At 38.5% G+C, this 121,896-nt stretch overlaps 1 protein-coding gene across 3 annotated transcripts; it reads right to left on the bottom strand.

Annotated features, from left to right (window-relative positions):
* Positions 1-284: 284 nt before the first annotated feature.
* Positions 285-115,150, bottom strand: MET (MET proto-oncogene, receptor tyrosine kinase). 3 transcript variants are annotated; one of them, XM_027539596.1, is made up of 21 exons: positions 114,910-115,150; positions 83,268-84,484; positions 54,617-54,808; positions 46,162-46,296; positions 44,960-45,133; positions 39,982-40,142; positions 38,235-38,337; positions 37,987-38,123; positions 37,172-37,333; positions 36,114-36,213; positions 32,366-32,584; positions 25,334-25,480; positions 23,947-24,103; positions 23,613-23,753; positions 20,211-20,441; positions 18,221-18,301; positions 16,134-16,315; positions 13,191-13,300; positions 11,823-11,988; positions 2,638-2,774; positions 285-2,532 (listed from the first exon to the last, which is right to left on the bottom strand). In XM_027539596.1, exons 2-21 carry the CDS (start codon positions 84,468-84,470, stop codon positions 2,316-2,318), a joined length of 4,155 nt encoding a protein of 1,384 aa, XP_027395397.1. In that variant the 5' UTR covers positions 84,471-84,484; positions 114,910-115,150; the 3' UTR covers positions 285-2,315. The 3 variants fall into 3 exon arrangements, with proteins under 3 accessions (XP_027395397.1, XP_027395398.1, XP_027395399.1); XM_027539597.1 differs by lacking the exon at positions 114,910-115,150 and adding an exon at positions 114,800-114,880; XM_027539598.1 differs by lacking the exon at positions 23,613-23,753 and having other exon boundaries at positions 114,910-114,985.
* Positions 115,151-121,896: the final 6,746 nt, after the last annotated feature.

Raw genomic sequence — 121,896 nt, 5'->3', positions numbered from 1 at the left:
CTTTCACTTTTCACTTTCCACTTTCATGCATTGGAGAAGGAAATGGCAACCCACTCCAGTGTTCTTGCCTGGAGAATCCCAGGGACGGGAGAGCCTGGTGGGCTGCCGTCTGTGGGGTCGCACAGAGTCAGACATGACTGAAGCGACTTAGCAGCAGCAGCATTAACTTGACTAACAACACTCTTCTAATGGATGACTTGATGTAGCCAGGTAAAATCAATCTTAGGCTTCCCCTGTCCTTATGTAAACGGGCAGGTAATCAAGCATGACTAACAATAACCAACTTTCAGTATACAAGATGATACATCACTTTAATTGTATGATTTATCCGAACAACAACTATTAACATACAAAGTACCATTCAGCTCAACTGCAGGTATAGGCAGTGACAAGTATCTAATTCTTAGAAGAATCACTTAACTCCCACAGTCTGTCTAGACATATTAACCAAAGGACACGTTTATAAATAGCAAACATGAAATTCACATTGTAGCTTTTTCAAGCATATATACAGGTGTGCAGTCTTGTTGATGAGTTGTTTCCATAAGCTCTATTCTTGATGTATTCATTCTCCTGACATTAGTAGAAACGGTTTTTTCCTGCAGAGCAGATTTTTTTCTTCCTCATCCATTATTTACAATATTCTGTAATTAGTATCACTCTATACACTTCTGAAATAATAATATTTGAATTGGAATATCTCTGCAGTACAATTCCTTGGGTCTTCTGGTAAGTTCCACCACTGTCAAAGAACTTTCCGTTGTAATCACTGTCTCACAAAAAGAGCTTAACTCTACTATTGGGTTTTAACTCAACTCTACTATAAACACACCCTCTTTATAGCTTGCTGTGTTAACCCTTGGCTTCAAGTCCTGGTGATGTAATGAGGGTGGGGAGTTCTGGCAGTCAGTACATTTCCTTATCACTTATTCACAGCCATTTAAAATCATGCTGTTATGAATCCAAGTTCGACATACCTTTTCTGAAATGTTCACAGTGCAGTATTTTTGTGGCCTAACAAAAGTTTTCTCACATCATTAAAAATAAACCTTTTTATAAAAATATAATACTTTAAATGTTTACATCAACAAAACCAGTTTGAGTATCCTGTGCCACATGCATTATACAGTAGTAAGCACAAAATCCCACAGAACAAAACATCACAAAAGTCCTGACCAGAGTAACTGTTCATCTAGGCGAAATGGTCAGAACTTTCAATCAACATATTTTTTCTCTAAAATATGTTTTGCTTAATAACACATAATGTTCTAATACAAAACTGGATTCCCCCTGATTTGGTTGTTTCAATTGTCTGTGGGGTGGAAAGCTGCCACCTGACAAAGAGGCTGACGTTTCCAGTCCATTGATTCTTTCCAAGGCTCTACATATAAGCCATGGTTGGAACCAATAATGCTTTTAGTCAGAGGTATTCTGCTTCAAAAACATGCTGAGTTACCTTTAAAAACAACTGTCATCACAAATTACTTGTTTTATTTTCAGAGTTGTCATTAAAAAAAAGATAAAACTTCTAAGTGTCCACAACCAGATTAGCAAAGTATCATTCTTAAACAGTTGATTTTTAAATGACAAATATTTCACTGCGACTAAGCTATTTTATGAAAACGTAAATGTTGTTTATGTACAATATGTAAATATTCCTATAAAGTTATAAACATATTTCATGTCCTGCTGTTTTGAAATGTTGACTGTATTGTCTATGGATAGTTCTCCAATAAAAGGAATGTGTAGACAAAAATTTAAAAGGGAATGTTTACCTAATGAGCAAATGACAACATCGGTGATAAAAAAATGTGTTTTTCATACAACACATAAGTTCTTTGAAACATTTTAATTCTAAATGAGTGGTTTGGTTCCAGGGCTGCCATGCCCTGTTGGGACATTACCATTTCTTTTGAATTTTCTGTCATTAAGAAGTCTTCAAAATGCATTGCTTCACTTTCCCATATGAAATCAAGTGGGATCTTGATTTTAAAAAATTTCAACCCAGCATTTGGGTTTTGGCCTGAATGTGACAGAAGCATTATCACAGCTGCAGAATTGCTGTTGGTCACTGGTCTGCGAGACCAAGCTGCTTGCTCTGATGCTTTGTCAGATGAGAAATTCTGTAGAATCCAGTCATTTTAATAACAATATAAGGTCCTATAATAGTGCAATCTTGGCAAAAGCAAAAAGTACCCGGTGGCCTTTCAGTGGCCAGGCAGTGAAAAGAATGTTAGACAAAGGGTGGACTGTTGTTCAGGCAGTTCAGTGATGTTTCTCAGAAGGGGACTCAGTGGCACAGGTGCCTCCATCCATCATGTGTCATCATCATCCTCGCCACTGACATTATCTTGTGATGACAACAGAGAAGGATATGGAGCGACACATTTGACGTTCACGTAAGTAGCATTCACATGGACATAGTGCTCCCCAATGAAAGTAGAGAATATCACGGATATCCTGGAGACCAGTTCAGAAAAGGATGGGCGCAGTTCAGCTTTAGGGTGCCAGCATTTCAGCATCACTTCATACCTGTTTCAGAAAGGATGCAATGCTGTGAGGACTCTGAAGGCAAGCACTTCTGCAAAAGTAAAGAACATATGAGCTACAGAAGACACTGCTGGAATTCTTACTTACAAGGGATCTGGGCAGTATTCAGGTTGTAGGAGCCTTCTTCCTTGCAACAAGTAAACTGTTATGTCAAAGGTGTTGACGTCAGGATAAGGTGGTGCTCCTCTTGTCATCAGTTCCCAGAGAAGCACGCCAAAGGACCACTGGTCAAACAAGGGAAGGGAGAATCCAGGTAAGGGAAGAATGGCCGCACAAATATGAAAGGTGATCAGTAGGTCTTCATTACAAAACTTGGTTTAGTATTCAACACTATTGCTGTTTTAGGCAAAGTTTTCCTTGAAGACAATTAGTAACATAAGTTTATGACTTGTTTAAGCCAGAATTAAAATTTAGATTACAAGTAAATGTAAAGTTTTCAAAAAGGATGCCTGAAATCCACATGATGATTACAATTTCATCAGTAGTTAGCACAGTGCGTTTTCCAAGTTCTTTCTTATGGAGTCACAGCATTAACATGTTTCTATCCTTCTTTATTCAATGGCTTCATTACAATTTTAGACTATTAGTAAAAAAAAAAAAGAAGACAAGGCTTCCAAAATTTAAATCTGTGGAATTTCCAAATGAATGGAAATACTCCTTAAGAAATGTAACCATATCTAAAAGTTAATGTTAAAAGGTCTAAGTCAGTAAAAATAAAAATCTATATTAAAAATCAGAAGTAATAAGACTGCTCAGCATCAAGGCTCTTGAATGAAAATGAATTTCAATAAAATAACTATATTTTGAAAATGTTATAGGAGGAAATTAATATAAAACAGCTGTAACAGTACTTTATAGGATGATCACAAGGACACAGAGAGGTTGACTGATCTGCTAAAAATTCCTCAATAAATCTGAATTCACACAGGGATAAACATTTCAGAGTTCATGACTCTTGGGTTTTGCTTGGTCTACCAAACTTCACTAAATATGCAGTTTCTTGATTTGGAGCACTCTCCTTGGAATAGATCAGGTCACGCATGTTATCTCACCCTGGACATGTGCCAAGGTGAGAATGACACAATGAGAGTAAATCAATATGTGTGGGTCACCCCCCGGGCAGAGGACCCAGGAAATCAGTTCTCTCACCACACTTCCAAGACACTTGCACACAGCAGCATATAGGGGCAGAAATGAGGCCCTGAGGAAAAAGAAGCTTGGAGGGGAAGGAGAATATAGCCCAGACATGAAGAGCAGAAAACATAAAACTGAGATGCAAGTGTAGCTCATAACTCAGCAAGGAGACTAAAGCATGTGTTTCTGAAAGGAAGCAAGCAGGTAGACATGGTAGTTGCTGATACAAATCTCCATGAATGACTTTTTCCTTTCGTCCAAGTTTAAGAATGCTTTAAGGCCACTGACTTCCTTGATCCAAATAGAGAAAACAAACTCCTTGGGTGGGTGGGTGGGGGGAGACGGGGCAGAGTACTAGATAAATTTGCTGTCTTCTGGAGTCTTTCATGGAAAAGGCAATGGCACCCCACTCCAGTACTCTTGCCTGGAAAATCCCATGGATGGAGGAGCCTGGAAGGCTGTAGTCCATGGGGTTGCTGAGGGTCAGACATGACTGAGCGACTTCACTTTCACTTTTCACTTTCATGCATTGGAGAAGGAAATGGTAATCCACTCCAGTGTTCTTGCCTGGAGAATCCCAGGGACGGGGGAGCCTGGTGGGCTGTCGTCTATGGGGTCACACAGAGTTGGACATGACTGAAGTGACTTAGCAGCAGCAGCAGCAGCAGGAGCCTTTCAAAGTTTTCAAAGCCTCAAAATCTTCTGAGTCACTTCTGATGACACCACTGTGTTAAGTCCCAGAATTTGCATTAGAATTTAAATCAGTTTAACAAGTATCTATTGACCCTTGAGGGCTTCCCATGTGGCGTGGTGCTAGAGGTAAAGAACTGGCCTGCCGATGCAGGAGACAGATGCAGGTTCAATCCCTGAGTTGGGAAGACCCCCTGGAGAAGGAAATGGCAACCCACTCCAGTATTCTTGCCTGGAGAATCCCATGGACAGAGGAGCCTGGCGGGATACAGTCCATATGGTCACAAAGAGGTGGACACGATGAACGTGACTTAGCACACACTGACCTTTGATGATGCACAGGTAGGTTACTGTCCAAGTTACTGGACAGGCCCTGAAGCTGATTTAACAGGGTTGAGAGAATTATGCAATTAGTTATGTAATTAACTGTCACGTAGAACAATAAGATCTAATAACTACAATACAGAGCTATTATAGAAATGAGGTACAGATGTTGTGAAAAGGCTAAGGGATAATGGGGTAACTAAGAGAGGCTTCAGGAAGAAAGTGACAGTATAGTGGGTCCTGAGGAACTGCGAGAGTTTGTTCTGTAGATACATGTATTGTGAGGGCAGAAAGAGTATTCTGGATGAAGGCAGTGGGCCCAGGGATAAAGGGTAAGACACTCAAACGTGTTTTTTTGAACTGTAAGGACAACAGGTCACTCTGCTTGACGTGTGGAGCAGATGAAGGGATGAAGGACAGATAAGGTTGAAAGGGGACCGTGTTTTTGAATAAGGTTGAAAGGGGACTGTGTTTTTGAATGTTAATCATGGGTTAAACTGAAATCAATGGGACGTGACTGGGGTTGAGCTCCAGGAGATTGCATCTGTAAACACTGCTTTAAACAAACAGGGGAAGCTCATCCACAATATGGAGACCAGTTAGGACACTTTTGAATGGGGCAGGTGAGGGCTGCTACTGAATACTGGCAACATGGAACCTTATGAGACTGAACTCTCTCTCTCCTGGGAGAGACTGAACTCTGCCGGGAGAGCGAACTCTCTAATTTGCTTTCCCGAATTAAAGCGGTGGGAGAGAGCACGTGTCATCAAATGAGCTTGGCATGGGTGGGCATCATGCCCTTTAAAAAAAGATTGTCTTATTTAATCCTTATAACAAGTCTGTAATGTATTCAGTTTTGTAGATGTTTCAAGAATGAGGAACTGAAGTTCTGAGAGGCTGATTACTAGTATGTGATCGACCCCATGGACTGCAGCACACCAGGCTCCTCCGTCCATGGGATTCTCCAGGCAAGAGTACTGGAGTGGGGTGCCATTGCCTTCTCTGAGTGTGTGATCAGGTCTCCCTAACTGACAGCCTAGGTTACAGGAGGTCTGGAGGCAAATTTGCAAAAACAAGGGGGAAGAGTTGGATAAATTTAGTCCTGTAAGGAATTATAGTGAAAGTCGTTCAGTCGTATTCAACTCTTTGGGACCCTATGCACTATACAGTCCATGGAATTCTCCAGGCCAGAATACTGGAGTGGGTAGCCTTTCCCTTCTCTAGGGGATCTTCCCAACCCAAGGATTGAACCCAGTTCTCCCCCATTGCAGGTGGATTCTTTACCCAGCTGAGCCACCAGGGAAACCCAAGGAATTGTAGGATTTAGGCAACTGATATCAGCGGAGGATTGGAGAAATCATGGGACAGAAGAGGTGAGAGGGAGGCAGTTTCATGAACAGTCTGCATTCCAAATTCCCCTTAACAGCTTGGACTGACTGGATGGTAGGGGGTGGGGAAGTGAAGGAAGAGAATGATACTGACCAAGAACAGAAAGTGGGAGTGGGGCATGTGAGGGAGGGATAGAGAAGGACAGAGAGAGACAAAGGGGTGGGGGAGGTGTATGATGCCTGTGCATTAAAAATGATTGGAAGCAAGTCAGTTTTAGCTTCAAGACAGGAGAGCACAGTCATTCATGCTTATTGTGTGAATGATCAAGGCTTTCTGAATATCTGAGCACCAGCAGTGAGCTCATCTGAAGAATCTCTGCCTAGTTTTACCAAAGACGAAGCTGAAAGCAGTTATTAGAGGTAAGAGACTATTATAAGCTATAAAAAGTGATAGGCACATTGCTGCAGCAATCAAGGAATAGATATAGCCAAATTTGAGCATTCAAAAAAGCAATTATCCTTCAATAAAAAAATAAATTAGAAAAGTAAACTGATATAATACCTTTATAAAAAAGCATAACTGATTTAAAAATGGATTAATTGATAAAATTTAGCAACTGGTAGGTTGATAATCTTTTCAATAAAACTGAAAACTTCTGCTCTTTGAAAGATACAATTAAAAGGGCAAGCCACAGACTAAAAAGTATTATTTGTAAGAACACATATCTGATAACATGTACCTATAACCAGAACACATAATGAACTCTTAAAAATAAAATAAAAAATAACCCAATTTAAAAAACACTAGAAAATAGAATACATATGATCCAGCAAACCTACTTATGTGAAATAAACCAGTTACAAAAAGAGAAATACTATGATTTCACTTATAATGAAGTATCTAAAATAGTCAAACTCTTAGAAAGTAGAATGGCAGTTGCCAGAGATGCTGGGGGAGGGAGAAATGGGGAGTTGTTCAGTGGATATAGAGTTTCAGCTTTGCAAGTTCTAGAAATCAGTTGCATAGCACTGTGCACACTGTACAATACACTTAAAATGGTTAAGATGGTCAACTTTATGTTTTTTATCATAATAAAAAAAGAATAACTGTGGAAACATTGATACTACTGATCCTCTGAAATGCATTATGCTATGTGAAGGAGACAGACTCAAGGGCTATCTACTGTATGATTCCATTTATAGAACATTCTAGAAAAGGTAAAACTACAGAGAGAAAATGAACCCGTGGTTTCCAGGTTTTAAGGTTAGGGTATGTTACACCATCAAGAGGTGTAAGGAAATTTTCTGGGATGATGGAACTGTTTCACATCCTGGTTGTGGTGATTTGGGTCATACAACTGATGCAATCTTTAAAACCTACGGAACTGCACAATAGAAAGGATGAAGAGTTGGTATATTGCACAATGGTGATACCATTAATAGAAATAAAGAAGTGAGGCATCAACAGTTGGCAGAAAAGAACTTGACTTTGAACACAGTAAATTTGTGTTGCTGATGAAAACATCTCGTAAGAGAGATGCAAAGGTGACTGTTGATGGAAATGGTTGAAACTGTTGAGAGAGACTGACACCTTAAGACCAAAATCCTGGGGGACAGTTGTATGTAGGCTGTGAGAGAAGAAAGAGAAGCTGTCAAGGTAAAGAAAACACAGTCTAAAAGCAGGAGGAAAACAGGATGGTACAGTGGCCCTGAAAACAAAGGAGAAGGAAATTTCAAGAGCAGGACAGCTGATGATATTAAATGCAGCAGAATGATGAAGCAGGATGAGAAAGCTAGTTGGTTGAACAAAGAAGTCAGTACTGACTTCAGTGAAAGCACTTGTACTAAGCACAAACACTATGCAACACTGGATATGAGTAATTACATGTATAGAAGATACTTCAGTTGTTGGAAAGGCTTTCAAGAGTATTTAGATTTTAGCTGAACTGCATCTGGGCATTTGTGAGAAAGTACACCTTCCTACAAACAGGCAAGTTTTTGTCTGTAGGTCTCAACATAATACAGGTTATTACAGGTGCTTGGATATGTTCCATGTCAACATTCAAAAGATTGTGCTGTCCTAGAAATGAAAACTTTATGCAAATTTATAAATCCATCAATAACCATCAATAACCATCCAATCAATAACAATTTGTCAAAGCAGCATGGTATGGACTACTCAGGTTCACCCTTTATATAGTACAGTATAGAGTCTTTCAATGAGAGGGAGAAAGACATAGCACTTTGAATCTATAGAAGCCTGTGTAAATTTCCTAAGTATCTGAGTGACAGTTGCTTTACAAGAAGTGCTAAACTCTTGCTGTGCATGTGTATTTTTGTGGAGACAGTGGTGAGTGGTACAGGACTATCAAAAAGCTCAGAATCCCAACTCTTGCCTTGAGCATCCAAAATTTCATCACACTTGTATTAATAACTTTGCTGAGATATGATTTATATGTCAAAAAATTTGCCAACTGTACGTGTATAGTCAATGATGTTTAGTAAATTTATATAGTAGTGCAGCTATCATCACTATTCAGTTTTAGATCAATTCTAACATCCTAGAAACTTCCCTCATGCCTGTTGGTAGTCAATCTTTGCTCCCACTCTCAGCCCCAGGCAACCACTGATCTGTTTTCTGTCTCAGCTTTTTGCCCTTTTCTAGAAATTTCACATAAATGGAATTACTCAATGTGTAATAATTTTGAGTCTGCCTTCTTTCACCTGACATAATGTTTTTGAGGTTTATCCACATTGCAGCATGCATCAGTGGTTCTTTCTCATTACTGAATACCATTATTCTGTTGTATAGATATACCACACTTTATATACCCATTTCCCAGTTGATGGACATCAAAATTGCTCCTGGTTTTGACTATTCATAATTGACTATTATGAATAACACTGCTGTGAGCATTCATGAGCAAGTCTCTGTGTGGGCATATGTTTTCATGTGCTTATTAGCTAGGTATTCATACATCTCCTTGGTAAAATGTTTATTCAAATCTTCTGCCTATTTTAAAAAAATGGGTTATTTTGCCTTCTTATTGAGTTCTAAGAGTTGGTTCTCCTTCCTCCTCCTCCTCCTACTACTAAGTCGCTTCAGTCGTGTCCGACTTTGTGCGACCCCATGGACTGCAGCCTACCAGGCTTCTCCGTCCATGGGACTCTCCAGGCAAGAACACTGGGGTAGGTTGCCATTTCCTTCTCCAATGCATGAAAGTGGAAAGTGAAAGTTAAGTCGCTCAGTCATGTCTGACTCTTAGCGACCCCATGGACTGCAGCCTACCAGGCTCCTCCATCCATGGGATTTTCCGGGCAACAGTACTGGAGTGGGGTGCCATTGCCTTCTCCGTCTCCTTCCTAGCGGTAGTCAAGTCTAGATGAAATGTGTATGCTTTCAGGATGGGTTAAGTCTCCTTACCTGATGCCTTTACCTGTCACCATCACTAATGTTTTCTCAGCCTACCTCTCTAGCACCTTTTTATTTCCTCTTTTTCACAATCTTTCAGGATCAAAATCCAGGCAATAAGCTCTAGCATGGACTATCACATCCATTTACCAATCTTAACCACCCTGAAGTCCCATTCCTCCACTATGTCCTGTGATACATGTGTTCACTGAAAACAGGCTCTCAGTCACCCTCAGCTTATTCTCTAATGACTCTTCCACTTCCTCAGGAACCGAAACTCTACTTTCACTTAAAGACCACAATGTCTTCAAAACTCTTACCAATAGAGGCCACACCTCTCTCTCTTGCTGACTCTCAGGGAGGAGGGTAGACAACTTCTCACCTCCCAAAGCCACACACAGATCCCCATCCCATGTTACATCTTAATAGCTGCCAATCCTTTCTCTTTTGCAATCTATGTCCTCCATTAATGCTATTTCCTTCCCACCTTGTTTGCTGATGTCACCAGTTAATGCTTTTCTTGTTATCGTCAAGGACTGAGGCATTGCTGTTTTCCTACCTCCACATATCATAGTCCTCTTGATTTATGAAAGGCAAATAGAACATTCCATTCAACACCCAGGCTCCTCCACACACTCTAGACCAAATCATTCAGGTTCCAAGACCCTTCTTGTGCTCTGAGTAGCAGGAGCCTCTGCTGACCATACCCCATTTCTTCTTGACACTTTCTCTTCCTCTGGGTCTCCCATCTCTCTGCTTTTCTCCTTCATGGCATGTATGTAGGTTCCTTTGAATAACTGTATTGGAGTCTCAAAAGCCTATTTCCAGCCATGACCTCTGCTATGGACTGAATTGTGCACCATCCTTTTCAAAATTCGTATGTTGAAACTCTAACTCCCAGTGTGATGGCATTTAGATGGGGAGGCTTTGGGAGAAAATTAGGTTTATATGAGGTCATGAGGATGGGATTAGTGCCCTTACAAGAAGAGACCCACAGAGCTTACTCTTGCTCTCTCCCCAGCATAAGGCATAGTGAGAAGGTGACCATGTGCTTGCCTCGCCAGAATTTGACCACACTGGAATCCCCATTTCCCACTTCCAGCCACCAGAACTGTGAAAAGTAAACATCTGCTGTGTAAGCCACCCAGTGTATGGTGTTGATTAAGACAACCAAAGTGTTTGTACAAGCTGCAGATCCACACTTCCAGTTGCATGAAAGACACCTCTGTCTGTATTTCCTACTCCCAGGTCAAACTCAGCATGTGCAAGGCACGATTGCTATTTTTCCTCTTAAACTGGCTTTTGTGCCTCTATCTCACATAATTGTAATTACACCAGTATATAACTTCGCTCAGCTATGCCTTTCATCAATTTCTTGCTAAATACTGATGTTTCCATCTCTGAGATGCCTTCTCTTCCATCTTTTCTGTTTTGACAGTACCTATGTTATTTCATACTCTACCTCTCACTTTGTCTTCCTGTGTCTACTCCTCTCAAAACATTTTGCAGAATGAAGAAAGGCTATAGTGTAATCTGATTACATTTTAATGTTTCCACATGGCCAGAGAATAAATTCCAGACTCCCTAGTTTGCTTTCCAAGGATCTCTATGATCTACTATGAAAATATTTTTCTCAATTTATTCTCATAACTTCCCTCTGTGCCTTCTATTTTTGCCAAATCACCAATGCTTATTGTTTGCTTAGAACTTTAAAGAAGTGTATACTTTCCTGCCCCTTTATCTCACCTGGACTGGCATTTTTTATTTTACCGTCCATTCCATCATCCTTACTTTAAAGCCCATTTCAAGACTCACCTTCTCCACCAGGTGAAAGGGCAGTACGGTAGATTCAGCTGCCCAGGTGAGTGTCTCCCCCACCCTCAGAGCTCTGCTGCACGCCCTCAGATGCTTGTTCTGTGAGAGGAGGATGACCTTTGCAGATAAAGGAGGGCTAGGCAAAGGAATAATGTCTTCACTGCTAGATGTGCCTCAGAGACAGCTTCCAGGTTTCTCTAGGTAGAATTTTTCTGCCCTTGAGCTACGAGTGACTAGATTAATCCCAGTCTACTTTGTGTGAGTTAGTGATGAAATGGCTTCCCTCTCCTGCTGAACAAAGCTCTTGGAGAGCAGGGCTTACACCTGGTTCCCAAGGACCTAACATGCTGTTCTGTTGGACATTTATTCAAACATTTTTTGAATAAATGAATGAATTTATGAGGCCATAGTATGGGTACCTGTTAGACAATCAAGCCCATTTTTACTTATTAAAAAAGCTGAAATTATGGTGTTGAAGATTTCTTTTTAAAAAAAATTAAGTTCCCATAAAATTAATATAAAAGTTGGCTATGAAAGTAAAGAGGAGGTTGAGGTGATGAATACATTACCACATCTGACTTGGTGGTAAATTTCTGAGTCTGCAGGCTTTCTAAAGCCATCCATTTCACTGGCAGTTTTGCACCTGTTTTGTTGTGTACGCTATAGTATTCCTTATCATACACGTCTCTGGCAAGACCAAAATCAGCAACCTTGACGGTGAATTTTTCATCCAGCCTACAGAAAAAACAAAAATTATTACCAGTGGCTAAAAGAGAATAATTTACAGTGATTCTGAATCTCTATTGATTAGAACAAGCAGCTTCAGTATTTGAAATCCATAATTTCTGCAGGAAGGGCTTCATCTGGCCTGTACTGACTAGCGCTAAATCACAATGGAATCCTTGAATAAAAATGCTTGACATTTACATTTCAAATTCAACAGGCCAAGGGAAGAGATTGTGAATGATGTGGCATAAGAAAATCTTTTTTGCTTTAATGTAGATCTGGAGAAGTAGTAAAATTGGCCACCCTCCCAGCTTTCTTTGGTTGCTAAATCGAGTATGCCAACTGACTATCCAAAGCAATCAGTAATTACCACTTGTCAACTTATTAGCAATACTTAGTTTTATGGGGGAGATATGACAGGGGACTGTTATTTCATTTTTTCCTTCTCAAAGGGCTAGGTAGTACCTACAACTCTTTTTACCAGTGAGGTAATAGAGAAAACGGATGCACAGTAAAGCATCTAGGAAAACAGCAGGGTTCCAGGAAAATCAATTCTTCTATCTGAGGCTATGTATCCTTTGTTTAAGATGGCTTTTATGTTGTCACACTGACCAAAACCAAGGTAGGAAATTAATAGCACAGTTCTTTCTTTCACACATACCATAAGTCATGAATCAGTGCTATGGAAGGGAAAGCACTGAATCAATTACCAACTGTTGACTGTTGTATTATACAGCCCAGGCAGCCAGACACAAATAAACCTCTTTGTATATTCATTCTCAAATACCATTTTTGGTAGGGTTTCTGCAGGCTGACTTCAAATCCACTCTTGGGAAGTTACAATATGTTGGTATTTGTGTTACCAGCCCCTCTCCGTTTCACTGTAAAATGCTGCAGATCGAATTGTCCCTTCCAAACACTAATGCAGTGTGAAACCACAACACTGGGGGCTATGGGCGGGAAGGAAAAAGAAAAGCTAGGGCCACAACAGCTGTTTAAGACCCCCCTCGGGAGAATTCCTTTTAAATTCTGTTTGATAAAGCCTGAAAGCTCCACCTACATACCCAGTGCTTACACATCGATTTAGAACTGTGACGAAAATAGAGGACTTTTACGTGAGAAGAGAAAACATCCTCACTAGCCTTGAAGAGTGGGAAACAGGTTCCACCCTGTCACTTATGGACTGCAGGCACAGAGATTCTTATACTTACATACAGTTTCTTGCAGCCAAGTCTCTGTGGACAAACTTTTTGCTTGCAAGATATTCCATGCCTTTGGCTACTTGAAGACCAAAGCCAATAAGATCTTTTACAGTTGGGTTCTGTAATCAAAGAGAATTGGAAACCCATAAACAATAAGCATTTACTGTTCTAGCTATGGTCTTAGAATTCTGAAATATTGATAAGAATTACCTTATCAATTTCTTATCAACAGCAAAGAATTACCTATTTCAAATAATAACTTGTTTCCTGTTGATAATCATCATTTACTTAGTATCTGTTATTTGTAATATACCATGTTAGAGGTTTTTTATAAATTTTGATTAATCCTTATACACTCACTTCTGTCCATTTTCCAGATGGGGAACTGGAGTTATTTTAAAATGTGGAGTTTATTATTATTCAGGTAGGGTACAGCCAACAGATGGGAACAAAGGCCATCAAAAAGACTGTTACTCACAATTCCCAAGAGGAGGCATGGCAGGTCATGCAAGGCCACACAGGGAAGCACCAGGGTTGGTTAGGAGGCAGAGGAAACAAGGGGAAAACATAAGCAAGAGCCTTTATGGTGATTTCTGTGGGAAGGAACAGGCGAGGCAGAGGAAGCAGCTTAGAATCAGCTGGTTTGAATAATTTCAATGGGTCTGGGGTGTAAGGACTGTCCCTAGAAGTCTAGTACCTGGTCTTGAAGTGATGAGGGCAGGTAGATGGTGGCCAGGGTGTTGGCACCCTTTAAAGGAGGTGGTTGGGGTATGGGCTCTGGAGTGGTTGGTTTAGTGATGAAAGGCATGGTCTCTGAAGGTGAGCTGTTTAATACCTCTGGGAATTTGCCAGTCCTGTGGGAACTGGGGAAAGCAGTCCTTCCAGGGTCGGCAGGTCTCCAGAAATACATGGTTAATACAAGAAGCTTTGAGAGAAATAAATCACTCTAAATCTCTCAGATGGTAAGTTGTGGAGTTAGGATTTTAGCTTATATCTGTTAAGACTCCAAAGCCTATATCTGTTAAGACTCCAAAGCTTAGTGAAATCAATCATATTAGAAGCCCTCCTACTGGTATTGAAGCAACAGTGGCCTGAACCCACACAGAAAACAGGAGATCTCATTCTCCATATGTTCAACCCACAAACTTGGATGGACAGCATAATGGCTTTAGTAACTATAAGAACTGTATCTGAAGTCACCCAGATGTCACTGCAGTGCCTGGTCATCAGGAACAGGATAACTCCTCTTCAGCAGCCACAGTGAAGTTTGTGAGGTAAAGAGGCAGCCAGTGGGGACCCTGTAAGGAGGGCTACAGCCCACCTTAATGCACCCAGCACGTAGAGAGGCCATTTCCTGTGTTTTTGGCCTCTCTTTAAGATATATCTGTTAGTGGTTGTAATAAGTACAGACTCCCTGGACTATAAAGGCAATGGTATTTTGTAAAGTAAATTCACCTTATTTGCAAAAATTCAGAGCTAGAGAGTATTCTCTTTTGACTGAATGCAAAATATTTCTTTACTATCCTAAAGCTCATTTCTCTAAGAATCTGATCCCATGTTTATGAAGTTTTTTTGATCCAGAGTAAAACTACTCCATAATGTCTAAAGAGGTCTGTTCACAGAAGCCAAAAAGCAGCCTGGGGCCATCTGTGACTTCAGTTCTGGAGACTTCTTCTTCCCTCCCTACTCCTGGTCTAGCCATTGTTTGCTCAGCCTTTTTGGAACTAGCATAAATGTCACTAACAAAACTGTCATTTGGAAACATCTAAGAATCTCTTTTGTAACCGTGAACTCATTCATTCAGCAGATATCTCCTGAGAGTTTATGTACTTAACTTTATTTTAGGTGTTGGAGCTATAGCAGTGAACAACATACAAACAAAATTACCTACCCTCATGTGCTTGTACTCTAATAAGATACGTGTGTATGTGTGTGTATATACACACATATATACATATACACAGCTATCATTTATTTATTACCTAGTAGAGTACTGTTCAATAGAAATATGAGACAAGCCACATATGTAGTTAAAATTTTTCTAGTAGTCTCATTAAAGAATTAAAAAGAAACAAGCAAAAATTATTTTCAAAGTATGTTTTTCAACCCACATATCCAAAATAATATCATTTTAACATGTAATCAGTATAAATAATTACTGATATTTTACCTTCTTTTTTTATACTAAATATTGAAAACCTGGGATGTATTCTACACTTACAGCAAATCTCAATTTACACTAGTCACATTTCATGAGTGGCTTATGGCCACAGTTTTGGACAATTCAGGCCTCAGTATATGAGGGAGTGATGGATAAAAACAAAGCAGCGGAGACGAGAAAGAAAGAAGGCATGAGAGTGTAGTGGTCAGCTGCAATTTTAGACAAGTTGGGGAAGCTTTATTTTGAAGATGACATTAGGGCAGAAAGCTGAAATTAATAACCAAGTGAGATATGTGGATATTTTGGAGAAGAGTAGTCTAGGTGGAGAGACTAGGAAATGCAAAGGTCCTGAGGTGGAAGAGTGGGCAGCAACTTTGAAGAATAGTGAGATTCATTCATAATTAATTTTCAATATATTTCCTTCTAAGGTTAAAACTGCCTTTAGGCTGAGGCTCATTCTGGCTCTATGTCTCCTGTGCAGTGCTTTTTGTGGTGTATAGTAGGCATTGCAAGATGTGTACCTGTCTGGGGGATGGCAGAGCAAGGCTGCCTGCAGGGCAGATAAGAATCACCATCCCTGGAAACCCTTCTGTGTATCACTATCTTCCCACTAGGACACAGGATTTTGAGAAACCAGAGAACTGAATGGGCCTCTGTCCATTTGAACGGTGTCAACATTTCACATGGGTTTCTTTGGCTAAGAATTTTAAAAAGGTTCAAAATAGCACCTTTTGGAAGGCTGGCTGGCTTAAGGCTAGTTCATAAGTTAGTAAGCTTGGCAATATACTTACATGAGTCTCATTTCTAATGAAATTTCGAAGATCCCCGTGTTTCATGTATGGTAGGACCACCAGTGGAGACCCCTCACTTCGAAGGCAGATTCCCAAAAGTGAGAGAACATTGGGATGACTAAAATCTTTCATGATGATTCCCTCAGTCAGAAATTGGGAAACTTCTCCTATGTCAGTGATTCCTGAGAAAGCCAGCAGTGGAGACATTAACTTCATTACAGGGACAATGATTACTTCATCAGGTTCAGGGAGAGACAGCACAGAATATAAAGCCATTGGACTACATCTTGCCCTGATGCCTCATCCTCAGAGTGTTATTTTACAATACAATTGAGTGAATGATGTCACCTGTGCTGCACTTTTGAGTCACCACCTGCCCTTGTTTTTGAAAGAGTCTAGCAAGGCATGGGTTGGCAAACTTTTCTGTAAAGGACAAAACAGTAAATATTTTTGGCTTTCTAAGCCACATGGTCTCTGTTGCAAATACACAACTCTTGCCATTGCAGTGCAAAAGCAGCCACTAATGGCTGATAACAGTGGCTGAGTCTTGATAAACTGTTTACAAAAACAGGCAGCAGGCCATAGTTTTCCAGTCCCTGGACTAGGAGGATTTGAAGACCAAATGTTGCCTATGCTATCTAAGTAGACTCTTTTGTTATAATAGTTTCCAAATAGAGATCCCAAGGGCCTGATATTAGTCAGCACTAATGAAGAGTTAACATCCTTTAATTTATTAATCTGATTAGTATCAGTGTCAGTGATGATACTCTTTTACAAATGCAGTGCATCCAAGGCCTGGACATCCATCTGGACCAAATAGAGATCAACATACACCAGGGACAGAGAAAGATTTCTTGGCAATAGGACTTCTTACTACAACTGGCAGTAGTGCTCTTTATTGAGGCAAATTTATTGACAATTATACTTAATCCATCACAGTTTGTAGTTAGATTTCATATAAATTGTTGCTTTAATTATCTTGTGGTTAGACTTCCAACAAAATGAACCATACAGAACACTGTTCAGCATGCAGATTTATGTTCAAAAAGGCTGAAATATTTCTGTTGATAACATATCTTGTAGGAAAACCTTTCACACATGCATTGAAAACATTAATTCCAATATAAATTTGTAATGTATCTTGTTAACATTTTTCTAGGCTGCCTCAAACTATGAGCAGAAACTTAGAAATGAGGGTAGAAAAGGCAAGCACATTGACTTGACATGTGAGGCCTGTCAGCAAAGGTGAAGCCAGGCAAACTCGACTATAAGGAGTACGGTGGGTTGTACAAGATAGTAATTCATGCCATAATTATGGCTCTGGGTCAGTAATAAAGTCTTAGTTTATGTTTGGAAGCATTCCATATTTCTTCTCTCTTTTTTTAAACAGGAAAAAATTTCAAACTAAGTTTAATAACACATATACATGGGAAAGACCCAGGAAAACTGAGTAACTCTAGCATTCCCTGCTTCTTAAAAGGAGTATGCATTCCATTTTAAGCAGATTTTTCTCAATAGTAAATAATACTAAAAATATATATATTCTAGCTTTAAAAGGGGGTAAGTATCACTTGCTAAGGAAGTTCATTTAATTAATGGATTATCTCATTCATCAAAAATGTGGATAAATGAGGTATTACCACATTTATAATTTTTCAATTTTCTGCTGTTTTCTCTTGTTTGACTTATTTCATTTTTTATCTTTTTGATGGAAGTTGTGGTTAAAGAAATAATTATAGTAATGCCTCTGGGTACAATGAGTCATTACTACTGTATGCGCCAAAATGCTTCCAATAGTTTCCATAAATGTCACTTGCAAAACAAATATTATAAGCCAAACATATTTAAATGATACTTAGGCTCATCCAAGAATCTCTTTCATTCTTACTTATGAGAGCTCTGAGGGATAATTTCTGGGGAAATATTTCAATAAGAATTTCGATCACACATTTTAGGATTAGATCCATCGTTCCAGCTAGTCACTGATTTTTCCACAAGGGAGAGTGTAAATCAACATTTTATTATGAACTGTTTATTAGTCTGCAGCCACAGAAGTGTACTCCACTGTTAAATAAAATACAACTTACTATTCAAGGATTTCACAGCACAGTGAATTTTCTTATCATCGTTGTCCAACAAAGTTCCATGATATACACACCCAAAATGTCCTACGTGATAGAGGGAACTTGGTTAGTGCTGCATTAGTTTTATTTGTTTAGTATTATTTATTAAGCTCTTCATGATCTTCATTTCTTGTTTGTTTCCTACATGGCAAAAAAGTACATTGTTTCTTATGCTTTTGATTAACAGTACCACTACTTGTGTTTGTAAAATATGTAGATATATTTTACTCAAAGATAAGAGCAATATTATTATTTAATACATGGTAAAATATTTAGGTGATGTAATTGTTATTAGAGGTTAAGATAATAAACTATTCAATAACAGTGGAACCAGTGAAAACAGGAGTAACATCTGCCTCATATAAGGAACATTATTATTAAGGATCAAAAAATATCTTTTAAATATAAAAATAAAGTTTTATCCACATGAAGAACTACAATAAAATAAGGTCTCTATATTTCAATAAACTGAAATGAGATAAAAATGTCACCATTAGAAATAAGATGAGCATTATAGAATAAGGATTTCCCCCATTAGTCACTGGTTAATATGAAATCCAGGCTGGCAGAAACTGAAAGACAATGGCCTGAATGAAGCAAATTCACTCTGAGTCATTTCATCCAGTTCTCTCTGGTTTTAGCCACATCACTTTCCCAATGGTAGCCTTTCATCCAGTGGCAGTAATTTTCCCCAGAGGTTCCAAATGTCTGATAGCTGTGTAAGTCATTAAGAAATTCATCCAGCTGGCTAAGACTCCCCAAGTGCCTAGCATGTGAGTGTTGGGCATTAGTCTACCCTCTGGTAATGCAAAGATGAATAAATAAAACCTACACTCTTGAGGGCTCACATTCTCTTGGGGAAAGCATATAAATAAACAGTAGTATTCACAGAATCATTCATATTACTACTTTATAAGAGAGATAACTGCCATTTTAGCACCTTTCATGATAAAAATACAAAATACTAATTTTAGAATATGTAGAATTAGAATATAATTAGTTTAGTCACACATTCTAAAACTGGTAGTTACTGAGATTTATAGACTGGTAAAAGAACTATGTATTACTCTGATGTGAAAGATGTCTGTTAACAGTGAGGCTGCTATTTGTGAAGGGGAGCATGCTAAGGACTAAAATCTGGAGTATATGATAGAGGAATGTGTTGATGCTATCACAGGAAAATGGGAAGGCCTAGTGAATGTCCCTTCAGCCTCCTCTGCATCATGCTGGCTGACATCTGTGCTATCTCTTGCAGCACATACTGAATAAAAGGATCAGAAGCCATTCGGTATTAAAGGTAAAACCTTTTTAGAAAAAAAAGGGAACAGTGGATTTCATTTCCTGGCTTCTGGTTGGTTTCTTTTCCTGCTCAATATTTCCTCCAGTACTGTATATGCTAGCTGTTATTGCTGCTCTGGCTGGCTTAATACAAATATTCATTCCTCTTTGTATAAAGAAATTGGAGTGCATTGTAGAGATGATGTATACTGCTTCAGATCAAGGGAAGGCTATAAATTCCCTTTCTCCTGATGCTGTCCAGCAGTGTACAAACTGCTATAAACCAGGACTTCATAGAGTTAGTCAATATTCTCAGGGTAAAGAAAGACTGGAAGGAGATATGAGTGAAAATATTAGAATTTAATAGAATGATTTTTAGACAGAAGTAAAAGGCACTTTCAAGAAATTATAGTTGTCATTATGAAAAAGGTGAGGAAGGAATGTGATTCATTAGTAAGATGTCTGGGTGATTATCAAGTTGTCTCCATGCACAGGGGCAAATCCCCATGGATGTGATTTGCAGGGTTGTATTTCTGCAGAACAGAAATCAAGCGCACTTGTTATCACTACTCTGTCAGTTGCTTTCACCATTGTCTCATTCCTAATCTGTAAAGGCAGAAGATAAAATGCTTACTGGAAAATTGTGTTTAACAAAAAGCTGAGTGGAAATACTTACCTCTTCCTATGACTTCATTGAAATGTACAATCAGACTGCTCGGCCCAATTACTACGTGCTGAACTGCCTGGACCAGCTCTGGATTTAGAGCACTGAGGTCGATGTGGACGGTATTTTGCAGTAATGGACTGGATATATCAGAGTCCCCACTAGTTAAGATGGGGGATAGATCTGTCAGAGGATACTGCACTTGTCTGCATGACCCATTCTGAGATGCATTAGGAAACTGGTCTGCAAGATTAAGCAAAATTATTAGAGACAGTAGCAAAACCTCAATTAGTGGGGACTGCAACAGGAGAAGCAAACTGAATTAATAACAAAATCAAAATTTAAATGTAAATGTAAAGAAATAATTATTGTATCACTACATGAGGCTAGGAAAAACCTTTACAAAGGAATTGATCTAATAAAATAGTAAATTGGGAAAAGATATGGGTATGTGTGTATGTGTTTATAAAAAACATTTATTGATTTTCTTACATTAAGGAGTAACTTTGAAAGTTGGTTTTTTCCTTTTCATTTCCTTAGACATTTTCTTTTATATAGCAAAAGTCAAGCTTGAGGGTTGTTTTTTAACATTCTATACTCATAAGAATGAAAAGTGGCAAAAGTAGTCAAGCAACTGCCTTGTCCCACAAAAATTCAACTGAACTCTAGGAAAAGGAAAAAAGAAGCCTTTTGAGAGACTAATGTTTATTAATGGAATTAATTAGTATTGCTCAAATGTGGATTCCTGGTCAAAGAAAAATATGTATAATGAAATATATACCTTTCTCTCTCTCTCTTTCCTCTCTCTCTCTCTCTCTCTATATACACACACACACACACACACACACATACATACAAACAACTAGACATGTGTAATGGTTAAACTTTTAGAAATGAAAACTTTCCATATTTGTGGTAAGTTTTCCATCCTGTGGTGGCGGCAGCAGATCTAGTATTATCCTTGTTTAGAGGGAAGCTAAGGACTGGGTTGGTGTGCCATCCTCATTGCTTAGAGGGCACTTGGAAAGGGATCACATCAACATTCCTTGTAAGTTGATCTTTATAACGAGTCTCAGGCAAGGTTCCCTTTTACTAGGTAGGAAATTGTGGGGCTGAGAGCACATTTCTTAATGTCAAATAGGGCAGAGAAGGCAACAGTTGCTTTGCCCTTTCCAATGGGAATCCATATATGTCAAGGAGAGGGTGTTATATTGGAAGCAACTGACTTGAAGATAAACTAGGTTGGGTATTGAAATGTATTAGTATATAACACAGAGAAGGGAGGCCTATGTGGGGGGAGGGTCCTCATTAGCATCAAAAGAAAATATTGTTTGCTTGCAAATGATCAGGAGAATGAGAACTTAAGAGAGCGGCATAAAAAGAAAGTTGATGGTACCTCTGATTATTCTTAAACCCACTTAAACATGTTTAGTGTTTGCCACACTGGACAGTTTGGGTACTACATCAATTTGGCCAGAGCAGTAAACTCAGCAGTGGTTCCAGAAGAGCTTTGGGATCACCTGTAGTTATGAAAATTGTAAGTTATAGTAATCATTTGCTAGAAATGAGACAGATGCATTCTATATCCTTCTTTAAAGGATGTAGAACATTAGGGGAGTGCTTGAGATGTTAGATGGATGAGGGATGGAAGAAGCCTAGCTGGGTGTCTGTTGCTTTAATCCCAGAGTCAGGATTTTCAAACCCTTCCTAGGGGGGAAATGCAGATGAGCCAGATGATGGAAACTATAAACTCAGTTTCTCTGCCTTCACTTCTCAAACTTTTGCACCTAAAGATTAGGGTTCTAAATTCTCAGAGGTGTAGAGATGGAGGGAAATCCTTGATGAGGCACAAGAAAAAGTTCTCTGGCACAGAAATTGTACTGACCTTTCCGTTAAGTTCAAACATGTGCACAAACCATCAGTGTGATTCTGGTTTGACACACAGTGTATTCTAAGTCTGCAGAAAAGACTCATAAAGAGGCTGTCCCTACCACACACACAGAGAGAAGCTCTCTAAGTGCCTCTTTCTTAGGTACTGGCTGTGCATTTCCTCATTCTTCTCTGGGTAACCTTCTTTTGCCTATTTTACTTTTCCATGTCTCCAAGGAGTAGGTTCACTGTAGGAAAGAGGATGAAACTCAAGTTCCTTAGCAATGATGACAGAGGTCTGGTGAGCAAAGAGGCTGAAGGAAAATTAAGTATACTTCTTCAAAAGAGTCACTTGTTAATTTTAAAGATCTCAAACTTGAGCCATTAAATGTGAATAAAAAATAATAAATAGGTCTACATTTCAAAACTATAAACTGGATTTGATTTTCCCATGTTGTTAAGAGCCTGGATTCTTAAAGGTGAATGGAGTCATGTGGGAAAAGACATTAATGGCATCTGTAGAACTAACATAAACTTGAAAAAGTAAGAGGCAGTAAGTGTTGAAAAAATTAAAATGTTAAGTGCCTCACTGCTCTTGTACTTGTTTTGATGAGCAACTTCTAAGTTCTGCAGTATCTTCAACAATCTGTGACTCATTTTATTTGTCCAGTGGTAAATATTCAACCAGGAAAATGCTTGTACTTGACTCACGTCCTGTAACTTCTAAAGATAATGGAGCAGATACAATACAGACATTCTGCTTTTACCAGGAGAGTTTAAATAAAACAATGTGAAATACTGTGCTTAATCTGACAATTATTAGGCCTAATGTTAACTCTCCTTTTTAAACAGCATAACTGGGTTCCTGGTGGCTCCGATGGTGAAGCAGGAGTCCTGGGTTTGATCCCTGGGAAGATCCCTGGAGAAGGAAATGGCAACCCACTCCAATATTCTTGCCTGAGAAATCCCATGGACAGAGGGGTCTGGCGGGGCCACAAAGGGTCAGACATGACTGAGCAACTAAGCACACACTGGTTAAGACTCAAAATAAATTCAAGTCCTGGGATGCTGTGGATAAAAGACTGGGTGCTAACAGTTCATTGAGACTCCTTAAAAGGAGTGCTAAAGGTATAATTTAAATGTCTGAGGATCAGCAGGTAAAAAAAAATATAGCAGTACCAACTTCTGTTTCAATAAATATGTCTTGTATCTTAACTCTTCCTGGGTTGTTAAAGAGAGCTTCACAGTTTCTTAGCATTGCACTGAGATGATAAACAGCTTACCTTTGCTCAAATGATTTTTAAAATGAACTTTTTTGTGAGAATAGAGCTTAAAGACTCTAAAAAATCTCATATATGAGTTCATTTAAAAATAAGAGTCATGTAACTTTGTGTCAAATTAAATACTTCTTTGGCCAAAGAAGAGGTGACTACTTCTTTTATATTTTTATAAAAATATAAAGGCAAAACCAAAAATAAACAACACTGCCACAACCCACTGAGGTGTATGTATAGGTATTTTTCAGAAAAATAAACTGAAGTATACCTTCTGGAAAAGTAGCTCGGTAGTCTACAGATTCATTGGAAACCATTTCTGTAGTTGGGCTTACACTTCGGGCACTGACAAGCCTATCCAAATGTGGAGTGTGTACTCTTGCATCATAGCGAACTAATTCACTGCCCAGATCTTAAAAGAGAGAGAAAGACCTCGTTAAAGACTTGGCTATCATGGGTCCCAATAGACTTTGATCCGGTGACCAGAACTCATGGCTTTTATGGATTGCATAAGACCACACACATGAATCTATGACAATTTTAAACTGTAATGATTGTATTGTTAAGGCAACGCCTTTAAAACAGACAATAAAAAAATTATGCACCTTTAATTTGCTTCCTTTTTTTCAGCCACAGGAAAAGCCCGAGTAACAGTAAGAGTATTATTGATATTGAGACAACACCAACAATCAATCCTGTGAAATTCTGATCTGGTTGAACTATCACTTTTCCAAGAACAGTTGAAGAAATTGCTTGCTTCCACTACAAATGACAAATAAAAGTCAGAAATTAACCAAGATATGTACAAAATACACTACACAGTTGAATTATAATCTCTCTAGGCTCAAAATAATACCTGGTTATTACTGTTCTAGAAGTGGAATAATTGCCTCCAGAGTATTAAGACATTCTTCAATTCTTGTTCAGTGTTCAAATAATTAGGGGCTACTAATCACTGAAATACTTACATGATGCCTAGCTGTTTGTGCTTATAACTAGGTACTAGGAATAAAAAGATAAAAATCAGTCTCTGACCACGAGGAACTAAAGTGTGAAAGGGACACAAACACAAAAGTAAATGATTAAAAAAAATAAAATAAATGGTTATAGTTCATGATGATATGTACTGTAGAAGTACGAACATATTGTAAGAAGCAGAGACAACAGAACATTAATTCTGTCCTAGAGGATAGGGTAGAGGGCACAGGAGACTCCCCATAAGAAGTGAATAATTATGTTATTATTATGGGATAATAAAATCTCAGAGTAGTTTTATTTGCTTTGTTTTGATACACAGAAGAAATTCTGATGCTCCTTCCAGCTCTAACACGGTATGATTTTTTGGATTTATGGTCCATTTGAACTCCAAACTCTGATCTCATGATTTAGCTTTTTATTTTTAAATTTTTTATATGTTCCCATTTCATAACTGTTTGAAAACTTCAAGACCCCTTTAAAAACCACATATATTTGGGTAAACAAAATGTGGTATATCTACATAGTGGAATATTACTCAGCCTTTTAAAGGAATGAAGATAGCTGTTTATATGAAAAGGGTTGCTATAAAATAGTTTCTTACTTCACTTCATCCAGTGTATACACATTCTTTTATTTATGGGACTATGCATTTGAGATCACTGTGGCTGGCAGTACTGTGTTGGCTCTGGCCTCCTAGGGTGGTGAGAGGTGGGAAAAGACACCATTGAATGTGTCCTCATCCCTCCTGAGGATTACAGCAAATTTCAGCAAGAGTGTGGCATGATGGAGAAGAGTGTAGCCAGCAAGGACTTTTGAGACCTACCTTTTGAAGCTTGGGAAGGAGACAGTGCAACAAAAACATCACTATTTCTAAAATAACAATTAAGAATCAAGCTGAACTGATGAGCTAAAGCCTACACACAAATGAGCTTTAATGATTTATTTTAAGCCTGCAAGTGACATAATTACACTGGCATCTTTATTTACATCATGAGAGGAAAGCAGGAATCCCACCTCTATATTTAGTTCGCTGTTCAATTTCAGCAGGTCACTGGGGACCGTACATAAAACAGCTTCAGAGTGTGAGTGTATATTTTCACAGCTCTTATTTCCAACTTTTAACACCTCCCCTTTAACTGCTTCAGGGTCAATATCATTTCCCTAGAAGGAAAAAAAAAAAAAAAAAAAAAAAGGAGCTAGTTAACACTTCACAATTTTGAAGGAATGCAAACAATTATGAAGGAATATAAATATACTGCAAACACAGGCCATGTTGTTTATCAAGGCACATGATTATCTGACACTCATTTTCATGGGGATTTGGATGGTTGAAATAGAGAGTGACCATTTCAGGGTACTAATTAGTCAGGAATCATAGGATCTAGCTTTTCCATCAAATTGGATTTTAGAGAAAAGGAGAGATTCTTGACTCATACCCTTAGGTCAAATGATGTCTTTTTCATAATCAACTTATTAATGTTTTCAGGGAGTACTGATGGTTGGCAAAAGGGAAATAATTTAGAGATTTAGTTTGAGCTGCCTAATGCAGAGACACTTAGCTCTGGCTTCATTTTTAGAATCACAATGAGGGCTTTATATAAAATACTGATGCCCAGGTCCCATCTCCAGAGATTTTGATGTATGGATATAAAAGTCAATGTATTTCTTTGGTGTTTGAGTTGGGCAGTTTCTTTTCATTCTTCTTGACCGTTGAATCCTATACAAAATGAATCCACTTTTAAAGACATTCTTGTAAGATGCCATAAGACCCTCATTATGATGAGAGCATGATTATATTATTTTGAACAATTATATAGTTATATGAGGACATTAAAAACATTATTCAATTTGACATATTTAGTTAAATGAAGTCACCATTATGCATTTAAAATATCACTGTTTTGTTTAAGAAACCAATAATTACCCTTGGGAAAGAAATGAAAACAGAGGTCCAATTTCTCATATGAAGACTTAATGAGTATGGTTACAGTATTTATTAAAAAGCCATTAGTCAGAGGACAAAGATATCAAAACATAATTGTATTTTTCTGAGGGACAAAGAGCAGCCAGTAACAACTATAGTACTGCTACCTTGTTTTCCACTTTATTTTACATGGTCTTTAATACCTGACAAACTAGTCTTATATTGCCTCATATAGATCTCGAAAGAGTGCTAGGTAAGATATCCTGGGAAAAAAAGTTAGAAGAAAATTCTTCTTTCTAACATGAATTTGAAGTTTAAAAAAAAATTGATATAGACAAACTCTATCTTTACGATACTTCCAGAGGCAGTATGCGTACTCCATTGAACCAGGTCAGCCACACAGGGCAAGTCCATGCAGAAGCACATAAATCTAACAGGTCACCTTGTGGCTTCAAATGACAACTTGTTGGTTAGGACTGAGGAGGACAGCCCTGGACCACATATTGGAGGGAATTCAGGAAATGACAAAGGAAAGAGATTAAAGAGCTGGAGGGCTTGATTTATGAGGGAATGACTAAAACGTGTCTTGCCAGCTTAGATAATGATGAAGGCTGGGGGAAGGGATGAACATACTGCATCTACATTTCCAGTACTCCTTTAGGCTCAGGGTTGCCTAGGATGTTGCATAAAAGCATCTCCAAAACAAAAACAGATGACAAAGCTGAACAACAAAACTTTCTCATTTGTGCCTCCTAAGAAATGCACAATGATTAGTTTCTTATGTTAGAAATTACTATCAGCTTTGTATGCATAGTGATTATTTTAAAAGTCTACAATCCAAGATATAGAAAATGTGATACTGGAAGTCCACTACTATATAACAGAGAGGATTGAATCAGGAGGAAAAAAAGAAGGTATAGGCTAGTTTTTGTCATTTAAAAAAAACAGCTTTATCAAGCTATGGAAAAAAATGTATATGTTTAGAAATTTTATTTACTTTTTATTATTTAATATTAACTATTATTAAATAGTATAATATAAATAGTAGAACAAAGTTGGATTAGTTGACCTTTCAGTCATTATATATAAGGTTTTTTTGTTTTTATTTATTTATTTGGCTGTGCCAGTCTTAGTTCTGGCATGCGACATCTTTAGTTGTGGCATTCAAACTCTTCAGTGGTAGCACATGGGATCTAGTTCCCTGATCAGGGATTGAACCTAGGCCTTCTGCTGGGAATGTAAAGTCTTAGCCACTGAACACCAGGGAAGTCCAATAGGTTTTTAAATAAAGCAATATAAAAGGAGATTTCTGGTCTTCAATCCCTTACATATATAGAGCAATCTAGACTTGTAATTATCTCATTTTATCCTGTAAAGACACTTTCCTGAGGTAGAGATTATTGTCATTACTGCTTTACACATTGAGAACTAAGGTTCAAGAAGAGACTTGGTCTTGAAGCAAATCAATTCCATTTGATACAAAATTAGGCTTCCCCGGTGGCCCTGTGGTAAAGAATCCGCCTGCACTGCAGGGGCTGCAGGAGATGCGGGTTTGATCCCTGGGTCAGGAAGATCCCCTGGAGAAGGAAATGGCAACCCATTCCAGTATTCTCGCCTGGAGAAACCCATGGACAGAGGAGCCTGGTGGGCTACAGTCCATAGGGTCTCAAAGAGTCAGACAAAATGCTAGTTACTGAGAATATAACGATGAGTAAGAGTTGCTTTTTCTCACTGCAATGTTAAAATGAATACATTTTTAAAGTCAAAAAACTATTACTCCTAATGTGTCATATTAGTAAGTCTCTTGCCCTTTCCTCTGCAACTCTGGCCAGGTATGACATGTTTCTACCTAGGACTCAGGCCTGGGAACCCATGTCTGAGCTGGTTAAAGAACAAAGTAGATAGGAGTAGAAGCAGGACTTGAAAAATAATATCATTACACAAGGGATCTTACAAGTTTTCACGTGTCCAGGTGGTCACAATATTGAATCTGGGCAAGTCAGCTAAGGCCATGTAGGGGGATGGCAGTAGGACTCAGCCATGGTTCAGGGAGGCTGGCAGCAGAAAAATCAGTGAGGTGGTGGTAGAGGGACATTTACACTTTACCGAGAGAATATGAGCCTCCTCAGCTTGGGAATTAGGGCAAAGAACCTTGATGGGAAGCTTCAAAACTAAGTGCACCGGACATTAACAGGCATTTGGGGAGAAAAGTTCCCAGGTCATTTGAGAAAAACTGGGGGAACCAAAATTAAACTGGCTTCTTCACTGGCTACTTGGGTCAGTAGGATACCACAGGTGCTGTCTATAAGCCCTGGAATATGGCTTCCCCTACCTCAGAATGCATATTAAAGTGTATAGCACAAAGAAAAACAGTTGACCCCTGAATAACATGGGGGTTATGGGTGCTGATCCCTGTGTATTTGAAAATCCACACATAATTTCACAGTCAGCCCTCTGTATCTGAGGTTCTGAAACCATGGATTCTTTCAATGCTGGATCACATAGGACTGTAGTATGTATTTATTGAAAAAAATCTGCATGTAAGTTGGACCTGAGCAGTTCAACTTATATTGTTCAAGGATTAAGTGTCAGCTTATGAAAACAATCAATAAGAATAGGTCTTGACACTGGGCCAAATGACTTCTAAGAAAAGAGCCCTTCATTTCTACCCTGTTGTAGACAGAACTGGCCTCACAGTGGTTGTGAATGGGTTTTGGGCCTGTAATTCCAGGTTCATCAGCCAGAAGTGGGAGGAAGACAAAATCTGGTGGCTCTGGGCAGGAAGTGGACTTAGCAAACGACTCTCCCTTCTAAATCCTTCTAATGCCAAGACACTGACACAGACCTCCATCTGAGTGAGCTCTACCTGAGCTTTGTTCTTAGGCTCCTTCCTAGTATCATAGCCCAAGTTCCTGTTCCTTGACTTAGCTGATCTTCCTGCTCCTTTTCATGTTTTAATCAACTTCTCCAAACTGAATTTCTGAAGCATCTCTATTACCATGTATATCAATATGCTCTGGAATATGATATAGCCCCAGGGCAGTGTCAGGCAGTTCTAGTTCCAGCATTAAATACTGTGTTTCTCTAGTTTCCACAAAATATGAATAAAAAGTCATATAATAGGATAATTAGGAAATATCGGGTTTCTTTTCATCAGAATTGACTTTCAGGTATTTGTAAAGAGTTTAGAGCTATTTTACTTAAAGGATTGCATAGACATCTACATACCACATGATAGAAAATTTCCCTATTATAAAAGGTATTTTGGTATACATTAAATGAAAGTTAATATGCAAAGCTTTGTAATGTAGTAGCTGCTGCTGCTAAGTCACTTCAGTCGTGGTCCGACTCTGTGCGACCCCGTAGACGGCAGCCCACCAGGCTCCCCCGTCCCTGGGATTCTCCAGGCAAGAACACTGGAGTGGGTTGCCATTTCCTTCTCTAATGCATAAAAGTGAAACATGAAAGTGAAGTCGCTCAGTCGTGTCCGACTCTTAACGACCCCATGGACTGCAACCTACCAGGCTCCTCCATCCATGGGATTTTCCAGGCAAGAGTACTGGAGTGGGGTGCCATAGAAAGAAGACCAAATATGGAATCAAGAAATTTGATTGTGAGCCCAAGTTATACTGTTTGCTCCCTACGTGACCCAAGACAAACTATCTAATCTTTCTAAATCTCTGTTTACTTATCTATAAAGGGGGACACTACTGAAGTGACTTAGCAGCAGCAGCAGCAAAGGGGGATAATCATCACTGACCTCCCAACCTCATATGTCTACACGAATCTCTAATGAAACAATATTTGTCAAAGTACTGTGTTAACTAAAATTTCACAAAAACGTGAGCTGTTGCTGACATGAACACTGTGCCTTCATGTGTACTCCCAAAAAGATGTTTATTTCTGATGACCACTGTCCACACTGGTGCCTAAGCCTTCGATACAAACTACCACACACCTTATGGAGTTTCTGATTCATGCTGAGGAAGACCGATACTTAGTCTCTATTATGTTCTCTTGATCCAAACTTGACTGACCCTCTTGGCCATGGTGTAATCACTGGGCTAAATACTGACTAAGGCAATTCTCACAACTAGGGCTGGAAACTATCACAATCTCTTTTTAGCCAAATAATTCTTATATGCATGGCTGCTTAAGCAGCACAAAACTCTTCCTGGCAAAAAGAAGCAAATCTCACTCTAAATACAATTCTCTCCATGGTGCTTTCACTGATGGAACACAAATATATTTCACATTCATGTTTTGAATGGTAATTGAACATGAACAACATGAAATAAAATAGCACCCTTTCTTTTGCTAAAAACAGTTTACTGTTTGTCCAGAAGAGACCTTTTCTCTTCTCTTGCTTTATGTTCCTTATTTCAGAGAGGCAGAGGTTTTAATATGGTCAACTTTAGAAACTGATAAAGGGTTAAACTGCTGTGACACAAAGATTCTCGTATAGCTTAGATTTTCTCTTACATATACATAAAATATGGGAGATGACTAAATCATGACACTCCCAAAATAGTCCCCCTAAACTGTTCCTATTTTCCCCAGATTGCCACTCTGTGACATGACAGGTGATAGACCATTGTTAGAGAAAAGAGTCATTCTGCATATAGACAAGAAAAGAAAGTCTCTTGTGTCTATTTCCAGAGACCTCTTGGGCCAGGTTGGGAATAGCATTAAAGGCTGAGGATGATGTCAAATCATATTTTTCTTGGTCCAACAATTTTGTAGGACATTGAATAATGGGTATGTAATTTATAGAAAAAGGAGTTTTCTCCTCCTTGTAAGACTATTAGAAAGGGTAGATAAAGAACCATTATTCTCTAATCCTTCCATGACAGATACAGGAACAGAAAAATAGAATTTATCTGGGTGTAGAAGTATTTGCAAATAAACCTTTGTTTTCATCAAGAAAAACCAAATGGAATCTTTGAAATGGCAAACACAGTAATTGTTGAAAGCAAAAGGTCACACTAGATTAATTTTATTGAAAAAAAAAAGTGATAAAAGCTCTTTTTCCCTTTCTAAAACTAATTAAAGAAGCAGATGAAAGAACTTTGCTATGGTAAACATGCTGTTCACTGAAGCAGGCTTCCATTTAATTTCATGCTGGGCTTGCTTAATTATTGTGCAAAACACAATTGGGAGGTTAGTAAACTTGTATGAGTGTGAATGTGTACATGGGTTTGGCTGTAGACAAAGTCTTGTTGAAAAAGCAGAACAATTTTAGTAAAAACATACTCTTACTTATATGGAGATGATCTATGGGAATTTATATTACATCTAAACAAGGACTACCCTATTACTTTGTGTTTGCTCATATTTGCATTCAGGCTATCTCTTGGGGAAAAATACTGCATGTCTAAAACATCATGTTGAAATATAAATATTTTGCTGTTTCTAGAGACTGAGACTATAGATAATTAAAGTTTTGATCATATTGCCTCTTTTATTACTATTTGAGGTAAAAATGACTGAAGCAACATAAAAGAGTTGTATTCTAGCCTTTGTTCTGCCTCAATCTGATCACTTGTCAAACCATGTAACCTCTCTGGGGTTTTGGTGTTCTTTATTTGCAACAGGCTGGTTTAGAAAAGGTGATTTGTTATTGTCCAATTAAATTATATTTAGAGGCTTATATATTCCTGAGGTAGAGGAAATTCAGCTCCATTTATAAATCAGCTTAGAGGTGACCACACCCAAATGCAAAATTCCAAGTATTAGAAGGAAGTACAGAATTACAGTTGATGTCTTTACTTTTATGACTTTTACCTTTTATGTTGTAATGAGCACATTTAGGTGTCCAGGGAAATATGTAAGTAACATCGGCAGAAGAATAAATCACAGGCAACTTACTTAAAGGATTTGTGTCCTACATTTACTACTCTTTATCATATACATTAAGAAAGAATTTTTAAATGCTTCATTAAAAAGCAGTCCATGATTATGCATACCTTTTAGTCCTATGTCAAAAGATTTGCTTTTCAGAACTTAGATATTAGCTAATGTAATATAAGATAATGACCAAGCACAACAATTTTATTCACATAGCTATGAAGTCAATTAAGTGCAAGTTGATGATTTAAGAGAGCATTTTAAGCATTTCTTACCTTAATTTCCAGTACATTTTCATTGCCTACTGAGATCATCACTGGCTTTTCAAAAGGCTTAAACACAGGATTATGTACATAAATGAGATCAAAGTATTTGGAATGGATCCCATCTAACATGAAAAAGGCTTTGGTTTTCAGGGGGAGTTGTAGGTTCAGCTGTTCTATTGAAGGAGTTGTACAGCAGATTATCTCTGAATTAGAGCGATGTTGACATGCCTATAGTAAGACACCAATTATTCACTGTAAACAGAACACAGCTTGACATCATCAACAGCAACTTTCACATTTCACTGTTTCAATCAATTGAAAATATACATTATATGAAAAAAAATCTCCATTTAAAAACTCACTAATATTGAAGAACACATTTCTGGAAACGACGGATGTAAGATTATCTAAACAATCCAGCCTTAAAGGAGCTACAAAGCTTCACTTGCTGGGAAGATGTAAGCTATTCTATCTGAAGCTGTCTCGTTCCTCTGTCACTTTATCTTCCTTAAGAAGACAGGAGTCACCAGGAGGGTGGCTGCTTATGAAACAGCTATTGCAGAGTGGGAAGCTGAACTTTGTACAATTTAAGTCCTGTTCGCATCTTAGCTTTAAACCAACCTTTACGAATTAGGGCAAAGCCCTCACTTGGAAACTCAGTTGCCTCATTTAGAAATTAACATTAAAATGTTATTCACAGTGTGGAATACTACAAGGTAAAGTGCTTTGTCAACTGCCAAGCACCATATGGTTCACACTGTAATTAATTATGTAGCAAGATCATCTTATTAGTGTGTTTTAAGCTATCAATTACTGAGTGCCAGGTTCTGTGCAAAATATTTTACAAGGCTGGTGTCATTTAATTCTCACAATAATCCTATGAGGTAGGTGCTAGAGCTTTTTGAGCTGATATCATCAGACCAGGTCACAAAGCTCTGAGTAGCAAAGTAAAGAACATAAATCCTAGACCACTGGCTCTAAAATTCACATGACTCCCATGCTGTGTGGTTTCTTGTTCACTCTGTATTCTACATTGGTCAAACTTTTCCTATCCTATTTTACAAAGGTTCTGCTATCATTATTTCATGTCCTTTCATCTTTCATTAAAAATTTTCCCCTTTGTAATTCTGATTTATAGAAGTTTGGAAAATGTAGTTTCCTCTTGATTGTGCTTAGACGAAACCAGCAACACAAAGTGATGCATTTAAGGTTAAATGGTTGCATTTTTCCCTCCAAGGAAAAGACAAACAAGCAACAACATCCCTTAGATTTCCTTTTCTTTGACAAGTAGAGTTGGAGATAAAACAATTACTTATGTCCACAATAGAAAAATACTCAGGATATACAGAAAAAGCACAAACAAAACTGGATATTTGATATTTTCTTTTAAAAATAATTAAAAAATTGTTCTTTATTGAAAAATGTGTGCTATATGCAGATAAAGAAAAATGATATACAGACATAATATGTATAAAATATTACTTAGTTTTGTATCAAATTCATATTACAATGCTAAAAGCTATCCTATGATCTTGAAAAAAGGAAATGAACAACTTTACTGCTATTACAATAATTTTCTATGTAACAAGAAATTTGAAAATTAACAAACTTCTGGCTTCTGGGGCATAATGTATGTTAACAAATTAATATGCATTTTGTTAAGAAGGTGATCAATATTTTTATTTTAAATGATCTGAATTTGTTAGACTGGAAATTTACTCTGGCTGGATCAGTAAATCTAAATCAGACCTGACCAAGAGTTTTCATCTGTTAAATAATGAATGGCTTCAATTCATCATGGTCAGCTTCAGATTCTACAAGAATCAGGGAATATGGAAAGAACACAGGTCTCTTTATGAGATTTTTTTGCAAACAATAGTCAAATAGACCCACTGAATTTTTCATTCCTGTCCAAATTGAATCCATTGTTCTATTTAATATCTTTGTGGCTAAAATAACAAAATTTACATTTCCAGATATGCAAACAGATAAGATTCTAATCTTCTACTGTTGTTTCAATCTTCTTTGTCACACCTAGGAGGTTTTTAAAAACTACATATTACAAATGAATGAACGATGTCACATGTCATCATAATGTTGGTGAGGCAGAGGAAAGAAATCTTAGGCATGATTTTAATAATGTAACCTCAGTGTGAATTAGATAAACTAATAATTTCTCAGACTTCTACTTTAAAAAGTTGCATGCCAACACCAAAGGGGGTTATTGTTATTTTTATTGGTTAATGAAAAATTGCTATGCCTGGTTGTGGAGAACTGATGTCCTTTAAATTAATAGTGGTGGTATTCTAACTTTGTTTGTGGCCATGTGCAGGGATTGGTTTCAAAGCTCTCTACTTCATATGGGGACTCCCTAGAGTATAATCTCTCAGGAATATTATAAAAATCTAATAATACTCTTTAGAGGTGATGCAATGTGGCTGATTGAGAAGGTCAAGAAAAATCTTATTTGAGATGACCTTATTGTTTGGTGATTTGGCTTGACATTTTTAGCCCCAAATTGGTTTTTGTAATTAAAGCACACTGCGGCCTTAGCCTTCAAGAAATATTGGATGGGAATCTAAAAGGAAGTGCTGTAATTCAATCTATTACCTCCCCAATCAAGACTCTGCCTGAGAGGGGGCACTTAGAACTTTCCTAAGTTGCGTGTACAAGTCTGACTAGATTATGGGTATTTTATATCAGAGAAAAACAACAAAATATATAATCTTCAAAATAACTCCAAACTTCCTAAAGTCTGAAGTAAAACTGCCACTTCAATGTGACCCAAAACTGTCAGAGCACAAAATAGGTCAATTTAAGAAGGAATTCAGATAAATTCTGATGGACCTTGCAAATAAAAGAAAAAAGGTGAAGAAGTGTTACACATCATACCCACTCTAGGACATAAGTATTTTAATGTTCTTTTTCATTATTTGATAACATGCTAACAAAAGGACAAGAGGCATGGTTAAGAAGGGATATGAAAGAAAACACCGTACCACTTAGGAAGACATGGATGCTTTGGCAAGATTAAGGGCTTTACCCAGGGGTTTTATTAGACCAAAAAGGTTGATGTTCTATGGGGCATTATAAAAAGGAGGATAGGGAAATGTTTTGGTTTGAATGTTTGCATCCTCCTCAAATTCATATTTGGAACTCTAATCCCTCACATGATGGTATTTGGAGATGGGGCCTTTGGGAGGTAAGTAGGTCATGAGAGTGAAGTTCTCATGATGGAATTAACACCCTCATAAGAGGAGACACAAGAGAGCTTGCTTACTCTTTCTTTCCCCTCCATGTGAGGATACAATGAGAACATAATCAGCTACAAACCAGGAAGTGGGCCCTCCTCAGAAAGCCAGATCTGCTGGCACCCTGGTCTTGGACTTCCCAAACTGTGAGAAAAAATAAATGTTTGCTGTGTAAGCCACTCAGTCTATGGTATTTTTGTTATAGAACCCTGAACAGACTAAGACAGGGATGATGTAGTTTGCATTTGTACTGACTGTTTTTTAAAAAACACTGCCTCAAGTTGATAATCATTATTTGTGTCTAAACATTATGTGTGAGTGTGTTTTATGTTAGCCTGAGACTAGATATTTTTAGTTGTTGAATTAAAAAAATCCTATTGACTACATGCAAGTAAGACAAATAGCAGACATTAAAGGCAAAACTGAAATGTCTCTGGTACCCTGAAAGCTGGCAGTAGAGGCAGAGATGCAGAGTTCTAAGCACAACTATCACGTAGAGGACTTACCACTGTAAAGTTCCTTCCGGCTTCATGCACATTTATTACCATCCTTAGGACACTAACTGAATTCAGGTTTTTTCCAACACCTGTTATTGTACTCCCACCACTGGGAGCAAAATAAAATAGAAAAATAGCTATGAGAGGTTCTTTCTCTATCAAGTATTTTAAGAGAGAAATGAAATTAAATCACATGTAGTAACTACAAGTTACAGCCACAACTGAAGTCAAATGAAAGTTCAGTGGTAAATTTTCTTTGGAAATAACTTATTTAACCTGGAAATATTTAAAAAATTCATTATTTCCTAAGCTGAAGGAATGAATTTCTTTTTATTCACCAAACACACAAAAGAAATATTTTTTCCTGTCTGAAAAAAAAACAGAGAAAAATGAATTTAACTACTGTTGCTAGACTGATTGAAATAACAGAAATAAGGCAGACTGAAATGGGTCCAATGAGATACTGATTTGGAGGGAGTCTGGTATTGGCTCAGACAGTAAAGAATCTGCCTGCAATGTGGGAGACCTGGATTCGATCCCTGGGTCAGGAATATCTCACAGAGAAGGGAATGGCAACCCAATCCAGTATTCTTGCCTGGAAAATTCCATGGACAGAGGAACCCTGGCAAGCTATAGTCCACGGGATCACAAAGAGTCGGACAGGACTGAGTGATTAACACACTGGTATAGGGAAAAGCTGTGTGTAAATTAGGTAAGGAAAAATACACTGTAAAATGGACAGAAAAAGGTGATTCCACTTTTAGGCACTAAGGTTAGTAAAGAATTAAAATGTACATAATATAAGTGCTTAAATACTATGATGTTCAGTTAAATTGTTTTAACGAAATCTATTTAGATTAGGATAAAATGGCATGAACTAGCATTGATAAAGTCAAATTGTACTCAGAACCTGACTGTAGTTTTCACGCCTGAATTGGAAAGGTATCCTTCAAAAGAAATGCAATAGTATCAAATCCAGAAATAAAACTATCTTCCTTTTGACTATTTGGCAGCCAATCACCCTCAAGTTCATTATTTTCTTATACCCATCAGAAACTTTTACTTACCTAATAAAAGATTTGGTGGGATGTATTTCATAGACAATGGGGTCTTCCCGGTAAATGAAGCTGTTCACCTCTCGGTTGGCTAAGTCAATTTTCAACTTAACAGAAAACTCAGTTGGAGCACTTTGGGCTGGGGTATAACATTCGAGAATACTATGTGAAACACTGAACAAAAAATTAAGAAAATGGATCTTCATTAATAAGACACACATATATTAGAATTATATCCATAAGTCAAAAAGGACATGAGTCAATAGCACCTAAATGGGAATTTCTAGGGGGAAAAAAGCTCTTTTTAATGTGGGGTGTTTGCATTTGACTAGATCCCAGACTTAGCTTTGTTGTAGGCAAGCCATCCAACTTAAAACTATTTGGGATTTTAAGCAATTTTTAAAGTTTTGGTACTTGATTTAAGCTTTCCCATCTCTTAAGAAGCAGAAACGTACTTCCTAACCTAGTCTCCCTCATGGCTCTCACCACCCCAAAGTGATCTGATCTAATTGTAAATCTTGATGGAAATGTTTATTGTCAATTAACAGAACCTCACAGCTTATAGCATAGGTGGGATACTAAGTATAACAATAAAGAAGGTGGATGGGAAGACAAACTTACAAGTGGAATTAATAAACCATAAGGGAAGGGTAGGAAAAACAGCAAAAAGGAGTAGAGGGATTCGGGAAGGAAGAAGTTTTTAAAGGTTAGGACAGTAAATAATAAACCTCTTGTCTTTTTGCCACAAAATAACAATATTTTCTTGATTTGTTAGGTACAAATATTAATCCAACTTGACTGATGAAACAAAAGATAAACTACAACACCTTTTTAAAGTACATGTTTTTCCACCAATTGAAATGTGTCTTGAATTTCCACTGTTTAGGTGCTTTCCAGTTAATGTAAGTAAAGTGCCACCAGTTTTTGGACCATAATTTGGAGAAATACTTGTTATTATAGGATCCTGAATAAGAGATAAAAACAAAATAAAATAACCTGTCAATTTTATAACTCTAAGTAGATTAAGTAATAATTTAATATCCTAGTTCATGAGAAAATGAATGCCCAGACTTACCACATAGGAAAACGCACTATACTCTACTGAGCCACGGCTGTTTGAAATAACTATGGACATATTGAAATGTTCATTCATTGCAGGACCAACTGTGCATTTCAACCTGAAAAAGCGAAGTTTTAAATAAGTCCAAAGGCATTTTCTGGCTTGGTGTTTTATATTAAGAGTTATTATCTCCAAATAGTGAGCTGACTACTCTAAATAGCAAGCAGAGTTTCCAAGTAAGCATCAAGACTGAAAATTGTATAGCTCTATTTCTGTACTATTATGCTAAACTTTATATTGACTGTCTTGTATTATTCATACAGACAAAACAGGAAATGTTAAACATCATCGATGTAGAACTCACCAATCGAAAAGTTCATAATAATCTCAGTCTAATCCTCTACAATTGTAGGCATAATGTTTGGCATACTCATAGAAATGGTATTTTGATAGCATACAAAACAATGCGCTGATTACAACTAAGCAGAAATCTCCCCTTCAAAGTATGTCAAAAGATGCCTTTTTGTGGTTATACACATTTATTTAATAACGATAATGATAAAATAAAAATAGGCTTTCCACAAAATTACTTTTAAATTAATATTATTATAATCCTAAAAAGTATAATTTGCTTTATTAAGAAACTTTTAAAAATGAGGATGAATTGTGTCTCACTTTTATAGGCTCTAATTTATAAGCAATGAGCAAGAACTTACAAGGGGGATTTCTTGAATGAATTTTTTTTGCCATTAAGCTAAACAAGTATGACATTAATTGATGTTTTGGCCTCAGTAAAATAAGATGAGTAGATTTAGATCTTTGCATAACCCTGGAAGGAATTCTAGTAGGTATAAAATAACCACTTGAAAGAATAGGTCAAACTATAAAACGTCAAATGTTTGGTTATTGTTACTACATACTAAAAATTTCTGGGTTCTCTGTTCATTATGGGATTCAGATCTTATATAAGTTACAAGTAGGATATAGTAGAACAGGCACAGGTCTTGGATCAAGAGAGCTGAGTTTGAAGGCCTATTCAGCTTTTACTCTCTGAATTACCTCTACTAATCTATCTTTCTGAACTTCAGTTACCACTTTGTAAAATAGGGATAACATTGCTATTTTCTGAGATTTGGGAAAGACTACATGAGATACACTCCTTTCTGGCAAACCATTCCAGTATTCTTGCTTGCAGAATTCCATGGACAGACCATGGGGTCGAAAAGAGTCAGATACGACTGAGTGACTAACGCTTTAACTTTCCATTACAGTGTCAATAAAGATCAGCTAAATATAAACTCATCAAAAACAAGGAGTCTCAAAAGTGTGATACAGCCGCTTCACTATTTCTGAGATTCAGAAAGTGAATTTAGAAAAGAGGGTCCATATTGAGCTCTTCTCTGATTTTTATAGAAAAAACTGTTGGAAAGAGTCTCCCTATTGAAGACTTTAGATGGACCAACTCCAGCCAGTGCTACACTTTCAAATCTACCCAGACAATTTCTTGAGTTGTTACAAAAATGGTTGAAAAATTCCCAGATGCTAGATTTTTCTTTTCTTCATCTGAGTAATGTCACTTTCTCCCTCCTTAATCCTAGTGAGTAAATAGTTTTAAAAACAAAATAAATCCACAAGGGGAGTGGTGGGCCAAGACATTTTTTAACTCAAGAGATGGACTTTTGGGGCAAGTTTTACAAGTATTCATTCAAAACTAAAACCTGTTTTCCAGCCACACCCTGGCCAAGTGTTTTTAGGTCCTTACATGTTTGTTGTGCTCTCAGTTAAGGTTAAGGTGCAGCTCTCATTGCCAAGGAGAACTCTGGTTTTCTTCAAGTCAAATTTATTATTCCTCTTGAATCCAAAGTCCCAGCCACAAACAGTCAGTGTTGTCCCTCCTTCAAGGGGGGCACTAGTTGGAAAAACCTATAAGGACAATATAGAACTTAAAAAGAGCGAGTACATTATTATCTTTCATATGTGTGGAAAACAGACAGACAAAATACGTATCCTCAAAGAATCTGAAATCCTTCCTTCTCCCATTATCTAAAAAAACTGAATTTTCACTGAAGGAAAAAGGGACACAAATCTCAGAGTATCTGGAACAAACATTAAAACTATCTGTCAGGTTGATGAAACAAGTTGTTTTCAGAAAATTTAGAGATGAGAAAGAAGCCAAATTCAGCCTAGGTGGGGATGAAAGGCCTTTTTGGGATGAAGTAGACACACTTTGGGCCCAAACTTTACATTTTATATAACCCATACTTTTATATGCTTATATAATCTGGGCCTCCAGATTGAACTCTGATGAAAACTCCTTCATGGGTCCTAGAAGCCAAGCACCAATATATGCCTTGTTCTGAGTACCAGCTGGGTATATGCTACATGCATATTGTTGCTATGGTATTCCCCACCCAGAGGAGAAAGTCATGCAGTAAAAATACTTCTTTCTGTACCCAGTGTTTTCACAGTTGCATTTAACAGCTTTCAGAATATCAGTCACGTATATGGTATTTAATACATATATGCCATTCATTCATTCACTGCTGCTGCTGCTGCTTAGCCACTTTAGTCGTGTCTGACTCTGTGCGACCCTATGGACTGTGGCCTGCATGGCTCCTCTGTCCATGGGATTCCCTAGGCAAGAGTACTGGAGTGGGTTGCCATGCCGTCCTCCAGGGGATCTTCCCAACCCAGGGATCGAACCTGGCTATCCTGCATTGCAGGCCAGATTCTTTACCACTGAGCCACCAGGGACGCCCCTATTCATTCACTATTTATTTATAAATCATCTGCTATGTGCCAGGCATCAATAAATGAATAAGTGAACTTATTTTACTTAATAATTACTTATTCTTAATTCACATTTATTACTAACTACCATTTTTTTCCTTTAAATATAGTCACTATTTGATATATACCAGCTGGTTAGTTAACAAGCTAAAAATGATGTAACATTTAATATAGTCAACATATTCTGTTAGAAATAGATAAAAACAGAATTGGAGAGGGCCTCAAGTGTGATCTGTATTATAGCAAAGTTTCTAATTATTTCTTTTGGCATCATTGTATATTTCATTTCTAGGATTGACTTATTTACTTCAGGCTCAGTATTACATAATAATAGGTTCCTTTTATTATTGCAGGCTTATCTTTGGTGTATTAAAAGTAAAACAAATTCGTTAATAAAAATTTGGCAACTGTGATATAAGATAGCACTAGGCTCTTATGAAGTCTACAAGACAACTATTTTTAGGCTAAAACTATTAAAACAAAACAAATTTCCATGTTAAAAATAAGCTTCTCCTCAGCAGCTTTGTGACAATTGAGAAAGGAAATACTCTTTTGGGGGGACATATTGTAAATTGTGCTGTAAAGTACAATGGTGGGAAAACATAGCACTGCTATACAGGCAACTCAAAAATCAGTAAGGGCATTTGCTGAAGACTAGTTAGTGAAAGTGTAAAAGTGATTCTTTTACACTTTAGAAGAGCTTTTAGCAAAATTCAAATCTGCAAATGTTACCATCCCTCCCAAGTAAATAACCGCAAACCAATGTCATACCCTTGTTGTCAAACCCCTGTAAAAGTCTTAGCCTAATGCCTTTATATAGCTACTTTACCCATGAAATCCATTATACAGTTGTGCCTTTCATGAAAATTTACCTCGTCCATGTCTAGCCAATGAGAATTGCTAGAAAAAAAATCTGTTTATTATTATGTTAGAAATTCAGTAGGAGAGAAAAAGACATCTAACCCTCCAGGGCTCTCTTCAGCCTGAGGCAGGCACACAGCTGTTATTTCCTCTTTTAATGAGGAGTCTTCCCCACTGAAAACAGCTGCCTAAGGCTGATGTTGGCCCGATCCCACTGCCTAGATCTCCCCTTTCTATGTAAAAACTGAGGTCTGTCACTCCACGTTCATCATCACTTTCTATATAAGACAAAGGGATTGTGTGATGATTTCAGAAAAGACACTGAGAGTTGGTCAATTGGTGTGCTGGCAACAGATGTGGGTGCTAAGAATATAAAACCTCTGTGAGATCATCAGGATTTGAAAGGCCAGCTTTTCTTAGCTTTTCTCTCCTGGCTGAAAATTAGAGGCAGGCAACTGAGCTATTCTGCCTTAGCTTACGGGGTAACGTTCACTCTTCCGGGGGAAAAGGAAAGACACAGTCTTGGACTACACACCCTGGGACAGAACCAACAATGGGCTGGCAAACTGTGTTATCCTGAGGGTAGAGAAACTCTGTGAGAAGGAAATGAGTGTACGGCATAAAGCCACAGAGGCTGGGTCTGGATAGGGTAGAAATAGCCACAAAAATAGCTATTGTCCTTAAACAGGTGAAAATGATTTAAATGATCATGTTTTCAAAACCCATCAGGATAATACATGAGAAAATTAAAATAACAACAACAACCTTGGAAAATTAAAATCTGTCTCTTCAGTAAATGTCACAAATATATTGGTGGCAGTGTACTGCAGAAAAGAGATAAAATATCTCATGTCCCTCATAAGATATCACTGCTGCTTCTTATCTGAGTCTTCTGATCAATTAATAAACTGTTTTACTGTCTCACGGGACTGAACTCTAATCCTACAAGATATGACAATTTTATCCTAATAAATTCAGAATATATTGGAAAGTGCTCTTTCTTTTCTGAAGCATTTTCATTGCTCTTTAAGTACAAGATCAGATAACATGCTTGAAACAAAATAATGGGCTTGCACTCCTGAAATATTTCATACGTGGGACTGCAGAGAATCTCAGCCACTGAACATCATGTACCTTGAAAAGCAGGTTGACTTACATTTATAGGAAAGTGAAACTCTACATATTAGCTGGGTTTTGTGCCTGCAGCATTTAAGACAGATAAGAAAAAGATGAATAATCTGTCTTATTCTTTGCAGTAAGAATGCTAAATGTCATGCTCTAGTGCAGCATGAAATCTTCCTAACAACTATGAACCAAAAGGGATTTATGGACTCAGCTGCACTACTTTCTTTCTAACTGTACAGCCCAAGCCTCAGTGAATTGTGTGTGATACAACCCAACCTTTTAAAAATTTCCAGTTAGAGTGCTGGAGTTAGGGAAGGTGGAGGAGGGGAGATTCAAACATTATGAGAGAGTCTAGTTCCAGAAAATTCTAAAATATTTACTGTTTTTAACCATTTTAATGTAGCTTTCATAAATATTAATAACAAAAGGTGGTAAACTGGTCAAAATTAGATGTTTCATTTGTACAGGTTCTCAACCTGCTTTTTATTTAAAACAGCAGGTTGGTTGTTTTTGAAATGAAATTGTTGTGATTTAATTGCATACGCATACATGCACACACACACACACACACTCCCCATGCCTTTCATGGAATAGCTGCATTCAGATTCCTGGTGTCTCAAACTGCCAAAGCTATGTGTTTTTAAAAGTATAAAACTGCATGTGGTTTTAAAAGTGTATTAAACACACAAACAAAAAGTGCATAAACACTACAGATTTAAATTTGTTGTAATATCTTCTCGTTTATTCTCTAGCTGATCAAGCTGAGGCTTAATAATTGTGTCACACCTAACAGAAAATGATTTGGTTTAAAACCCAGTCACCCAGTACAAATCTTTGCCCAAACCGTAGCTAAATGAAAACAGCCATGTGCTTGGGGGCAGATCCTGTTCTAACTTGCACACTCTGTTTACTTGGGCTTGAACCAGGCGACCGACCAAGATCTTTAACTCGATTCTTTCACATGCATCATTTATTATTACCGAAGTCCAACTGTTCCACATGCAGGCAGAGAAAACACACACTGAGTCCTTACCAGGTTAGTAGCTTCAAGCAAAATGTGTTTGAATCAAGAAAGAAATTTTTACAAATTGCCATGGAGATTTTCAGAGCACCAAATACATGCTTAAGCAAACAAGGCAACAGAGAGAGACTGTGTCTACAATATCATGGCTGAAGTGCACTGCTAGAAGCTCAGTTTTCTAAGAGCAGGAGGTACTTTTGTCTTGTTTGGGAATATGTCCCCCCAGTGTCTAGAAGAGAGACAGCTGTGTGGTAGGCACTCAGTAAATGTTTCTGGAATGAATTAAAGAATGAATTGGCTTGCAGAGTATAGAAGTTAGTGAGGTTATCAGCTGTGTCTTTACTTCTCTTCCATGAACTTTGAGAGAAGGCACACAGCTACCTATGTGTCCACCATCCACTTGCCTCCCAACTTGCCCTGAGAAGTAACCTCTACTCTCATCAATGATGAGACAGCCACCATCTATGCGTTGGAAAGAACAAAACCCCGTTTGCCTGCTCCAGCATGGCTTGGACCTCTAGCTTGCACGGTCCAGGTTAGGGTTCTGTGTTATGATGACTAGATCCCTATGTATGATGGAGGCTTATGTCTGGGCACCTGGTAGATAAAGTAGCTGGTGAGGAATCAGAATGGGCAGGTCAGAAGGGAACAGGTCCCAGTGTGAGGAAATGCGGAGCAGTGTTGCTCTCTAGCCACTACTCTTCTATTCACACATCTGCTAAGGGAGAGCAACTGCCTAAGGAGAGTGTGAAGCACGCACTTCAAGTTCAGGGTCCAGGGGCTTGTGCCCAAAGACACCCTAAAGGGAGAACCTGGAGGGAGGGAGGTGGTGCTTGGGCTGATGCCTCACAGACAAATGAACACTTTGATTTTGAATTTTTTAATCCATGGGATTTATGCTTTCCAAAACAAAACACATACGACAGTTGACAGAGACTCCTACCTTGTAGATTGTTGGCAGACAGGTCTCTTGAGTCCACGTTCCACTGGAGCATTCCTCCAATCGCACACATTTATCATGGCACCAGCCACATTGCACAAAGGAAGGGGCTGAGAGGCACTGACTGCAGGACTGGAAATGTTCACAGCCCAGGCCATTCAGCGGGATCTTGGTGATCTGTGAAGACAAGTGATGGAAAGAGCTTCCAGAGGAGGGTTTTGTTTCCTTGTTAAATAAAAACTAAATACATCAAAGATACATACAAATATAATTTTACAGAGTCTAACAGAGATGCCACTTATGTGTGCACATCATGTAATAATGCTAATATGATTAAACTTAAAAAAACTTTTTTTCCTTCCTTCCACTTTTGGCACATATGTGATAAAAGTAACTATTACTGTCCAGTGAACACAAGCATTATCACGCAATGTTAGAGGTTCTATTTAGTGGGGAAAAGTTTGAGATGATATACTTTTCAAAAAAATTTTTCTTGGAGTATAGTTGATTTACAGTATTGTATTAGTTTCTGCTATACAACAAAGTGAATCAGTTATACATATACATATATCCACTCTTTTTTGATTTTTTTCCCATACAGGTCATTACAGATTATTGAGTAGAGTTCCCTGTGTTATACAATAGGTCCTTATTAGTTATCTATTTTACACATAGTAGTGTATATATGTCAGATCCAATCTCCCAATTTATTCCTCCCCTGCTGAGATGATTTTAAAATAACAAGAGAGTATAATTTAAGCTACTGGAAAACACACTTGAACCTCTGGGAAATTCTAAGTAAGGTTACATATCATTCTGGCACCAAAATGCACCTCCTCTCAGGGAAAAGGGATTATTGGCCAGCATAATCTCTTCCAACATACACTTCAGGAGTTATCTGCCTGCACTAGAGTTCTGCCCTTAGGACTGTAATTCTCATTTTGTGTGTTTGTGTTTCTCATTGAGAAATATAGGACAAAAGGAGAAGTTTACCTCATGAAGATGACCTCCCATAGGTCCAATTTTCCCCAAGTAAAAATTTAACTTGATTTTAGGAGATGTCTGGAATACTCAGGAAAGAGCTTCATAGAAGAGAGATAAATCCAGATGAAGGGAGAAGTTAAAAAGGACCATGTGACAATGGCTGTAAATATCCACTCAGGAGGAACCACATTGATGGAACCTTCTTATGGAACAGGGCTTACCTTCTTCCCAGTGACAACCAGTGTATAGCCATTCTGGTTTAGCGGGTGCTCCACAATCACTTCTGGAGACACAGGGTGGGAATCCAGGTGAAAATTCACATGAGGAGTTAATGATCCTGATCGAGAAACCACAACCTGAGAAACAAACCAGAAAGCACTCTTAGTCCAACAGTCCAACAAGCTCAGTTTAAATATACTATCAGGGGAAAACGTGGATGATAATGGTAATACCAGATTAGATGAGCTCATGGATGTTTGAACGATATGCCCAACAGTTTATTGCACTGTAAATCAATACATCTTCTAATCTCCTGCCTTGAAGACAATTCATTTGAACCCCCAAGACAGAGTTTTGCCTATGATCTTTTAATGATTTCTAGGAAAGGAGATCTTCCAGCCATTCAGCCAGCACATGCAGACACATGCTCACGATTGTACTGGGAACTGGAGGAGCCAAAACTCACCCCAGAAGACCTCACTTATGCTATAAGGATTCTGGATTATTTTTAAATCTATCCTCCTGACCCTCCCACCAGGCAGCTTCCCTTGACGTACAGGAAAGTGTAGTGAACAGGGAGTCTGGAGACCTGGAACTGGTTCCAGCTTTGCTACCCTTTAGCCATATTTATAGATCTTTTGAGGTCGAAATTGGCCCTCAGCTAACTTTGAAATGATGTGCTGTCATTTCTTATAAACCATTGTCCCATCGTACATTATTACTTTGGTTATAAATAAGGTTCTGCTTCTTGGCCTGGTTTTATAATAAGACCTGATGGTTTTAACAATGTCTTGGAAAGGAGATTTGATGAGTGGTGTCATTCTTGTTGTCAGGTATTTCTAATTTGGGATGGTTCTCAGCTATAAAATTCCATCAGTCCAGTCGCTAGAACCCAGTAATAATGAAGTCCAGGTATAAGATCAGAAGAAGGTGAACACTCAGACTACAGGAGAGCTTAGACGCACTCTCATTCTTAAATAGGCCATAACATTCTATCCACAGGAAGGTGCACAATGTTGAGCATAGCTCTGGGCTTGAAACCAACTTTATGAAATTGCTTGACATCCAAATACCCTTTTACATTTCACTGAAACGGCATTTGTTTGCCACGTTTGAATCATGGGACAAATGTGGGCATCTGTGAGATTGAGATTAAATAATAAACCACTTCTACCTCAGCTTTCTTATCCATAAAATGGGAATGAACTGCTTAGTACTCTAACAAACACACAACATAAAAATGTTCTGGGGAACCAGTAGTAAATTTTTTCTTCAGCACAATAAAGGAGCTATTTACCCTGAAACAATTTGGGAAGATTCCCCAAATCCCTAATTTGCTCCCACAGACTGGATTGTTGATAGAGAAATGGACCAAGTTCACACAGGGCTGTAAAAGTTAAACATCATGACTTTTTTTTCAAACATTTGCTCTACACCAAACACTCAACACGTTCAAAACAACTCCATTAAGCAGGGTGGCTATATTTGCACAGAAACTAAGTGATAGACTGAAGGTCATTTGGTTGGAATGGAAAAGAATGGAAACTACTGTTATTCCTAAATTTAGGGCCAAATAGTTATTTGTGACTTTTGTAGGGAATGCAAAAAAAAAAAAAAAAAAAAAATCAGTTACCAGTGCTACCTCCCGCTGGTGCTGGTTTCAAGCAGAATATCAGAACACCAGACGTCTAAAGCTTCTACACCAAATTATTTCAGTTAACCATTTTTTTCTATCTTGACTTATTTCTGGTGCTCATCACCTCTTGTTTTTCCTACCCCTCATGCTCCCCTGCTCCCCATTTAAAAAAAAATATTTCTCTGATTGTTGTCAATCACTTCAAACTGCAAAGGGAAAAAAATTCCTTTTCTCACACACAAGTAAAAACCAAAACAACATAAGAGCCTCTTTTAATAAACTGATTCTGTTCTCTGCCTCATTCTGTGCTTTCTACTTCAATGGAGATTATTCATCCTTCTGAACCTTCCTATAGATATTTGAATTTTGTGTCTGTTTCTCTTATACCTTCCCTTCTATTCAGACCTCCTACATAACGATCAGCTCCTACTTTTTTTTCTCGTATCTTTTTGATCTCTTTAATATCATTCCCCATATCTACAATAAGCAATCTCTTCTTAATTTAATAGGTCATCATCTTTGACTTTGGGCTTCCCTGGTGGCTCAGATGGTAAAGAATCCACCTGTAGTGCAGGAGATCTGGGTTTGATTCCTGTGTTGGGAAGATCTCCTGGAGAAGGGAATGGTTATCCACTCCAGTATTCTTGCCTGGAAAAATCCATGAACAGAGGAGCCTGGCAGGCTACAGTCCATGGAGTCCCAGAGAGTCAGAGACGACTCAGTGACTAACACTTACTCTTGACTTTATCAAATATGGAAGCCCAATCAAATATCCATTTCCCAGAAAGAATTAATATTTCTCTTTTCACAAAGATGTTCTTTGCACCACTGGAACTTGGATAGATTGATTTGGTTCATTACCTGTTAAGACTCTTTATCTGGAGAACACCATATATGATGGTAACTGAGCCAGGCATTGTGTTAAGTGCTTTAAATATGTATTTTGTTTAGTCTTCACTATAAGCCTACAGGGTAGGTACTATTATTTTCCATAAAGAAAATATGATAGAGAATTTTAGCTAGAAAGTACAAGTCAGGTTTCCAAGGAACTTTCTCTCATGCCAGAAACTGTTTGCTTGACCTCTTCTTAAACACTCAAATATACTCTTGGAGCACCAGAGTAAACACCAATAAAAAACTTCAACTCTGAGCTCCCAAGAGCCACTTGTGAGTCAAAGCATTAAAACAAATTTCACAATATGTTTGCCTTGCCAAATACTCCTTGTTTCAGTAATCTTGGCTGTACAAGTTAAGTGTGCTTAAAGAGAAAGACTCCACATCTAGATAGTTTCTGATAGCACAGAGGAAATGTTATTAGTACAGCCGACAAGTTCAAAACTTTTGATCATGAACTAGGATGAGTGTGGCTTGGTATAAAAAATGAGATGAAACAGAGAAGACATGAAAGCTGGGGAAAAGTGAGATGACTGCATGGAGTCTCAAGCAGAGGTTATGTCACAGATGCAAATACCTTTTCAGTTGATCATTAGCCCTTTCTCTGGAAGGATACCTATTGCTATAAAATGCCAAGAATGTGTTTTCTATCATTAACTCCTCACTTTCTCTTCTTGCTAAAATTCTAAGTAATTGGGTAACCACTTTAACTCTCAAAATACTCCTGAAGCAATGTTTGCAAGAAATAAGGAGTTCCTTTTGGTTGTCATGGAGATATTTCTAAGGACAGAACAAAATCCAGCTTTTAAATTTAATTCTTATGATAAATCACCTGGCATTCTTAGAACAATCAGTAAGAAATAGAGACCAGCAATTATATTTTGAGTTTCTACTGTGTTGACAATTAATGCCCTATAAACGGGATTCCACAGAGTTCTCTTGCCCTCTTTCCACCATGTGAGTACCCAGCAAAAAGATGGCAATCTGTGGACCAGGAAGCAGACTCTCACTAGACACCACATCTGCTGGCATCTTGATCTTGGAATTCCCAGCCTACAGAATTCTGAGAAATAAATGTTTGTTTTTTAAAGCCACCTAGTATGTTAATTTGTTACAGCAGCCCAAACTGACTAAAACACCAGCAATAGGTTTATATCTTAAGTATGTGAAAGAAATTGATATTTGTCTAGAAAGAAATCAGATACGAAGAGCTTTGTTTCAACCACGGTAAACATCGAGCTTTCTAGAACTAAAAAAATGAAACATAAGAAGTGGAAATCACTGATTGGTGCTGACAACTTAAAATTAGAAGTAGTAATACAAAGTACCAGGCGGCAAAAGTTGAATTAAATGAAACTTTGCTTTGTTCTGTCACTCTTTTTGGTAAAGGGGCATAAGTGTTTCTATACCAACCTGATACTACAAAGGCCAGGATATGTACAAATAGCAATATTCTTTATGATTGTAGTATCAATGTGTGTGTCTCAATTTTTTGAAATGAGTCAAAGTGAGTCGAAATGAGTCAATACCAAATTGAGACCTCTGTAAAAAAATTCAAGCATCTAAGAAACATATAAGCTAGTAACTTTGTAACAATTTTAAAAATCCAAAACTTTCAAATCAGTATTTCAAATATAATGATTATAGGATTAGTCAATCTATACACAGAGTATATCTGTCTGAATTTCAAAGAGGCTACTGATAAATATATTTGGTTTTAAAATGCCTCTCCATTTCTTTCAAGTAAGCACCTAAATAAGAAATTCCAGTTATTCCCTGCTACCAAAAAACAAAAACCCAAAAGGTTAGCATTTTTCAATGTTTCAAATACTTATGATATTTTAAATTTCTATGCTATAACAATTTACAAGATGTATGTATTTCAAGATCATGCATTAATTCATTTTTGGAGACTATATATGAACTGGGCTTAATTTTTTGGTATGGACATAACTCTGTAATTATTATTTACAACAGATGTTTTTTTCCTCACAGAAGAAATCTCAGAATCCATGAAACATATTTTCTTCTAAAGAAATATACCAAAGTTACTGTTCTTTATAGACATAACCAAATTAATGATGTATGCCTTTAAAACAAAGGCAGATGATATTTTAATTTGATCACTTTATAAAGGAGATAGGTAAGTCAGCAATCTCTGAAGAGAATGTGGAAGTTCAAACTTCGTTTGGCTGTGTCCCTGCAGGCTGCTCACAGCATTGATGAGTTGATGATCTGTGTCTACATAGTCTAAAATAGCAGTAATCCCAAACGTAACATGCTGCAGGCTTCAACACAAAGCACTGAAATACCATGATGGTGGCACAGGAACCGAAGGAATTTGGAGACAGGAGGTCAATAAATAAATTGACTTTTCTTACTGGAAGTGAGTAATTACTCTCAGGTTCACTGATTACTAATATAATCCTTTAGGTAATGGTTGTAAGTAATGACCATGAGCTAAGGATGTCTTTTTAGGTGATCCCTACCTCTTGAACTTTCTTGCTTAAGACCAACCAGTCAAGAGAAAAGGGCTTATGGGTGGTAACAGCATCTCACAGAAAGGGGGATGGGGGAAGAGAAGGATGATACCAAAGAATTGAATGACATCTATGACAGCGCTCAGGCAGCGGCCACTGTATGCAGACAAGCCAGTGAATGTGGAGATGAACTTGCAAAAAGTCTGGAAAGTGTGTGCCCACCCCCACCCCATCCTCATCCACTCACTCTCCCTGGTCTGACAGTCATGCACAAATATTTTAATAGCAACGCTTGCATCTAGAGATTAAAGGCCTTATATAAGTGCTGTAAAAAAAAAATCAAGCAAGCATTGTTTTTGGATGTAGATTAGACGAGGAGCTCAGAAGGGGAGATGTGGGCAATCCCTGTGATTAGTCCTGTGATCTTCATGAGTATCCTGCTTCCCTCTCCCACGTAGCCCTGCACTCTGTGCTCATGTTCTCCAGCCTTGTTCTTTTCTACATCCCCACCCCCTCCACAACTTGTAAGAAGCCCTGTTCTTACTGTTTACTTACACTATCTCCAACAGTGCTTATCATATTATTTTACTTTAAAGCATCCCAAGAGAGCAATCACACAAATAAAAACTGTTTTTCAAATCTAGATCTACATTGACATGGCTCTACAGATAGACTTGAATATATGTACACATTAGTATATTTAGACATAGCTGCACCTGTATGAGATAAGTTACATGCTTAAATGTTAGAAACATGTCAAAAATGTCTTCTCTTCCATACATATAATATTGTTAGCTAAACAATATAAGTCTTGCTAATCAAATAACCACTGTGAAATACCTGATTCACTTTGCACCCAACAGCTGGAGCTGAAGCTTGTATTCCCAGCTAGAGCTGAACATAAGCACAATAGGAAAGGCAGAAACAGCTGCAAACTCTTGGGAGAAAACATTTGCAAAGCAACTTTGCCTTTAGGCTTCAGGGTAGGAAGGAAGTAAAATCATTCTTCTGTTCCTTTTCATGTATGGCAGCTGTCTTTGGGGAAAAAAATTATGTCCCTTCTATTTTGTAACAGAAACTTCATAGTATTATTGAAACATGGGTTGTAGAAACAGGCTTGGCCACAGATTCAGCACTTCAGTGCAGTCAAAACATTTACAGAAGTTAAGTCACTGCTTGGATAGATTAGGCTGGATGGTCCCCAAGTTTTTGCTGTACTCCTGACTCCATCTCCAACATTATTTGCTGTAAACAAACTGGATTTTAGTGATGGTGATTCTTTGATCCTTTAAATGGTTTAGGATTATTTACATAAAATTTTACCAAATGGAATTCTTTCAGGCAAGTGGCAGAGAAACAGATCCTCTCTCGGTGAGTCTCAATAGCCTTGTGTTTTTTATGTCTTTGTTTTCTCTAGGTATCAGATACATGTTTCTATCTCCCCTACTAAAAATTTAGTTCTTCAGAGGAAGGTTCTCTGTCACAGGTTCCTTTGCCTCACTTATTTGCCTAGTAAAGCATAGTTAGTATGTTCCTGATATATAAGGAATGAATTGAGAGTTACCTGGTTTCAAAAAATCAAGGATATCAGTGCTTTTCATAAGAAAAGTAATTATTTAAATATTTATTTTCATCTTTGGTGTTATGGATGCACAGATATATTATAGCTTCTTTGATGAAAATGCTGGGAGATAAGAATAAAACATTTGTTACAGCATTTCTATTCTAATGAAACTGATATATATAACATACCACTTGGTGAAATCTGAAATCTGTCACACAGCAGAATTTACTCAGTTATTAAAGCATTCTATACAAAAGTGGAATTTTATTAGAACTTCAGAATCTGGAAATAGGCCAGGAACCTTGTGATGTGAAAAAGTGTCAGACCTAAAGTGACTGTAGAAGAAAGCTTATTAATATGCAACCGGATTGGTGAGGTAATACACAAAATAAAAAAACGAAAGCAGAAAAAAAGATAACACGAGGAAATGAACATAGGGAAGCCAGTGAGAATTCAACAGATGCTAGGTTCAGTCATTCTTCTTCAGATTTTTCTTGGAACTCTCTAGAATAACATAAATATCAACTAAAAACACATATAAACACCAGATAACAACACACATTTTACAAGGATAGTAGATATGACCATATTTCAAATTTGTTAGAGTGCTTGTCTGTGTTGGATGGGGCTGGGCATCTCTCCTTAACATTTTGAGGACAAAATTAAATGGTTTGAAGTAGGTAAATAGGAACACTGGACTGAGAGAGAGGGAGCAAGGAAGAAAAAGCATAGCTAATTGTGAAGCAGTGGGAGGAGGGGAGACCAAGTGTGGAATCATTTAGATCTGTATGATTCGTTGTGAAGTGGGAAAGTTTTATTTACACGTTTTATGATTTTGCAAAAATTCCACCAGGCCCGCTAGTACAAGAAGAACATCTGATGCATATCCAGACTGCTATAAAGACAGTGGTGGTTTTTAAAAATATGTTTTGTTAAAGAATACAGATAGAGAATGTACAAATGAGCAAGTCATAGGAAAACATCATCATCCTCAATTGCTTTACTGAAAGTCATTTCCTGACCAGGATGTTAATTATGTCAGATGATCACGAAATAAATATCTCCCTTTTAAAGAAATTTCTAGTCTTTGTGGAAAGTCAACATTTCCATAGATACCATCGTCATTGTGCATTAACCAAGAATCTACTAATGAACTCATGTTGAAAGCACTACCAATAACTATTAAAACAGTAAAACAGACCCAACATGAGAGCATCTTAATTTCTGCAAAGTGCTAGGGGTTTTGTATCTAGGAGACACGATAACTGCGACTCTGAAATGTGAACTTTTATTGTATGGGAATACTGTTGCTATCCATTAAAAGCATTTCTTAACAAAATCTGGATCTTTTTTCCCCCAGTGTTTGTACTTCTTTGTGTCTGACCCCATCATTTTGCAGAATCAGAAGAGCTGGAGTTACAATGGGATTCTGATGATAACGTCCCTTCCTAACGCCTGCCAATATTTCTCAATGATGTGAATGTTTCTTCTCATGGAGACGCACAGCTCACACAATAGCTCTCCTTTGATCTGTAGCTTCTCCTGAAATAGGAAAACATCGCCTGGAAGTGCTTTAATTGTTTCATTTTATTTTCCAATCATGTGATTTAAATCATGAATGGAAAAAAAAAACCTCAAACTGTTCCAGGCAAGAAAATTAAAGCAACCACATTTAAACTGAAAGCTTTAAGAATTTAACAAAAAAAGGCCATACACTTCAAGAAAGGGACTAGGCTTCATTGTTTTGCTTTCAGTCTGTGTCTCTAGCTTCCACTGTGATTTTCACTTTACAGTATTTGCCAACACCTTACTGTAAAAAGAGAAGCAAATTAATTGTATGACACTGGATAAAACAGACACAGCCACTCTCAGAAAGTATGTACCTGCATGAATCGACCTTCTGATGTCCCGAGATTAGCGATGGTGAGATCTCCTTTGATAAAGGTGGATATAGATGTTAAGAGGACTTGGTTGAACTGGCCCGTGAATAAGTCAACGCGTGGCAAAGCTGTGGTAAACTCCGTTCGATATTCATCATTGCGCACTTCACATCCTGATGAATTTCTCAAAAGTGTCTGGAATAAAATATGGTCATAGAATTAATGTGAGTCCAGATGTGAGCAAGCTGTTAAGAAACTTTCTGGTGTGTCTTTTCAGAGGTTAGAGGGAATGGCAAGGATAACAGACAATCTGAAAATGGACATATAGCCCCAGATAGGCAGAAACAGTTCCCGTGATCTAAATGACTTCAGTATCAGTAAGTGCTGTTGTATATACACAGACACTAAAATTAGGGCTTCCTTGGTGGCTCAGATGGTAAAGAATCTGCCTGAGATGCAGGAGACCCTGGGCTTGATCTCTGAGTCAGGAAGATCCCCTGGCAAAGGGAATGGCAATCCACTTGAGTATTCTTGCCTGGAGAATCTCATGGACAGAGGAGCCTGGTGAGCTACAGTCCATGGGGTCGCAAAGAGTCAGACACGATGGAGCGACTAATACTTGCACTTTCACTTTTTAAAACTAGGGTCAGATCTTATCATCACAGTTTGTACCACGGCTCCACATGTTAAGTACATAAAAACGGCCACATGTAAGTACATAAAAATGGAATTCAGCAGGCGCTAGTAGGAGAAAAACAAAACTATGAATGTCTCAGGCCTGGACATAAAGGCAATGCTTCTAGCAGGCAAGTCCAGTGAGATGGATATCAACTGGAATAATCACAAATGTGGGAGTCACACTGGGACACTATATTTTAAACTGTGTGCCTTTGTGCCTTTGTGTACAGTGAGGTGGTGCGGAGTGATGATTTATAGATAATTCATGAGAAAGCAGCAGAGAACCAACCCCAGACCCAGGTGCCTGCATCATACAGCAATTATCTATATGTTTGTGAAATTCAAGTTACTTCTGTTTCAGTTCTTCCATTTGTAAAACTGAGAAAATTACAGAAATGCACCTACCTTACAGAGCTGCTGTAAAGATTAAATGAGCTAGTTAATAGAAATCTCTTATAAAAGAACCCAGTACACAGAGAACACAGAGAAGTTGTCCTCATTATGGTGAAAGGCTCAAAAAATGCAAAAGTTATACATCAAATGCTTTATTAACCAGCTAACTAAAAGGCAATTACCACCCAATCAGGTGGTAATTTATCGTTTAGTTTTAACTTCAAGTGAAAGGATTTAAATAATATTGTTCACTAATATATGACAAGCACTTGGATCCCTCCCTTCTCCTTGACTCTTCAGTCTCCTGCTTTTCCTTCTCAGTCAGTTCAGTCACTCAATCATGTCCAACTCTTTGCGACCCCATGGACTGCAGCACGCTAGGCTTCCCTGTCCATTATCAACTCCTGGAGCTTACTCAAATTCATATCCATTGAGTCAGTGATGCCATCCAACCATCTCATCATCTGTCATCCCCTTCTTCTCCTGCCTTCAATCTTTCCCAGCACCAGGGTCTTTTCAAATGAATCAGCTCTTCGCATGAAGTGGCCAAAGTATCGGAGCTTCAGCTTCAACATCAGTCTTTCCAATGAATAATCAGGACTGATTTCCCTTAGGATGGACTGGTTTAATCTCCTTGCTGTCCAAGGGACTCTCAAGAGTCTTCTCCAACACCACAGTTCAAAAGCATTAATTCTTTGGCACTCAGCTTTCTTTATAGTCCAACTCTCACATCCATACATAACTACTGGAAAAACCATAGCTTTGACTAGATGGACCTTTGTTGGCAAAGTAATGTCTCTGCTTTTTAAAATGCTGTCTAGGTTGGTCATAACTTTTCTTCCAAGGAGCAAGAGTCTTAATTTCATGGCTGCAGTCACCATCTGCAGTGATTTTGGAGCCCCCCAAAATAAAGTCCCTCACTATTTCCATTGTTTCCCATCTATTTGCCATGAAGTGATGGGAACAGATGCCATGATCTCAGTTTTCTGAATACTGAGGTTTAAGCCAACTTTTTCACTCTCCTCTTTCACTTTCATCAAGAGGCTCTTTAGTTCTTGGCTTTCCACCATAAAGGTGGTGTCATCTGCATATCTGAGGTTATTGATATTTCTCCCAGCAATCTTGATTCCAGCTTGTTTCATATAGTCCAGCATTTCTCATGATGTACTCTGCATATAAGTTAAATAAGCAGGGCGACAATATACAGCCTTGACATACTACTTTCCCTTCTACTACTTCTCAAACTGTAGCATTTGTCTCCTCTGCAGGACCATCCATGCTTGCCTATCAATGTTAGGGTTCTTCAAGGCTCCATCTTAGGGCTCACTCTGCTCACTCTTGATACTCTCTACCCAGGATATGTTTTATTGTTTTTAGTTGACACTCATATTTGTGCCTCCAGGCTACACTGCTCCTCTGAGCTGACTGTACATTTATCAAACTGCCTACGAAACTGGCATTCAGATGTCTCAGAGACCTCAGGCTCAACATGACCAAAGTAGAAACAACAATCCTCCTTGCCTGATCTCGTGATACAATGCACTCCAGCAAATGGCTCCACCATTTCTCCAGGTGCACAAGTCAGAAATTTAAGTGTTATCCCTGATTCCTCCCCATAAACAGTCTACTGCCAAGTCCCATCAATTGCACTTTCTAAATATCTCCTGAGTCCATCCACTTTTCTTTATCTCCACCATGGCAACTTCATCCAAGGTACCCTCATCTCTTTCTTGGACCATGAGAATGGCTTAACTGGACCTGACCAATCCAATCTCATTCAACCTCTTTCTAGATCCCTTCTCCACACTGCAGCCAAGTTTTCTTTTTAAACCACATATCTCATCATGTCACTCTGCTTAAAATGCTTAACATTTCCCCACTGCTCATAGGATCAAGGACAATATTTTTAACATGCCCGGTTGGCTCCTGCCTCATCCAGCCCCTGTTCAAATTCTCCAGACTCAGCCTGCATTGTTTTCTTCCTTGCTCCCTATGCTCCAGTGAGCTGGCCTTCTTTCAGTTCCCCAAATAAGCCAAATGTCCTCCTTACAGAGTCTCTGAACATGCTGTTCCTTCTGCTCCTTCCACCTCCATTCACCTTGGTAACTCCTATACCTCCTTCAGATCTCAGTTTGTCATCAGTTTTTCAAAATGTCTACCCTGATCTCAATATCGAGGTCAAATGCTTCTATGATAGACTGCCATAATACCATGTACCTATGTGAAATGGCACTTATTGCTGCAACCATTATTTGTTTTTGTGATAATATGAGTCATGTGAGACTTCCCATGTGGCTTCCTATGATCAGAGACTCTGCTTGTTTACTACTATATTGTTAGTAGTAGATGAAATGCCACACACAGTAGATGTATAATAAATATTAATTGAATGAATGAACAAGTAAGTAAATCAATTATGGGTAGATGGGGAATGAGAGTAAAGATACAAACCGAATTACTAAAGCTATTTTTTTTTTTTTTCAGGAATGGGGGTAGTTTAAGAGTTTACAAGAGACAAATGTAGAGACCGACTCTGACTATCCTGACAAAATGATTGCAAACTGGTAACTCTGAGGCAGATAACTGGGGCAAAAAGTTGTATAAGTAAAACAAAGCCTAACTTGGAAGAAAGAGAGAAAATTGTCAGTTTTACACATCTTTATATGTAGCAGAAGTCTGGAAAATGATTTAGAGATTATAGAGATTTTCTATTATTGTCCTGTTTTATTTGTCATAATCAGAAAGTTGTTATAGTATATTTCAAACCAACTGAGTGTTTAAGAACAAACTAAAATAAAAAGTTTAAAAATTAAATAAAATTAAAAAAAAAAATAAAGTCATAATCTCCAGGAAAAAAAAAAATATCCTTATGTAAAATAGGCTTCCCTGGTGGCGCAGTGGTAAAAAACCTGCCTGCCAATGCAGGAAATGTAGATTCGATCCCTGGGTTAGAAAGATCCCCTGGAGAAGGAAATGAAAAACCACTCTAGCATTCTTGCCTGGGAAATCCCATGGACAGAGGAGCCTGGAGGGCTACAGTCCATGGGAGTTGCAAAAGAGTTGGACATGGCTAAGCAACAACAACATATAAAATAACCTTACTCCATAATGTCAAACTTATGTCACACAGAATGCAAAGTTCTTACATCTATTAACTTTTATGGTTAAATATAACCTAACATGCTGTTTTATACAGCAACAACTACTTTTTTATTTTAAATAGTGAAAAATTAGTGAACAGAAGGTCTCAGAGATGCTAAACTTATGACTTATAATTAATAAGATGTTCTAGTTCTAGACATTTTTGATATATATTAGTGAGTACTCTTTTACTATTTAATTAGAAGCTTTTCTTCACTAAAGTGCTATAGATTGCTTTGAGTAGCAAATAACTGAGATGTACGATCAGTTCAATAGTAACTGATTAATTGGTAATTAGGTTTCCACTGGTGATCAGTCATCCATTTTGAACAGGGCTGGAACTAGAGAAGCTTCTTAAAGGAACAGAGGCCAATTTTAAATCAAAGGCCTTCTCAAGTATTCTGTTATAGAGGAGGCTGCTCTTCAGAGTCAGCTTCTCTGATTTTGTTCATTTCTTGTTCTACTTTTTTCTATGTCTAGGAGGCATTCTGGGAACTTTAAAGGCTCAGACTTGACTTGGGATTCAGTGCTGGTGGAGATATGATGGATTCATCAAGATATAAAACAATTGGCAAATTGTGGAGCAGAGTCTTAGGTTGTAAGTTAGCAGCAGCAGTCTACTAGATGATACCACTCTAGTGGCAGAAAGAGAAGAGGAATTAAAGAGCCTCTTGATGAGGGTGAAAGGAGAGTGAAAAAGCTGGCTTAAAACTCAACATTCAAAAAACTAAGATCATGGCATCTGGTCCTATCACTTCATCATGGCAAATAGACAGGGGGAAAAATGGAAATAATGACAGATTTTCTTGGGCTCCAAAATTACAGTAAATGGTGACTGCAACCATGAAATTAAAACATGCTTGTTCCTTGGAAGAAAAGCTATGACAAACCTAGATGGCATATTAGAAAGCAGAGCTATCACTTGGCCAACAAAGTCCATATAGTCAAAGCTTTGGTTTTTCCATGTACAGATGTGAAAGTTGGACCACAAAGAAGGTTAACTGTTGAAGATTTGATGTTTTTGAACTGTGGTGCTGAACAAGACTCTTGAGAGGCCTTTGGCCAACAAGGATATCAAACCAGTCAATCCCAAAGAGAATCAACCCTGAATATTCATTGGAAGGTCTGATGCTGAGGCTGAAGCTCTAATACTTTGGTCACCTGATGTGAAGAGCCAACTCACTAGGAAAAAACCCTGGGGCTGGGAAAGACTGAGGACAGGGGAAGGGACGACAGAGATGAGATGGTAGGACAGCATCACTGACTCAATGGATATGAATTTGAGCAAACTCCAGGAGATAGTGAAGATCAGGGAAGGCAGGCATGCTGCAGTCTATGGGGTCACAAAGATTCTGACATGACTTAGTTATTGACTGAACACCAACCAATAAGAGTCCAGGAACTGTCTCATTCATCTTTTAATCTCACTGTTTACCCTGCCTAGCACATTGTATTTAACAAGTCTGCTGAAAAATTAATGCATTTGCAGAGTAACCCAGGGTTAAAGCCCATTTTCCTACCCAGCTTGCTTTGTGATCTGTGTTGCTGAATGGGGCAACCTGGAGAACAGAGGTTAGATGCATCTCAGATTGTTTGCAAACATGCAGGACCTCATTGGTCTTTCTAAATGCAGGCAAAAAAACAGGACCAGAACCTTAGCGTCTGTTTGTCTGTTTTCTCATGTGTAAGGCTTTTTTTTTTTTTACCATTAGTTAATAACTGATTTAAAAAATGTACAAAGCAAACATATGGTATGATGCTTTAAAATAGTGAAATTTCATTTGCTTATTGGCTTTATCACAGGTAAGGCTTAACAACTGTAGAACTCTGCATCAGAATTAACGTAACATTTACACTGCACACTTCAAGGCATCTCCTTCAGGAAATATAAGTTCTCTAAATGGTAGTTCCTCAGGAATGAGAGGATTAAATTATGTCTCTACTCCCTCTTCTCCCCAATCCCCAGCCCCCCAACAAACTCCAAAGTACAGAAACTCTGTACAATGTTGGAATAGAATGTACAGAATTCCTTGATCTTGAAAAATTGTGTGCTTTGGAGCCAAAGCCAACAAACATCATGTCTGGTTTGAGTGGCATTCAAATTTCATAAGCCAGGGGACCCCAACCCAACCTTTCTCCTTTTCCTTTTCGCCACAGCTGAGATCTGCGGGAGAGGGACTACTTCTTGTCTCTTCTTGCTGAGAATCCAGATAAACTTGACAGCTGTGGTCAGGGTGGCAGGAACTGGCTTGCAGAGCTGCAGGCTGTCTTTGAGCTTGAACAGTAGATTTTTAACTATTAAGGAGCCTTGTTTTAAACTCTCAGCAGTGCAAAGGTAAAGTATTGTGTAAATACGACAAGATATCCATCTGATTCACTCTCTTACAGATAACGAGTGAATGTGTTCCTTGCTCATTTGCTCAGGGAAGATGGGGTGACTTCTCACCACTTTACAACAGTTAGTTTCTGGATGTGACATCTGGAGTGGGATTTGCGTCTAACTGGAAGAACAACTATAGACCCGCTGCCAGGGGTCTCCTTGCCACTTGTGTTCTTGTGCTTCTCTTGAACCCAGAGGTCTTGTGTTTTGGGGTAAAAGTGAATGCAGCGTGTGGAGAGCAGTTCTTTGGTACAACAGCTGCTTTGGGGCACCTTGTTAGAAAAGTCTAACAAGAAAGGTTCACCCCAGCACCAGTTGAGGAGCCAGATGAAACTCTCTTTTTGGTAACAAAGGGAGGAAGAAGGAAGGAAGGGAGGGGGGAAATCAGTCTTTACCCTGCACCTACACTGTGCCAGGCACTGAGTTGGGCATTTTCACATATAAGCAGAGACACAGTAGCCCGGTGAGGTTCTATCACATTGAATTTCAGCAGGAGACTCAGGACAGCCAAGGGTGGCCACAGGTTCACAGTGGAACAGGCATTCAAATTTAATTCTCTCTGATTCTCAAGCTCAAGAACTGCTTTTGCTACTGTTAACTATTCTGGGCAAAGTTCCTAGGATTTCAGAGTTACAAAAATGGAAAGGGCCTTAGAGATCACCTTACTCCAGCCCCCTCATTTTATGTACAAGAAACTGAAAGTTAGGGAAACTGTAATTCTCAGGAATAAGAATCACTTAACAAAAGTTACCATTCAACATGTAAACCCACAACTCTTCAAAGTAGGAAATGTAGATTTGCCTTCTATGATTCCTTTTCTGGGAGAAAGGCTGGAATTAATCATTATTTTCTGGACCATGGGACAGAGATGACCTCCAGCAATTTGGGCTGTTCTAATCATGTGACTCTCAGACCTACCTTTTTATCACCTGTTTTGGTTAGTGAACATTATGAGGTTTCCATCCTGGTAACTTGAAATGTCAGCCATCACCAACTTCTCTTTCTCTAGCATCTCTCACAGCCAACCAGTTACTAAGTCTTGCTAAACCCTGTCCACAGTGTCTCTTCAGTGCTACCTCCACCCACCCCAGTACCCCTGCCCCAGGTGAAGTGTTCCCCTTCCATCTGTGTCCCACTTCATCTGCCTTGAAGCCGTTATGAGCTGTCACTTCATCCTTCAATACTTCAGTTGCTTCCCAAAAGCTGTATGACATCCAAATCTGCCTCTATTTACATTTCTAGTCTTTTTTCCATTTAAGGCATTAAGATTTCTCATTAAGATGGTCAAGTGACCATCTAGGACACCAAACGAATCTCAAAGTGGCTATAATGACACAAGAGCCTTCCCATTATTGTATTCTTGCACTTGCTTTGGCAGCTGACATCCCCCTCCCACTGGCCACTGATACCCACTCCCTGCTCATGTAAACCTGAACCCTGACTCTTCCAAAGTCTCTCTTTGCAACATCTTTTCAATTAAAGAAGTAATGTGTTTTATTGGATGGGGGAGGGGAGACAGTGACAAAGACTAAGATTAGAGGATAGTACAGGGCACGGGGAAGATACCATACAACTTGAGATATTTGAGTCAAGAGAGAAAATCACCCAGTACAATACATTGTCTAGGGATATACACATGGGTAGCACAACTAAAGGCAAGGGGAAGATGAACAAATAATTCACAAATTCCATTTACCCAATTTTCTGGGGCAGGAGGGGAGGGATGTGACTGGGCGGGGGGCTTCAAAGGCATTGGTAATATTCTCTTTTTAAGCTTCATGGTAGAGAATCAGTATTTATTTTTCACACACATAACACATACATGTATACATTATTCTTTTGTGTATATGAATATAATCATTAAAAATAAATTTTAAAAGAAAACAGTGAATAAATGGGAAGTAACAAAGTGGAGTCTATTAAGTATTTTCTCCAACCCAACTTCTTGATGTCTTAAGCAGGTTTGAAACATTCTCATAGCTTTTCTCAGCTCACAGAAGCTCACAATACTGATGTTAAATAACATCTGCATGGTGCATTATGGTTTTCAAAGTACATTATCTCATCTGATTCTCTCAACAAGTCTCAGCTGGGTTTGTCATGATTATCATATTTCTACAGGTGAAGAAATTGAGGTTCAGAGAGTCGATGCTAAGTATCAGAGCCTGAGGGCTTCCCTGGTGGCTCAGTGGTAAAGAATCCACCTGTAAAGCTGGAAATTTGGGCTCAATCCCTGGGTTGGGAAAGTCCCCTGGAGAAAAGAATGGCAACCTGCTCCAGTATTCTTGCCTGGGAAATCCCATGGACAGAGGAGCCTGGGGGGTTACAGTCCATGGAGCTGCAAAGATTTGGACACAACTTAGCGACTAAACAACAATTAGAACCTGAATCCAAGGTGTTGATCTAAATTCTGTATTCCCTATATTGCATTGTGCTATTTATTTATTGGTTCTCACAGTATTTCTGAGGCAAACCCACACTCTTAAGGATAGTCTAATAAGGACCTGGGAGGAACGAAAAATGAGAACAGGAGAGGAATGGTTCTACCCTAGCTAAGATTTGATGAATCCCATGAACTCAGGCAAATTGCTTGATCTATCTTGGTCTGAGTTTTATTTATATAACATTTGTTCATAGTGTGTATAATGTGTCAGGCATTGTTCTAAGCATTTTTGAAATACTCATTCACTGAATCCTCTTAACAATCCTAGGAGCAAGCTGAAGGACTGAAAGGTCACATGCTCGGCTGTAGCAGGGCTAAGATTAAACTGAGGTCATTGTGCCCCAGGGTCTTCACTACTCTCCTAGGCTGTCCGCTCCTTATCTATAAAGGGAGAGGTGGAGAGAACTGATTTCAACTTTCTCTTCCAGCTCTACCATGCTGTGGGTCTACGGGTGACTTTCCAAAGCTTCCCTGGGCCTGGAATCACCAAGCTGCCACCGGCCCACTGTTGGAACAAATGATTGCTTATGATGTTTAAAATGCCATGAGTGATCACTGTCCCCCAACCACCAGAGGCTGCTTCAAAACAAACATAGATTCTGGATATATACACCCATTTTATAAGGTTTGAAAAGCATTTAGCTTTTAAAGGTTTATCGTCTTCTAAAATAATTATGTGCTGTTAATTCTGAGAAACAATGGTAAACATCCTGTTTTGGTTTTTCTTTAAGCTTGTTAAAGCCTTGCTTCTTTAACCTAGAACCTTATATACTGTCATGTGCATGTGTGCTCTGTCACTTCAGTTGTGTCCAGCTCTTTGCAACCGCATGGACTGTCGCCCGCCACATTCACCTGTCCATGAGATTCTCCAGGCAAGAACACTGGAGAGGTTGCTAAGCCCTTCTCCAGGGGATCTTCCCCACTCAGGGATCGAACCTGTGTCTCTTGTGTCTTCTGCCCTGCAGGTGGATTCTTTACTGCTGAGCCACCAGGGAAGCCCATATACTGTCAGAGTTAAATAACAGGAATTACTCAACAATCCGTACTGTCAGAGTTAAATAACAGGAATTACTCAACAATCCGTAAACAATCCCTTTAATTTAGTCTTTCATTACCTTTTCATGAGTACTTGACAAATATCTCTAACCTGACTGAAACATATACTATTTTATAAAGAAAACTGAAATGCTATATACTTCAATGTATTTGATTCAAAATGTTTCCCCTAATTAACATTATGATGCATGCAGTGAATATGCAATTACATTTAATTCAGTATAATTAAGTATGTGATATATTTAAAATAGTGATTCTTCTAATTGATCTATAGGACAAATTTAGCTCATCTATAGATAATTTAAATCAGTCTTGCAGAGAGATTTTTAAAAATGTTCTATCTTGTGAGATCTTTGCCAGTTCACTCATACCAGCTCTCTTCCCTCCTTGCCCATGACTAAATTAACAGAAACAATTTAATATTGTTTATTCATAATTATATTTTGGATACATTTTATGGACATGTAATAATGTTTTTCAGGGGGATACATATTTCAAAATAGAAAGTTTTTCTTTGTCTAAGCCTTTTAACAGAGTTGGCTAAAACTCAACTGCTTTAATTTCAGGAACTCCACTTCGTTTGTTTCCCTAAATTTTATTCATGTGCTCTCTTATATTTGCTACATTGGACTGGGAGGTGGGTGGTATTGAGAGCTGACCACAGGCAGAGGCACAGAGCTTTGAACTTCAGTGTCTGCTTATGCTTCTTTCAGATGTAGTTCAGCTTCTCTCAGTCTGTTCTCAGATGTCTAAGACATCAACAAGATGGGATTCTCTGAAAAATGCTGAAGAGTCAGCTCTCTGGCAGAGCAGGCCCTTCCTGTTGGGGTCTTTAATGCAATGCCAGACTATCAGAATCTGCCTGCAACGCAAGAGACCCAAGTTCAATCCCTGGGTCAGGAAGATCCTCTGGAGAAGGGAACGGCAGCCCACTACAGTATTCTTGCCTGGAGAACTCCATGGACACAGAACCTGGTAGGCTACAGTCCATGGGGTTGCAAAGAACCGACACAACTGAGCAACTAACACTTTCACTTTCAGGCTATTAGGATGCTGTGGTCAAACCCTAAGAATGTGACTTCATTGTTTTGTGCTAAGAAGGGGATATCTGATGTTGGGCTCAGTCATGATTTAAAAGAAAGAAGCTTCCTTAGTATTTTTGCTGCCACAAATGTCTCTTGATGAAGTGATCCTGCCTCATGGCTTCAATAACCTAAAACTTCAGTTGGAGTTCTAGCAGAGGAGCAAAATGAATGAGCAGAGTTAAAGGTTGACCATCTCTAGGAAGGAATAAAGGGCAGCTTCAGTCAGTCATGAACATAGTATAACCAGACATCTGGCCAGCCAGCTGCTGGCTCAACTCTGGTGATTCATGAGGTAATGGAGCTGTCTTGTGGTGATGACTTAACTTTACACACCCAGGCGCATTCTCTGTTCTGAGGACCAGCCCCGTCTCTGCAATTGCCTTAAGGCCAAGTTTGAATGTACCATTGATGACATGGAAACTCATCATTTTTTCTTTCCAAGCTGATTCCCTTTCCAGTTTCCTATTTCTATACAGCATCATAGTCACTCTCTCCCTAAGCCTGAGGTCTTAGTCATCTTTAACTCTTCCTCTTCCTTTATTGTTTATGTCTACCTATCTACTCACATTTTTTCTACTGAATTAAAGCAAAGTTCATAATAAGACTCCTACAATCTGATTTCCTTGATTCCATAATCTCCTTCCTCAAGTCCACTTCTTAGTCATGCCTAGTGGCAATCACACAAGCCTAGTGGAAAAGAGTATGGGTTCAGGGATGACCCTGCCTTCATTGTCTGTGTGAACTAGGGGGGATACTTAGATCTTGAAACCTCAGTTCTTCACTTGAAAAACAGAAAAACACATACCTAATAGAATTGTTTCAAGGTTTAAATGAAACAACTCCAGTGTCAGCAACATATTAAATGGTCACTTCCTTCATTCAAAAACATTTATTGAGGTCTGTGGCAGGGTGAATAGAGTTCCGCCAAAAGTCATATAGCCACCCGGAACATCAAAATGTGACCTTATTTGGAAATAGGCTCTGTCCAATTAATTAGTTAAGAATCTTGAGATGAAACACTCCTGGATTTAGTGTGAGTCCTAAGTCCAATGTCTGGTGTCTTCCTAAGGAGAAGACACAGAGAGACACACAGGGAAGGCGGCCATGTGAACATGAAGTCAGTGATTGGAGTTATGCTGCTACACCCTAAGGAATGGCTGGGACCCCCAGAACTGTAAGAGTTGCACACGGAAGGGTTTTCCCCTAGAACCTTTAGAGGGAGCATAACCTTGGCTGACATCTTCATTTCAGACTCCTGGACTCCAGAACTACAAGAGAATAAATTTCTATTGTTTTAAGTCACCAACTTTGTGGTCATTTGTTGTGGCAGTTCTAGGAAACTAATACAAAACCAGGCCATGATATTGTCCTGGATATTGGAGGATATAAAAGCAAACAAAAAAGGCGTAAGTCTATGCTCTTGTGCTTAAGAACACAAATAGTTGTTGTTATTATTACTGTTGTTGTTGGTTGGTCTACTGAGTCTTCATTGTGCCTAGAAGAAAAAGTTCAAAATTCTAATTATTTAGGTTAAGAAGCCTGTAAAATGGAAACACTCACACCTATTTCATAGAATTATCTATATATAGCAAGGTCAGACTTATTATCTATCCACTATTATTTTTCATTATTCTTAAAGCGGGGCTTGGCACCAGTTTTATGTACAGGGTTAGGGAGCAAAAGCGGCTTTCCTAGTGGTTCAGACTAAAGAATCTGCCTGCAATGCAAGAGACCAGGGTTCAATTCCTGGGTTGGGAAGATCCCCTGGAGATGAGAATGGCTAACCACTTCAGTATTCTTGCCTGGAGAATTCCATGGATAGAGGAGTCTGGTGGGCTATGGTCCATGGGGTCACAAAGAGTCGGACACGACTGACTAACATTTTCTTTTTTCAGAAAGCAAAAACTTGGCTTTTGAGTGCCATTGGGTTCCTATAGCATATTCTAGTTTAGTCTGTGTATTTTTTTAACCTTTTAAAAATGTAAAAACCATTGTTAACTTGCTGGGTACACAAAAACAGGTCATAGTTTGACAACCCTAGCAAATGTTTCCAAAGTCCAGCCTGTTCCCTCAATATCACTTGAAGGCAGTGTGCACGAAGGAAACAAGAGGTAGGCACATTTTTTTTGTACTTTACATTATAGCTAATTAATAATATAAAGTACAAAAGTTACTGTTGATAGCTAAGTTCTGAAAACATTGGTATAGGTAGTAAATGCTGTAAAATTAGATAAGGATGAGATCAGAGTGGGCTTAAACAGCTCATGGCAGAGGACAAAGTTGAGCCTGGCCATGACAGAAGTTGAATTAGTGAAGAGGGAAGAGAGAAATACTTGGAGCAGAATATATTTTATGTGTATGTGTATATGGATTTATATATACATGTGTACAAATGCATTTATAAATAAATGAAATAAATATACATATTTATTTTCCTCTTGAGACATTGTCAGGATTCAAAAGATGATTCAATTTTACAATGATACGGGCTTTGGAATTTTGAATGTTAAAACGTTTGCTTCTTTATCATCGTTTCCTAAGGTGATTCAGATCTGAAACAGACCAAGGCCATGTGGTTTAGGTTAGCAGCCTTCATAGTGCCTTTCAATCACCTTCATGAGTGAGAGTGATTCATTAAAAAAAAGTTGTTCCAAGGGAGGCAGATTTTAATGCTTAGTGCACAGAGATTTTCTGCTTTTATTAACAGAAAAAATTCAATGTATACTTACCCAGAGAAGTATAAGAGATATTCAAAGACAGAACAGCAGTTACCCTGCATTAACCAATAAAACAGAAGTAGTTCCACCTGAAGAATAAAAGGGCCATGGTCTGTTTATGTGTCTAACAGAGTCATGCTCAATAGAAACAGGCTGATGAACGTCTTCATGGAGGGCCAGGAGAGGTGAAAGATGGATGAAACCAGAGTCCTTCAATTATGCCCCCAAATGTTGTTTAAACCCAGAACTGTATTCTAGCCTGCCATCTCTGTCATTATCTCTTATAACTCCTTTCCATCTTATCACTGTGCAGTGAGGCTCTTCACTCCTCTTTTCCACTTGTTCCTGCCTAAAATCTGTGGGCCACCCTTCTCACTGGCCAAGGTCCTTGAGACCCTGACAAAACTCTCTTCTAATCCGACTGCAGCTATATCAAGGCCAAACTCAAAAAAGTTTCTCTCTGCACCAAGCATGTGCTTAAGTGCCTATGAAACAGTGCCACTGTGGAGTCTAATCCTGTGGCCATGGTAAAGGAGGTACTGAAAGAGATTTTCATGTTCAAACTTCTTTTCCTTAGCCTGTACTTTCAACTTGAAATCACAGATTGGTGATCAGTGGTGAAAAATCTATGGATTCCAAAAGCAAACTTCATGGAAGAATGTTTCTACTGGTACCACTGCTTGAGCAATAACCACCAGAAGGCTTTGCAATAAGGTCCCTCATAAAGACCATGTCACCCACACAAAGAAGATGCTCTGTTGATAGGCGTGAGAAAGCTTTAAGGAGCTCAGAGGTTACACTGTCTTTATTTTTAAATGGCTTTATTATGTCTTCCCAATTTTGGTTAAGTACAAAGTTCTGGAATTTCTGTCTATTCATCATCCTTATCTTGATCTTTTCTTTTTTCATTTTTCTCCTTTTGTTGTTTGATTCATCTTCATCTTAAACTGGTAGATGGAGGAGGGTGTGTGCATGTGAGTATGAGTGTGTGCGTGTGTGTGTGTGTATGAGTGTAAGGAAAGGGCATAGGTAATAGTGAATGGAACTTTCCAGAATTTCTTCAGTGTTCTTTAACTCTTGGAAAGTTTCCAGTTTTATCAATTAGTTTTGGGGGAAGAGAAAGAAAGCTGTTTTATCTACAGATAAGATTATTTTTGTTAATCAGCATTCTATTACATTATTTGAAATATGAGGTTTTGTCACAACTAATTGTTCTTTTGATAAACATATATTTTGTTCAAGCTATTTTGGTAGGTACTGAAGGTATGGAGGTAAAAGCTATAACCCATATCTTCAAGGAGCTATAAGGGACCAGCAAACACATTACTATGAAATATGATTAAAGATATCCTAGAAATAAGCAAAGAGTGCTACTGGTGTATACAGGAAAGGCAACTTACCTAGAATGATGAGTTGGGAAAAAGTTGGAGGAGGTTTTCTAGGGAAGGAAATGCCTTAATAGAGTTGTAAAAAACACGGAGAAAATGTTAACCTGGCAAAATAAGTGTCAAAGGGAAACTGAGGTAGGTGAAATAATATGAGTTAAGTCAGGGTTCTGAGAGAGACTGATGAATTCTGGAAACTACAAGTATGATAAGTTGACACATATCCAATAAGGGGTTAATAATGCAAAAAAAGCATACAACTCAAAAGCAAAACAAAATATAACTTAAGAACAGGCGAAGAACCTGAATAGATATTTTTCAAAAAAAGACACATAAATGGCCAACGGGCACATGAAAAGTTGCTCAACACCATTAATCACCAGGGAAATGCAAATTAAAACCACAGTGAGATACCACCTCATACCCATCAGGATGATTATTAAAAGACAAGAGATAGCAAATACTTATTAGAATGTGAAGAAAAGGGGATTCTTGTACACCTTTGGTGGAAATGTAAACTGCTATGGTAAACAGTATGAAGGTTCCTCAAGAAATTAAAAATAGAACTATCACATGAGCCCACTTTTGAGTATATATCCAAAGGAAACAAAACCATCATCTCTAAGAGATACTTGTGCTTCCATGTTCATTGCAGAACAAGTCACAAAAGCCAAGACATGGAAACAACCTAAATGGCCATCAATGGATGAACAGAACAAGATGTGTGTGTGTGCGTATACACACACACACACACACACACATATACACACAAATGGATATTATTCAATCCTAAAAAAAAGAAGGAATTCCTGTCATTTGTGACAATATGTATGAACCTTCAGGGTACTATGCTAAATGGAATAAGTCAGACAAAGAAAAACAAGTATTTCATTGGATCATTTATATGTAGAATTTTATTTTAAAAGTTGTATTCATAGAAACAGAGACTAGAAAAGTGGTTGCCAGGGCCGAGGGTGGTGTGGGAATAGAGAAAGTTTGGTAAAAGCATACAAACTTTCAGTGAAAAGATAAATAAGGTCTGGGATCTAATGCATAACATGGATACAATTGATAACACTGTAATGTAAAATTGAAATTTGCTAAAAGAGTAGAAAAAAGGAAAATATAAGAATGAGAGAAAATAGAAAGTTGAGAGTAGGGCAGAGTGGCAGTGGTATGCTTGAGGCATCTTGTACCAACTTACAGAGACAATTGTGAACATTTCTTCTTAATTTTTATTCAGTGACTTGAAATTGGCTTGCTGCAGGTATTTACGCAACCCAACTTGATAAAAGATCACAAATCAAGGACTTCTACTCCTCCTGTGGGTGTATTAGTTGCTCAGTTGTGTCCAACTCTTTGAGACTCCAAGGACTGTACCCAGCAGGCTGCACTGTCCATGGAATTTTCCAGGCAAGAATACCGGAGTGGGTAGGCATTCCCTTCTTCAGAGGATCTTTCTGACCCAAGGATCGAACCTGGATCTCCTGCACTGTAGGTGATTCTTTACTGCTGAACCACTGGGAAAGCCTGGCCCGAGTTAAACATTTGCCAGACCACCACTGAGTGTGAAGGAAGACAAGGAAGACCAGGAAATAGCCAGGGTCAAGGTAAGAAACCCCTTGAATACCACACTGGAGAGTGTGGACCTCACACTGAAACCACTGGGGAACCCTCAAATTACTTTTAAGGGATGCAGTTACATACATGGGTTGGCTTTCAAGAAAGATTACTTACTCCAAGAGCAGTCTGGAACCATTCAGACTACTTGGGGACGAAGATGGAGCCAGGGAGATCTAGTCTTATCTTATTGGTATCATTTTCAACAGATGAATAAAAACAAAACCTGTACAGAATGACAGTATACACTTTTCTGTTTCTGCTTTGGGTATACACAGAAGGAGAGAAGAAGTAAAGATTTTCAAAGTTCATGTTTACTATGACCAGGTTTTCTTCTAGAGAAGGCACAGAAGAAACAGACTTAATTAGGTCATGCTAATGAAGACGGTTTAGATAGGTGAAATAATTTCTTTGGAAATATTATTTCTTGATTAAATAGGTGCTGTTAGTTGCACCGGAACCAGCAGCTGGTTATGGTACTTAAGAAGGTCTTAAATAAGGTTAGTGCACTGAACGAGAATGTCAACATGGGTTAATGAGTGAGAGAGGCTGTGTAAACTATTACTTAATCTCAACAGAGAGTTTCCTGAGCCTTCGGGGACTGAGCTGAGGTTGATAGACAAGAATAAGGTTAGAAGGAAACAGAACATTAAACAAACAATAGTTCAGTTAAACTTGTGATTCACCTGGAATTTAGAAAGCTGTGCTAGTAGCAAAAAAAGGTAAGAGGAAGCTATGTCAACATTGTTATTAAAATAACTGTCCAGTAACTCACTGGATCAGAGATTTTATTACATATTGGCAGAGAAAATAGAAAAATTGACTGTTTCTTAACCAGTTCTTGAACACCAGTTTATAGAGTATTAAATAAGGCACCAGGAGCTCTAACAGCTGGCTGTAAGGGCCCAGAGAGTACAGGGAGAACTTTAATATCTAAAGCTCACACAAATACTAAATTAATATTTACTTATGAAAATTTTGGTGTTTACTTTTCAAATCTTTAATAATCCTTTTTTCATGAGTTCATGTTCATTCAACTGGCTTGTTATTTTATCATTAGTGTGATAAGATACTCAATATCACATAGTTCACACCATGGCTACCCTAGATCCTATAATTTGGAGGGTTTTTTTTTTTTTTTTTTAATATAGAATTTTCTTTTGTTAGGTATGGTGAAGTCCTGGTGTATATTTTCCCAGGATCTGTAACTGTGTCATAAAAGATGAACTTCAAATTTTCAACACTAAAGTGACTATGTTTTCCTGTGTGCTGCTGCTGCTGCTAAGTCACTTCAGTTGTGTCTGACTCTGTGCAACCCCATAGACGGCAGCCCACCAGGCTCCCCCGTCCCTGGGATTCTCCAGGCAAGAACACTGGAGTGGGTTGCCATTTCCTTCTCCAATGCATGAAAGTGAAAAGTGAAAGTGAAGTCACTCAGTCGTGTCCAACTCTTAGCGACCCCATGGACTGCAGCCTACCAGGCTCCTCTGTCCATGGGATTTTCCAGGCAAGAGTACTGGAGTGGGGTGCCATTGCCTTCTCCAATGTTTTCATGTGTAGAATCCACTAAAAACAAATGGACATAGGACAGGAGGCCTGCAGTCAATTACTACACCACCAAACCCCATACCCAGGATCATAAAAAGTGTTTGCCTAAAAATCTGAAACTGCTGTTTATGTTTTCATAACTGTTTGATTCTAAAAGAGTAGATAGATAGATACCATTACTGTCAAAATTTACCATATCATTTTTAAAAGCAGGCACATATTTTAGTCCTTCCACTTTGTACATGCCAAAACCCTGAACTTTGACATTTCAATATTAATTACAAGTAGTACTTACTATTGTTAAACCACCACTTAAATACTATTAATCATTCTGCAAACACTGACTAGTATCCCTATTAGTCAGTAACAGAATTGATCTTGTGCTTTGTCTGCCCAGTTCTACTTGGAATTAGTACTTTTCCTCTGACTCTTCTGAAATGAGAGTGAGTTTAGTTGAGAGTATAAAATACTGTGTATTTTTTCCCCACATCAGCTCTAAATCCAATGCAACTGGTGTTTTTCAAATTAGAGATATTTCTCAATTACTCTTACTAATATATTTACTGATTCTTGTTTACCATGATGTTGGAGCCACAGATAAATTTATATTTGATGAATCATCAGGAATATTATATTATAAATTCTTCTTTATTAATTTAATTCAGTTCCTTTAGTACCAGGATCACCTAACTTGACCTCATATTCACCTCTGTTATTGCACTGTAGAATATTTCAGTGTCTTAGACCTTCTCAGATTAGTGAAAACATGAAGAAAAATAATTTCACATCCCTAATATTTTCTGAGGTTTTGTATAAACCATACTCACAAGGTACTCTTATAAACAATCTCTTAACATTCAAAATTCTGGTCACTTTACTGGAAAATAAACAGTCCTCTGCCTGTAATTATAGCCTTCAGGAAGGGGCAAGCCAGTGACCTCTCTGACTTGTAGGCACAGGAATAAGCCCTAAAGAATAAATGGCTCCTATTCCCTCATCTTTTCCCTTGGCAAACTCTACTTCATTCAGGGCCAAACAAATGTGAACAAAGTGAACAATGCAAAAGTGAGAATTTCTTTCTACTTTTCATACATATTTTTTCACCTGCATTGCAAATATTTGCGATTTGCAGAGATGACAAAAACAATGCTTCTTGTGATCCAGTCACAAAAATGTATTTGTTGATTTTACCAGGACTTTTATCCAAACACTGTAGCAAATCAGATGGTCTCTCTTTACTGTGCAAATTTTTTGGAAGACAAATTTTTTGTCAAAATCAACACTATTGTCTATGATCTGCAAGGCACATCCTTAGGTACAAAAAAGCATGACAAAGTGCCTAAGGCAAACTTATTTAGATATTTGCAGAATTAAATATATACCGATAAACATGACTATCATGAAAGAAAAAGGCAGTATGTGTCTGTAGCCAGAGATGCATTAGAACTACAGCACATGCCCATGTACATGCTCATGTACACTCAGCAGGTGCCCATGATATCTCATGAGTCCTTGGGAACACTTGTCTCTCACTTGGCCCTCAAGGCCACATTATTCTCATGAGAAGGAAATGGTGTAAAATGGATGTAGTTGTGTAGAGGACAGTCCACAGATGCAGAAAGACAATGAGGCTCAGCATCACATTCCTTTCAATTCCATCAACTTTTACAACTTTGACAGTCTCAAAAGAGCTTATTTTGTGTATTTTCATAATTCTATGACTATTTTTTTTTTGTCATAGGACTTACTGGTAACAGGACAATCCTATCTGTCCCTAAGAAACATGGATTTTTCTGATGAATAGGGTCCTAAATGTTGGCCACAGAAGAAAGAAGAGGGGGAGAAGAAAGAAACAACTTTGACAGATACAAGAAATTTCTGTTTTCAAAGAAGGTGATTAAAGTGATAGGCTATGAGAGGCAGTGAAAATGAGTGCTATCTAAATTATGTCCTTAGCTTCTAGAAATCCACACATTATCTTCTTCATAATAAGAATTATTAATACTTAGCAAAAAGTGACAATTTCTTAGAAACCAAAGAAAAGACAAAGTTCGGAAACACTGACAACTTTTTTTAAAAAAGAGAAAGTGTTTAAAAAGTTAAATTCTCCAGCACAGTTTTACTTCTTGTGATAGATTTTTCTACGTTTAAAGTAATATGCACTTACAGTCAGAACCCATTTCAAAAAGCCACAGCATGTAGTTAAGACCACAAACTTATGATATAGGTAATGGCTATCAGTTTGTTAAAAACTGGCTATGTACTTGACCATGCAATAAAGACATAATTGCTTTTTCTAAAATTCTGAGCTTTATGTAAGTTAACTTTTAGTTTCATGAAAAAGTAAACTTTCACCTCTTCAAGCTGGCCTTTTGTGACTATACTACCAAATTTAGATCTTCCTCTTCATTTGCATTCACAGATGCCTATTTCCCTTACACTGTATTTCATAAATTATCAATATGTATTTGTTTGCTGGTATGACTGTTTATTGTCATCTCCTCTCCCAGCAGGTTTGCTTCATAAAGGCAAGAACCAGGCCTATATCACTCATTATTTTAAGGCCAGTAGGGTTAGACAGTCAGTAAATTTCTGTTGAATTTTTTATTGATTCTTAGTTGTATGAATAAGTCGTTTCCTCTGTCTCTTGAAGAAAACAAAGATTACAAGTTTTCGGCCGTTTTAGGCATTAAATGAAATGGTTAGGCTTCTGCTACTTGGTTTAAACTAATAAAATGAATGAACAAGCATGTAATGTAATTAGCTTAAAATAAATGGAAAATGTTGCACATTTTATTACCAAGATAATTTTTAGAGATATTCATTTTTACTATTGACTGCCATTGCATTAGTGCTTGGAATCTGCTTAGTGCATTAGCACTAAATACTATTGATTCACTCAGAGCTAACATACCAATTTAATCTTTGTATTTTTCCCATTTCCTTGGGTAGCACTTTTCCTGTAGTTTAGTTTGTAGACTAGTTGCTAGAGGCAAGTGTTAAATGGATTTTAAATTTGAAATGTCATCAGAAAATTTAGTATCATATGGATTTACATTTTTTGGTACATGGACTCAAATTCTAGCAAATCATGAGAAAGCCATATATTTTGAGATGACAACTCAGCAACTTAATTTTTGTAGTATCAGTTCTAGAAGAGAATGCTTTACAAATCAAAACTGACCTCAATTCACGCCTTTACCTACAGCATCATTTGAAATATCACCATTTTAATGTCCTTTGATTGATGAACATTTTGGTGATTTATCCAAATCAAACAACTGAAGTCAGACTTTAGTCTGAATTAATCATTTTTTTGTTTTATAGTTAGATACTGTTCATAAAACACCTCCACTACTGAACATCAAGAATAGTTAAAACAAGCCTTATTCTATATTAGCAAGCATTTATAATATATTTTTCTGTTCTCTTGTTGAGAAACAAGAGAGTATGAGGTATTTTTGCAGTATAGAAGGAAGACACACTTTATCTGCTCTACCTTAGCCTAGGTCTAGGGTGAAGTGCAGGAAGCCTCTTTTCCAAGGCTTTTACTTAGCAAGTCATTCATATGCAAATGAACAATTTTAGATAGAGGAAGAATGCATAATGAGCAGACTGGAATGTATCCAGGATCCTAGAATCATTTACCACATTCACTATTATATTTTTTAAAAAATAAAAGGAGTATTAATGATATCAAGAGTAGCTGAACACTTGGTTCATTTCCCTGATAAATGAGCCCTTTGCAGCCCTCTCTGGACACTGGAGATGTGACTTACAGCACATATCTGGGCACTGAGTCATCCTGAACTCCGGGTGCCCACTGACTCAGTATCTGTGCCAACCTATGAATAAGCAACGGCAGAAATTCCTGGTGGGTCTTCTATCCAATTTATGACAGCTCCTCATTTTTCTTATTAGAGGAGATAATAATGCAGGATGGAATGTCATCAATAAGACAGAAGTCTGAAGGAAGGATGTAACATTCAAAATTTGATACATTATGTGGAATAAAAAATCCATGATTACTCAAGGAGGTGAATATTCTTATCAAAATGTGAAGTCTCATATGCTTTTAGAAGTCTCTAATCATGTGGTGGTATGGCAATAATGTATGTACCACAGCTGTAGCTTCAGAATTTTATTATCACTTCAACTTTTCAAAGACCAACTTTAGGATTTATTTTTTTGCCCGAACTCCTTATTGTTTGCTCAATTAATTTAATGAAGCGAATCTCCACGTAGAAATCAACTACTTAAATAAAAGATCACACAACTTGCTTCAAAGGACATTGAGAAAAATGAAGAATTAATTTATAATGCATGTCGCACAGTTAACGCATAAATACCCATGTACAGGTGGGAAATATTGTCAGTCACATTCTGAATTGATATAATTCACAGGTTAAACCTATTTACAGTTTTGGTGATAGTCTCAGTGTTAACTGTGTTTCTTTGTTTAACTTATTTCAAACGTCATGTCTTTGTTTTTTCATTCTTTCCTAGGGTGTGCTCCCTGTGCGACCCCACAGACGGCAGCCCACCAGGCTCCCCCGTCCTACCTGCGAATAAACTACAAAATGGTTTAAAGAAGGGTTATCAGGAGGATGAGAAAAAAGCAAAGATCTTTAATGGCTCACTCTGTAACATGTTTTCTAATACCCCAATGGTATGCCCTGTGATCTCAGTGTTACAAAATTCTGGAAAGAAAATAATTTTAAATTCCTCTTAATAAAATAATGCAATGTAGTACATTTCATGTGACAGACAACATGGAAAATTCAACTAAGTCAGGGAGCAGCAACTCCCTGAGCCTGAGAGACAATAAAGAAGAGTTTACAGAAGGAAAGGAATCAAGTGTATAGAATTTCTACTTAGATTTTTTTTTTTTTAAAGTAGATTGAATCCTTAGATGTCAAGGATTTTCTTTCTTGCAAGATTTTGCTTTGGTAATCTATTACATTTGGCATATGGCCAAGATGTTTAGTGTGTTTAGAATGAAGAATCCTCAATAGCATTTTACATATAGGATAACATTCTCTCATTTTGAAGCACAGGAAGTAAAAAAACCCTGAAATCTGACTTCACATTTTTCATCCCTAATACGAAATGTGTTCTCTTGAGAGTGCTAGACTGTTTAAATAAGCATGCCAAACCAGTATAATTATATGGATGTTACTTGTAACACTGACTCCACATTTCCAGTTCAAATGGTGTGGTATGGGAGATAATAGATATATAGCCTATAAAGAGTTATAAATCTTTGTTTATTTTATTAAATATTATGAGACATGCCCTGAGGATGACAGATCAATAATGGTCCTTGTGGTTTCCTGATGGAAGGCTGCAATTATTTTCTTCCATTACAACTTAAATGTAACCCAATTTTACTCATCTATCATCTTTATAATAGTAATAAAGAAACATCACCATATGTTTATTTTTATGCCTATTCCTATTACCCCTTGTTTGCATCTTGTTTTGATTTTGTTTTCATTCAAAACTGTTCTAATCATTTTGCTTTCTTCCTTTGATGCCTCTGAGTGGTGACCCTTTAACTTTGGCACTCTGAAACGGAGATGGAAAATTACTACTTTAAGTTTCCTTTATTTTGGGAAGCAGTTGGCTACTCTTTGAATTTGAGTATAAATGATGTTTAAAAACAAGGAAGCTTGGTACAAACAACCTTGAGGTTGACTTTTTCTAAAATTTCATTATCTGCAAATTCTTGAACATATAACTTAAGCATAACATAAGCATTGTACTTTATAATGCCATAGGAAGTTAGAATTAAGGTCAGGGAAAGGAGCACCTTATACCTTCTAGACTGACTACACAGCACAATTCTGATCCAGTTGTCCTTCTCGTCACCCTCCAAACCACCACCACTCCCATATCTCCTTTTTGCCTTTTGAAACTGTTAAGTATTCAGGAGGACTTACACAAATTAAACATTACAGAGGTGGTCACTCATAACAGTCAGCCAGGGAAGTAAAAGACTCTCAAGAGCAATAGAACCAGAATGTGCCTCTTCCAGAAAACAATCCAGTCATTTGAATTTGACTTTCTTTACACAAATACCCCTTACAATGAGAGCTATTACTTATAATGTACCAAGGACAAAGTTAGAGCCTCTTATAAACATTGTTGCACTTGTCCATACCATAGTCCTGCATGGAGGAAAATGGGTTCATTGGATTTAAATAATGCTCTCAGGACAGGCTGGAGAAGGCAATGGCAAACCCACTCCAGTACTCTTGCCTGGAAAATTCCATGGACGGAGGAGCCTGGTAGGCTGCGGTCCATGGGGTTGCAAAGAGTCAGACACGACTGAGCAACTTCACTTTCACTTTTCACTTTCATGCATTGGAGAAGGAAATGGCAACCCACTCCAGTGTTCTTGCCAGGTGGGCTGCTGTCTATGGGGTCGCACAGAGTCAGACACAACTGAAGTGACTTAGCAGTAGCAGCAGCTCAGGACAGGCAGATAGAAAATCATGGGGTACAAGTTTGAATCCAGATCTCTTGTTCCATGAGATTGTGCTGCCTCCCAACTAGCTAAATTTATGATTATCTTATGTGCCAGGTACTTTATATTTATTATCCCATGTTTTTATAGAAAGCCTGAGAAGTAGGTATTGCTATCTGCATGTTACAAATGAGGAGACTGAGGCTCTAAGAATTAGGTAATGTGGAAGAAGTTACACGGGTGGCACATAGGAGACGAGGGCTTCCAACCAGGTGACTCTGACACCAAATTGCATGCTTTTCCCATTTAAATGATCAATCACTGGTCATTAAGATGACCAAGATATTGGTAAAAATATTTGCTACAAGTCTATTTATGTTCTTTCAAATGCTTATATGTAAAATAAAACTTTGATATTGGTATTGCAAGAGAAAGTATAATGTCATAACTATTTTTTAGATAGGTGAGAGATATTTCAAAGACCCCTTTTTCATTTCAACTTTGATTAAAAATCTTTCAAAACACATAATTCTACTTCTGTTAATAAGTATATTGTAATTTAGGGAACAGGATCTTTGCTGATTTGAGGACAAAACATTCCTTTATTCAATATTGATTATTTGGAAGAAATTAGGCCAATGTATACTGATCCTAGTTTTCTCCCTGGAATAACTGTCATGTTACTAAATCTCTTATATGACACTGTTGGATATCCAATCAATGTGCTTAGAGTGAATTTTTAATAGTTTATCCCAAAATAGAAGATGAGGGGTTTTTTTTAATGCCCAAATTTGGGGATTTTCCAAGTCTCCAGATTATGTAGCATTTTCTCAGTTACTTTATGTTGAATAACAATGTACCGTTTAGGGACCACACATTAACCTAAAACAACTTCAATCAATACTAATTTAGAATGCTTACAGTGGTTGAATGATGAATGCGTAAAAAGGGCAGTAAAGACTTTTAACCAAAGATTTAATTATTTGTGGATGTGGAATCTCATAATTCTAAAAGGTAGAAATCACTGTGAACAAACCCTTTAGCAGTCACTTTCAAAAGCAACAAAGAAAACGGTTACACTATAAAGATGAAGAACTAATAGTCAACGCTAATAGTACATGAATGGATATCTGTGGCGTGGGATAAGTTTCCAGAAACAGCATCATATGAGGAATCAACGAGTTTTGAAGTACAAATAACTAAGACGTGAAGACGACCTGCTCTGGAAACTATCAGATAACTCGAAAGAGGGTTTTAGTGATGTCATCAGTATGAGAAGATGTATATGAAAGTCTGCACATATACTTTTATAAAATGTGAGAGTGGAAAAAGCAACATAATACATGATCTAAAATAAGCAACTCAGGTCTGATACTGCTGCTGGACCCTTAAAACCTAAAAGACCCTTTCCTGGTGCTCTGTCTGATCCTGTGATAGAGATACAGTTTGTACAGGGCAGAAGCTCAAGGAGAGCCAGAAAACCCCTGCTGCTGCGAACATGCTCTCAAAGCCTCAGTGGAAAGTTAGCGCTGCAGCTTTCTTTGTCCACAGAGCACACAATGGTTCCTCTATAAAGATCTGATCGATTAGACATGTTAATAACAAAACTATAATATATGTATCTATTCACTAAATGTTATGCCAAAATAAAAACTCAGTTCCAGGAAATTGTTGGGTCACCTGATATCTCTGCCAAGTAAATTTGCCAAGACAAAATGGAGTAGTTGTGTTGCTTAGAGTCTTTCCAAACTAATTTGATCCTGTAAATCATTTGGTTTTGTGTGAGTAATGGCTCTAGGTGCCTTCATTTTAAGATGAAGCTGGGAAATGTCTGTATGCTGGTTACTGGAACAACCTGAGGTCCTTCTGTGGTGGGTATATGAAAACTGAGAACGTGGGTAGTTTCATTCTTGGAAGAATTCTGACCTTCAGTAACCAGAAAAGATAAACAGGCAAATAAATGAAGAGATTTGAAGGTATTTGTCTTTATGGAATTTGGCTAGTATTAAAGTTGGCTTCCTTTGTGAGAAGACTATGTTGGCAAGTTTCATCTTGTTTCCCACAAGAATTTTTGCGATGGGAGTGATAATAGTTTCAGGTGTGGTTGGTGCATTTTGGGCTTTTTTCCTGGGTGATAAAACTGACCTGAATTTCATTGGGTAATCCTGCCTTTTTGTTCCTCTTGGAACACTAAAAATGTCAAACGGGTAGGATAAAGTTCAGCTGTGTTTTGAGAATTTCTAGAATTGATAAATACTTTTATATCTGGGGTTTGAAATGTACAAAATAAAGCAAAGAGATAAGATATCAATATATCCTTGTAAGGTAAAGTCTCTTTAGTTTTCAACAAATTTACACAAGATTTAAATAACAAAGTCATGTGCTTTAGAGGCCCTGCAGGAATTTCCAGTTGACTCATTTCTAAACTTGTGTTTCTGAAGCAATTTATTGGATGCAGGAAAAGTGTTTTCTCTGAAATACTATTAATATTACACTTTTATTTCCTAATTCCCAGGTTTCTGAAAGTTTTTTTGTTTCCTTTCATTCTTTTGCATTTTCTAGTAAGGAAAAGGGGTAGCCTCATGAGCAATCCCATTGCTTCTCACAGATTTTGCCACACATATTAAAATGTATTCAGGGAGAAATAAGTCTTAGTTGGAATTTATATGTATGTATATTATGTATATTCATAGACTTTCGAGAGGAAAGGAAGTAAGTTATGGCTTTAGTTCACTGAAAGATGGATTCATTTTCTCCGAAGCATTTTTCTAACTTTATAAATAAACTACGTAGAGTTTCCATCTGGAGAAGTATCCTAGACATTTCAGCAAAAGTAAAACAAACGTTTCTGAATTCATATGTCCTTGGTACCCATCTGCAAATTATATACTTCCTTTTATCAAGGACATGTGTAATGTTCTTCCTGCTTGCAATTATAACCTTTACCACTTAGACTGAAAACTGTTAAGAGTAAGGGAGATGTACATTTTCAAAGTCAGGTGTCTTTAGAAAAGCTATACCATTTTTTCATCCAATTATGATCATAGTGGTCCTTAGGTTAGGAGGCATAGCAAGTCTGTAATGTTCAAATCTGGGTCCCCACCAAGAAAGCGCAAGGCCACAATGGACTCCCAATTTGATTTCTTCCTCTCAATTTGATGCTAGCCCTAAATGATCTGATGACCAGCAGGATAAATCCTCTGGGTATAACTGGTAGCCTTTACTATATTTAAATCAAAGCAACAAAGAATTTCCCTAACAGTTCCTGTGAAAATACCATTTTATGTTGTATAAACAATCATCAATCAAAATATTTATATCTATAGACATCGAATGTCAACCAGGTGAAAAGCACCAAATCAGAACTTGGTAGATACATGCCCATTCAAGTAGGACTTCAGGCATTGAAGCCAAGATCCAAAGGAGGAATCTGAGAGCAAAAATTTCCTCTATAGTTTTCTAATTAATTCAGAGAAGCATATTAGTGCACTTAAAAATGTTTAATGTATCAACATTCTAGAAGAGTTTTCTGTTTGTTTTTAGTTAAGTTTCTTTAAGTAAAGCCAAGAATATAGACAATTCATACATCAGTAAGAGAATGGGACCTCATTAAAAAAAAAGCCTTTAACACCTACAATTAAGCATCTTGTTCTAAATGCTATTAATATTACACTTTTAGGCTGGTACCTATTCTGACATGTGCCTCATAATTTGCAAGTAGGAAACCTGTGTGACTTACCCTATTGAAGCAGTGTTCATGGTTGGGGCCATAAAAGTGCTGGAGACATCTCACATTGTTTTTGTTGACGATTTTGTTGAAGAACTCATTGACATATTTGACAGGGAATGCACAGACAGCAGAACGATTCATTGGTTCTGAGGAATCTGGCTTGCTTTGTGCAAACACCCCGTACAGAATGTCATCATTCAGGCTGGCACCTATTTGCCTAGCGAGCTGAGCCCCAGGCTTACTGACATATGCAGCTTGGAGAATATTAAACACTTCCTGCTTTGTGGATCTCTTTCTTCTCTTTTCCGTCAGAATACACTCCAGAGGCATTTCCATGTACGAATGCAATCCAGAGTCTGCGGAACAGAACCTGATTATTCTTGTGTGAAAAGTCTGAGCATCTAGAGTTTCCCGCTGGACCGTCAAAAAGTAAATAAAATGGTTGCTTTCAAAGGCGTGGACATACTTAATGGGGTAGGAATCTCGGAGTTCAGGTAGAACATCAATATAGGATTGGTCTGTCAAAAACTTAAAACCATCTTGTGTTTCCTTTAGCCTTCTCACTGATATCGAGTGCAATATATAATCTGGAAGGTAAGAAGAATTTATGGTATTGCCCACGAAGAAGTTGATGAATCGATCCTTTTCAGACAGTAGGACTTTGGTTCCCAGGGCACTCACCACACAGTCAGGACACTGGTTGGTCTCTTCGTCTGCCTGAGGAGAGTACATGCAGTGAACCTCCGACTCTATGTCTGCAGTATTGTTGGGTGGAAGGACGTGTCGCTGGCAGGTCCCTCTGTGGACACTGCCACAGCTAATGAGTTGATCATCATAGTACGTGTCAACAAGCAGAGCCATGTTGATGTTATCTTTCCAAACACCACCTGATAAATTGGCTTTATGGCTGCAGTCCTGACATGGGAAACAATCTGGGTGTTCCAGCACAGGCCCAGTCTTGTACTCAGCAACCTTCTGAAGGTCTTTGTCATTTAAAACGTAAATGTAGTTAATGGCACCGAGGTAAATGTGATGTTTGTGCAAAACAACATTCTGAATGGATGTTTCTGCAGTGAAGTTAGGAAGCTGATATTGCATGTTCACATTCATCCTGGATTTTACTAGTGCCTCTTTACACTCCCCATTGCTCTTCTGCACGAAGGTAAACAGAAGCACAAGAATGCCAGGTGCAAGCACAGCAGGGGCCTTCATGGTGAGAATTTTATCTGCCAAAAGACGTTCAAGGCGAGAGCAGTTTAGTTGTCATTAGAAACAAAGAAGAAGAAACTGCGAGAACTATACCAGTTAGACTGTTAGAAACAAATCTTCCTAACTGGAATTTTTACATTGAGTGAAAACAAAAAACTCTAGCTGACTTCACATAAAGATGCATTGTGCAGTTGGACATGACTTTACATAGTTTTAATTTTAGAACTCAAGCCACAAACAAGTAATTTTAGAGAACCATTATAAGATGCAAACAATGTTCTGTATTAAGAACGATACAACAACTAAGTTAGACTCATTCAGCAGTGAAGTCAGAAAAATAGCACATTTCTTTCTTAACCCCTTGCTGGTTGTTTCATGTGGTTTAATATCTGTGGTTAATGACTAGGGTGATATTTAAACTTTCTCAGTTAGTCAAGTAAAGGAACTGTGGTTCAGATTCATTTACTCTACAAATCACAGCAGGCATTGTTTCCTTGGGAGCATGTAGAATTACTAAGCTAAATTTAGCTTCCTTTTGGAAGAAAACAATCATAAATTCTAGAAGCAATATGATCACATGCTGTTTATAGGATTTTGTGTGCAGAGAAAAGGTATGGTTATAATTTGGCTATAATTGACCTATTGTTTTGGATAGGCAAATGCTTAACTTAATAATGTAAGATCACTGGGAATGTAAAAACAGCAAGCTTAAAATGTATAAAATATAATCTTTAGGACTAAAATGCTGGAATTATTTCTCAGGGAAAAACAACATATTGTTCATTACCAAGTCAAAAGCTATTTAGTTAAAAGAACGTTATTTTAACATTCCATTTTATGTGCACGGACAGTATTTCTACTAGGAAGCATGAGTGGACTTGTTATTCAGGTTTTAAAAACTGAAGGTGCACATTGTGAGTTCTACTTATAATAGTTACAGGCAGGTTTGGAAAAGAGAGGTCTTAGAAGCAGAAACCAAATGGCTACTATTTCCTCTTCATTTTAAAAAATGTGAAATTCTGACAGGACAAAAGGAGTCTCCAAAAACATACTGGGCATTGTAATTATGCCAAAGACTAACTCGAGGTCCATAGAAACACAACAGAATTCACTGTGCATGGCTCTGTGCTTGCAGTTTGGGAAATGGGACATGGCACTTACCCTTCAGTGAACTTACACTGAAGCTGAGATATGATACACATATGAAAATTACTATAGTGCATGCTATTATGATTTTCTGTATAGCAAAAACCAGAAGCTAAAAGCATCAAGAGAGGAAAGTATGGCCTGTACTTGGGATGACTATGATCATGAGAAATATGGACAAGTCCAATATGTTTGAGATCCAGAAGAAAAGGACAATGCCTGTTTGGCTCATCACTCCATCTCATGGGCTCATACAGAGCCTAGACCAAAGAAGGTGTTCAATAAATATATGTTGAATAAATGAGTGAATAAAAATTAAACAGTAAGTTCAAAGTCACAGAACAGATAAGTGTAGTAGCCAGAACCTGAATCCAAATCTTATTGATTCCAAAATCAAAGATAATTTTATCTTACCAAATTGACAGGAATTACAGGCATTATTTAGGAGATAATAGAAAGTCACTGAAGGATTCTGAGGTAGAGAGTCATATGAGCAAGGTTTTACTCTAGGTAGATTGATCTGGAGGCAAAGTGACTTAGAGCAGGTAGAACCTGGCAATGAGGAGGCCAGACGACAGGTATTATAGCCCACAACCAGGTAAAAAGGGCCAGAAGCAAATGGTGGCCCCAAAAATAGAAAGGAAGGGATGAGTGAGAGTTATTTGAATAAATAAGATTTGACACCTAAGTTGGTGGAGCACAAAAGACAAGGTAAAGGATAAGCAGTGTAATCTGGGAAAAAGTGGAATGGAACAAGTTACAAAGCTAGGGTAGTCAGCAGGAGGAAGTTAGGCTAATGATCGAAGAATATGATAAGCTGACTGTAAACATGTTGAGTTTGTTGTGTTGTTGAGAAATGAGTGAAAATGATCTACTACAGGGATGACTAATAGGTTTTACACTGTTTACCAGTAAGCAGGTGAGTAAGTGAAGAATGAAGATTCCAAGCAAGATAGCATTAGTACCAAGCGACAGAGCATTAGTACCAAGCGACAGAGGAGTATAATGAAAATTCTGAGAAGCCTGCTCATACTGAGAAAGTAGTGCAACTGGTCTTGGGTGAAATAATATCCCTCTTAGACGAGACAGAGGCAAGCAGAAGCATGGGTGCCAAGTATCTGCCATCTCTGCATTAGAAAGAATGAAACTCCAGAACTTGATCTTAGTGGGATAAATAGGATTGTGATTGGAACAGAAACAAACTCTGCGCACAGAGGTGATGGTTAATAACAAGAATGACTATGTTCCTGGAGGGACAAGGTGAAGGAAGAGAAGACAAATGAACCACGTCTTGGCAATTTGCACACTGGAAAAACTAGGGAAGGAGTCAAGGGAGGTAAGTTAGTTCAGGGAGATGTCAAGACAGCCAGTATTGCACTGTGTCACAGACAGTGGGTGAAAGGGTCAGGAAAGTGGATATAATCATACAAAGGCTACTTGTTGACCTTCACAAGAGTACTTTCAGTAGATTCAACAGTGGTGTCAGACACTGAATTGAAAGGGAATGTGTGATGAGGAAGTAGAATGCTTGTCAAAGGAAGGACAGTGAGGGTTGAGGGGACTTTAATTTGTAGGAAAGACACTCATTTGTAGGTCTCTTTTCCTTCTAACATTTGTTAGGTATTTACTAAAGGCCAGACACTGTGGTAGATGCTGGGAATACAGAACATGGTACCTCCCCTGCAAACCTCACAGTCACTTGGTAGAGGCACAAGGTTGACAGAAATTATGTCAGTCTGTAGGAAGGGCAAACAATCATACTGGAAATGATGCTGGAGTTGAGTCCTGAAGGACAACGAGGAATGGGAATTTCTAGTGGGAGAGCCATTTGTACAAGACAGAGTATGTGACACAGTCAGGAGAAAAACAAGTAGTTGAACCTAGAGAAGTAGGGAAAACAAGAAGGGCAAATGAGGGAGATAAAAGTACTTGATCAACATTCCAAGAGAGCAAAACGAGGCATTTCCAAGAGCCCTGAAATGTAAGAGAAGACTCTCTTTCTGAGACAGCAGGAGAGGATGAGATGTCAGATAAAGATATAGGGACATTTAAGGAGTTTAGGGCATATGATCTCAATATCTAAAAATAAATTAGGGTATATGATCATCTGCTGAAATTGATGGATACAGAGGAGTTACCAAGGACTGACTTCAGGGTGTAGGAGAAAGTTTAGAATATCTACAGCAAGGCATGCAATCTGAGGTCAGCAAGAAATGAAAGAAAGGATTGTATAGTAGCTTTTAGGGCTTCCTGAAGATAAGACACAATGTATATGACTTCCTCTTCACATTCATGAGATATGGAAAAAAAACAAGAAAGGTTAAGGATACAATGATTTTCAGGATCCAAATGAAGGCATCTGATTAGGGGATATAGGCTTTAAAGGCTACAAAATTACAGTTGGACCAGAGGGCAAGGCAGAGCTTCAATAAGGAATAAAACATGTAATAGTAAAAATAACAATAACATGTATTGAGTGCCTACACCACGTGCCAGGCATTCTGCTGAACCTCTGATATACTCTTCATAAACACCCTGTGACGTAGGAAGCATTACTATTCTCCATTTCTAGGCAAGCAAACTTGCCCAAAGTCACACAGTCAGAACCAGATTCAGTCCCACATCTGGCTGACAAGAACCTGTACAGTCTGTTGAATGCTTCACTAACACTGAAACAGCTTCCTGAGCTAAGAGGGAGAGTGCACCGGAGCAGAAGCGAGACAGAGCTCTGGTTCTGGCCCTTTCCCTCTCTAGTTGTGTGACTTCAGGCAATTCATTCATTCACCTCTGAGTCCCAGGGTCCAATGGCCTCACATGACTGCTCCAAGTATCAAAAAGAGATCTCATCTTTGAAAGCAATTTGCTCAGTTACATAGCATATGTGTGTATGTGTATACATATATATATATATATAACTATATGATTCTGAAAACTATGATCATGGCATCTGGTCCCATCAGTTCATGGGAAGTAGATGGGGAAACAGTGGAAACAGTGTCAGACTTTATTTTTTTGGACTCCAAAATCACTGCAGATGGTGATTGCAGCCATGAAATTAAAAAGACACTTACTCCTTGGAAGGAAAGTTATGACCAACCTAGACAGCGTATTCAAAAGCAGAGACATTACTTTGCCAACAAACATCCGTCTAGTCAAGGCTATGGTTTTTCCAGTGGTCATATACAGATGTGAGAGTTGGATTGTGAAGAAAGCTGAGTGCCAAAGAATTGATGCTTTTGAACTGTGGTGTTGGAGAAGACTCTTGAGAGTCCCTTGGACTGCAAGGAGATCCAACCAGTCCATTCTCAAGATCAGTCCTGAGTATTCATTGGAAGGACTGATGCTGAAACTCCAATAATTTGGTCACCTCATGCAAAGAGTTGACTCACTGGAAAAGACTCTGATGCTGGGAGGGATTGGGGGCAGGAGGAGAAGGGGATGACAGAGGATGAGATGGCTGGATGGCATCACCAACTTGATGGACATGAGTTTGAGTAAACTCCGGGAGTTGGTGATGGACAGGGAGGCCTGGCGTGCTGCAATTCATGGGGTCACAAGGAGTTGGACACTGAGCGACTGAACTAAACTGAACTGATGTGATTCTTACACGTGTACATATATTTATAAACACACATAAATGTGCTGTTTTTGTATGTAATTTTAATTGGAAATTTACTAGAAAAATTTTTGCGCTGGTGGTGGGAATAGCAAGGATTGTTAAGAAAAGGATTCAAGACAAGTGGTCCTATTAGAAGATAATACAAACTACAAATATGTGCCTAAACCTTCTAGAATATATTATGCAGAAAAATTAAAGGCACTTCTCAAAATGGTATCACTGTATCTCCTGAAAATGGAAATATTAGTCTAATACATAATTTATCACTGTATTTTCTCTAGAAAAACAATAAGGGAAGAATATAAATGAAATATCACTGTTAAAAGAACAAAAAAAGCACTACAACCAAATTGCATCTTAATTGATGCCCATTAATAGTGTGGAGTGAGAATGACTTTTTTCTTCTAGGCTTTTTGAGGGAGCCTTCAAAACTTTTTTAAAAATCTGAGGTATTATATTATGTTTAAAAAACAGGTTCATATCTTAAGGTTGGTAGGTAAGTGTTTCACGATACTAAACCTCAATCAACTAGAATCCAAGAAAATATACAAATGCATTAACAGGTTTTTTTGTTATCTTGCTTAGTGAGATGGCAAATCATAAGAAAACCAGTAGGGAAGGAGGAAAAAAAAAATCTATTTAAGGAAAAAACAATGCAGAATTCCCCTGGAGTTAGTAACTCAGTCTCTTATACTCTCTTTACATTCTCTTGATAGCAAATAGTGACGTGGTTTTTCAGGTTGAGAAATCAAAGAAAGGTTAATTTTTTTAAAAATTTATTAAAGCAAAAATACAGGACTAGGGCCCATGTCAACAACAGAATTTTAAATTAAAATATGGGTTTCTGTTTACTCCTCAGATAAAAAGAAAACAAACATCCTGTTTTACTGATCATTCCAATTAATTAAGGTCCCCATTAACAATGGTGTGTATTGGTCAGATTGGATCTTCTCTAGGAAATGTTTGTGTCCTTTACAAGTAGTCGAGGAATACTTCTGGAAATATATGTTGCCGAGCTATACACCCTGATGATGCTGCCAGTTAACTGACATCTGAGTGAGTGAGTGCATAGGCTCTGGAGACAGACTGCAGGGTTTGAGTCCATTCACCGTCTGTGTGACCTTGGGTAAATCTTTCTGAGCATCGGTTTTCTCATCTGAAATATCAGAGTGATTACAGCACCTGTCTCTTGTGATGGTCACTCTGAGAGGGGGATTCAGTGAATGAATGCTTATAAACCCCTACAAGCAGTGCTTGGCACACAGTAAGCCAATAAATATCTCAATTATTGTTTGTTCATGTGCTCAACTAATACTTTTCGACCATGTAGTGTATTCCAGATACTGTGCAGAGTGCTGAAGATACAAAAATAAGTAAAACACTTTCAAATTGTCAGTGAGATCTCAGATTAGTCAAGGAAGCAAACAGGCGACAATTTAAACTCAACATGGAAATGTCTATGGGAGCCCCACAAGGGAAAATTAACCAGGTTAAGGGAGTCAGGCAGGTCTATCAATCAATCAGTCATGGTCCTTTCCTCACAATGCATTCACAGTAGTGAAGCTCAGCATGGGGTGGGGGGGCATTACCCTGAGTTTTAGTTGTGGCAGTACAGCTACATAGTTGTACGACCCCAAAGCATTCACCCAGTTCCTTTGGCTTTAGCTGCTTTCTTATTTGCAAAATTATAGTGTTTAACAAGTTGTGTAATGGAGTCCTCTGGAACCAGCTAATGGGAGCTTATCATGTGCATCTCTTCGCAACTCATGTTCAGTGACCTCATCTTGGTAGCTTGACATTGGCCGTGGTGGAAGTATTTACACCATAGAAGTTGGCAAACACTACAAATCAGAGCTCTCCCCCCATGGAGGGATGGTTATTAAATACCTACAAGCATACCCCTGGGTTGAATTGATGAACTTTTGAAGTATATTCAACTCTACTAATATTAAACTCTGAGATTGTTTTTCTACATTTTACTCCAGTGCCATTGAATTGGCATTTCTTTTTCTTCCCTATCATCTGCCAGATCAGGCTGTGTGAGCAATTTTAATATTTATGTTGGGAGTGACTCCAGAAATACTTTCATCTTTCATATATTTTTGCCTTGATATATTTATTTCCTGTGATATGCTTGGATCAGGCTTTCAATATAAAATGTCTTTTTACTGTTTGTTTTTTCTTTCTTTCTGAAATAGTGCTGGCCATTTAACCAACTTTGAGATCCTTACTAAAAGGAACACGTAAAGATGATTCAAACAGACTGACTAATTCATTCTCTTAAAATGCCATGCACATAGCAGGTGAAACTGAATCATTCATAAAACATTTCTTTATTCCTTTTTAGTTGATAGTTAAGATAATCTCACTGGCAACATATTTCCTGGGAGTGATTATCTCATGGTACCTTTGTCATTAAAGTTTTGGTATTTAGGGGTATTTCCTTTAAAGAGGACTGCTCTATTAGCTACAAATACTAGCTTAACCTAAAGGTAATACCACCTACTCAACTCTGTATGCCATCTATCTACCTCTAGTTTTCTCATATATTGTTAACGTGCTTACATTGGGCTTTTCATGCCCTAGAAATCTAGAAATACACTTAATTCTCTAAGAATTTATTAACTACCTGTGCCTATCACCATTACCACCATCACCATCACTGTCCTCATCAACAAAAACTTGTCTCAAAGCATATGCCTGTGTTATGAAAGTCGCTCAGTCATATCCGACTCTGCAACCCCATGCACTGCAGCCCACCAGGCTCCTCTTTCCATGGAATTCTCCAGGCCAGAATACTGGAGTGGGTAGTCATTCGGTTTTCCAGGGGATCGTCCCAAGCCAGGGATAGCCTCCAGGTCTCCTGCACTATAGGCAAATTCTTTACTGTCTGTGCCACAGGAAGCCCCTATGTTGTAAGCAAGTAGTGATGCCTCATGAAAAAATATGACAGGAGTTATGGAACAGGTTTTGTAAGGGAGACACTTTTAAAACACTGAAATGGGTAAATTTGCTTTCTTTAGGAATTTTCTTAGAAATCATAATATAACTATATAGTCAGTGCTTTATAGTTTATAAGATTCGGTCCATTATATAAATTCTTCTAATCTGAATGTTTTCTTAGAAGATAAGCATTGCTCACATTTTTTTAAGGAAAATGGAAAAATCCCATGTTTTTATGAAAAAAAAAAAGAGATTCAAAGAGGATAAAATATTATCTAAAATATGAAAAACATGATATCTAGTTTTTATAAGTGTATTTATATATTTTTTTTAAATATGATGCTTATTTGGACTGTTTCAAATTATTTGTATTTCCTGGAAAAGACTTAAAGGCACAATATTTTGAAAAAATTTTCTGTATTTACTTGCACAGCCCCGACTCTCTCTACTACTGGCAACTCTTTTGAAAACTCTCCCCTATCTAATGGGGCTGTCAATCACCTCCTCACCTGAAGGTGAGCTTGCAAACCAGGCTGGTCTGTTAGTGAATTCTATTCCTCTGACCCAGAGCCTGGTCAGGGGTGAGCATGTGACTAAAGCAAGGCAGCCAGAGTCTTTTGGGGCTTAATATAGATACTGGGCGGAGAAGGCAATGGCACCCCACTCCAGTACTCTTGCCTGGAAAATCCCATGGACGGGAGAGCCTGGTAGGTTGCAGTCCATGGGTTCACTAGGAGTCGGACACGACTGAGTGACTTCACTTTCACTTTTCACTTTCATGCATTGGAGAAGGAAATGGCAACCCACTCCAGTGTTCTTGCCTGGAGAATCCCAGGGACGGGGGAGCCTGGTGGGCTGCCGTCTCTGGGGTCGCAGAGTCGGACACGACTGAAGCGACTTAGCAGCAGCAGCATAGATACTGGGAGGAGATCTCTCTCTCTCTTAAAGATCACCAGCCCTAAGGATGATGTTAATTTGTAGTGTTTGATGACCATTTTGTCACTGGGTGGAAAAAGCCTGCCTTGGCATGAAAATGACCCAAGGGATAGAACATCCTAGACATGGAGAAAGGCAAGTCACTAGTGCAATTGCTGAAGTATCCATTTCTACTGGGTCTTCTTCAGCTAATGAGAACCAGTAAATTTTTCCTTTCCTCCTTTCTTTCTCTTTTTTTTTATCAGCAGTTTCATTGGGATTATTTTATTTCTTGTGCCTGAAGAAGTCTTGACCAAATAATGTCCACTTGAAGATTCTACAAACTTGTGAATTCAAACTCAAGTGCACAAAAGCAGCCTTATATAAAATATTCAAGTAACTGGAGTAACTGGAAAAGATTGTTTATTTACTTGAATAATTAAATATTTCAATCTGCATTTGGAAAGTATCTTCTAGTTAAAATTTCTGAGGTGCTATAGTAGCTTTTATCCTGCTCTATAGTTTCAAATTCTACCTCAATATTTCAGTTCAGTTCAGTTCAGTCACTCAGTCATGTCCGACTCTTTGCAACCCCACGAATCGCAGCACGCCAGGCCTCCCTGTCCATCACCAACTCCCGGAGTTCACTCAAACTCACATCCATCGAGTTGGTGATGCCATCCAGCCATCTCATCCCCTGTCGTCCCCTTTTCCTCCTGCCCTCAATCCCTCCCAGCATCAGAGTCTTTTCCAATGACTCAACTCTTCGCATGAGGTGGCCAAAGTACTAGAGTTTCAGCTTTAGCATCATTCCTTCCAAAGAACACCCAGGGCTGATCTCCTTTAGAATTTAACATAAAAATAGAAATAATGTATTTGATAGAAATATTTCTATCAAAGATAGAAATAATGTATCTAAGTGAAGAGTCAGGATATAAAAAGCTAGAAAACACTTCAATCCTGCTTTTAAGTGTATAAAAGGGATTTATGATGATGGAAAATGGCTGAAGTCCCGTATTAAGGAAATTGCAGTCATAAAAACAGTCATGGCTAAATTCTCCAGGATGACTTACCACAGTGAAATACTAGGGAAAATTCTTAGCCCTTTCTACATTTATATATTATTTCCATTAATTTAAAAGGGTGCCCATAAAAACAAAGTCCAGGAAAGAAGATCCTAATAGGAGATTCCTGATGACATTTAAAATATTATATTTATAAACACTCATTACTTATGAAGTCATAGCTTATCAAATATTAATCAAATATTTGTGAGCTCCCATTGTATACCATGCCCCTGTATAAATAGAGAGTTTCTATCCCCAAAAAGTGTACAGTCTGTGGATTTGAAGACAGTAAAATAAATGCTGAAAATCTAAATGTGCAACCTAACTTGAAAAGTGACATCTACTGGATTGTTGAAACAGCAAATTTTAAAACATGCCTTGTGGAACATTTAATTCTTAGGTCTAAAGTTTTAACACTTAAGTGTTATTATCATCAAAAAACCTAAAACTGACTTCAGAAAGATAAAATAATGCATGTCAAAAATCCTTTCTAATGTAGCCAGACACTACCTTGACGATGATTTCTAATAGTAAGTCAAAGGCACATAAGGAGTCTTCATGATTTTTTCCCACATGACTACTCTTTTATATGACCACGTTTAAATGAGTCAAAACACACATGATTTCATTTTATGTCTAATATTTACAGACTATTTTACTTGACAACATTGTTCCCAATAACTCATAAGCCTTCTGGAGAAGAGGGCATGTGTAGTGGAGAGAGTACGGGCTTCAGTGTCATCACACTTCAATGTGATGTGAATCCGGGCTTTACCATTTACATACTTTCTGACCCCAAGTGTCAGTTTCTTCATCTAAAACATGGGAATAATAAGGGTACACATCCATGGGTTGGACAGGAGGGTTAAAGATAAATTATGAGACACTGGAATTTGGCATTCAATAAATGCTGCTTTTATGCTCATCTTCCTAAGCTGTGTAGCCAGTTTCTGCTTACCCTCATCAAAAATGAGGAACTTGGCATAGTCCACTGGGTGAGCCCACTCCAAATACTTGCCGACTCTTTCATCACCTTAGCCCTCTCATCCACAGTTTAAATAGTATTATTTCTTATTTTTCTACTCTTTGGCCATCTTGCGGTTTTCCTCTCAAGCTATTTCAAGTTCCTGAAGTCCTTCTTAAATTGTACTCTAAGACAAAGGCCACTGTAAGGGCTTTCCACACTAACATAGAACAACAAACAAGAAACTATTGTGTGTGTGTATGTGTGTTAGTCGCTCAGTCGTGTCCGACTCTTTGCGACCCCATGGACTGTAGCCTACCAGGCTCCTCCCTCCATGGGATTCTCCAGGCAAGAGGACTAGAGTAGGCTGCCATTGCCTTCTCCAGGAAGGAACTATTATTTTACCTCTTTAAAGAAAAGTAAATCCACATCACCACTGAGGCTTAGCAAATGAGTATACAGAATGCTTAAATTGAATTTCATATTAAACAATGAATAAAATTTTAGTATAATTATGTCCCATGAATGTGTATTACATGACAATATGAGTTGTAAGCAAATGGAGAAAAATAAGGGAATAATTACCGTTTTTATTAACAGAACTTAGATTGAAACTATTTTGGCCAAACCTATCTATCAGTTGGAATAGAACAGTACTTTTTAGGTTTTTATAGCACACACATGTTGCAAAAGTGCATACTTTTTTGGGGGGTTGTTGTTGATGTTTTGATGCTGTGTATCTAAAATATGCTGTTTTCAAAGTGATTATCAAGGTAACCTGTTCATAACAGGTGGTTTTAAAGATCCTATGAAAATATAACCATATAAAATAAAGGTTTTTTCCCCTAAAAATCAAGGAAAAGATTTGTGAGCTCATTACAGTCTATATGGCAACCTGTCACTGACATGAAATTTCTGAAACAGAAAAAGAATTCCTATATTTATTTGCATACTTTATAATAAAAAGGTTATTAAAATTCATATGTAGGTTTCTGTAGGAGAAAAGAAACATGGCACAAAATGATTTTAATGTGTTATAAATATTATTTTGGTGGCTGCTCTAAACAATTACTCCTGATTATTACACAAATGTTGTTTCTTTGAAAGAGACCCAAATAGTGCTCTTACTCAGATTTTTATCTAATACTGTATCCCTTCTTCCAATAAACATTTTAAAAGTTGAAAATGACTGAATCATTGCACAAGAAAAAGCCAACTTGCATTTTCCAGCTGTAACATATGATTGAGATCATTGTTCAACTCTGATATGATACTAGTAAAGATAAAAAGAACTGAATTCCATTATATTCTCAAGACTATCCTTCACATAGTCTTACTCTGTTAGTAAATATCTTTGTCCTTTTAAGAATGGCTGAAAGTATTCAACTTCTGGGAATTAAGAATAAATGGACATTTGTTTTATCATTGTGCATATCATTAAAAGGTCCTGTTCAGAAAATACATTGAACTGTCAGTGTCTTAATTGATGGACAGCCTTTGTCCCATTAATAAGCTGTAGGTCAGGTAAGAATGTTTCACTGCCCTTGAAAATATGAAGATTAAGCTTTCAATATTAAAGTGCTAAGATTCTTGAAATTCCATAAAACTATTTAAAATTATTTTTCAGCCTAATGGAAAGATGCAATTTTATAGTTCAGATTGTGCAGAAGTGCTATCAGATTTTGTTCAATTAATCCAGAAATCCTGAATAACTCAAACCCCCAGGTCACATTTGAGAAACATCTAAGTACACGAATTAAATTAAAAAAAAAATAGCCTCGCAATCTTCTCCAGTTGCAGTCAATTACAGGATTTGATTAGGATGAACCTGACTGAATGGTCTGAATGTGAACCACTGAAGGGAGACACAGAGAGGAAGCTGGTACATTACTCATTAATGAATCAGACATTTCCCTCCCTCGGTGGTTGAAAATGCTCTCAGTATAAGACAGTGAATTCCAAATGGGGAGAACTGTGCTCACGAGTGAGTTTATATAACTGATTAATCTCTTCCGGTGTTACCTAGAGCAGAAATCAAATGCCTACAGAGGAATGCTGGTGGTAAGTGGACCTATTTATGTCATGGCCACTGTCACATAAAGAGAGAGCAGCATCCAGGGGAAAACAGAAAAAGAGGAGACACATAAGGATGCCAAAGGCCAGGCTGCGACCCTGAAATACGGAGTGGTCGAGTGAAGAGGTGCCCTCCTTTACCACTATTTGCACTTAGTTCTTAGGGTAAGCCTGAATTTTATTTTGTTCACACATGAGAACTTTTCTGGAAATCAAAGTTACCAGGTAGACTCTCTGGTGGTGAAGTGAACCAGGGACACTTTTCAAGGTGAATTTTGTCAGTATATAACATTTTCTTTTCAGGCAAAGTATAAAAAAGCTTTTAGAAAATAAGAAAATAATGTGAATAGAAGAAATAACAAAACTGGCCACATTTTGTATAAATGTGGATTCCTTGTGTAAACGTAACGCAGTTCTGTGTTGAGAGAAAAAAGCATGTAAATATCACTACATTGAGATCAATAATCAGAGAATAAAAGATCCAAATAAAACCTTCTACAGAAATCTTAAATACTTTTAAATTAAGAATGCCAAACAAAGCAATCCTCGTAAAAATAGAACAGAACAGAAAAGTAAGAATTGAATCCAATATCTGAACCTCAGTAAACACTCTGCATTTTTGAAAAATCAATAAACCAAAAGGTTAGGACAACTTAAAAACAAGTGTGCTCAGGATTGCATTTATATAACTGATCAAGGAAAAATAATTCAGAGCAGTGTATGTGTGTTTGAGGGAGAGAAACAGAGAAAAGAGGTCAAGATATCAAAAAAACTTGCTAACCATACAGATGCTGCCCACTGGTCGGCAGTTCCAGCCTCCTGTCCCACTCACTGCCCTCTAGTTTGTGCATTCCAGATGGGTGCACACCTCTGGAGGAATATAGGGAAGGAGAGCTAACTACGGTAAAGGATGGGCCACAGAGTATTTCAGAGTGAAGATATTACTATATCGGATAAGCTGGAGTTGCTAAGGCACAGTCAAGGCAGGAGACAGATACTCTGGACAGACACAACACCCACGCAGGTGCCATGTGCAGGGCTGTTTAGGATGCTGTAACTGGCACAGAAGCTGTGTGGGCTGGGCCTGGGTGTGGATGAAGTTGGAAGGTTAAGTGGGGCACATCACAGAAAGTCTTACAATCCTGCTGAGGGCTCTGCACTCTTTTAGTAGTGGAGAACCCCTGGGAAATTTTAATCAAGACATGGAAACCAGCCTACTTATAACTGTAATTAGACAACTTTGGTGTCTGTGGTGAATGGATTGGAGGGGAAAGAAACTAGGGACCAGAAGATGTAACAGAAGGTCACTGCATCTTCCCAGGCAATAGAGGATGAAGACTTCCAATAAAGCACAGACTCCTAGATCTGTATCTTCACCTCTTTATGTTCAGAGAGTCCAGAAGTCCATCTCTCAAGCATCAGTTTTGTACGTTCAACAGCTATTTTTTAGAAAGTACTTATTTATTTATTGGCTGTGTCCTCATTGTTGTGCAGAATTTTTCTCTAGTTGTGATGCATGGGCTCCTAGTTGCGGTGGCTTCTCTTGTTGCGGAGCATGGGTTCTAGGGCACACGGGCTCAGCAGTTACATTTCTTGGGCTCTAGAGTACAGGCTCAATAGTTGTGGCTCACAAGCTTAGTTGCTCCGAGGCATGTGGGATCTTTCTGGATCAGGGATTGAACCCGTGTCTCCTGCACTGGCAAGTGGATTCTTTACCACTGAGCCACCAGGGAAGTCCTGTTCAACAGCTATTTAAGACTAAATTTGACCAATATTTATTGAGCACCTAATATATGCAAGATGTTTGGGGATATATCAGTAAACAAAACAAACATGCCTGCTGTTGTGGAATGTACTTTGTGGCAGGTGGTTCCAGACAACAAATACATAAAACAGTTACATCAATCATGTAGTATATTAGAAGCTGATGAATAAGTGTTGAGAGAAAATGCAGGGCTCCATGCGAAAAGTATTTATATTGTTTGTTAAGTGTTCTCAACAAGTAAAGCAGTTTCAGAATGTGAATAAAAGAAGTTGATGAATGTTACTGGCAAAAAAAAACAAACCAGCGTCAAAGGATGAAGAATGCACAGCACAGGGCCAATAAGCCTGTACCTCAGTAACTAAGAGATTATATCAAAGACAAAGAATCAGAGCAAGCAGGACCTTGTAGTCTTGAGCTTTTATTGGAGAGTGAAATGTGAAGACATTGCAGAGTGGTGAACAAGGAAGTGATTATATTTTAATAGAATCACTTTGACTAGGTGTGAGGGATTTCCCGTGGCAGGGGGTGGAATAGTGCTAAAACAGACATGATGCCGGTTAGGGATTGGGAAGCTGCCGTAATGTCCAGGTGAGTGATGGCAGTCGCCTAGGCCAAGAGAAAAGAATAAATGATGAGAGGTGACTGAATTCTGGTCATATTTTGAACACAGAGCTAAAAGGATTTGCAGATGGATTTGGAGATGAGGTGTGTGAGGAAAAAAAGGAGTCAAGAATAAGCTAAAAGATTTTGGCTTTGGTAAAGGGAGAATGACTCTGCCAGTCACAGATATTGAGGAGCAGGAGGGTGGAGCAAGTTTGGCAGGGCTGTGCGAAGATCAGAAGTTTAGTTTTGTTCATGCTTGAGATACTTCTTAAGCACCCAAAATGAGATACTGAGTTTGCAGTTGGGTATTTGAGCCCTGGAGTTAAGGAGAAAGATCTGGACTAGAGACTTAAATTAGAAAGCTGTCTGCATATTAATGGTATGAAAAACCATGACATGAATGAGACCACCAGGGGAAGGTGTGTAGGGAACGGAGAGAGAACTGTGTGCTCGGGCACACCAGCGCCAACAGGTTGGTGAAAAGGGTGACTACAAAGGAGCAGTTGGATAGACCTCTGGCACCTCCATCTACTCCCATGATACTTGTTCTGCCGTTCCATATCCTATCTCCATTCCCACATTCCCATCATGCCTAACTCCTCCCTTCAGGTATTTTAAATATGTCCACCTGTATCTATCCCCAGGGCAGTATCACTTCTTGCTTGTATTTATTACTTGATCTTCCATCTCCCTTCTTATCCCTGATCATCCATTCCCCAATGTAGCAGAGATTTCTTTCTAAAAAGATGGTCTGATTATATCATTTTTTATGTTTAAAAACAGACCAACTCCTTAGCACAGCTTAAAAGCCATGCATAATGTGGCTTCTGCCTAATTCTCCCACCTTGACACTTGCCATCACCTCCCTAGAAATCCAGGCTCCAGCCATCCTGTCTTTGCATGAATTGTTGAAGCTAGCCATGTGTTCTCCTACTCTGGGTTTCAGCATGTAGATCTCTCTTATGGAACACCTCTGCCCTCACGTTCAACTGGTTAACTCTTACCGTCTCTTCAAGTCTCATCTTAGGAAACACTTCTTCTAGGATGCTTTCACCAATGCCCCTCTTGCCCTGTAGGATGGGATTAGGAACTCTCCCAAGTGCTAATACATCAAACCTGCCTTTCCCTTATCTAGATTTTATAATGCTGTATTGTAATTTACTTATTCTTAACTCCCGCCAGGCTACAAGCTCCATCTTTAGCCCTTGGCATAGTGCCATTAGGGCTTCCCAAGTAGCACCAGTGGTAAAGAGCCTGCCTGCCAATGCATGAGACTTTAGAGACACAGGTTCTATCCCTGGGTTGGGAAGATCCCCTGGAGGAGGGCATAGCAACCCACTCCAGTATTCTTGCCAGGAAAATCCCCATGGACAGAGGAGCCTGGTGGGCTACAGTTCATAGTGTCGCAAAGAGCTTGACATAACTGAAAGCACAGCAGATAGAGTCATTCATGGCACTTGATAAGAATTTGTTGAAGAATAGATAATGGAATAAATTAATAAATGAAAGAATGACCCTGAACAAAAACCCTGGCAATATGGACAGGACAGAAAAAAAGGACTAAATTAGAAATTTATGTGACAGTGATTCAACATGGATTTTGACCATAAAGGAGATGAGAAGTCAAAGATGACTATACAATGTCTATCTTGTACGTAATAATCAAAGGTAAGGAAAATAGGCAGAGAAGAGTTTTGGGGCAAAAATAATACTTCAGTTAATAACTGAGGTATCTGTTTGTCATTCAAGTGGCAGTGTCTTTAAGGTGGTTAACAACATAGGCATAGTGGTCAGAAGAAAAGAGGGAGTCAGAAATGACCCATGAGAGTACTTGAGGTCATGGAGGTAAGTGATATCACCTATGGACATGTTCAGCAAGAGAAAGGAGGGATTCAGATGAAACCCTGAAGAGGACCAGAATCTAAACTTTATATCTAAAGGCAAAAAAAAAAAAAGGTTTAAGTGGCATTTCAGAAGCTTGAAGAGAAATTTCAAGAAAGGAAAAGCAAGGTGTACAGTATCAGATCTCATAGAAGGGTCAAATGGTATAAAAGAACTGTCTGTCAGATTTGGCAATGAGGTTTCCAGTGTTTAGAGGATACTTTCTTGAGTGCAGGGAACAAACCGCTTGAATTGAATGAGTTAAAAAATGAATGGCAGTAGAAAAAAATGAGATGGTAAAGTGTCTGCCTATAATGCGGGAGACCTGGGTTCAACCCCTGGGTCAGGAAGATCTCCTGGAGAAGGAAATGGTAACCCACTCCAGTATTCTTGCCTGGAGAATCCCATGGACCAAGAAGCCTGGTAGGCTACAGGCCATGGGGTCCCAAAGAGTTGGACACAACTGAGCGACTTCACTTTCACTTTCACTTAGAGATTTTCAGAAATTCTTTAAAGAATAAGGCAGAAATAGGAGTGAATACTTAAGGTAACTGTATATTACGGATCTTATCAGGTGTGTGACGTATGTGTATTCTTTCTTCCTAGAAGAAGCAAGTTGAGTAAGGGCTGAGTGAAAAATGGTGATAGAGGCTTTAAAGATGAGAGGGGTTGGTAGGGATGGTGGGACAGATGGAGCAAGGTGCTTAAAGACGTGGGGAAGAACGAGACCAAGACCATAAGTTGAAAAGACCATTTCATCATCTCACACAGAAGCAAGGAGGTAATAATGGGTGACATGCAAATCATTTAGGATTCTATTTACTCTTTAAGTTATAAGTGAAGATACTATACTGAAAAGGGGAGCCAAAGAGATTCAAGAACTTGAGGGAATAATGGAAGCTTGTAGCCACTAGTGAAAGTTACTCAGTCGTGTCCAATTCTTTGTGACCCCATGAACTACACAGTTCATGGAATTAACTGTTCCCTTATCCAGGGGATCTTCCCAACCCAGGGATCAAACCCAGACCTCCTGCATTGCATGCGGATTCTTTACCAGATGAGCCACCAAGGAAGCCCAATCACTGTGGTGGCAAGAGGTAAAAATGAGACTACAGACAAGTAAACAGATATGCTGGTAAGAGAAGCAGGTGCTATAGACCGGTCAAAATGAGCAATGACCAAAGCAAAAATAAAAGTTCTCAAGGTAACATTTATCCTAATGCACAATGCTCATTTTTACTGAGTATCTAAACAGGCAGCAAGGCAGATTTGAGAATTAAATGCTCCCATAATCATAATCTTTGAAGTGAATTCCTTGTCATGTTTATATAATCCATCAGATCTATGAACCTTTATTAAGAGGAAATGCCAGAATTGGACTGTTTTTATTTCAAAACCATTATTATTGAAATCTATAAGGAATAACATCAGGGAAAAGAAAAACATATTGAAATAGATACTCTGTTCTCTTCTCAATAAAACCAACAGTCTAAAGATGTTAAAGAAATGAATTAGATATAATGATTATTTAACTCTGAAAATTAAAACCCATTTAGGAATTGTGAGGGAGCCTTGATACTAAACACCAATCTTATTATTCATTCAGAATCCTTAATAACATTTGAAAAGCAATTAATCAAGTTATGACATAGATTCTAGGACTGTCACCTTTCATTGTCATTAGTGAAACTGTCCAGGGTTATATCTGCACTTTTCTAGTGATTTAAAGAACAGGTTTTTTTTGGTAAGCTATTTGAAAACCAGAAGAATGTTTAAAATCATTGAACCTTAACTTACAGATTTCAATGAACAATCCAAATTGATAGTGAGACTGAAATAAATTTAGAAGTATCTTAATTCTGATATGACAGAAAGTGAAAGTGATAATCTTTCAGTTGTGTCCAACTCTTTGTGACCCCATGAACTATACAGTCCATGGAATTCTCTAGGCCAGAATACTGGAGTGGGTAGCCTTTCCTTTCTCCAGGGGATCTTCCCAGCCCAGGAATCAAACCCATGTCTTCCGCATTCCAGGAGGATTCTTTACCAGCTGAGCCACAAGGGAAGCCCAAGAATACTGGAGTGGGTAGCCTATCCCTTCTCCAGCACATCTTCCCAACCCAGGAATCCAACCAGGGTCTCCTGCACTGCAGGCAGATTCTTCACCAACTGAACTATGAGTGAACTTTAAAAAGTCCAAAAAGCACCTTCATATCTGTTAGAACATTTCCTTCTGTCAACAACTTTTGCTTTGGCTGCTTCTTTATATATAAATAAAGTGACAGAACTTAAAATATTTATTGTATACTTTTATAATCAATTAAAAAACTAGCTAGGGTGATATTTTAGGTCCAGAGTTTCATATAGGCCCTAAATGATTCCCTGCCTGCTGTCTATCTTAACTAGATAGTAGTCAGGTCACAGGCTCACTTTGGACAGTGTTGGAGGGATTCTGCCTGAATGTGAAGCCAGAATCAAAAGAAACCCCACTCCAGTACTCTTGCCTGGAAAATCCCACGGACAGAGGAGCCTGGTAGGCTGCAGTCCATGGAGTCGCTAAGAGTTGGACACGACTGAGCGACTTCACTTTCACTTTCCACTTTCATACATTGGAGAAGGAAATGGCAACCCACTCCAGTGTTCTTGCCTGGAGAATCCCAGGGACGGGGGAGCCTGGTGGGCTGCCGTCTACAGGGTCGCACAGAGTCGGACACGACTGAGGCGACTTAGCAGCAGCAAGACTCCCAGAGGAGCATAAAGACGGGAAGTGAAGGCAGCTCTTGAGAGAAGCTTTCCTCAACTCTTAGACAACGAAGTTTAGAACATGAGAAGTACAATTCTTACACATACTCCAGCATGAATTCTGTGCAATTGAAACCCAAAGAAATGGTCTCAAAATAATATTTGCAAGAAAAGTTAATATATGTCCACTGCAGATGATATCCCAAATCTAAAAGTAACTATGGATATAGTTTTAAGGGCTATAACTCTTGATTCTAACAGTCATAGATGAATTACAATATCTTGATACACTTCCCTCATAGCTCAGTGGGTAAAGAATCTGCCTGCAATGCAGGAGACCTGGGTTTGATTCCTGGGTTGGAAGGTCCCCTAGAGAATGAAACAGCAACCCACTCCAATATTCTTGCCTGGAGAATTCTGTGGACAGAGAAGCCTGGCAGGCTACAGTACATGGGGCTGCAAGAGTTCGACACAACTTAGTGACTAAACCACCAACCACCACAGTTTTAAGGGCCATAACTTTTGCTTCTAACAGTAATGGATGCATTACAATACCCTGATATGCTAGAAAATTTTAGTCATGAAAATGGTGTAAAACATTTGTAAGTTTGGTTTTTCTTTTAATACTCTTTAATTTGTTCTGAGAACTCAGAATTTCATTACAGTGTTCTTGAGTAGCTAAAAGTGCACAGCACATGCCTCTGACATGCAGAATCAAAGTTCTTTCTTTTTCTGCTACATATTCCTGTTATTCTTACTGGTCGCTAAGAGTAGGATAGACTAAGAGCCTTGATTTAGAAATGGCTAGATGATAGTCTATCGTTTCTCCCAGAATCAAAGCACATGTGACAGAGTTGGAGGGTTTTGACCTTGCTTATCATACGCCTACCATTTTCCTGTGAGCTTCCCTTGATTCCAAATACTGTTTTGACCAACTTTTTTTCTATTCAGAAGGTCGCAGCCTGACTCCTATTGGGACACTCCATGACTTGCAATGCACCCAAATCCATGACCCTTAAGCGTATCCACCCACCTCTCCCTTCCTTTAACCTTGTTGACCCAAAGCCCTGGCAAAACTTGCAGGTCTTCTCTTTCATTATCTATTTCCTATACTTGCAGCATGAGAGTTATTGCAAAAATGTCTTAAATTGAATCACATTTTCCAAATGTACAAATACAGAAGCATTTGACTGCTCATTTATCAGGCTGTGAGACCTTTAGAGTTTAAAAAATCCCCTAAATGAGAATGTGTACAAACATATGAATATATAATTATTACTGATGGTTTGGTCAACCACTGAAATAGAAATTAAGAATGTCAAAACCATACAAATAAGTTACTCCTTATACACTGTTATCTACAAACAAATTTCAAAACAAGTTTAATGATAATATATGTAGTCAGCAAACTTTTAGATTCACCTAAAAAAGCCTCTAATTCAAGACCATAATAGCACAGATTTCCTTTTTGTCCCCACCAAAATATATTAAAAAAAAAAAACAATAGATCAAATTCTGGCACCCCAATGTCATATAGAAACAACACACTTTTGACCAGGAAAGCTTTTCTGGGAACAAAATGTGATGAGTTGTTAGAAATTCACAACATGGTATCAAGAAGAATGTCAATGACCATGATTCAGTTCTATGCCTTTGTCCAAATACCACTTTTTTTCTTTTGGAGAGAAATTACTCTCTCCATAGCCTTCAATACTCTAATCATGTGCATTTCAATTGCACTTAAAGCTACATGCTTATTCCAAGTCTATATGGGAAGTCTAGTTACCAGAAAATACACACTCATAAACAGGAAATCTAACTACAGTAAGAAGGTATTTTCCCCCCACACAATAGAGTTCAAAGATGTGACACCTATACAATTTGGAGCAAAACTAAACACCACTATTATTGTGGAGTACCCCTCTCCCCTCTTATATTATGGCAACTTATGATTATAGCATTATGTTTTCCAAGCCTGTTTGAACTTGCTGCTCTTGCTTACAGATACAAATAACCTGCCCTTTTCTGTGCAAAGCTTTCAATCAGTAAGCATGTCAAGGTGGATAGAAGGATGGCAGGAACAGTAAAAGGGGGAAAAATCAATTTTTAGAAAGCATATGTTAACAACTGAATATTTAATCAAATTAGCCTAGAAATTCCTTCCTATTTTCAGCACTCTTTGTAAGGCTGTTTCTTCATGGTACAGAATGAATTTCAATAAGTGTCATATGTTTAGTTATATGGTTTATTTTTAAAATTTGTTGAATCAGGTCACTGACTCAGAATAGATCTCATTCCAAGATATGACAGATGGATATTGATACTGAATAAAAAGATTGACATTAGCTGGAAGGTTCTGGGCAGAAGTCATTCACTTAACATTTAACAAAATATTTACTGAGCACCTACTGTGTGCCAGGATAAAATGATAAACATTTGGACTCTATATTACAATAAAAAGGAGTTGTTCCAAAACAATTTCCTTGGGGTTAGTAAGGATTACAATGGAATACCAATAGTAAGCAAGGTCTTTAAAAGCACTTACATTTTCCACATTGCATCAGAAAAATGCATTAGTACTCATTCAAACATCCATTTTGTCATGGTTGCAGGATTTTAGATCTAACTCAGATTTTTGAAGATACTGTTTACTGACCCTTAACAAAAACCAACTTCCTATTTTTCTGGAACAAAAGGGGGCTTACATTATTTCAAAGATTTCTTAGACATCAAAGAGCTTAGAGAGACATACAGTTTATGGGTAATGATTTAGGATTTAGTGAATCAAAAACACAAGGATTAGATTTCCTTTAAAAGACCCCTAGGTTTAAATTTTAAGAGCCAAAATGCTGGTTTAAACATATTTTACTCCTGAGAAAAGCCAAAATTTATTTTTAAAGATATTCTGAGTTATCTTATGGAGCTAAAACTTGGCTAGATTTTACTTTCCCACATGATTAGGGCTCAAAGGAGACAACCTACCTTCTGCTAAACAAATTTACTCCACCTCTCTCTGCTTTGTAAAGACACATTATTTCAAATCTCTAGCTCTGAATGCTCTTGATATTCTCAAGAAAATATTAAAAACCAGAAAAATCCCATAATCTTATTGAACAATTGAAGTACATTTGAATTTCTCCAAGTCAATTCTTTCTTTTACATACCACTTTAAAACTGGACCCAAGATTCTAGGTGCTAGATTCAGATTTCCAACTACCAAGGAACAAGAGATCATTTCAAAACAGGAAAAGGCCACTGATCTTAATATGTACACAGCTTCATGATATATTATTATATTTGCATTTAAAATAGTAGGAAGAAATACAGTACATAATCTTCCGTTCTAACACAATAGCCTTCCGGAAGGCCGCTAGCCTGGGTATTTCACTGAGTTTTTAGGATTAAAGGAAACAAGTCAGTGCACAACCTATGAGCTTTTATTCCTTTGGAAAAAATAGGTTTGCAAAAATAGGAGGGCTTTTAAAAGGCTCTCGAAACCAGCACAGTGCACGTTTTGAATTTCAGTAGTAGAGGAATAACAACTGGTGAAGTTAGACAGATCATAAAAAACAGAACAAAGAAAGCACCAATATTCCAAACAGAGTTTATTCTGAATGAGAACTTGGAAATAAAATGTGAAATATACATATAAAGTTATAATGAATTTAGATTTCAAAAAAAAATGCTGTAATTTAAGAATGAAATAACTGTACTACTCTTTAGTTCAGAATATACAGTTTGATAGAAAGTACGTGGGTTGATGAGTTTAGGAAAATAAGTATGTGCCAATATAGATGATGAATTAGGGAATATCTCTTCTTAAAATTGCTAAGCCAATTTTCCAGTGAGGTAAAAAGCCTGAGACCTCTAAAGATAAAGTACTTTACCGAGCTGTCTGGGGTTCTTTGGCCACGCATGCTGCTGACGGAGAAGGCAATGGCACCCCACTCCAGTACTCTTGCCTGGAGAGTCCCATGGACGGAGGAGCCTGGTAGGCTGCAGTCCATGGGATCGCTGAGAGTCAGACACGACTGAGTGACTTCACTTTCACTTTTCACTTTCATGCATTGGAGAAGGAAATGGCAACCCACTCCAGTGTTCTTGCCTGGAGAATCCCAGGGACGGGGGAGCCTGGTAGGCTGCCGTCTATGGGGTTGCACAGAGTTGGACACGACTGAAGCAACTTAGCAGCAGCAGCAATAGCTGCTGAATTAAACAGTATCTGAAGCTAATGCCAAGTGGGACCACTTGGCATGCAGAGTTGTGGCCAAGAACACAAGTGAGACTACCAGGAATTAAATCTGGCCTGCAAACACTTTGGCTCTCTAGGCTGCACAATTTTAAAGATATTGAGTCAACATTTTTAAACTGAGAGATTTCTAGGTTTAAAAATTCTGAAAGACACCACATGGTCCCATGCCACTCACTGAGCCTCACAGCAACTCTGATGATGCCAAGCAGTGGCTGCCCCCTCTTCAGTTCAGTTGCTCAGTTGTGTCTGACGGAGACCTCATAGACTGCAGCACGCCAGGCCTCCCTGTCTGTTACCAACTCCCAGAGTTTACTCAAACTCATGTCCATTGAGTTGGTGATGCTATCCAACTATCTCATCCTCTGTTGTCCCCTTCTCCTCCTGCCCTCAATCCTTCCCAGCATCAGGGCCTTTTAAATCAGTCAGTTCTTCACATCAGGTGGCCAAAATATTGGAGTTTCAGCTTCAGCATCAGTCCTTCCATTGAATATTCGGGGCTGATTTCCTTTAGGATGGACTGGTTGGATCTCCTTGCAGTCCAAGGGACTCTCAAGAGTCTTCTCCAACACCACAGTTCAAAAGCATCAATTCTTTGGTGCTCAGCTTTCTTTATGTTCCAACTCTCACATCCATACATGACTACTGGAAAAACCATAGCTTTGACTAGACGGACCTCTGTTGGCAAAGTAATGACTGTTTTTTAGTATGCTGTCTAGGTTGGTCGTAACTTTTCTTCCAAGGAGCAAGTGTATTTCAATTTCATGGCTGCAGTCACCATCTGCGGTGATTTTGGAGCCCCCCAAAATCGTCTCTCACTGTTTCCACTGTTTCTCCACCTATCTGCCATGAAGTGATAGGAATACATGCCATGATCTTAGTTTTCTGAATGTTGAGTTTTAAACTTTTTCACTCTCCTCTTTCACTTTCATCAAGAGGTTCTTTAGTTCTTCTTTGCTTTCTGCCATAAGGGTGGTGTCATCTGCATTTCTGAGGTTATTGATATTTCTCCCGGCAATCTTGATTCCAGGTTGTGCTTCTTCCAGTCCAACATTTCTCATGATGTACTCTGCATATAAGTTAAATAAGCAGGGTGACAATATACAGCCTTGACATACTCCTTTCCTGATTTGGAATCAGTCTGTTGTTCCATGTCCAGTTCTAACTGTTGCTTCTTGACCTGCATACAGATTTCTCAGGAGGCAGGACAGGTGGTCTGAAGAATTTCCCATCTCTTGAAGAATTTTCCACAGTTTGATGTGATCCACATAGTCAAAAGCTTTGGCGTAGTCAATAAAGGAGAAGGTAATGGCAACCCACTCCAGTGTTCTTGCCTGGAAAATCCCAGGAACCAGGGAGCCTGGTGGGCTGCTGTCTATGGAGTCACACAGAGTCGGACACAACTGAAGCGACTTAACAGCAGCAGCAGATGTTTTTCTGGAACTCTCTTGCTTTTTCTATGATGCAACGGATGTTGGCAATTTGATCCTTGGTTCCTCTGCCTCTTCTAAATCCAGCTTGAACATCTGGAAGTTCATGGTTCACATACTGTTGAAGCCTAGCTTGAAGAATTTTGAGCATTGCTTTGCTAGGGCTTTTTCTGAGCAAATTGTTGTTCCCTAGTAAAAGGGTTGGAGAAGGCAATGGCACCCCACTCCAGTACTCATGCCTGGAAAATCCCACGGACGGAGGAGCCTGGTAGGCTGCAGTCCATGGGGTTGCTAAGAGTCAGACACGACTGAAGCAACTTAGCAGTAAAAGGGTTAGTTTTATTCATTTAGGTTACCTGTTTACAAATCTTTATACAGGATATAGACAAAACATAAGTGGGGAAGAAGAAAAGAAGAAGAAAATTCAATATACTGATTTAACACTGGAAAGGGAAAAGGAAGGACAGAGAAGGCAAGAAAAGAAGTACATTGCAGACAGAAGTTGTAAACCATCAGCAACTGCCTCCTTTGCTGCGTCCAGATTTATACTATGAAAGGGATCTGTGACAAAGGCTGTTGAGTATTACTCTAATCAAATTCTATTAGGCCAGGCTCACAGTGTAGAAAATAAGAAGGGAAATTGTCTGAATGGAGCAATATCACTGATCAAGAATGAGGTGTGGGAATAAATGTAAGAAAAGATCATGGTTCTCTTCTTTCATAGTCCTCAAACCAAGGGATGTGGGTCTCTCCTTCAACCTCACCCTTGAGACTGTAAGGAAGTATGGCAGGCACTGTCCCAGTACTTCCCATAAATGACCATGGAGTCCATGTACAGCTGTGCATTGCACAATTTCAGAGAGAAAAAAAATGAGAATGACATTCTCAAGGAATGCAAAGGAGAGGTCCTGCTCCAGATATCCACATGCCTCATTCTTTCATTTCCTTTAGGTTCTAGCTCAAAGGTCACCTCTGAATTAAGGCTTTCTCTGACCCACTACTGAATTTTTCAGTCACCAGTCCATTCCCTCCTATCTTACTACTCTCTCTATGCTTCCTTATAGCTCTCATCATCACCTCACATACATTTTATTTCTGTATTTTATTTAGTTTGCCTTCTTCAATATAAAACAGGGCAACATTAAGTCAGAGACTTTTGTCTGTTTTATTCTTTGCTGCATTCATTGCCAGAGTCTAGAATTATGCCTGGTAGGTGCATAACAATTTATTCTGAATGCCTAAACCCTCAAACACATTCTTAAGAGTATAAGAAACTGGCTTTCACTAGAACCTGTGATTCTTTGACCATATTTCATAATTGCTCAGGTCAAATTTCATAATTCTTTGTTATATTAGAAAAAATACTTTTCAAATCCTATAGACCATTATATAATCTACATGGCTCATAAATTTTATATAATTTCTAATTACCTTATAGTTACAGAATTTCTTATAGAAATATAAAACAACAGGAGTAACCTGTATACACATACTTGCACAAATTTATACAATCACAAAGAAATATGTATACCTGAGTATGTGATTGGCTAGTTCACTGTTGTTTTTTTATTTTACTATGCTCACACCTCCTGTTACAAATGCCACACGTGTGATTTTTCTCTCAATTACATTTTACAGCTTATAAAAACACATTCTTCATTTTGTCCCTTGAAAAACAAAGTGGTCAGATTTTACTGGATGTTTTTATTGAAACAAATCCCAGGGGGAATATACTAAACTGTTAAACACAGCTGAAGAGATATCTGAGAATGGGGTTTCTGATAGAAGTGTAGATTACAAAATTACTCACAGCTCTAATCTGATAATAGAAGAATGCCCCACACATATGAATGGAGATCTTTCTTGGTATGCTTTACTACAAAAAGAACAAGAAAGGAAAAAGAATTGGAAAAAAAGATGAGAAAAACTCCTGAGACTAGAAATGTTATAGTCATCATTTATCACTAACTGAAGAATCCCAACATACACCTCAGTGGAAAATGGTTCAAATAGTAAACCTTCCTTGATGACCGGGCAGAGGCTGTGGGGTGCCATGAAAATAGCATGTGAGCTAGGCTCACGCACAGCTGCCTTGTCGATAATATGAGGAGGTTAAGATACTGGTATCAACCGTGCCTATTTTTTAATGGTGTTGTAATATCAGAAAGATATGCTCAGAAGCAGCTTCAAAATTTTAAGTTCCAATCTTGTGATTTAAAAAAAAAAATTATCTTAATAGCAAGTAGGTTGATCTCTTTGCTATTAAATAATAGAATTTTTTTCCTAAGGTTGTCATTCGGTTATGAGATCCCCCTAACAATTATGGACCTTGATTCCATTTTGCATGTGATTGATTTTTCTGAATATTTAATTCTTCAAGGGCAGATATTTCATTTCTTCCTTTTTAAAAGTGTTCCTCTAGTACCAAACACATATGATGTTTAAGTTACAGTTCTTAGCTATTTTTTGCTAAGGCAAATGTGGGCCTGGCAGCAACTCTGTTAAGAACAGGGAATCAAAGTGATCCTGAATTGACATTAGTCAGTATATTCATCATTTATTACTAACAAGTGACTATTTTACACTGAGGAAAGCCCATGGAGAAACTCTGCCTGGAGGGCTAAGTGTCAAAGACACCAGTTTCAACACACACCAGTGAGGTAAAGATTAATTCCCTAGCACTTGAGTCTGCATATTTTCTCCCTTTAAGGTGGCACAATTAGGAAATTCAGTTTTCCATGAACAAACATTAGCAGCTCAAGAGAAATACGGGGGGATGACAGGGAAAGGAAAGCATAGATGATTCTGGTGAACCTAATGACAGTAAAGAAGAAACCATGAAATCACGATATGGAGGCACAGACGACTTGAAAGCAGCTCTAACCAAACCAAAGGGGACAGATGAGGAGGAAGGTGGCAGAGAGATGGGAGGTGCTCTCAATTTGCAGGGAACTGTCATCATGAATGTGTCACCAAGGGTATCGGTGCAGTCAGAGAAAGGTGTGTCTCCTGAGAGAATGGTAGCCCTTTTGATTATTCACCTTGTTGTGAGGTGACCACATTTGAGAAAAAGTTTCTTCAGGCTATTACAGAGATGTGCAAAAGGAAAATTAGACTAATGTTATTTTGGACTATTTTTTTTTTTTTTTTACCAACAGTTAAGGAAATTGATTTTTGATATGCATTTTTTAGTCTAATCCTCCTTTAAACAAATTTTAAAGAATTTCAAGATTATAGTAGGTTGTAGTCTTAACATGAATTTATAAGGGGTTTTCTCCTGCTTACAAAAGTATCATTTTTCTTCTACCGTAGGTTTAAAAGTTATGAAAATACTACTTATGAACTTTCATACTGACTGGCTGTGGTTTAATCTAATACATCTTTATCATTCAGAAAACCCTCATCCACTAATTCTGAAGGGACATAGAGTACATTTAATGTAAACCTCTATTGTGATGTATTAAGAACAAGGCAATCTTTGAAAAAGCAGTAGTCAGCAGATCATCTTCTAAATGTTATAAATTATACCACGTTAAAAATCAAAATATATTTAGGTAGTAATTATAGGCTTATGCACTGTAAAGTCTGAAACAAAGCCTGAATAGAATTTTTAAAACACCAGTAAATTTTACAAGGAATTAGCCACAGTTTTGATACTAAAAAATTTCTTATGAGTGACGTAAATCTTACTTGTATTATTCAGCAGTTCAGAAAGAGTTAACACTGAATACATCACAGACTTGCAGTCTACAACTGGAACCAAAGCCCCTCACTTTTTTTCCATTAGGGAAGATTACATGTTAAAACAAAACCCAATAAGCTTAAACCTAGAAAGAAAAGCTATGTACCTGTAAATAATCCAAGCACCATTTACAGTTTACATAAAAGCACAATTTATATCCTAGAAGCACACAGAAACATGATGTACATCATTTTCAGATCATCCTCATGCAGAAAAAATTCATTAGTCAGCTATAATAGTTTAGCTGTAAAGGAAAATAATGTCTGAATCCATTTGCATGGCAATGTGCATGTGTCTGGTTGATGGAACTGACAGAATAAGTCTCCACCCAACTCTACAAAATGTGAACACTGTTCTTAAAATTCAGGAGAGGGTCCAGATACTCTATATTCTCTCCAACGTCAATTTTTACAATCCTCTCAGATTCATCGACTGTCTTAACTTGGCAATTAAAGGAGCCTGATTATTTTGCCTAAGAGAGTTGACAATATTTCATTCTGCTCAGGGCTCCTTTGAATATAAAACTGTGATAAGGTAAAACACACTGGGCGACTATGCATGCATGAGCTACAGGAACTCTCTCCAACTGCCAAATTAGTAAATGGCTCTTTTAAAACATAAAAGGTATGAAATGTGAAACCATACTTTGGAGTAAATTCTGCATTGGCAATAGTCTGTGACAATACCTTCGTTTCTGGTTTAATTATTGGATCAGCAGCAGTACACCAGACTGACCTCTGGTTATAATCTATTTCACCTAATAAGATAGATGTCCTCCACAGAGCCCCAGCAAAGAAAGTAAGATTGAAAATGATGGATCACAAGACCTGTGTATTTGCCAGAAATTAAAAATTCAGCCCCTCACAGAAACACCTGCCCCTTGGAAGCTGCCCCACGTAATGTGCATAAAGCAAGGCTGGAAACTAGAAAACTGCTTGCTTGCTCCTTTCTGGTCACATCACCCTACGACAGGGTGACTCGATCCCTTTTGTAAAGGCTGAGTCAGATCACAGCCTTGGAACTTGCGGGCAGTAACAGTCACACACCATCTCCTACCCCAGCGCCCCTCTCTCCTGAGTCACACAGGTGGCTGTCAGAAGCAACTCCCTAAAACGAAAAGCCCCATTGTAGTTTCGACCTAGCCTCTGGGGCCACAACCGTTCAGTTTCTGAAGCCCCTGAACTCTCACCCACCTTTCTGATCTTGCCCTCCTGAACACCAGTCAGGTCTCCGGGGGAACAAAGAGCAGATCGGCCAGGGCCAGGGGTGGGGGTGGAAAAGCAGAAGCGGGCTGGAGTTTTACCTTGCGACACCCAGGAACCGGCGGAAGAGAAGTCAAGCGCGCAGGGACCACCCGCGCGCTCCGCGCCTCCCTGCCTCCTCGCAGCAAGTCAGCTGTCGTCCCGCATTTGGCTCCCGCCCTCTGCTGGACACCGCATCTGGTCACAAAGCGCTGGGGGCGCCGCGGGCGGCGAAAGCCTCCGGGTCACCTGCGGCCGGGCCCAGCCGCGCACTAGTCCGCCCTCCGGCTGCGCCCTCCCTCCGCCCCGCTCTCCCTCCGCCCCTTCCCACCCTCGAGCTGCCCGGCCAGTGACTCAGCCGGGCACCGGCGCGCGCGGCCCGGGGCAGCCCGGGCACGTCCAGGAGGAAGCACGGCCAGGAGAACAGACTCGGGCTTTCGCCCGCCCGCCCCTGCACGTGTCAGCCCGTCTCACGCGAGGTCCGTCCACCTCGTCCACAGGTCCCAGGAGCGCAGAGGTGGGGACTGGCAACACCCTGAGGGGGAAATCGGCCCCCGCCCTTCCTGCCGCCCGCGCGCCGCGCCGGGCCCCGCGGGGGGTCGCGTTTCCTCCCGCCCCTCCCCCGCCCACGACAAGGTGAAACTTTCTAGGTGGAGTAGTTTTCTCGCCCTGGCCGCTCGCACTCTCCCCGCCCTCAGCTCGGGCAGTTTGAAGTTAGCACAGCCTGACGATAAGCGGCAGCGAGTCTCCCCCTCCTGGTGCCCGTGTGGCTAGCGGCCCTGAAGCACCGAGAGCACTAGGCGCGCACACGACGCGCACGAGGCGCGCACCCCCGCGCTACCGGCGCGAAAGCTCGAGGCTCTGCTCTAAAGAGCTTTTCCCGCGTTTCATCTCCGTTGGCCGCGGAGCGCTGACCCGGGGACGCGGAGATTTGGGCACCACACAAACAGGGAATTCTTTGTCAGATAAGGAGATAGGAGGGGGTAGACAAATTGTCCCAATGGTTTCATTAATGTAATGATTATCCCCTATTATGATAACTCAGATTTCTGAAGGGAGGAACAACAGGAGTTTAACCCTGAGGAAACTTGCTTCTTTAGCTCCCCCACCACCACCCTTTTACCCCTCCCCCCTTCATAGCAGGAAATAGGCTGATTAAATAACTAGGCAAACAACACAACAGAACAAAAGTTTAATTCTTAAATGTGGAAATCACGATATTAAGAAGGGGGGTTGAGGGCTTGGTGGATTATTTTTGTGTTAAGGTAGCTTTTTTAAAAATCTCACGTTTAAATATAAAGCTTATGAAAGTTACAGCCTTGCCTGTAAGGACTGAGCAGGTCTCCTTTCCAACTCTCTCAAGGGCTAGTCAGATAATGGCGGCTGTTAGTTAATGAGAGTCAAGGAACAAAACAGCATTTACTATGCAGGTTCAGGAATTATTTACCACAGAATTAAAAACAGAAAAATATAGTTGGCACACTTATCGTTTTCCTGAGAGCTTCTTATGAGGCAGGCACTACACAGAGCACTTTCAACCCTCAAAAGTGATTTACCTCATGAGTCCCCAATTTTGTGGAAAAGGAAAGTTCTTGTTATTTTAGGTAATACTAGCGCCCGGCATGGAACCATTTCCAGATGAGGAAACCAAGAACCTAAGAATTCCTAAGAGCCTCACCCAGCTGGTTAGTTAAAGAGGAGAGATTAGAAGCAGGCTCTCAAGTCCCAGCCCAGGTGTTTTTCACACCGTGCCAAGAGACTGCAGGCTGGCAAGGCCACCTAAACAACCCAGTTCTACTGAAGATTTTCTGATATCACATGACACAATTTAACAACGACTACTTCACATTAAAATAATCATATTAAAATGCTAATTTACTAGTTGAAGGGCGCTGGTACTATTGGTGGACAGGTGAATTATATATTTGGGTTCAGTACAAACTTTCAATTTCAATAAAAGAATAAATTAATGAATTTACACACACACAACTAGCCATAGCTGTCCAAGGGAATGATTAGAGTGCTGTTTCTATTTTTCTATTTCCTGGTTTCCATAGCAATATGTTAACTGGGTTTTTAGATTGTATTATGTAGTTGCTGTAACAGGTTTTCTGAGTTTGTGTGCCATGATAAAAATAGAAAAAAAATTACAATTTAAGTGGTAGAAAGACCCAGCAAAAACATTGCAAACTGGATAATGAAATAGATTATAAATCCAAATAATCTATATTTTAATCCCTGAAGTTTCCTAGTTTCTAGTTACTAACAAATTTCCATACAATTTTGAAACTGGATTAAAAATTATCATTTTGACTTATTAACCATAAATAAGGAGAAAACATTTTATAAAAATAGCATAACTAAGAATAACATGACAAAAGTATGAGTGTGTGAAAATCAAATAATCAGTTTTGCACACTACTAGACAAATTTGATCAGAAAAAGGGTTAGAAGAAGGATTTCGATAGAAGCAGACACTTTAAAAATGCAATAGGAATTCTACAATTCCATTTTGGGTTTACGGCAAACTCTAATTGTTGCTATGTAATTTTCCTTGGGTCTGTGGCATGGGTGACACACTGTATGACAAAGTTCTGTTGGTATTTTCTGAACCAAACCAAACTCCTGCGGCTGGTGCTGCTGGCTGGCTTGACCAGCACCTGTTCCTAACCAGATATTCCCTTGCTTGCCTCCACTGTTAGTGCTGGAAAGGAGAAATTCTTGCTTTCTCAAACTCCTTTGCTAGCAGACATGACTATGTGATATCATTCTGGCAAGGAGGTTAAGCTGAATTCTGTTGGAGACCTCTGGGCAAGACTTCAGTTTTCTCATTATAAGGATGTGGTAAACTTGGGCAGTGCCTTCCCACTTCTTACTTTTTAAATTTATTTATAATACAATTATAAATAGCTCTCTCTCAGCAGAGAGCTAGCAATGGGGAGAGAAGTTGACTCTGACATTGCAGAGCTATAGCACCAATGCCAGTTGACACTTGCTTCCAGATGTCTAATTTTATGGAAAAAATACTTGTTCCAGGCACTGTTAGCCAGGGGCCACCTGTCACCTGGGGCCAGAAGCATTCAAAACTGATATACCCCTCAAATGGGAAGAAAGACATCTTCAAGACTGAATTTGGCATAGTAGTTCAAGAGTTTGAGTTTTAGAACCAGGCAGCCTGGATTGCAATCTCAATTCTGCAGCTTGTTATGTTATTAACTGTAGGCCAGTGGCTTAAAGTCTCTGTTCCTTATCTGTAAAATGGGGAAAATAATAGTGATATTGTGAGGATGAAATGAGAACCTGTAAATAAAGCACATGAAATAGTTTCTGGTAAAATGTAAGTGCTCAAAAGGCATGAGTTACTCTTTAACATGTATTTGTCAGTAACACATAGTGCTTAACTATAAAGACAATCCCATCTCTTAATCCTGCTGCTGCTGCTAAGTCACTTCAGTTGTGTCCGACTCTGTGTGACCCCATAGACGGCAGCTCACCAGGCTCCCCCGTCCCTGGGATTCTCCAGGCAAGAACACTGGAGTGGGTTGTCATTTTCTTCTCCAAAGCATGAAAGTGAAAAGTGAAAGTGAAGTCACTCAGTCGTGTCCGACTCTTGGTGACCCCATGGACTGCAGCCTACCAGGCCCCTCCATCCATGGGGTTTTCCAGGCAAAAGTACTAGAGTTGGGTGCCATTACCTTCTCCGTCTTAATCCTGAGATGGACCTAAAGGTAGCCATGGTCAAGAAGAAGAGGAACAGCAGTTCTAAACGTGCTCTAAACCTGCTCTACTCTAAACATGTCACACACTTTCTGCTCTCCCTTCAACACAAAAAAAATTTCCATCTATTTTGTAATTTGATGGTACTCTTTAAGTGTATTCACATGGTACTATTTTTGAAACAAAAATGAAAGCAGTCTTCTTAGAACAGTGACTTCTTATTGGCACTGTGTGAAAGGGCCCACAGATATGTGGAGGCTCATAAAGTGCTTTTTAAAAATGGGAATTGTGTAGACAGAGGATGTGTTCTACAGTTTGCCATTGTCCTCCCATCTTCTCTTTTAATGCATACTGCCTACCTCTGATCGTGATGTCACTTTTTTAGGCATTAGGATTTGTGACCCCTTTCTTATTCTTGGATTCTCTCTGCTCTCCTTCCTTCCCTGGCCCCAGTGCTCCTGTTATTGTGCCTATGGAAGATGTCTCCTCAAAAGGATAAGAAGAATTCAGGTTATAGTTCCTTAGATCATTTTGTGGATAAATACAATTTGGGGATATAGAACTTCTCTTACCTTTTTAGAGATACATCATGTATATTAGACTATTGAAGATTCTGAAAATTCAAGTGGAAAAACCACAACAGAAAAAAAGCAAAAACATGCCTTTTTCCCTTCTTAACATCTTTAGTAGCAATTTTCTATAAAATTAGTTTAATAGGTAACATACTTTGTAAAGCCTTGCCTTAAAGAATGAAAATATGGCACTTTCAGTATGACCTGCTTTTATGTCCATTTATATTGGTCACATATTTGTGGCTGGGCTCTCTAAAACATGCAATAATAAAGTTATCTAAAAATATAAGTAAGCATATTCAATACTGAGAACAAGTACAAGACTGCTAGGCTCTTAAAGTTATAAGCATCACAATTTTAATCAGAAGGTCTAGGAAACTGGAGGCAGAAAAATGGAAAATAAATTACCATCTCCAACAGGCTGCTTTAATTTTGTTCATTTTCACATCCAGCTTATTGCCTCTTTCCCCAAATCAGGAAAATATACGATGCATTTCATTCTCATTTACTAAGTGTCTACTATGTATCTGTCATGTGTTTGAGTTCTACTTAGGTCCTTATAACAAAACTCCAAGATGAGTATCACACTTCTTGGTTTACATCCAGAAAAATGAAACTCAAAGAGATCTTGTAACTTACCCATGGTCACACAACAGGCATAAGTCTGTCTCTTTCTAGAACTCCTGCACCTCCCCTTGTTGTTGCTGTTTAATGGCTAAATCATGTCCAACTCTTTTGTGACCCCATGGACTGTAGCCCGGCAGGCTCCTCTGTCCATGGGATTTCCCAGGCAAGAATACTGGAGTGAGTTGCCATGTCCACCTGCAACTATTATAAACTGTCCCTGGTCCTGTGGTGAATGGTGCAGTCTTTTAATGTAGGGCAGGAGAAATCAAGGCTTCGTTTCATTTTCCCTTCTCTGTCTACAAAGTCAGTCACAACCTAAGACAGAGTCACCCCTCTGTTTGCCTCCGGAACTGGATGTTGCCATGCATAGTGAAGGTGCTGGCACCACCTACGTTGTCCATCTATAGAACACTATCCAGGGTGGAGCATGGGGCCTGGGCAATCAGGGTGACCTAAGTGTTGGACTTTGAGTGCTTATGACCAAGATCTCCCTGTGTGAAGAGGAACTGGAATGCTCTCTCCCCAGTGTCTCTGTTTTCACAACACCTGAGCTCTCCTTTGGAGACCCGGGGGAATTTGAGAAAGAAAGAGGAGTACCAGGTGACGGAGAGTCAGTAGGAATAGAGGGTCTTTTGGAGACTATCTGTCCCCTCATAAGACACGAAATAAAGACTAAAACTTGCAGAAAGTCCCAGAAGCCTGCTCTCATAATTCTTTCTGTCAATACTTTCCTTCCTCGAGAAAGTAGCACTGATATATATACACTGTCTTGTGCAAAATAGTTATTACTAAATTGCTATATAACACAGCGAGCCCAGGCTGGTGCTCTGTGATGACTTAGAGGATGGAGGGAGAAGAGGGAGGCTCAAGAGAGGCGATATATATTATGTCTGATTCACATTGTTGCATGGCAGAAACCAATACAACATTGTAAATCAATTTTCCACCAATTAAAAAAAATACATCAAAATACTTTCCTCCCTGAAACTGTGTTAATTTCCTTTTTTCTTTTTCTTTCCTCTCCTTTCCCCTTCCCTCCTCTCCCCTTCTATCCTCTCTCCACCCTTCCCCTCGTTTTTTCTGTCTTTCAATTCAGTTCAGTTGCTTTAGTCGTGCCTGACTCTTTGTGACCCTATGTATTGCAGCACGCCAAGCTTCCATGTCCATCACCAACACCTGGTACTTGCTCAGACTCATATCCATCAAGTCAGTGATGCCATTCAACCATCTCATCCTCTGTAGTCCCCTTCTTCTGCCTTCAATCTTTCCAGGCTTCACGGTGTTTTCTAATGAGTTATTTCTTCACATCAGGTGGCAAAAGTATTGGAGTTTCAGCTTTAGCATCAGTCCTTCCAATGAATATTCAGGGCTGATTTCCTTTAGGATTGACTGGTTTGCTCTTCTTGCAGTCCAAGGGACTCTCAAGAGTCTTCTCCAACACCACAGCTCAAAAGATTCAATTCTTGGGTGCTCAGCTTTCTTTATTGTCCAACTCTCACATCCATACGTGACCAGTGGAAAAACCATAGCTTTGACTAGACTAGACCTTTGTTGACAGAATAATGTCTCTGTTTTTTAATATGCTGTCTAGTTTGGTCATAGCTTTTCTTCCAAGGAGCAAGCGTCTTTTAATTTTCATGACTGCAGTCACCATCTGCAGTGATTTTGGAGCCCCCCAAAATAAAGTCTCTCACTGTGTCCATCATTTCCCCATCTATTTGCCATGAAGTGATGGGACTGGATGCCATGATCTTAGTTTTGGAATGTTGAGTTTTAAGCCAGCTTTTTGCTCTCTTCTTTCACCTTCATCAAGAGGCTCTTTAGTTCCTCTTCACTTTCTGCCATAAGGGTGGTGTCATCTGCATATCTGAAGTTATTGATACTTTTCCCGGCAATCTTGATTCCAGCTTGTGTTTCTTCCAGTCCAGCGTTTCTCATGATGTACTCTGCATATAAGTTAAATAAGCAGGGTGACAATATACAGCCTTGACGTACTCCTTTTCCTATTTGGAACTAGTCTGTTGTTGTATGTCCATTTCTAACTGTTGCTTCCTGACCTGCATACAGCTTTCTCAAGAGGCAGGTCAGGTGGTCTGGTATTCCCATCTCTTTCAGAATTTTCCACAGTTTATT

This window comes from Bos indicus x Bos taurus, chromosome 4 (genome assembly GCF_003369695.1).
Source record: "Bos indicus x Bos taurus breed Angus x Brahman F1 hybrid chromosome 4, Bos_hybrid_MaternalHap_v2.0, whole genome shotgun sequence".
Taxonomy (NCBI): domain Eukaryota; kingdom Metazoa; phylum Chordata; class Mammalia; order Artiodactyla; family Bovidae; genus Bos; species Bos indicus x Bos taurus.
This window is presented reverse-complemented; position numbering and strand designations above follow the sequence as displayed.

Bases quoted from the DNA above. Each gene is read 5' to 3' on its own strand.
- MET (XM_027539596.1), bottom strand. From the start codon at position 84,470: ATGAAGGCCCCTGCTGTGCTTGCACCTGGCATTCTTGTGCTTCTGTTT. The intron at 20,442-23,612 runs GTATACTTCAGT...TTAATCTTGCAG, and splicing joins CCGAGCTACTTTTCCAGAAG to ACCAGTTTCCTAATGCATCT. The intron at 16,316-18,220 runs GTAAGTTGTATT...TGGCTTTCTCAG, and splicing joins TGCTGTGAAATCCTTGAATA to GAATCACTGACATAGGAGAA.